The 129,675-nt window shown below is 38.0% G+C and overlaps 14 protein-coding genes and 2 long non-coding RNA genes across 26 annotated transcripts; 7 read left to right on the top strand and 9 right to left on the bottom strand.

Moving 5' to 3' along the window:
• Positions 1-3,865: 3,865 nt before the first annotated feature.
• On the bottom strand, positions 3,866-5,860 carry LOC141908990 (N-glycosylase/DNA lyase-like). Its single transcript, XM_074799311.1, has 5 exons — positions 5,720-5,860; positions 4,907-5,513; positions 4,227-4,374; positions 4,091-4,140; positions 3,866-4,001 (listed from the first exon to the last, which is right to left on the bottom strand). Exons 1-5 carry the CDS (start codon positions 5,821-5,823, stop codon positions 3,891-3,893), a joined length of 1,020 nt encoding a protein of 339 aa, XP_074655412.1. The 5' UTR covers positions 5,824-5,860; the 3' UTR covers positions 3,866-3,890.
• Positions 5,861-5,983: 123 nt separating this feature from the next.
• Positions 5,984-10,360, top strand: LOC141908987 (trimethyllysine dioxygenase, mitochondrial-like). 4 transcript variants are annotated; one of them, XM_074799303.1, is made up of 7 exons: positions 5,984-6,076; positions 6,432-6,529; positions 6,595-6,807; positions 7,362-7,591; positions 7,959-8,134; positions 9,166-9,396; positions 9,834-10,360. In XM_074799303.1, exons 2-7 carry the CDS (start codon positions 6,433-6,435, stop codon positions 10,102-10,104), a joined length of 1,218 nt encoding a protein of 405 aa, XP_074655404.1. In that variant the 5' UTR covers positions 5,984-6,076; position 6,432; the 3' UTR covers positions 10,105-10,360. The 4 variants fall into 4 exon arrangements, with proteins under 4 accessions (XP_074655404.1, XP_074655406.1, XP_074655405.1 ...); XM_074799305.1 differs by having other exon boundaries at positions 6,607-6,807; XM_074799304.1 differs by having other exon boundaries at positions 5,993-6,076; positions 6,419-6,529.
• Positions 10,361-10,713: 353 nt separating this feature from the next.
• LOC141908983 (conserved oligomeric Golgi complex subunit 6-like) lies at positions 10,714-16,748 on the bottom strand. 3 transcript variants are annotated; one of them, XM_074799296.1, is made up of 18 exons: positions 16,635-16,748; positions 16,277-16,420; positions 16,096-16,167; positions 15,919-15,977; positions 15,349-15,460; positions 15,182-15,264; positions 14,839-14,909; positions 14,586-14,756; positions 13,937-14,080; positions 13,796-13,813; positions 13,367-13,431; positions 13,167-13,258; positions 12,941-13,055; positions 12,735-12,866; positions 12,283-12,450; positions 11,658-11,819; positions 11,356-11,435; positions 10,714-11,266 (listed from the first exon to the last, which is right to left on the bottom strand). In XM_074799296.1, the coding sequence occupies exons 1-18, from the start codon at positions 16,746-16,748 to the stop codon at positions 11,119-11,121; spliced, it is 1,950 nt and encodes a 649-aa protein (XP_074655397.1). In that variant the 3' UTR covers positions 10,714-11,118. The 3 variants fall into 3 exon arrangements, with proteins under 3 accessions (XP_074655397.1, XP_074655399.1, XP_074655398.1); XM_074799298.1 differs by lacking the exon at positions 16,096-16,167; XM_074799297.1 differs by lacking the exon at positions 13,796-13,813.
• Positions 16,749-20,176: 3,428 nt separating this feature from the next.
• LOC141908994 (uncharacterized) lies at positions 20,177-27,251 on the bottom strand. 2 transcript variants are annotated; one of them, XR_012619655.1, is made up of 12 exons: positions 27,090-27,251; positions 25,538-25,957; positions 25,311-25,452; positions 25,084-25,225; positions 24,846-25,000; positions 24,279-24,435; positions 23,396-23,662; positions 23,040-23,312; positions 22,683-22,955; positions 22,452-22,577; positions 21,583-21,735; positions 20,177-21,487 (listed from the first exon to the last, which is right to left on the bottom strand). It is a non-coding gene; the product is annotated as an uncharacterized LOC141908994 (long non-coding RNA). The 2 variants fall into 2 exon arrangements; XR_012619654.1 differs by lacking the exon at positions 27,090-27,251 and having other exon boundaries at positions 25,538-26,593.
• A 4,182-nt stretch (positions 27,252-31,433) lies between these two features.
• On the top strand, positions 31,434-42,759 carry LOC141908980 (ER degradation-enhancing alpha-mannosidase-like protein 3). Its single transcript, XM_074799289.1, has 20 exons — positions 31,434-31,602; positions 31,700-31,745; positions 32,253-32,353; positions 32,433-32,472; positions 32,559-32,671; positions 33,009-33,162; positions 33,241-33,375; positions 33,788-33,893; positions 34,197-34,294; positions 34,614-34,823; positions 34,997-35,080; positions 35,197-35,321; positions 35,642-35,801; positions 36,204-36,343; positions 37,701-37,836; positions 37,920-38,004; positions 38,364-38,473; positions 38,836-39,001; positions 39,520-39,699; positions 39,782-42,759. Exons 1-20 carry the CDS (start codon positions 31,511-31,513, stop codon positions 40,831-40,833), a joined length of 3,333 nt encoding a protein of 1,110 aa, XP_074655390.1. The 5' UTR covers positions 31,434-31,510; the 3' UTR covers positions 40,834-42,759.
• A 202-nt stretch (positions 42,760-42,961) lies between these two features.
• LOC141908988 (small RNA 2'-O-methyltransferase-like) lies at positions 42,962-46,765 on the bottom strand. Of its 2 annotated transcripts, none has more exons than XM_074799308.1 (7): positions 46,600-46,765; positions 46,070-46,209; positions 45,173-45,420; positions 44,691-44,873; positions 44,272-44,437; positions 43,911-44,122; positions 42,962-43,380 (listed from the first exon to the last, which is right to left on the bottom strand). In XM_074799308.1, exons 1-7 carry the CDS (start codon positions 46,682-46,684, stop codon positions 43,224-43,226), a joined length of 1,191 nt encoding a protein of 396 aa, XP_074655409.1. In that variant the 5' UTR covers positions 46,685-46,765; the 3' UTR covers positions 42,962-43,223. The 2 variants fall into 2 exon arrangements, with proteins under 2 accessions (XP_074655409.1, XP_074655410.1); XM_074799309.1 differs by having other exon boundaries at positions 46,604-46,743.
• A 264-nt stretch (positions 46,766-47,029) lies between these two features.
• On the top strand, positions 47,030-50,652 carry LOC141908992 (glutamate--cysteine ligase regulatory subunit-like). The gene is made up of 7 exons (XM_074799313.1): positions 47,030-47,184; positions 47,465-47,530; positions 47,605-47,767; positions 48,275-48,331; positions 48,600-48,799; positions 49,121-49,235; positions 49,526-50,652. Exons 1-7 carry the CDS (start codon positions 47,074-47,076, stop codon positions 49,702-49,704), a joined length of 891 nt encoding a protein of 296 aa, XP_074655414.1. The 5' UTR covers positions 47,030-47,073; the 3' UTR covers positions 49,705-50,652.
• A 386-nt stretch (positions 50,653-51,038) lies between these two features.
• On the bottom strand, positions 51,039-62,532 carry LOC141908981 (rab-like protein 6). Of its 3 annotated transcripts, none has more exons than XM_074799290.1 (14): positions 62,057-62,532; positions 61,010-61,116; positions 60,471-60,599; positions 60,191-60,282; positions 59,818-59,958; positions 59,497-59,602; positions 59,309-59,412; positions 58,659-58,697; positions 57,749-57,951; positions 57,187-57,384; positions 55,773-55,938; positions 54,822-55,549; positions 54,207-54,328; positions 51,039-53,869 (listed from the first exon to the last, which is right to left on the bottom strand). In XM_074799290.1, exons 1-14 carry the CDS (start codon positions 62,226-62,228, stop codon positions 53,696-53,698), a joined length of 2,481 nt encoding a protein of 826 aa, XP_074655391.1. In that variant the 5' UTR covers positions 62,229-62,532; the 3' UTR covers positions 51,039-53,695. The 3 variants fall into 3 exon arrangements, with proteins under 3 accessions (XP_074655391.1, XP_074655392.1, XP_074655393.1); XM_074799291.1 differs by having other exon boundaries at positions 51,039-53,865; positions 54,203-54,328; XM_074799292.1 differs by lacking the exon at positions 58,659-58,697.
• Positions 62,533-63,457: 925 nt separating this feature from the next.
• On the top strand, positions 63,458-68,004 carry LOC141908991 (ciliary microtubule inner protein 2B-like). The gene is made up of 6 exons (XM_074799312.1): positions 63,458-63,936; positions 65,154-65,395; positions 65,702-65,847; positions 65,937-66,084; positions 66,535-66,756; positions 67,148-68,004. The coding sequence occupies exons 1-6, from the start codon at positions 63,875-63,877 to the stop codon at positions 67,240-67,242; spliced, it is 915 nt and encodes a 304-aa protein (XP_074655413.1). The 5' UTR covers positions 63,458-63,874; the 3' UTR covers positions 67,243-68,004.
• Positions 68,005-70,493: 2,489 nt separating this feature from the next.
• LOC141908989 (dual specificity protein phosphatase 12-like) lies at positions 70,494-72,995 on the bottom strand. Its single transcript, XM_074799310.1, has 7 exons — positions 72,878-72,995; positions 72,447-72,780; positions 72,076-72,189; positions 71,870-71,991; positions 71,667-71,763; positions 71,357-71,558; positions 70,494-71,270 (listed from the first exon to the last, which is right to left on the bottom strand). Exons 2-7 carry the CDS (start codon positions 72,749-72,751, stop codon positions 71,037-71,039), a joined length of 1,074 nt encoding a protein of 357 aa, XP_074655411.1. The 5' UTR covers positions 72,752-72,780; positions 72,878-72,995; the 3' UTR covers positions 70,494-71,036.
• Positions 72,996-73,834: 839 nt separating this feature from the next.
• On the bottom strand, positions 73,835-87,494 carry LOC141908430 (SCO-spondin-like). The gene is made up of 29 exons (XM_074798478.1): positions 87,037-87,494; positions 86,662-86,794; positions 86,304-86,483; positions 85,960-86,139; positions 85,721-85,879; positions 84,774-84,887; positions 83,841-84,005; positions 83,280-83,444; positions 82,939-83,103; positions 82,329-82,493; positions 81,908-82,072; positions 81,654-81,818; positions 81,237-81,401; positions 80,248-80,412; positions 79,617-79,781; positions 79,372-79,536; positions 78,962-79,126; positions 78,676-78,843; positions 78,327-78,491; positions 77,965-78,129; positions 77,713-77,877; positions 77,382-77,546; positions 76,836-77,000; positions 76,047-76,211; positions 75,675-75,848; positions 75,326-75,460; positions 74,737-75,150; positions 74,621-74,635; positions 73,835-74,199 (listed from the first exon to the last, which is right to left on the bottom strand). Exons 1-29 carry the CDS (start codon positions 87,328-87,330, stop codon positions 74,141-74,143), a joined length of 4,830 nt encoding a protein of 1,609 aa, XP_074654579.1. The 5' UTR covers positions 87,331-87,494; the 3' UTR covers positions 73,835-74,140.
• A 9,474-nt stretch (positions 87,495-96,968) lies between these two features.
• LOC141909330 (uncharacterized) lies at positions 96,969-97,366 on the top strand. Its single transcript, XR_012619689.1, has 3 exons — positions 96,969-96,978; positions 97,066-97,178; positions 97,272-97,366. It is a non-coding gene; the product is annotated as an uncharacterized LOC141909330 (long non-coding RNA).
• Positions 97,367-101,479: 4,113 nt separating this feature from the next.
• Positions 101,480-108,310, bottom strand: LOC141909055 (uncharacterized). Of its 2 annotated transcripts, none has more exons than XM_074799387.1 (11): positions 108,225-108,310; positions 107,503-107,696; positions 106,875-107,091; positions 106,212-106,501; positions 105,887-106,027; positions 105,454-105,555; positions 105,140-105,378; positions 104,547-104,767; positions 103,466-104,471; positions 102,861-103,113; positions 101,480-102,281 (listed from the first exon to the last, which is right to left on the bottom strand). In XM_074799387.1, exons 2-11 carry the CDS (start codon positions 107,686-107,688, stop codon positions 101,859-101,861), a joined length of 3,078 nt encoding a protein of 1,025 aa, XP_074655488.1. In that variant the 5' UTR covers positions 107,689-107,696; positions 108,225-108,310; the 3' UTR covers positions 101,480-101,858. The 2 variants fall into 2 exon arrangements, with proteins under 2 accessions (XP_074655488.1, XP_074655489.1); XM_074799388.1 differs by having other exon boundaries at positions 107,503-107,731; positions 108,225-108,294.
• Positions 108,311-110,957: 2,647 nt separating this feature from the next.
• LOC141908431 (FMRFamide receptor-like) lies at positions 110,958-111,926 on the top strand. Its single transcript, XM_074798479.1, has one exon. The coding sequence runs from the start codon at positions 110,958-110,960 to the stop codon at positions 111,924-111,926; it is 969 nt and encodes a 322-aa protein (XP_074654580.1).
• A 1,085-nt stretch (positions 111,927-113,011) lies between these two features.
• Positions 113,012-119,894, top strand: LOC141908432 (uncharacterized). The gene is made up of 13 exons (XM_074798480.1): positions 113,012-113,067; positions 113,165-113,388; positions 113,735-113,917; positions 114,014-114,117; positions 114,674-114,827; positions 115,233-115,403; positions 115,724-115,915; positions 116,054-116,132; positions 116,311-116,382; positions 116,428-116,652; positions 116,884-116,943; positions 117,046-119,111; positions 119,486-119,894. Exons 1-13 carry the CDS (start codon positions 113,012-113,014, stop codon positions 119,752-119,754), a joined length of 3,855 nt encoding a protein of 1,284 aa, XP_074654581.1. The 3' UTR covers positions 119,755-119,894.
• LOC141909347 (uncharacterized) lies at positions 119,778-124,264 on the bottom strand. Its single transcript, XM_074799767.1, has 3 exons — positions 123,465-124,264; positions 122,254-122,419; positions 119,778-121,751 (listed from the first exon to the last, which is right to left on the bottom strand). The coding sequence occupies exons 1-3, from the start codon at positions 124,050-124,052 to the stop codon at positions 121,339-121,341; spliced, it is 1,167 nt and encodes a 388-aa protein (XP_074655868.1). The 5' UTR covers positions 124,053-124,264; the 3' UTR covers positions 119,778-121,338.
• Positions 124,265-129,675: the final 5,411 nt, after the last annotated feature.

Genomic DNA, 129,675 nt, shown 5'->3' on the forward strand with positions numbered 1-129,675 from the left:
TGTTAGCCATCATCAGGCGTACTGAGAACAAAATAAAATAACAGGATATTTATACAAGAATATGACAAATGATAAAGATTTAAGGATTAAGATTAAAGTAATTAAATAACAAAAACCGGAACACTAAGGAAGAAAACAAAGAAGGCAAACGACAAACTAAAGGGATGTAGTGCGAGATTAAAGTGATCTAAAAACAAAGTCCAGAGGGTTCAAAGGCAGACAAACTAAGGGGTAATCAGATAAAAACAAAAGGCAAGGACATCACAGGGATAATCAAGGAATGAGTGAGGGAGTGAGTGAGTGAGTGAGTGAGTGGGTGAGTGGAAGTGTCAAACGGAGGAAAACAAGCTAACGGGATTAGAATAATGGGGGTACAAGTGAAGCGAGAAATTTAGAGATCAAAATATTGTGAAGAGAAAAACCGTTACTCAAATTAACACATTTATCCATATTTTCAATAATAAGGGCAGATTCCATAATGTGACGTTTGGTTTTATCGGGACTGGGAAAGATTATAGCGGCATTATCAAAATCAAAATTGTGACTGGTTTCATAAACGTGATTCGCTACTCCACTCTCGGGTTTGAAATTTTTGACGTCATTTTTATGTTCTCTGAGGCGCTTGTTCAAATCACGCCCAGTTTCACCAATATATATTTTATTACATACTTTACGAGGTATTTTGTATACACCAATGTTCAAAGCTTCCGTTTTGCAGGAATTGTTAGTTAAGATATGACTTAGTTTATTATTGTAAGTGAAAACGAGCTGTTTGTTAAGGAGATGAAGGGGGTTTTTGATTTTTCCAAAAAAGGAACAAAAGGTACGACGATGGGCTGTTTCTGAGGGCGCAAACTCGAGAATTACAAAAATGGGTGCGATGGGCTCGAAAAAGAGCTTTATTCAAAAGGTCGTTAGGATAAGCTAACTTATTAAGGGAATTCCTGATCTGGGTGAGTTCATCATCGAGAAAAAGGGGGTCGCAAATCCTAAAAGCACGAAGAAATAATCCCTGAGCAATACCGAGTTTTATGCTATAAGTGGTAAAGGAAAAATAATGCAAGTAGGATCCAGAACGAGTGGGTTTCCTATAAACTGAGAATTTCAAACACGACAAATAATTATCAATGCACACATCTAAAAATGGGATTTTTCCATCAACTTCCAATTCAAATGTGAAGTTCAACGAAGGGTAAAAAGAGTTAATGAATGAGAGAAATAAATCAATATCAAAATCGCAAGGAATAAACGCAAGAACGTCATCAACAAATCGTAACCAAAGCTTGGGGGGAGTGCTAGTATAGAGGAGGTAATAATTCAGTTTCAACATGTTCGAGAAATGAATTTGCTAAAATTGGGCTAAGGGGGTTCCCCATGGACATGCCAAAGACCTGTTCATAATATGAATTATTAGAACTGAAGAAGGAGTTCTGAGTGCAAATTTCAATTAATTCAATGATACAATCAATAGGAATATCAAAATTGAAGTCTAACGAAGAAAAGAATCTAGAGTAGAATTTGGAATTCAATTTTCGAAATCGTATAGAAAGTCACGGCTACTAATCTAAAGTATTAGAGCGCATTCACAAACGAAGAAGTTGATTTACTTCGCCTCGTAGAGCACATTACAATATTCATCAGCTCATCAAGTTGTATCTCACATAATAGCATTTGATTTGATATCGCGCCCTGGAAGAGAGAGATGCAACTCGGACATGAATCATTCATCTCTGCCGATTTTCCTTTATTATACCGCAAGTCTTGCCCAATCGGCGCCTCGTTACGGAACGAAACAATTGCGTGATATACAAACTATAACTTTACCGATCATCGCCTTTTTCGGAATAATCGGAAATGTTTGTAGTTTTCTAGTGATGACAAGTAAGAAATTCCGTGTGTTTTCATACGCTCAATATTTAGCAGCGCTTTCTGTCTTTGATACTTTAACTCTGGTAGGTTACACTTTACCTTCCGTGAATTACGTGTCTCATCCAAACATTTTACTTCAATTCAACAACTCTGCAACGTGTAGAATGTATGAATATTTTTTCGCAGTTGTGGATACGATAAGTGCGTGGTTAGTGATCGTTATCAGCGCAGAGCGTTTGTCTATCGTCGTTTGGCCATTTGCGGCGAGGAGAATTGCGACACCATCATTTTCACGTAAAGTTATGTTCGTCCTATTCATATTGATTTCAGCTGTTTTCATTTTTCTACTCGTTCACGCTGGTCACGAAAAAATCAGAAATCTGTGCTATATCCCCAGATATTGGGGAGCCGTATACTACACAGTCGGGCCTATCGTCACTATTTTCATACCGAATTTACTTATCTTCATACTGAATTTAGTTCTAGTGATAACTTTGCGAAAATCTCGATCTTTCGGTGACAGCAACAAAAAAGAAATATCAAATAGAAAAGCTACAATTGTTGTGATTTCAGTGTGTGTCTGTTATATTATTTTAACGTTTCCTAATATGGCAGTTATAACTTTGTACGTTGTTTTTGCATATGAGTCTGGTTTTTTCGTGTCGACTATGATGACTACTATGTATATCGTGAACAAAGCCATCAATTTCTACATTTATCTTTTAACGGGTGATGAAATTAGGCAGTTTTTCATAAATAAGGCAAAAGCAGCATGCAACAAGCGCAAAGTGATCTGACGTCAATTCCATTTACAGATGAGCATGCGAGGCGGCAGGTTATACCACTGAGGCGGAGGCGACCTTCAGATGATCACACTCCAATTCTTTCTTAGGCATGTGAGTTATCACTACGCCACCGCTTTACCGATACTAAAAACAAACGCTGTCACGAAATATTCCCATTGAAAGCGGCCTAAAACTCTTTAACAAGCGAAATTCTCTTTTTTCATGATTCAATTTTGATAGAATGAAACGTTTAAACGCAAGATATCGCCAAATCAAGTATGAAAAATCTGTTTTGAAAAATATTTGTATTACTCGCATGCCACAGTAGGAAACACTCGCATGCCGCAGTAGGAAACACTCGCATGCCACAGTAGGAAACACTCCAACCATTTCCTCGTTGGAGAAACAGTATTTACAATTAATTAGAGAAAAACCAGAAAATAAAAGCATTTGAAACACAACAAACGTTACTTACAACATACTATTTATAATATATACTACCGGGAGGGATTTACATTTAGACCTTTTGATAAAGATTTATCCAGTTTTTTGAAATTGAATTTTTTGTTACATCAAGGACAATAAGAGATTAAGATTTAAGTAATTTTCATGGAATTCAATTAGTAAGTTACAATCAAAATAAAATGCAGTTCGTTGCCTAAATGTTGCAGGTGGGGCATCTCGGTTCTTCGTAGGTTTGACACTAGATCCAATCCTGTGAATTGGATCAAACTGTTCACCGAGTCATCCAAGCTGATTGATATACAGCGGAACATCGTTATTACGAATTCGGATACTGCGATTTATCGGATATAACGAAGATAGAAATTCGTCCAGAGTAACACAATTTTTAACTAATTTCATACTGGATACAAGTATATATTTACTGGTCCCGTGAAATTCGCTGTTATGAGGTTCCACTGTAGTTTCCAAATCTAACATCCTTCATATAATGCCTTAAATTGACGCGCACCCGCGGGAACTTTACTCTCACGTATGACTGCCCCTAATAGTGGAGAATTGTATGAACTAACATAGAAGATAAACTATCTTTCCTTGAACTAGTGTTATCTATAACTTACAGCTGCGATGAGAAGATTCAGATTACTTGAAACAAGTACATGAACTACACAAGTAGATTTTTATTACTAATGCTAAGAACAAAGTGGAAAAAAATTGAACTTAAAACATTGAATATAAATGCATTTAATTTTTAGTATAAAATACAAAGAATGTTCATTTCTTTCTTTTTCGTTTAATCTTCGTTGATTCGTTCGTTTTACGTTTTTCTGTAGTAGAAGATTTTTTCAATTCCTGAAATCGTCTCAATTCGGCGCTGAATAGAACCTGAAATATGAAAAATAGAAATAACTTAATCGATTAGATATTCAATGAATTATTTCGAATTTGAAATCTGTCGGGTAGGATTTACTTACAGATTGTGCCCATCCAGCATATTCACCCCACAATTTACGAAAAAATTCACCTGAATCAATATAGAAATGAAAATATAGATGCTGTGAACATGTTGGTTTCAGGGGCCCAGAAACAGAAACAATTCATCAACTTTACCGATATCTTTATAAATTGTTTGAGTCAAAGATTTGGCAGTTTGAAGTGATTTGATGCGATAGTCTCTACATGCGATCTTCCATACGTGAGTATCAACAGGGATAGCGCCGGGTTTATCTAATGACATTAGACACACGCAATCAGCAACCTGAATAATAGCATCAAAATATGACGAGAATATTTACAGCGAAAGATACAGTTTTTAGAAAATGTTTTAAAACTGATTTAAATACTTATTTCATGAATACCTCAGAAAACTCTGAGGTATTCGAAGCGACAATGGGATGAATTCTGGAGCAGTTGAAGCGATTTATGTGTTGAAATATCATGAATTGGATTAAGGAAACTTTTACCATTTGGTCATCCGAGGCAAATGATTACCAGAGGCAATATTGATGGACACTGCAGGTGCAGATCCAGAGGGGGTTTCAGGGATCGTGACCCTCCTGCTCAGCTACCAAAAAAAAATTTTTTTAATCATTTTCTTGAAGGAATATACTCAAGACAAAGCGTGCGGACAGTATCACATAATCGGTACCATATCATCTTATGTTTGGCCAAACAATATGCCGTATTGAGAAAAGAAAGAATCCTGGATCCGCACCCGGACTGCTACTACAGACTCGTGGTAATCAGTTCAGACTATGTGATGATTTATCCGTTCATTCTACCACACGTACCTTTGCTCCGACGCCACAAAGTTCAGTAAGTCGACTATGAGCGTCTTCATACGACGCGTCGCGCAACGCAAACAGCCATTTCTCCGCGCCGCCGTTTTTCACGATAAATCTAGCGCTTTCGCCGATATACTTCGCGCGATAACCGAAACCTAGACGTCTGAGATCGTCCTCGACTCGGTCGCCGGCGAGTTTATCGACGCGCGGGAAATTGTAATAATCAACTCCGTCGACGACGGCGACGAATTCACCGTAATTCACGCACAGTTTATCGACCATCGAACCGATACGATTTATATGATTATTACTCGAACAGATAAAACTGAACAGGTTCTCGATCGGATCTTGACGTAGAATTCGTACTCCGGGAAAATGTTCGGACTTCGCGCGGAAATTAGGGTCATCGGTGACCCATTGATTGTATATTTTAACGAGGTCGACGTCGAGTTGGAAATAATCTCGTAATATTTGTTGGTTTTCGGATTCGGTCCGTAACGGTTCGCTATCATCGTCGTGAATGATATACTCGATAGAATTCTCCGTTTGTCTCAACGTCCAAACTTTATCTCGTAAAACACTTCTCCATTCACCTTTCTGAACTTCTTTCCATCTGAAATTTAATTAATTGAAAAATCTATCAATCAGCAAACGAGAATGACAACATTCTAAATTAGGTAGGCCGGTGCTTGGTTTTTGGTCAACATTGATGTGTGTGGACATATATTATCTGATTATTGAACATTCATTCAATCATTATTGAAAATGGACTTATTTATAATGAATTGTCAAACTTCAATTTCTAAATTGATCTTTTACCTGAATGACTGACCACAAACTAAAGTAATATCTAATCGTAATTGCTGTAAACTACACGGCAAAGACAGCCAGTTTTTCATATTCGTGTCCTTTACTTTACTCATCTACAGAATCGTTCCAGGGACAACCGGTAATTGTGGAAAGCTCTCTAAGTTTTTAGTTAGTTCAAGTATTCGCCGTCAATGGTTTTTCTAGGGGCAGCACCTGACATCTGACACTGACGAGTATTCCTACCTGCGGCATGCGAGTAAACCTCAAGGTCGTCGAGTAAGCCGCCGTGACAGCTGTCATCTGATACTGCCAACTGGTACAGCATTGTACTACTGTCTATTCCATAGATACAGAAACTATTGACGTGTAAGTAGTTTATTTAAATCTATTGATGATTTCTATAGTTGAAACCATGATTATTACGAGCTGTCAGTGAGAAAACCACAGCACAGGGTCTTGTAAACTGGTTTGGATTTTATTTCCGGGTTGTTCTTGCGAGCTGGCGCTAAATTCGAACTGCAAATAAATTCTAAATATCACAGAAATACCTCGCTTGTATTAATGTTGTAAATTTATCTGCTATAAAGTTCTGATAAACAGTTTGCTGTTGGCAGTTAACAGTTGCAAGCTCCCTGATCCCACAGTAGGCCTACTAGACAGACTGCTAGACAGGCCTAAATAGGATATGAATATAGTAAATGTCTTCAGTTTTTCTGTGCAGGATGTTGAAATTTACCAAAAAGATTCTCACAAACGAAACATTATTATGGATGAGGTCTAGTCATCGTCATTTGAGTTCTGCTGTCGGTGCTGGTACAGGTAAGGTTCAATCTTAATCAACGTATCATTCCAAAAATTTCATTTAAAACAGAATCCATTTAAAGGTTTTATTGCAGTTCATCACCATCCGAGACATTTAGAAGTAGAATACGATGGCGAGCCGTTGAAACTATCGTATCTATGGCTACGTGATCATTGTCGCTGCGAGGCTTGCTACAATCATAAAACATTCCAGCGTAAAATCATGTATTACGACATCGATCCATCCGTGAAACCAACAGTCGCTGATATCAATAATGAGAAACTGACTCTAAAATGTGAGTTTGTTTTTCAATGCTCCAGTAGATTCCGCTTGCAGAATGCGACCATTAAATTCTCAATATCGATTTTGGGGTAAACTAAGTCCAGGCTTAGACGAGAAGATACACAATATCCGTGTATGATGATGACGAGAGAAATCCCACAATAACGAAGCCAAGATTGAAAAATTCGATATCAGAATGATTATATTTGAGGAGCGATGTTTCGGCTAACAACTGGCATCAGTACGCCTGATGACGGCTAACAATTGTTAGTACAGTATGCCTGATGTTGGCTAACAGTTGTCGCTCCTCAAATATAATCATTCTGAGTAGAATTTTTCAATCTTGGCTTCGTTATTGTGGGATTTCTCTCGTAAGTCCAGGGTCCCCATAGTCTGAGGTAATCAACTCAGGGTAAACGCAGTCTACTGTATAAACATTAAAGTGCTAAGAATGACGAGCCATTTATAACATTATCATAGTTAAAGGCCATTCATTAAGTTCATACTCATCCATGGTCGTGGAGAAAGGAACATCTAAAATTGGTCACTTCTCGTTTTTTTTCGCAGGGCCTGACAGCCACGAAACCAACTATTCGTTGTCCTGGTTAAGGGATAATTGCGGTGTAAATCTCGGTCAAGCGAGTGAAGGTCGCGTGGAGAAGTATCTGTGGAACACGGCGAGGATCAATGAACAGCCGGCGGAACGAGTGAAACTGTCCGATTTTCTAAACGATGACGAATCCTTGAAATTGTTCCTGACAAATTTGCTGAAATACGGACACGCTTTCATTGATGAGGTATTTTAATCTTGTTTATTCCTTTTATAGCGAAATGAAATTTATCCTCAGGGATCATTCATTTATTACGTACGCATTAGGGGAGGGGCTCTGTGCAATTGCGTACTGTAATGCTTAATGTATATGAAAAAATGGCTGATTTTGCGTACAGGGGGAGGTAGAGAAAGTCAAATTGCATGCGTACGTAATAAATGAATGATCCCTCACTGGCATAGAGTTACAGAAATGAAATACCATTTTCATTGGCGTAGAGATAAGAAGTGTCCAATTCAAACATTATTCATTCACTTGCTGTCAGTTGAGAAGTATAACACTGATTAACTTAGAACTAATGTACATTCAGTTAAGTTCTGTAATTCATTAATAGGTGAAGCCGGATATTGAATCGACGCAGATTGCCTCCGAGCGTATTTGTTCGGTGATGGAAACGACGTTCGGGAAAATGTGGAGTTTCACGGCAGACGGAAAACGAGCGGATACAGCTTATACGAATCACGCGATCGGAGCTCATACAGACTCCACATACTATCAACATACAACCGGGTAAAATCAATCAGTGATACTAGAGAGAGAGAGAGAGAGGGAGAGAGGGAGAGAGAGGATAGAATGATTGATCCATGTTTTGTAAAATGCAAAACATGGATCAATCACCGGGTACATGTGGAGAGAGAGGGAGAGAGAGAGAGAGAGGGAGAGAGAGAATAGAATGATTGATCCATGTTTTGTAAAATGCAAAACATGGATCAATCACCGGGTACATGTGGAGAGAGAGAGAGAGGGAGAGAGAGAGAGAGAATAGAATGATTGATCCATGTTTTGTAAAATACAAGACTATGAGAATAGTTTTAGTTGTCATAAAAGGAAATGCAGTCAAGGTCAGGTTTTGACGTCTTATGAAAATGGCTCATAGCATTTGAGTTGAAACATCAAAATCCTCTTTACAGTTTTCCTTTGATTGTGGGTTTTATTCTTCAAATCGTCTCTATTTGATGAAATTCAGGGAGTTTGACAAATCCGGAAATTACTGGGTCAGTTCGGTACAGTTGGGTAAATAGTATGAGTATGTTGGGGGCATTACAAATTCTTTCTCGAAGTTATTCTAGACTTTACTGTAGGCCTAAGATAATGAAGACAATATAATGATCGATACAAGTTGGGTTAAGTGGAAAATTTTGTTAATCTTTGACCCCTATGAAAAATTTGCTTATCTATAATCATCTACATTTATCGATCTAGCTAACATTGTTTACGCTAGAATTCCTGTTAATGTTCCAAAACCAGACTGTTTTATCAGTTCGCCTCAATTTTTGTTACGTACTGATAAGATAGAACCCAAGATTACGACATAAAAAACTTTAGATAAGATTAAAATTTGAACTCAATTCTATGAGCCATTTTCAAAACTCGTCAAAATTTTGAAAATGATGGTTCATAGAATTGAATAAAATTTCAATACTCTCTTTAATAGTTTCACTTCTGAATTGTGGGTTTTTTTCTGATCAATATATAATGGAAATCTTTCTTCAATTGAATCGGAGGGTAAATTTACAACTGAAAACGAACTATATTTTCAGAATTCAAGTATTTCATTGTTTATACCACGACGGGGACGGTGGTGAGAGTTTACTCGTCGACGGTCATTACTGCGCCGAGGAACTGCGTAAAACAAACCCTGATGCGTTTAATCTGTTAGCGAACACACCCGTACATCACGAATATATCGATGAAGGCAGTCGTGATCATATCTTCAGTTTAGCACCGATTCTGGATCTTCATCCGTTCACTAAACAACTTATACAAATCAGGTAAAGCCTCGTCGTCGAACTGTTTCACTTTTTATTTCAAATCACCCCGACCTAGTTCTACAGTTATCGGTTGTAATTTGATATGAAACTTACCTAAGGGCTCTTTCAGATCAGGCAATTCAAACCATAATTGCAGGATATTTCTCTGACGCTTGTCAAAAATTCCGTTAAAATTATAAGATATTCTCAGTAGGGGCTGTATCTAAATAACAGGTTCCTTGTGCTACTCGTCACCAGCAAAAACAACCAGACACCAAAATTTCAAATTCCCGGTTTAAATCATAAGATATTCTCAGTAGGGGCTGTATGTAAACAACAGGTTCCTCGTGTCACTCGTCACCAGCAAGAACAAAACACCAAAAACTGAATTCCCTTATTTGTCTGATCTGTTAGATCCCTGCTAAACATGCTGCATATATTTCTATTTGTGTTTTCAGATACAATAACTACGATCGAAGTGCTTTAAAAACAATTCCTCAAGACGTCATCGATGAATATTACGAAGCGTTGAAATCATTGACGTCGATCATCCACAACAAGCAGAACGAATACTGGTTAAAACTAAAACCAGGCACGGTGATGTTCGTCGATAATTTCCGTAATCTTCACGGTAGATCGTCGTTCAATGGTAAACGCGTTGTCTGCGGTAACTATCTGGCGCGAGATGATTGGTTGAGTCGAGCGCGTTATCTAGGTTTAACCGTTTGAATTTAGAATCAACGCTAACGTTTCGGAACCTCGGGAACTTATATCAGTTGCATTTTTATGATTCTGCCCGTTTAGTGCCGGTGATTAGTTGTTGCCTTATGATCGTAATAAATAAGGATTGTATTAAATCGACGAGTATTTTCTGATTCTAGTCCAATTAAATGTAACTTATTTTTGTATCAATATTGATGAGGAATCTTTTAAGTAGTTGTGAATATTTCATCGTCAATTTGATAGTCAGATCTTCACGGGTGCTATAGGTAATAAATCATATTCATATAAAATAATTACTATTCAAGAGTTTCTGTTATTTATTTCGAGTTCACTCTGATTTTTGGTGCCGGTTTAAAAGAATGGTATTAACTTTAACCTGGGGGGGGGGGGGTAACTTAATTCACTTCCAGTAGAGTTAACCCCCTGGTTAAAGTTGATATCAATTTATAAAACGTGACCCAACTCCTATTTAATCACTGACTCTTCTGCAACCAGAATCGATCAATCAAATGAGCCTACATTGAACAAATCTACAGACATCAACTATTTCTCATTATATTCGATATAACATACTCTATTATTATTAGAATAGATCTTTACGATAAATAGCACAGAATTTACAGCACAGTCAAACTCACTTGAGTCGTCATCGGAGAAGTCATCACTGAAGTCTGATTTCCAATTCAATTAAAGTGTAAAGGAACGATGACCACACTCAAACGTGGTGAATGGATAATAAGAACGGATAATAAGATAAAATCCTACTATCCCACACCTGACGATGATCTCTAGGGTGAGATCGAAACGTCGTGTCTTTCATATATTTTAGATTGAATAAATAAATTCTGGTTTTTAAATTCTTTTAATCTGTAAATAGTGGGATTTTATCTTATTAAAGTGTAAAGTTGTTATTTGTAGAAGTCAACAAAATGATCGTCCCAACTCTGATGACTCGTCTAAGTTTCACTGTATTCAGATGAAGCACCTGACTCTCCGTTCAACCAGTGAAGTGCACGGTAGTTATGAAAGTAAAGATTTCACTTGTTCCGGCGTCCGAGGTACGATCGTCGCTGCATCGCGGTAATCATTATCGCGACTCGTAATCGCCGCATGCATCTGACCGTAAGCAGACGACAAGAGTTCAGCCGATTCTCTACGTACTTTATCCCTGAATAAAACAACGGCGGAACGCGTTTAAAAACTATAACAATCGTGGATGATCGAATAACCATGACAACTATCGTTACGACGACCTACCTGATAGAGGAACTGAGTAATAGAGTACACTGAGGCATGACTAGAGTATCGGGTGACGCTAGATAACTATCAAAACGATTCTGTTAAAGAAAGAAAACAAAAACTTCAGGGTCCATTTCCACAGTTCGGGGTTAAGATTTGACCCTGAGTTAACTCATTGAAAATGAACTAATTTCAACTCAGAGTTAACTCTAACTCACAACTGTGGAACTGGGTCCAGATCAAAATACTGAAATTTCAATGAGAATATGGTAGACTACACGCCGACACTGAATGGTCCTGTACTGAGTGCAGATATTTACCATAGCTGATTTAATCGAGATTCCATCCATTCCTGTTTTAACCGATAATGATCCGTGTTTCGGTTGATGCGATTGGATCGTGTTGTAAATCTGCCCGAGTCCGGCTCGATTCAAAACAAACGACGCCTGTTCGCTGATTAGTGTATCGATATGAGCTTCAACCTACAAAACACACATCAAGAGACTGCAATATGGAACAGAGATCAAGAGACTGCAATATGGAACAGAGATCAAGAGACTGCAATATGGAACAGAGATCAAGAGACTGCAATATGGAACAGAGATCAAGAGACTGCAATATGGAACAGAGTTCAGATAGATTGGGACATCCAAAATTCCCCCGATATTCTCGGACCCTTGACCAAAAATTCCCTGATTAAATTCTTAAGATATTCTCTACTCTGAGGCTGTTCCTTAATTAGAGATTCCTTGAGTAAATCATCACATATCAAACAAGACACGAAAAAAGGTCAAATTCCCTGAATTTTCAAGAAAATAAATCGCCCGATTTTCCTATATCTGTAAGTGCCTGAGAGTTGTAATGCAGTGGCTAGTTTTGACTTCTAACTGGTTGATAAAAAGTTTCCCAGTGAGATTTTCTGTGAATTTTGAGTTTATCTTTTACCTGAGCTTGTAACATTTCTAGTCTTTGATCCGTGTATTCGTACAAAGCTAGAGTCGTCTGCATCGAGTAAATACAGTTTATCATATACGTCGCCATGTCGATAGTGTTTAATTTACTCGCGGATACTGAACACATCTGCAACAACGGATCTATTAAACTAGCCAGAATCTGAAAATACATAGAATACAAAATCATACAGTAATTCACCTTGTAGCCTAACTCCAGAGATAGCTGACTAACATAACTCGTGACAAAAAGAGAAATCATTGAGGTTTTCTGCTTTTATTCTTTGAAACCTGAGGTAAAATGTAAGGTCCAGTTCCACAGTTGTGAGAGTTAAAATCAGTTCATTTCCAAATCTTTTAACTCCGACTCAAATCTTGATTCACAACTGCGGAACTTCCTGATCTCAATGATCCTGGTCACTTGAGTTGATAAAATCGATATCAAACCTGTTGGAAATCTTGTTTTCGGGCATCAAGAGGCACAACTGAAGAATCGTGAGACGCCAGCACATCCTGAAGTAACTGAAGTGTTTCTAGTAATGATGGAGGTGAACTGAGATCAGCTGGAGGTAATTCAACCTGAAAAATAGTTATTGATTTCATTCACAGATCTACAGACTGAATATTTAACAACTAGCTCTGATTATACTCACTTTCTCGACTAATTTACTAGCGTGGCAATTCAAACTGTTGAAAAACATTTTCAAGCTTAAAGTTTCCATTTCCATGAGGGTAGTGAGCAACGACGCATCTGATGAAAGAATTTGTCTGAAAAATTTACTTTTCTTTATCACGTTTGATAGAGTGAAAGATTTTGCTGTAGGATGCAAGACAAAGTAACTCCTCCCCCTCTCTCTCACTCCTCCCTCTCTCTCTTACCCTATTGTTTGAAAGTAAAACTTGAGCAGATTTGTCAACTTGTATAAAGTTACAGCCTCCGATTCTGAGATTAAGACTTGTTCAACTCGTACCTGAAAATCATCATACACTGATGTACCAGACAGAAGCTATGTATAAAATACACACCCTATGATCCATGTATTAACTGACAAAGATAAAAATCCCTGCCTCAATCTTACCTTGAATGGTCGACAAATTCCCTCAGTGATGTGTCCCAATACATCCTGAACCATTTCACCAGTGGCTAGAATTAACAGTTTGCAGATTTACAAAAATACTCCAGTGAAATCATTAATATGGATTTAGCATTAGCATTAGGGCTGAAAGTTCCAGTCATCAGCAGAGAATTGAGTCAGTTATAGAGGAAGCATGCTGGCCAAGTTTGAGTCCACTTTCAATTCAATAACTCATTCCATCTACCAGAATAGGATCTTGGGTAACATTTCAACAGAATGAAACTCAATAACCAGAATATGTGAAAATCCAAGCAAGATTCATTCAGTTAAATAACTAATTTATGAAGAGTAAATGAAGCTTATTGAAGTATCTAACTTTGGGTATATTTCGAGGAACCTAAACCATCAAATCTATAATTCAACATAATTTACCTTTCATCAGTAATTCTTCTGCATATGGAAAATCAACAACAAAAAATATAAAACACAGAATTGGACACTAGAGGTATGATGAGAATCCTCACAAAGGGGTTCCTCATATAGACCGGTATTCATGAATTTCAAAGAACTCACCCAATGATGTGCACGATCTCAGCAATGTTTGTAGATGTTCTTTCTCAGAAGCCGCCGCCTGATGAAGCCATGCTAGTATATCACCGGTATAACGCAGTGGATCATGGGAATGTAACTCAATCGGACGAGGTGTTCCTCCAGGACCTGATGTCATTAAATCATTTCAAAACAGAATTTAACTTTATTCAATCGACACAATGATACCGAGTATAAATAATGATGAAATAATGTTAAGTAAGGTCATGAAGGATGACTGCAGTGAACTGATGTAAATCTCAGTGTAGAGTTTACGAATAAAACCGACAGTTACTTCTGTAAATAACAGTTTATTGCGCTACAATTTGAAGTTCAACCTAAACCTCATCATCAATTGTATTTTTTGTAATTTTATTTCTCTGATGATAAGGTTTAGGTTGAACCTCTAAACTGTAAGGCAATAAACTGTTTTTTACAGAAGTAACTGTGGGTTTAAGTCATGAAGGATGTTTGAGCAAAACTTTGCTTATCCCGCACATCTTCCTATGAACTTAATGAACTTCCGATGTTTTCAATCACACAGATGGAGGCTTGAAAATGATTAGAACTTTGCGTATCCCGTATATCACGAGAACTACCGCCCTTTACAAATAGTTTATTTTGTTTAACTTACCGCCTCTCGTCAGAGCATCTATAAAACCTCTAACTACAGCAGTGCGTCTCGCTGTACCGAACTCATCGAGAGTATACCGGAATAACACCGGCCGATCCTGCAACGCTTCCATCGATTGACACAAGAGGGAGCTGATATCGGGTGAATCGCCACTCAACGCACGACATTCATCTGTATTCATAAAATTAAATACATGAACGTAATGATAACTGTTTCATTAATCAAACTGAATATCTAATTACAATGTACTTACTTTGTGCCCAGCGATAAAGTCTCTCGTACGATGATTCCTGATGTAACGCCATTGATTCCATGATTTCCAACCTGAAATAATCAAAGTCGATTACTCAATGTCTCTATTTACCCGGGGTGAAAAATTCTAACTCAATGAAGCTATAAGATACGTTCTTTCTCATTTCTGCTGAGCTTGAAAGTTGATCCGGCCAGCTGCCTACCTACCCTGATCAAGCTAGCAATAACAGACCCGGCAGTTATAGAAATGAACTGATTACAGATTCTATTGCAGTTTACAAAATGATCCACCCGATTAGGAGAAATTAGGATCACATTATTGTAGCCTAATATAAAATATTTACCCAGCAGTTTGATGATTTGTGCGTAACAGTATTTTACAGTCGTTGTGAATACGTTTCACTCGCTCGAGAGCAACAAAAAATTCCTACAGAAAAAACCATGAATAAAACAAACATGAAAGTTTATAAAAGATGGCATGTGGTGAAAATCTAATCTAAATAATTCATACCTTGTGTAAGCTTCCGTTTCTGTTTCCGCGTAGTACATTGATCTCATCAGGCGAAAGTTGGAATTTGGATAAAAATGCATCTGCCACTTGAGACTTCATTGTTAACACCTGACTGTAATAATAATCAGTATTTCAATTTCCCTTGGTGCCTCACTGCACAGGCCTCACTGTGCAGGCCTCACTGTGCAGGCCTCACAGCGCTGACTCATGGTGCAGACCTCACACTGCTGACCTCACAGTGCAGGCCTCACTGTGCTGACTCATGATGCAGACCTCACACTGCTGACCTCACTGCGCAGGCCTCACTGCGCTGACTCATGGTGCAGACCTCACAGTGCAGGCGTCGCTGCACTGACTCATGGTGCAGACCTCACAGTGCAGGCCTCACTGCGCTGACTCATGGTGCAGACCTCACAGCGCAGACCTCACAGCGCTGACCTCACAGCACTGGCTCATGGTGCAGACCTCACAGTGCAGGCCTCACTGCGCTGACTCATGGTGCAGACCTCACAGCACTGACTCATGGTGCTGACCTCACAGCATAGAAAATACGGGTAAACTGAATCTCACCTTTCTGTTTGAAGTTGCGTAGTTTGATTTATCAGGTCATGCGTTTGTTCTTTCGCTTGCTGAAACATACAGGAGAATGCAACAGCTGCATTGCCGTAGTTTCTCGTGATATTTGAATCAAAGAATATTTTGAAGATGGTTTTTGGACGGAATCGAGATGTTAAACTGTGGACCTACTTTCAATCTTGTAGTCATATCTAAACAGCAATCATTCATAGCTTTCACATCGGAATAAATTCCATCAAGTTGCTGCAATAATATGATAGGCCTACATGTGAAATCAATCTTTCAGAAATACTACATAGGCCTAACTTCATATGGGAGCCAGTAATTAAAAATCTAGCGATTAAAAGGTTACCTCGTTAACTTTCTGAAATGATTCGACGAAATCTTCATTGATTACGAGACTTCGACGTTCGATATCGCTGCGTAAATTACGCCTTGTTCTTAAATTATTGTCTGTGAAAAATGTCGACAAAGCTTTCAACGCTTCCAACATTTCCTGGAAAAATGAAGAGTAGAAATTTTTAAGTTTCAAGACAACTTTTTTTGAAGCAACTGATCCGAAACAGAAATAGGCTGGTGGGGTGGGAAGGAAGGAGAACCCGAGTCCGAGAGGGGGTTAACTCAGAATCTCAGTGTATTTTTATTATTTCTCCAAAACCGAGCAACTGAAACCAAAACAGATGAACCCATTGAAAAGATGAGTATCTAACCTTGTCATTGTCGAGTCTCGTATCGAGAATTTTCGCTAGTTTCTTCGATAAAGGGTTATTTTGTGGCTGAACAGCCGGTTCTGAACCACTTCTGTCAGCCATGTTTGTTGACATTTTACGTGCCAATCACCGTCAAGTGCTGCGTCTATACAAATCGTTAACGGTGAATCTGTGAACTAACTTATTACTCGCGTGCCACAGTAAGAATACCGAGATAGTTCACAAATTATTTCGCTCGGCCGGTGGATCAACTGAAAAATTCTGCATTTATGAACTGAAGTACCGCAAAACTGCTGTATTTTATGGAAGCCCTGAGATGACATTGCCAGTTGCTTTAGTAGTTGCCAGTTGCGAGTTGAGCGTCGACAACGTATGGTTTAATTGTGCTGTTGATATCACATCTAAGCTTGTTGGCAGACCAGTTGGTGGTGAGATTATTTTTTTCGGTTGAAAAAAAGAAGTAGGCGAGATTACAAGAATAAAACACAGGAGTTTCATAAAAAAGGTTTAACTCTTAAATCGATTTAATTTCTTCATTAAAACAGTTTTTCTTAAACGATAGGCCTCAATCCAGGATTTGCTATATTGAACATAACTAAACGAATGACAACTTTTAAAATCAATCATATTTATTCTCATACAACAATTATAGAAAATGCCAGGAGTATCCGAGGAATTATAATGTAAGCTCCTCAAACACGTGGACTTTAAAAATCAACTAGTCCAACCACCATAGGCGTATAAACTATAAATGAGTTTATACACACCCATGTAATGATTCAATTGATATGAACATGTCGTTTTAAAAAGTATTTTAAAGCCAATCAAAAAGATTTCTGATTTCACAATACTCTTCGGCAGCTAAACACTTGCTTCTAACCGGTCAACAAGTTGTGTCCGGTTTAAGCTGTATTGCCATTGATATAACCGCATCATCATGTCTTCCGCACATCCTCGTCTCCGGACAATGCTGGTGGAAATATTGGGTTGAAAAAAGAGGTGGATTGCAAAAAAACCACTGACTGGTCAACTAAAAAAGTTCAGAATAGGTAATTAACTAAACAAATAAAAAAAAAGAATTTCAAACAAACATTTATTATCATACAACAATTATACAAAATGCCAGGTTTGTGCTCGAGGAATTATAACGTAAGCTCCTCAAACACGTGGACTGTATTTCAAAAACAGTCCAACCATGGACGTATAAACTATAAACTAGAGTTTATACAACCATGGTCCAACCATAGACTCTTAAACGGAAATGTCTATGGGCCACAACCATGGGCTCTAAACTGTTAGAGTCCATGGCTCCCCGCACTAAAACCAGAGGTAAACCTGGCCGAATACCCTGGAAAGCGTAAGATTTAATGTTGAATCAATCTGATTTACATTTTTACTCTTAAAAGTTGACCCGGCCAGCCGCCTATCTACCTAATAGGTATTACTTTAAAATCATGACCAAGCTAACCATAACAGATTCGGCAGTTATAGAGATTAACTGATTACAAATATCATTGTTATTTACAAAATGACAGCTGGCCGATCAGGAAAAACAAGGTATCATTTTTAGCCTTATAATGAGCTATCCAAAAAATAAGATTACCGTACTAGCCTTTAACATCACAATTGCTACTGCAAGGTTTTTCAAGGTTTTTATTCACCAAAAACATTTCGACTACAACTGATTCAGAAAATTTGAATCAATAGGATAATAATAAAATAACACAAAGAATTGTAAACTTTGACCCATAAAACACCGACAATTGGGACCAGTCTGAATGTCTAAGACTATTAATTTGACAATTCATGAAGTCACCAGGCATAAGTGACATTTGGCTATTTCATGAAATATGAATCATTTTACCATATCAACTCTTCAAATGACAATGTAAGAGATATTTAGGATACTCTGTTTATGTATCATCAATCATCAAAGAACTACATAACATATCTCCAACATATAAACATTAAAACTCCATAAATCCACAAATTCGCTCTCTCAAATAATCAATCTCTAATTTCATTTCATTAAATATTATTCTTAAAAGAAAACCGAAATTTCGCAAACTCTGCTTTGTATTTCAGGAATTGTAAGTTACTCGTTAACACATGAGTGAACTGTATTCGAAAAACAGTTCAACATAAAAGCATTAAAACTAATAATACCTACAGATTCAAACTGGAAAGCTTGAGATTAACTAATCAACCTTAATTTTTTCATGTCCATTAACATTATTTTACAAGATAACTAGAGTTTTAAGTAAGACAGCTAGAGTTTTACCAACCTTGCCTGAGGTTTTCAAACATTATCAATGTTATTTTCTCAACATTGTTACGTTTAATGCTAAGTATTTTGAAGGTGTTTTTAATTAAGATATATTGAGTATCATCGTATAGATATTTCATTTATCCATATATCTAGGTAAATTACAAATAACTGATCGCTGAGATATTTACAATTAAGCTGAATTTGATAACTTTTTCGAGATCGGAAATGCATCATGCGCAGATTTGAATCAGGCCCCATATATTGTAAAACTGACAATATAGCTATCAAAACATAGCTAGGACAATTTACTAATCAACACTGTTCATATTTCCTCATTTATAGAATAGAATGCTCCTCTATATTTGATAGGACCTCAGTTTGATAGTTGCTATAAACCTAACTAAACAGTCGAAAAATTCTAAGATGAATAATGAACACGTATGTGTCGTTTTATTCTCATGACAAAACCTTGCTAAATGACAGGTATTTACTCGAGGAATTATCATGTAAGTTCCTTGTTAACAAATGGACTGTATTTTAATAACGGTGCGTCATAAAAGCATTCAAACTAGAGACAAAACCTACAAAGTCCCGCTTTCGCTGCCCCTCGTCTTAACTTATGATTTTCAAACATTATCAGTTCGCTCATTTAATACATTTAATACAAAGTTATTTGAAAACATGACAATAATTTTACTATCGATAACTAATCATGTTTATAGCTGTTTAACATTCTTTCTAAAAAAAGAGTAAAATGTAAAATCTCCCAGATATTATCCCTAAAACAATTAACAGTTACAGCAGTGATAGGGTGTGATATATAGGTAAAAGGGCGGGCGATCTTTCATCAGTTATTTGAAGCATTCTATCGAATCAGTTATTTTTTAGTGTGTTTGGTTTAGTTAAGGTTTATGGTTATTTGTTTTGTTTATTACTAACTGATCCGATAGAACACTTAAAACAACAACAGAAAAGATCTCAAGAGGTTGGGAAACTCTAGAGAAGGTTGTTCCATGTGAAGAAGAACCTTTAATGATTAGATTAAGTTATTTAAAAAAAATTCCTGATGATGATTATAATTATAGAAGTTAACTATTGTTTTTTCGTTTTTGTTTATTTTTTATTACTTATGATTTTATTTGTTTTTTTTTTTTAATATTTATTTTGTTATGTATTTTTTTTTCATTGTTTTATTTTATTTATTTACTTCTTTAATTATGTATTTTGTACTTTGTATTTTGTACTATTTGTTACTATTTACATCATCAGGAATTTCTTACCGGTGGAAATATGGGCTCACTTTAAAAAAGTGCTACAAATTCACTGCTGCTCCTAAATAATCGTTTATCATTAAAAACCCCGTTTTGGAGTTAAGCGATCATTGAAAGCAACTCAACCTTATGATATGGATGACGATGAAAGAAGTTAAAACAGCTATAAACGGAATTAAAACGATCAAAATTATTGCTGGCCATTATCATTTATTCCTTTATATCACATTATTCCTAGCTATACCTCTCTTATACCTCTGTGGATACAATGTACTAAGATACAAGTTTTCATATACCTAGCTATGATTATCTACATGGGAGCTCAATGCTAAAACTCTATGTGAAAATCGAGATATTCTACTCATTAGTCAAATCGCTTTTATGGGCATTGGAAAAAAATTATGGCATCAACAAATACATCAACACTTTGGTATATAAACTTAGTATTTGTACACAGAACACTGCCAAACATTATAGTCTATGTTTTTCTTAACTACGTGATTATTCAAGGGCGTAGCCAGTCTATACTGAAGGCCCACTTTTTGGCCAAGGAATCATTTTCAAAACATCTTTATTCAAAGCCCAAGTATTTCAACGAACCTACGTCGAACCGTGTTGCTGAATGCGATCAATACCATCAATTAATGGAGCGTAGATTTCACGAGACTCCAAGAAGGAACTTTCTGTCACATTACAAAGGACATGACACATCTGTTTACAAATCGAAAACAGTTTGCCTAATCAATATGAAAGAATTAGGATGCCAAATATGAATAGTTCCTTCTCAGGCCCAGAGCCCTAATTATCTAACTTCAATTTGCATTAATCAACATTAAAACTATTTCTTTATTTCCGCCTCTTCAAAATAGACAGTGCATTTTAAGACGCATTTTGAAACCCATGTTACACATCAGACTGGTTTGTAAAAAGGTAATGCTCAAAATAAATCAATACTTTACATATTCTACTGACGTTGCTGCTCCTGAACAAGTGTTTATAAGGTACGCATTGTCTGTGCTGCTCCTGAATGAATGTTCACAATATATTTACATTGTCTCTACTGCTCCTGACTTATTGTTTATATATAACACACGCATTGTCTGTGCTCCACGTGTAGAAGAAATCGGTCATTGGGCGATAAACCGCTGCTGGCTGAATTTCTCATCTGGACTTCTAGGCCTACGCAGTTGGACTCTTCTGTGGTAGTTGATGATTTCAATTCAAGTTAGAATCTTCTGTTGGCAGTTTTAATCAGTAGATTCTAGATGACGAGTTGATCTCAGGGTGGGCTTCTTCTTATAGATGTGATTTAGCTAAAATGAATAAAAGAAGATATCCTGTAATTATACAATATCTTACAATCTACACAATTTTTCATGTAGCATTAATGATAATAAAATCAATTTACCTTTCCAGATAACTTGGTTTAGTGTCAGCTAGCAGTTCTAAGTTGGTTGATTAGTAAAATTCAAGGTGCATTCTTCTGTGGTCTGTTCTAATCAGTAGATTCTAGATGATTAGTTGATCTTAGTATGGGCTTTTTCTTATAGATGTGATATAGCTGAAATGCACAAAAGGAGATATCCTGTATTCACACAATATTTCATACAGCATTAACCCTTTTTAAGTTCATGCTCGACCGTAGGTCGAGTCTCGGCATGCGCTGTAAAAGTGTAAATAATCGTCGTTTCACCTACAGGTTTTCATCATAGCACATCATTAGTCGGTAGATGGCGATTCTGTCGATTATTCGCCGTAAGAATTTTTGATGGTTGCAATTCATTGTTTTTGAGCAATTTTGAGTCAAAATTTGTCATTTTTTCGAAATAAATAAGGTAAAATCATGAATACAGATCAAGTAATCATAAATCTTTGCTTATGATGAGTTTGGAGACAATGATTAAGAGCTAATAGACGGTGAATCCAGTGACTTTATGAAACAGTTCAGATGATATTTATGATATAGACAACGAAAATCAAACCCTTCTCAAGGCCAAGTCCTGGCCCCGAATCTGATGAATCTGACAAATACTGACCAATGCTATCTAACTAAAATACTCAAACCTGGTATCATATGAAAGGTCATAATATTGTCTAAAACTTTTTTTTCACTGCTAAGCTATTGGACCGATAGTTTTTGAACTTTATGGCTTCAAATATGAGTTTTCGAAAAGCGCAACAATGGCCGAAAAAAATTGAATTTCTAGGGTAGTCACAGAGAAAAAAACTTGAACTTAAAAGGGTTAATGATAATAGATTCCATGTGAATCAACTTACCTTTCAAGATTGCTGAGTTCAGTTGATGATTTCAATTCAAGTTGGAATATTCTGTTGGCTATTCGAATCAGTACATTTTTGACTAGTTAAACTTTGGCTGAGCATTCTCTTATAGATGTAATTTAGCTGAAATGAATAAAAGAAGACATCCTGTAATCATACGATATCTTACAATATACACTATTTTTCATATAGCATTAATCATAATAAATTCCATGTAAATCAATTTACCTTTCAAGATAACTGGGTTTAGTGTCGGCTAGGAGTTCTAGGTTGGTTGAGTTCTAAGTTGGTTCTAAGTTCAAGTTGCATTCTTCTGTCGACTGTTTTAATCAGTAGATTCTAGATGGTTAGTTGATCTTAGTATGGGCTTTTTCTTATAGATGTGATTTGTGATAACTGGGTTTAGTGTCGGCTAGGATTGTCTAAGTCTGTTCTCTAATCGGCAGATTTTAAACGAGTTGTTGACCTCAAGCGCAGCAGTTTCATATAGATATTATTTAGCTGAAACGAGTAAACAAAGATATCCTGTAAATATAAACATTTCATTCAGAATTAATCCTAATAATTTCATGTATATCAACTTACCTTTAACGATTGCTAGGTTCGGTATTGGCTTGGATACTCGGTGTGTTAGGACATTAGTTTCGAACCCCAACTGCCTAATTATTTGTTGTAGTAGTAGCATTAGTTCATCACTGTTTAAGACTAATGACAACCGGATATATATCAGATCAGCAATGTGGACCGGTGCATAGATTTTGGTAATTAAATGCCTCTTCTTTCCGCTGTTCTCTTATCGGCAGATTTCAAACGAGTTGTTGATCTAAAGCGCGACTGGTCCACATAGATAGGATAAAGCTGAAAGAGTTAACAAAGATATCCTGTAAATACAAATATTTCATTCAGAATTAATCGTAATAATTTCATGTATATCAACTTACCTTTAACGATTGCTGGGTTCGGTATTGGCTTGGATCCTCGGTGTGTTCGGATATTAGTTTCGAACCCCAACTGCCTAATTATTTGTTGTAGTAGTAGCATTAGTTCATCACTGACTAATGACGGCCGGATATATATCAGATCAGCAATGTGGACCGGTGCATAGATTTTGGTAATTAAATGCCTCTTCTGTGCGCTGTTCTCTAATCGGCAGATTTCAAACGAGTTGTTGATCTCAAGTGCGGCTGGTTCATGTAGATAGGATAAAGCTGAAAGAGTTAACAAAGATATCCTGTAAATACAAATATTTCATTCAGAATTAATCGTAACTAGTGGAAAGCCCGTGGAAACCACGGGTGATTTCTAAACGAAGAACTTCCGACTTATTATTTCGTTGCATGTCGAGTATTTGGGCATTTCAAAGTGGCCTAATTTATGTGTTGTGATCAGCTGTGCCCATATAGAGACCATACAGGATCTCAGGACTCACTTGACCTTCTTCCCATGGAGGCCCAAGGTTACAGAACTATAGATAGAAACAAATATGTAAAGTACCGCTATGATCATTTCATAATGTATGAATTTCGTGACCCGGCAGCTGGGTCACAAAGGCAACAGTAGCTCGTACTGTATCAACAGTGACAACAGTGGCTGTCTCTAGTCAGTGGCTATGCCAGCTGACCCATGCACCCTCTGTGAACAGTAGGAGAGACTACAAAAATTTGGAAAGTGAATAATTTTGAATGGAAACCATGCCCAAGCGATAAAAGACGTCGAGATCTACCGCCGGGCAAATTTTCAGGGCAATACATCCAGTAACGATGGAGCAGTCGGTACAACAATTCTATATCATTATATAAGATAATTTCATGTATATCAACTTACCTTTTATTATTGCTTTGTTCGCTATCGGCGAGGATCTCCTAAGTTGGTTGGTTGATATCAATTCAAATTGGCCCCTTCTGTGTGCGGTTCTCTAATCGGCAGATTTTAAACGAGTTGTTGATCTCATGAGCGGCAGTTTCATATAGATAGGATTTAGCTGAAAATGAGTAAACAAAGATATCCTGTAAATACAGATATTTCATTCAGAATTCAGGCCTCTTCTGTGCGCTGTTCTCTAATCGGTAGATTTTAGATGAGTTGTTGACCTCAAGCGCTCCTTTGACTTTGTAGCCGGGTCACATCGTACTGTATCAACTGTGACAACAGTGGCTATCTCTAGTCAGTGGCTATGCCAGCAGACCCATGCGCCCTCTGTTTACAGTAGGAGAGACTACAAAAATTTGGCAAATGGCGCTGTTCCAGTTGGTCGATTTTGGAAGAGTAGTTGATCTCAAGCTGGGTTTTTTCTAATAGTTGCAATTTAGCTGCTATGATAAAAAGAAGATGTAATGACAAATTATTTCATTTAGAATTCATCATTATCATTTCCATAAAATATCAACTTACATTTCAAGTTTGCTGGGTTCCGTATCAGTTAAAATGTTCTAAGTTCATTGATGCATTTGATTTAAGCTTGAATTGTTGTGTGGGCCGTTCTTATCGGTAGATTTATGATTTGTTGTTGATCTCAAGCTGGGCAGTTTGATGAAGATAGGATTCAGCTGAAGAGTAAACAAAGATATCATGTAATCACAAAACATTTCATTGAGAATGAATCGAAATAATTCCATCTATATTAAGTTACCTTTTATGATTGCTGGATTCGTTATCGGCGTGGATCATCTAAGTTGGTTGGTTGATTCTAGTTGGTTGTGCGCTGTTCCAGTTGGTCGATTTTGGACGAGTAGTTGATCTCAAACTGGGTTTTTCTCATAGTTGAAATTTAGCTGCAATGATTAAAAGAAGATATCCTGTAATGACAAAGTATTTCATTTAGAATTTATCGCAATAATTCCATCTATATTAAGTTACCTTTTATGATTGGTGGATTCGTTATCGGCGTGGATCATCTAAGTTGGTTGGTTGATTCTAGTTGGTTGTGTGCTGTTCCAGTTGGTTGATTTTGGACGAGTAGTTGATCTCAAACTGGGTTTTTCTCATAGTTGAAATTTAGCTGCAATGATCAAAAGAAGATATCCTGTAATGACAAAGTATTTCATTTAGAATTTATCGCAATAATTTCAACTATATTAAGTTACCTTTTATGATTGCTGGGTTCATTATCGGCGAGGGTCTCCTAAGTTGGTAGTCTAATTTTACATATCTTTTGTTGTTTTTTTCTGTGTAAATAGTCCGAAAGTTTACAATGTTTGAATTTTGTCTAATTTTACATTTCTTTGCTTTTCTTTTCATGTAAATAGTCCGAAAGTTTACAAGGGTAAGATAATTTTGTCTAATTTTTACTTTTGCTTTCTCCGTGTAAAGTTTTTTCAAAATCGGAAATCGAAGTACAGATATAGTTGCGTGATCGGCGGTCCATTTTACATAAATTTTCTTTTCTTGAAATCCAAGCACATAACGGGAAATTCGGTTCCGGTGCCTTCAATCTTCCAACCAGTCTGAACCGGCAAGCGTCTGATTGGGGACTGCCTATTTTGATACATCGCGATTTGGAATATCTATATTACAAGGTTGAAGATCATTTTGTACATATTATGATTAGTCGATTAATAGTATCATATAGTGCAAACCTGCTAGTAATATTGCCCCTATATACATTTCGATTCCCAGCTAAACTATGTTCGTATTATTAAATTAACTTCATCGCCAATTAATAAACTTTTAAGAGATATGTATTCTTCCCACAGACATCTGTACCCAGTGAATGGTATTCTAATCCATTTCAGTAATTTTAAATATTGCTGATAAAATATATACAATGATCTTATGATTATGATAATATAACTAGCTTAACGAACCCAGAATTCCCCAAAACCTAACTGATTCAACAGATCCCACACACATGTGGCCCAGTTAGACGCAGACAACATTGCACGATACAGTCGTCTCATCCACTGGGCTATTTCTAATAAACTTAAATTCGTTATATTGAATTAATTCTAACTAATTTTCTGATATCTAAGCAATCCATTAATTAGTCATCATACTAGCCACAATTAATTGTCAGTCGAACAATATTTATATGGAGCCTGAAAACCTACACAAGTAGAATTTCAGATGTGGTGAATTCATCACTATTTGAATTCATCAGAACTTAAGATAAAATCACATTTTTAGTGGTAAATTAGAAATTCCCTTAACCAAATTGCAATATAATCTTTATTTCCCTTTTACAGTACACTGTGTATAAGGATTGAAAGACCTTGTTATGACCGGACCTCCCTGGTGCGGTGCAAGACATGATGCTGGAATATAGTTTGAAGGAGAGGGGTTAGTAAAAGAGAGCTATTAGCAAGAGGAATAAGACCTAAGTTCAGGATATCCTGTCAGAATAAGGCTCTCAATCTGACATACACAGTGATATTGAAATATTTCCCCTATTATTTGTTTTATCTCCCTTCGATCGGAAGTAAATCTGCATTAAATGATTTTGGCAATATGTATCAAAACTAATACAGCTGTATGAAGACACAATAGGTTCACTTAGATACAGATAAATAAGTAATGTGCTCAGATACACATGTATCAGCTACATTTTTAATGTCAATGTACTTGAATTAAAAATAATTTCACATCATTGAATTTACCTTAATTGTAGATGTCTAAGTAGTACCTTAATGAGTAATTCACCTTAGTTATATCCTTATTCATCCTCTAAGTTTTTTGTCCCGCGTGTTGACTAGGTAATGATGTTGTTGGAACGTCCAATGGTGCCATCAGACTCAGTCCCAGAGTCGGATTATGGATGTTGGTATCACCAGACTTCCCACCATCGGAGTTTGACTTCTGGCTAGCGAAATGACAAGATGAAGAGTGCATATTATATATTAAGTCAAAATGTTTGTCAGACAGAGCCACTGTGGTTTGAGAAAGCTTTTATAATCTCATAACCATCCCTATCATTAATAGTATTAACTATTATCGTGCCACAGATTTATGCCAGCTCCGTTCGTGTCTGGGTTAGGTACATATACAGCCAAACCATGTACCTCTTCCCCACACGATAAGTGTTTTTTGAGAACACCTGAATTTTGGAATTAGTAAAAATCAACCCCTGATATACCACTATTGCCCCAAGTTTGCTTAAAATGAGCTGAAATTAAAGAGTACATAATCATTAATTAACAAAATTTGCAACTATATCTAACTTTGATAGTGGATGATGAAAAAGATGAAAGGCCAGGATGAGGGGTCAGAATCAGAAATCGAAGATACAGAGTTTACGATGTATTTGAAGTACACAAAAGATGCTCGAGATTACAGAGTTCACGAATACAATATAGACGTTATCATCCGCTGCGACAAGAAAAATTGGGAAAGATTTTGATGGAAGGGGAAAGAACCTTGGATGAAAAATAAAATTTACACAGTTTCACGGCTTAAATCGAAGTACAACCATATAGACGCTGGTAATACATAGTTTTAACGGCTTTACATCATATTTGATCTAACCTGAGAAAGAGAAAGAAGTCAGCACAGAACTTCTGGCTGATAACAGCAAAGTCAGAGTTCTCAGGGTTCCAACTGGCAGCGGCAGAGTCGGAGTTCTCTAACGAGGCCTCGTCTCAGCTAGTGGTGGGGTGCTGACGACACGGGTATTACTACGAAGGACCCGCAATCAGAGTAAGATGGGAAGCGACAAACATCTTCGGCTTCAGGGGATATCCGATCTTCAAGCATCAACACCAAAAGACAACCGGCACCCAGAAGAGAGAGAAAAACTGGGTGAACGGGGAGCCCATCAGCAAGATGCCAATGGGTAGCCTTAGGCGAAGAAACCAGCCGATTCAGACTAGAATGGACCAAACTGGGGACCCAATTGAGAATTGAGCACACCACCTAAGACAACCGGCACCCAGAAGAGAGAGAAAAACTGGGTGAACGGGGAGCCCATCAGCAAGATGCCAATGGGTAGCCTTAGGCAATGAACCAGCAGATTCAGACTAGAATGGACCAAACTGGGGACCTAAAGATCCAACAGCCCCCTCAGTCGAAGATTGCTACCACCCCCATCTTATTCTGATCGCAGGTCCCCCGTAGTAACATCCGCATCACCAGCACTCCGCCACTAGCTGGAACGAAATCCACATTAGAGAACTCCGACTCCGCCGCTGCCAGTTGAAACCCTGAGATTGAGAGGGCGGGGGCGAGGGACGAATGAAATGAAAGAAAAAAAAAATGAAAAAACAAAAATAATATAGAAAAATAATGAAAAAAAATAAGATATAAAATATACCACACATTCATACGACACATAAAAACTCCATTCACTCCTCTTGCAAACACCGCGCACACAACTCCATCCACTCCGCTTGCACACAACTCCATCCACTCCGCTTGCACACACCGCACACACAACTCCATCCACCGCCACCGGCGCCACACCACCGCTCCGAAATACTCCGCGCCACAAGATCGCCAGGAAACACAGCAAAAGCTGAAGAGCTCGAGAAAACGCCATCTGATCGTGTCAAAGACTAGTACTCGATTGAACGATTGTGGAGAAATTTCGCCCAGAGCTACGATCAAATGCAAACCCAAATGTAGATATTTTATTGAACGGAATTGATTTTCAGTCCACGTCAGTTGAAAACCTGCTTTGATCGATGTTTTAATGTTTATTTTAAATACAAATTAGATTTACGACCTAGGGTTATTGATTAATATCTAATTGTGAGGGTTAGATAAATGGATCGTGGATGAATTTCCTGCTCGCATGCCACAGTTCTGTAAAATCTCAATCGTCTAGTGCTGCTTCTAGATACCGTGGCGAATACATAAACTAATCGATGTACTCTGCCCGTATTTGTACATAAGGCCTACAGCTTACTTATCTTGCTTAATTTACGTCGTTCGTGTCTTGTGCCGGTATCCTAAGACTATAAATCATATTGGATCCTTTTTCAGCGGTAGAGCTAGATAATTAAATGATAATTATCCGAACAGTAGATCTATTCTATCTTTTAAAAACTTTCTCCATGTCATAGTTAATAGTTCAAATATTCAAAATACAAATTATGTTCAAATCCAGATTTCACATACAACAACTCGTTGGCCCACTGAAAGATAGCAGTGATACAATCATTGAGTAATAAATGTTAGAAAGAATTAGGTTATCCTCTCAGGGCCTGTTAATTGTACGTCACCGGTAATGGAAAAAGTAAGGCAAGCAGGAATTAAGGTATTCCTACCTTAGTCAGTAACCTGACTGTGGTTTAGTTTCACGATCGGATATTTTCACAAACCACATAAGCCCATCCAACTAAAAATAAGCTTACCACCAACGATTAGGTAACTAACTAGGCCTACCCACATTATCCAACTACAAGCCTTGACGAGAAAAGAAGAATTAGCAATATAACCAAAATCGAAAAGGAAAATATCGAAAGTTCAGGATATCAAATTAACTTAATTATGGCTGCTCAAATTCAACAACCACTAAAACCAATGCCTGAAAGAGGCTTGAAGCTCACACCACGAGGATAGATCTAGGCAAATATCCGAATTTCAATTGCGGGGTACGGGTCGAATGAGAGAAACATCTCAGGGAAACATCTCAAATGACACTGCGCGTAGATTGTTCACGTCAGGAGTCATCAAACTCAAACTGTCCCATAAAAATGAGCACCTGAAGTCTACATCAAGGACAGGGTGGCCATTTTATCAGAATCTTGGGAAGAAATCCGTCGAGGAAGCGATGGATAAAGGCAAATACATATGTTGTTTAAAAAAACATGTCTTGAACATTATTTCCATAATATTGAAAGTATGCCTAGTTACAATATTTCTCATTAATAAACCAAAACCGACCCTGAAAGATATATTCATTCTGCAAGGAGGTTGGTTTGCAAGTTAGGTGGTATACTATTGGAGGCTGTGGAATATGAATCACATTATGTTTCATTCAGTAGCCTATGTCGTAATACATTGACGCGATTTGTGTCATTTCACATGGTCACGGTCGAATGATCGTGTGTGGGTTTTATCTGAAGCAATTCACTATGACGCCAGTTCAATTGAGTCTGTTTACGCTCGTAACACAAACTTAAGTCCCGTATTATACGTACGGTCAGCCCTTTGTTTATGGGCCCTGGTTGTTAATTATCAAGAAGATTTTTGATGACTGCGGTCATTCGTCTTAGACTGTTGTTTGGTCATTGTTCGGAAGGTTGACCAAATTTCATCTGGGTTTGCATGCAGACGTTTCGAATTTGTCTACCCAGGCTTTCTTAGCGTTTTGAATGCTTAATTGGTGGTTTCCTCAGCAGGACTTTAAGGCAAGGAGATTGTCGATGGAGTTTCTATGTTTTTGTATCTCTCGCTGCAAAAGTATCTCTTGTATCCTGGTTAGCCCAGCATGGGTGTTTCAGTCTGGGTTATTTTTATACATAGTAGGCCTACCCAGGATACGGGGGTCAAAACCCCCGTCAATAGACAGATTTTAATTCATAAAAATCCTTATTCAATTGAGTGGAGACGGGTTTTTAGATTACTTGCAGCGTGTACCACTCATAATTTGAAAAACCCAAATTTCTATCTTTAATTTTGATACTGGATTAAACGGTGTCATCATGTAAATCTAGGAAAGTCCATATTAAGAATTTCCTTTCTTGTTTTCAGTCTTAAAATGATAGTATCTTTTTTTCCAAAGTATTTTAATGGCGTTAACATGTAAATGTTTGTTTATGGATAAGATTGGTAAGGGAAAAAATTTATTTGAGCCTTTCTTTTCGAAAGACAGAGTACTCAAGCAAGCAACCAAAGCTAGCAAACAAGAAGCATTTGGCAACTGGCAACTAGCAACTGGCAATGTCGTCTCAGGGCTTCCATAGTATGTATTTGCTTAATTATATCACTTACATTTGTTCAATTTAAAAACAGGTTTTGTTTGAATCTTTTTAAATGGGATTCGAACCGAGAATCAGTTGAAGACGGCGCTGCGCCACGTTGAAAAATGGCCGCTCGTTGACAGTGACACTTCTCGCAAAATCCTCTTTCAATTCCCTCATTAGACTAACAGCAGCGTGAGGCCCGCTACTGATCCCCTGATAATGAACAGTAATCAGCTGCTAGTTCTGGTCATACTCGTGTTTTATTTCGATGCCGCAAACGCAATGAGTAAAACTGAAAAACGAGAAATGAAGTAAGAAAATTCATTTCCGGGTTTGGTTGGTAATGGTGGAATAAAAACTATTTTATTTCTACCATTTTTAATTCGTCGTTTAAAATGATTCTTTCAGAGCTAAAGTTTTGGAAAGTTTTTTTCACGCATATAACAGTTATATGGTAAGAGATTGTTTCAGGTTTTCTGTGTCATTTTCACAGATGCTCGTATCTGGAAGAAGAGGGCTGCTTAATATATAATAAACCTTGCATCATTGTTCAGATAATCCAGTATCCCAGGTATGGTTAATGTGCAGATCCGCACATCTCCGCGTAAACGGTTCAATCAATTACATTAAATATGATTGTTTCAGATTCAAAATGTCATCAGCAATTCATACATTGCCATCGGTTAATTTTGAATCTTCACTGGAAAGATTTTAGCGTGGATTCTGTCATTCAGTAGATTGCGTCAATCACGAGAGGTGCGGATCTGCACTTTTACCCCCAGGAACTTTGCCTGGGTTTTCGTTTTTACAGTATCTGGGATATTGGATGATCTAAGTTACTGTTCATCCCCGAACTTCAAATACGAGCCCCTGTGGTCCTCTGTCACTCGCTGAGATGTTCGCCTGTGGGTGATCTGTTGGATCTACCTCCTGTTCTAACCATGTTTTTTTTATTTGCTAGAAAAATGCGTATCCGGCTGATGAACTGATGCCGTTGAGTTGTAAAGGTAGAGTTCGCGGTGTTGAACCGTCTAGAGGCGATGTAGATGACTCTTTAGGGAAGTACGTAAAAAGTTTGTTGTTTTTTAATCAATCCTTAATTCAAGCACTTTTTTCAGATGTGATTATCTATTAATTGTAGTTATTCTCTGACTCTGGTCGACACACTGGATACGTTAGCGGTATATATTATTTCAATCTCATCGACCCTGTATTTAAGGCCTATTTTCCTGTCTATTCAAACAATCGTTTGGTTCCGTTTTTGTAGGTTCTCGGCGAGACTGAAGAGTTTGAGAAGGCTGTGAAACTCGTGATACGTGACGTGAGTTTTGATCGAGATATCGTCATATCGGTTTTCGAAGTGAACATTCGTATAATGGGGTAAGATTTACTATTAAAACAGGGTAAAAACTTATCAGGTTTCATGAATAACGCTGAAATTAGCGATTTTGCAGGCGATCTTACCGATTAGGGCAAATCAGCGAATTCGTGATATATTTTTCCCTGCAGAGAAAATCAGAGAATTCCAACACTTCTCTTGAAAATTAGGGAATATTTGATTTTGATTGTGACGCATGGAACACCCTGAGTTTTGGATTCCCTGATCTGTAAGAATCTTTAGATTTAAGTTATGTCAAAGTTGCTGTCAAAGATGTAATTGTTGGTGATTGAAAGTAAAACCTTGATATTTATGAATGTGTGTGTCACATATTTTCAGGGGTTTGCTAGGAGGACACACAATGGCTAAGTATCTACAGAAAAAAGATCTAGGAATGCAATGGTATAACGACGAACTGTTAACGATGGCTAAAGATTTAGGATACAGGTTGTTACCTGCTTTCAATACGAGTACAGGAATTCCATATCCGCGAGTGAGTACCGGTACATTCTCTCAATAATCACGGTGAAAACCTCGTGTAGAAATCACTTGAAATTTGTGTTCGATTCAGGTTAACTTGAAATACGGTTTAAATCAAGGAACGTCTCGCACCGGTTCAGAAACGGATACCTGTACGGCGTGCGCTGGAACTATTATACTAGAGTTTGCAGCCCTCAGTAGAATGACTGGTGATCCAACATTTGAGGTAAGAGCCTTCAACCCTTTCACTGTGCATACACCGCAGTGCAGTGTATAAATTAGTGTTGGAATATGCTAGTACCCTGCATCGTGTATCCATTTTATTAGTTATAAGTTGTTATCTATATTTAAAGATAAATATTAAAAGATAATAGTGAAATATTAGTTACTCATGATGATACACAGGACCCAGTTCCGCAGTTCTGAGTTAAATTTGACTAGATTTAAAACATTGAAAATGAACTTACTTTAACTCAAGAGTTAACTCTAACTCTCAACTGTGGAACCGGGTCCTGGGCTTCAAAATATTATTGGACACGCATTAGGTTTATTTGGATAGTCAGCACTGAAACGGTTATTAGAATATGTACAATCCTCGTCCATTGTATTAGATTTCAAATGTGTGAATTTAATTTCAGGCTAAGGCAAAGAAGGCGTTGAATTATTTATGGGAGCAGCGACATCGACAGAGTGATTTAGTCGGAACAGTTATCAATATTCACAGTGGTGACTGGGTCCGTAGGGGTAAGGGCAGCAAAACTCTCTTCAATATCAATTTTGCAAAATGTTGTATATTTGGCTAAAAAAAATTGATACCTTGTTTCTCCGCTCTGCTGAGCTTAAATATTGACCTGGCCGGCCGTCTATCTACCCTATACATTACTTTTTTTTAAAATCGTGATCAATTTTACCATAACAGACCCGGCCGCTATAGAAATGAACTGTTTATAAATTTTATCATATTTTACAAAAATGACCCGGCCGCTGCGGAGAAACAAGGTATCATTTTTGTTTAGCCTTTCTACTATTTACGTTGTGTTGATTCAGAAAGTGGTGTCGGAGCCGGCATTGATTCATACTACGAATATCTACTGAAAGCTTATATTTTACTCGGAGATGAAACTTATTTGGATCGTTTCAATAAAGTAAGCACCGGGTTTTCGAGAAACTGTCCAGGGTTCATCTAACTAATCAGGGAAATCATGGAAAATTAGAGACTTTCGACTCTTTTTCTTGAAAATGTGGGAAAAAAAGGGGATTTTAATTTTTGGTGCGTTTTTGCTGGTGATGAGTGACACTTGTAGGAACCTCTTGATAAGCAACAGCCCTCACTGAGGATATCTTATAATTCAATCAGAGAATTTTTGGTCAGGGAAAATGAAGGAAATATCAGAGAATTTAAGATTCCTCGCTTTGTAAGAATAAATCAGGGATTCAATGATGAAATGAATGTTGTAATTTCAGCATTATTCAGCAGTGATGAAATATATCAATCAAGGACCGTTGTTAGTCGACGTTCACATGCATCGACCTACGATGAATTCACGTCATTTTATGGACGCTTTACTCGCGTTCTGGCCCGGGCTACAAGTTCTAAAAGGAGATCTGAAACCGGCGATCGAAATTCACGAAATGCTCTTTCAAATCACGCAACGCCACAATTTTCTACCAGAGGTAAGAAATTCCTTATTCAATTATCCTTCTATATAAATATAGTTCTCAATTAGCTTTCAGTTAAACTAGTTCATTTCCGACGTTTTAAATCTTCCCCGATGAGTCAAATTTTAACCTAAAACTTTAGTTTCTGATCCTGCCTCGCAGCTAAATGAGTTGTATCTATGTTCTAGGCTTTTACAACAGATTTTCGTATTCACTGGGCTCATCATCCACTGCGTCCTGAATTTATTGAATCAACATATTTCTTGTATAAGGTACGTTTGAGTGTATGACCGTGTCTGTATGAGGTGTGGGGTTAATTTTAGATGTAAATGTAAAAGGTTTTATGAATGATCATTGTGAGTGTTTTTTGTTTGTTTTGAATTTGCAGGCGACAGGAGACAACTATTATTTGAACGTAGGTAAAACAGTAATTGAGAATCTGAACGCGTACGCACGTGTCGACTGTGGATTCGCCGCTATCAAAGATGTTTCCACTTTACAGCGTGAAGATCAGTAAGTACATGTACTTGTATTCAACATCAATTTACCATCACACTTATTTTCTAAAGAGAAATGATGATTGATGAATCATTCCGCATGCAATGATGATACCGAATTACAAAGTTTATGTATTTGACAATTTCGAAATTTTCATCTAAATCCCATCTACAGTGTTTACTGTTTCGGTGAAGATAAAAATTGAGAAACTGTCAGATGAATAAACTTTGAAATATCAACATTGTGGGATTGTTCGTTATCTTCATCATTGAGAATGATGCATCTATGAATCTGACATCAATAAAAGATAAATTCTGTGCGTTTATTTTGTATAGAATGGATTCGTACGTGATGGCTGAAACGTTTAAATATCTGTATCTACTGTTCACAGAGAAAGAGGATTTATTTATAAATGTTGATGATTACGTTTTCACGACCGAAGCTCATTTATTACCTCTGACACTCGCCATACACAACTTTACCTCCAATTATACGGTAAGATTTCCATATTCACAATGAGTCAAACCCTCGAAATTTTCTATTCATCTACCGGTACCTGGTAGTTGATTTAACTGCTGCTACATTATTAGGGTGGTTACTTATTTTTCAGGGCCCAATTATATGATGAATTCTTACCAAAGTTTATCATGAACGTGTTCAAAATTAGATCACAGTAATTTCTACCGGTAGTTCATTTTCAATTAGACCACTATTTTTGATAACTGCTCCCAAAAAGAGATTAATGATCTGATTTCAAGTCAATTCTGATTTATGGTAGTTCAGATATGTGCGATTATCCACCTAAAAGGCATTGATCCTAACTGGCAGATCATGATTGACTCGACCCTGTTAAACTCTACGTGTTGAAGTCTATATGATTGTCTGTTTTATTTGAAGGATGGAGAAGATGATCAAAGTATTCACGGTCGTTCGTGTCCCGTGACGACTACTGACTTCCCGAACAATCTGAACTTTGCTCAAACTATTCGATCGCCGTTGAAGAATTTTGTTGAAAATGTCTGCCCAAAAGCGAGATCGTAAGTACTGGCTGTGAAACTCAAATACATGTTCATCAAACACCATTAAACTACAACGCTCAGTTCCACAGTTCAGGATCCAGTTATACAGTTGTGGATCCAGGCCCATAGTTGTGGATCCAGTTCCACAGTTCTGGATCCAGTTCTACAGTTGTGGATCCAGGCCCACAGTTGTGGATCCAGTTCTACAGTTCCAGGATCCAGAACTCCACTGTATGAGTTCACATTCATTATTGTAACCTAAGAGTTGAATATTAAGCCTGAGAACTGTGAAACTGGATCGAGTTAGAAAGAACAGATGTACCCGGTCAGGTTCGAGAGGAGAGTTGATCTGGTCAGGATGAGGGGGACGTGTAAACCTCAACTGCCGCAGTAGCAAGGATTGAATTACAGATTTCGTTGATATATTGATTTACAGAAATGAGCCGTATGAATCTTACATACATCATTCAGAGGACTCACGTTTTACGGTTAAAACATTCAGTGAATATACTCCACAACCACCACCTCAACAACAACAACGACAGCAACAACAACAACCAAACTCTGAAGAATTAAAGTAATTAACAAAACACATATACATACACCTAACCCTTCTAGTAAATAGATACACGTTACATGTAGAGACAAGGGTTACGTTGTACATGAACATGTGAGTAACATGTACATGTCAGGTTTTTAGTCACATTGTGAACCAGATTGTACACCTAGTATTTGTTAATGGTGCAGTAGGGAAGTGATAGGAGGTAGTAGAGATGTGTTTGGTGGAGGGAGGCAGAGAGGTTTTTGGTTGAGGGAGGTAGAGATGTGTTTGGTGGAGGGAGGCAGAGAGGTTTTTGGTTGAGGGAGGTAGAGATGTGTTTGGTGGAGGGAGGTAGAGAGGTTTTTGGTGGAGGGAGGTAGAGATGTATTTGGTGGAGGGAGGCAGAGAGGTATTTGGTTGAAGGAGGTAGAGAGGTGTTTATATTTGGTGAAGGGACCTCTCCTCATGCACAGCGTCTATAGATATGAACACATCATATTTTAAACCATGTACGATTTTTGCACACTATTTTCAGTATACGGAAGGTAACGTTACGATTATTACAGATATTCAACAAATATCACTTGCATACAACGCATTATACAGAGAACATGAATCAAATTCATTTCATAAATATATTCATTTCTCTATTATTCAGTAATAGCCAGGTGCATGTATAAATCATTATACCGTAGACTCATAAACAAGTGTCATGAATTTGAGGATAATTTGAATTTCAAATTATTGATGTTGATTTTATTATGGTTTAATACGAAGGTCATGCGGTGTATTATTGATCGAAGTATGATATATATTTGATATAATTAATTTTAGCCCGCGCCCAAAACGAATGAGAGCCCACGATTTCATCGCTGGAAATAAGGAACAACTGGAGTTGCTTCGTAAAATGGGAATTCGATTGGCGACGATGCCGGACGGAAGAGTTCAACTGATACACACCGCATCAGAGGTAAAAACCTTCAATCTAAAAAAGACTTCTTTATTCGATTTTTTAAACTGTAATGAATGATGAATCGTTGTTGTTTGATTCAGGCTGCGACACCTGAAGATGCCGAAGATGGAATGGCTTTCATGCAAGAAATGATCGAGTTGTCAAAAATGCAGCCAGCAACTCCAGGTCAGCATTTAATTACTGTCTATACCAGCCAGCCGGTTTTATAGGCTAATCTAAGAGTTTATTCAATTGACTTAGAATCCTGTGTGTTAAAGTTAAAACTATTTCATAAAACTAGCCCCTGTAAAATCTTCTACAGTGTTTTCAATAAGAAATTAACAAGCCAGGTCCCTTTGAAAAACAGCAGGGTCCCATAATATATCACAGTCCCTGAAACGAAAGCTGATTTGAAAAAACAGGCGGGTCCTTTACAAACGACAGACGGGTCTGGGACCTGGGACCTGGCTCTTTTTGAAAACACTGTTCTATGAATTGTTTGTCTATTTGAATTTGAACGTTGTTATAAATATTGTATTTATTAGAAGCGAATGAACCGAGGATAGTTCAACTGATTTCACAGCCGTATTTCGGAGCGATAGTTTTACAAGCGGGTCCGGCGCAATTCGGATACGAGCTCAAGAATGGATTGGGTGTAAGTTGAGAAATCGCAAAATATATTTCTTAATAGCTGCCTCTCCCAACAGAGGAAAAATGATATGAGTGATATTTGGTCGAAGAATAATGAGATATGTCTTACAACTTAGATAATAAGATTAAAAGCCACTGTTCAGTCAACCCCGACATACCGCCCTCCCATTTACCCCCACCCCCACCTGGTGGTATATCCGGGGTTGACTGTATATAAATTTGAAAAATTGAAAACGAAATTTATTTATCAAGAATTAACAGCAAAATCTAAATGAGACAATGTTTTGGTTTCTCTAGAGACTATCGTCAGGCGTGTCATTGTGTCAGTAGGCTCTCCCATGACTTGTTTTATTATGTTATTGACAGGTTGAAGCTCAGATAATCGTCGCTGATCCGTACAACGCCTGTGATAAACTCGCTAACGTTAATCAGGTGTTCGGTAAAATAGTCGTAGTCGAACGAGGGTCGTGTTTATTTGTGGATAAAGCGAGGAGGATTCAAGCTGCTGGTGGTGTAGCTGGAGTTGTTATAGGTCAGTTTACTCTTGAGAGCAGTATATATCTAGAACAGGGTGGAAATCGAGGAAAAGTCAGGAGATTTTCTACATATTCAGGATTAAGTAGTCAGAGGGTTTTGTAGAAAAGCTAAAAATTGGGGATAAGTCTGGGAAATTTGTTTAGATTGATAGATCGTGCGTAAATCAAACAGTTTCCATCTATGTCTTACGTATTTGACTGTGTTAATTGATTGGATTCTTAGCAGATTAAGTCATGGAAAACAACTTGTGCATGTCAGGGAATAGTCGGGGAAACGTTAGGGGAAAAGCAAGTCAAATAAAAGTGACTTGGGCCCAGTTTCACAAAAAAGTTAAACTCAAATTTTTGGTGTACCGGTAATTGCCATTGGTTACTTCATGTTTTCAATGAGGACAACAATTCAAACTTAACCATTTTAGGCTTAAATTTTTTCGTGAAACCGGCCCCAGAACTCTGTAGAAGCCTGAGATAATGTTGCACGTATCACGGGTTGCTTTTCATGTTGTTATTACAGATAATAACAAAGGAACCAGTAGTTCTACGTCTCTTTACTTTGCGATGTCTGGCGATGGTAAAATGGACGTTACTATTCCGATGGTTTTCCTGTTTGAGTTGGACGGAGCTCAGCTTCTCGAAGCGATCAGTTCATATCCGAATCTCCAAGTGCGAGTAGCTTTCAAAGCCAAAGAACAAGGTACTGAATGTACGAAAAATAGAGGCCCAAGTTTCCGTTTTGTAATTCATACTCGGATTATAACTATTTCTTGTTATTTCAGAATTAGTCATGACAAATCTTCTACAAAAATCTGATAATCAGAGACGAGTATCCGAAAGTTCTTCCAGTCGAGCCGAACAGGTCGATTCAGTCGATTCAGCCGATGATGCGGGTATTAAGTCGACGACTAGCGTTTCGTCACAAACCGAACAAACCGTCAGTAAAGACGGTTCGCTGATCGAAAGTCGAACGACGATCAGCGTTAATAATATGAAAATTAAACTGCGAGGAATCAATCGATTGAAATGGAAAGAATCGACGTCGTTGAGAGAACCGTCCGTCGAAGTGATTCGTGAAAACGGCAACGGTATTCACAACGCGTTCTTCAATATCGGACACCTTCGCGAGAAACACGGCAATAAACTCGATTTTAACACTTTCGCCGATGAATTGTTGAATTTGTTGCAGACGTCCGTCGATGAATTGAACGATCGACCGGAAACTTTAAAATCGATTCGGGTAATGTTAGAAAACGCGCATAATCTCGGACAGTTAGGTTTAGACGGTCGAGAACCGTCGCTGACCGACGAGGTGGAAGAAGCGCCGCCTAGTGGCGTGGAGCAGCAGCACTACGCGACGGAGAAAGAGTTGCACGAAGATCAGGAAGTTCGACCGTCCGACGGCGGTCCGTGGATACGCGAGAGTCCCGATAAAATGAACTTACAACGCGGGGATTTTATGCTGCAAGATGGAGTCGTATATGTTCCTAAAGACTCGCATTCCGTGGATCAGAATCCGTCTGCTGAATCGACGCAGCAGAATCCATCTGCTGAATCGACGCAGCAGAATCCGTCTGCTGAATCAACGCAGCAGACTCCGTCTGTTGAATCGACGCAGCAGAATCCGTCTGCTGAATCGACGCAGCAGAATCCGTCATCGAAACAGACTAGTCATAGTTCTCATAGCGATAGTATATTAGAAGCTAGCGATAGGACTCATTTACAGCAAACTACTGAACACACTTCCAGCCAAACTAGTGACTCATCCAAGCCCAGTATACCAGCTGCTTCGGACAGTGAACCTGATCATGATAGAAACAAAGATGAACTTTGAGTTGAATGATAAACATATCCGACAAGAATAAAACTATCGTACTTAATCAGAGTCACATTAACCCGGGCCCAGTTGCACAGACAATTCGTTCCCCTCCGTACTTAGGTCTGAAAGTGGTCTCATATCTAATCATGAGTTGTTAGATTAGCTATTGAACTTATGGTCTTAAATGTCAGGCTTCACTGTGCAACTGGTCCCAGGGTTTAAATATCAGGATACTGGTTAACATATTATGAAGTAATTAGTTCAATAATTTCATGGCCTTGATCTCGAAAATATTTACAAATCAAATCTGAAATTAATGATGTTAAGTCTCTAGAATTAAAGCCAGTATCACTCAGTTGCTTATTAAGTAAATACGATATGTTTGTTTATAGACAATGTGCTTTAGATTGCTGTCTTGATTACGAAGGCCGAACGGCAACGTCACAGCTCACTATTTGACTTGTAGCAAATTTTGAAAATTATTTTAGTAATCATTTATTGATATCAATCGTAAAGCCAGTATTAATTACGTATATACATGGCAGGAGGGCTACACGGTAGCAGTGTCAGTCTAGTTTCCCAGATATTACAGCCGTCTTCTCAAGTGAAAAATGAAATTAAGAACTCTGAGTCCAGTTGCATAAGCCAAAAGTGGTCTTAAATCTTAAGTTTTTGATTGGCTTTGGTCTTAGGCTGGTCTTAGATGTAAGCCATGACTTAGCAACTGATCCCTGATCTACTAAGGCTTACCTGTAGCTCAATTTGGTATTTTGTTCTTTTTTTTTGTAAATCACAAATTTGCTCAAGGAATTGATAACTAGTGTTAGTTGTAGCAGATCGCTGTCTCGTACTCTGACAGTTTTCGATTTGCTGTGTTATTTCGTGTTCGTGCAGTCATTACTCGTCAGTGAAATATACTTCGGTTTTAATCTGTGATATTAAGAAAATAATTTATTATCTTAGATTATATTGTGTAAAATCTGCACTTTATCAAAAACTAGATACCTTATCTATAAGGAATAGACCAACAACAATCTCCTGTTTCTATGGTTTTGGTTGTTTCAACGCGGACAAACGACAATCTCCTGTTTGTACGGTTTTTGTTTGTTCTGAATCTAGGAACAGTTCCACAGCTGATAATTAATTCCTTGAAGCTTTTACTGAAAATGTTATAATTTCAATTCAAAATTGGAATTAATCAGAAACTGTGAAACTGTGAAACTCTTAACAAGGGCGGATTGAGGGTTATTTTTAGGGGGTTTATATGCAAGGCACCTTTTTGCGAGGACGGAAGGTGCAAAGCCAAGTATTGGCATCCTTTCACAGGAAATTTTGGTCTCCTCTTAAGTCATTTCTAGGCATTCTAAACAAAAGTGTGATTACTTTCTTTCTAAAATGGGCTTATAAATTGTTGGGGGCATCTCAGAATCCGCCCTTGCTTAACGTTCTAGAAATACTATGCGTAATTGTTTCCTGTGATGATAGTTTGGGGAGGGTTCGATGTTATTTGTAAATATTCTATGTTGAGTGGTTTTACTGTAAATCATGGGAAATAATTTATTTCCATCGTGTTGTAAATAGTTTACATATCGTAATGTATGTCTTAATATTTTTGTGAATATTCAGGGATTTGGGATAAACGGATTTTTTCGGGATCTGAAAAATATAATTTTTTAAATGCCCCAGTCTGAATACCAGACGACAATTACAGGTTGCAGGGATCATCAGATGTGGTCATTAACTTCATCAATGAATTTTCTTGCAGCAGGTTATGACTCATAAATGTATTTGATATGTCTATCATGGTTCTTGCATGTGAATACCTGTAATGTATGTTTTATGGTCAAAACACGACACCAATTTCTTCCAGAGCAGAATGACCAACGCTCGCCACCTGGAGATACATGTATTAAATCCCTATATCACGTCACATTTATTATGCAAATAAAAAAATTCTTTTTTCAATAAATCTATGTTTGAATGAGATAAGTGCTATTTAACTTTGTCAGCAGGTTATGGGAGCTCGTTTGAAAACTGGATTTTAGGAAAAGCGAGAAAACGAGTTCAACTTTTAAGGAACAACGATGAATTTTCGCGAAAAAATTAATAAAATAAATTTATTCTAAAATATTATAAAAGCGTGAACAAAAATGACGACATTACTTCATAGTAAAATGACATAACTCATGATTTTACAGCGTACAATGAGACATACATACAATCAGAGCTGTACCTGGTACCTACTACAATTTCCTCTAAAACCAAACCGTTTCATATGTGTTTTCACATCATAATTTATACATAATTCGTAAATTACCTAATGCAAACTTAAATCCTTGAAAAAATGTAGAAAAAGAGATTCAACTTTTTCAGTAAAAAAAAGAATTAAAAAATGTAAATGTTTTTCAAGCCCAGTTTTCCTCAGTAGTCCGTGAAATATTATTCGAGTTTTCTACGACATCAATTTCATCTTCAACTGAACTCTCTATGGATGGGTATAAAGGATAGATGACGTTCTTTCCATCGGAACTGATCGAAAATCCAGCCTCCTCGAGAACTTCCCTGAAACAAATGAAAATGCACCAGTGACAGTAGAGTCAGTTAGAATAGAAAATAAAGCAGTTAACTACGAAGTCAGATGTTTTGGGACTGGAATATCTATAACGTGGAGCAGTGTGTGGCCGAGTGGTTAGAGCGTTTGGCTCTGGAAAGCCAGGTCGTGGGTTCGAACCCTGTACATTACCATAGTGTCCCCGGGCAAGACACTTATCCTCATTGCCTCTCTCCATCCAGGAGTTAGTGGGTACCTGGTCTGATAGATGACTCCTGAGCGCTTGTTAGCAGCTCGGTGTTACTTCTCCCCAAAGAGAGATGACTGATACATGTTAGAGTATAAAATGGCCCGGATAATAATACCGAAAAATGTAAAGCTTTACATAAAACACATATTATTATTATTATCATTACCAACTTTAAGAAATTTGATTTTCCTCTGACTAAAGCGTTTATCCGACTTATTCATAGTTCAATGAATCTAAAAACTGAGGGATACAAGTCTATTATCAGTGATAACTGGTTGTTGTGAGATCTACCTGAGTTTGTGAGTTGAATTATCAGTTAACTTGTGTAACTGATGTGATTGGCCCAACATTTCCTCGAGTCGAATGTGTACGTGTCCGTTCGTATCCTCTTCCAAAAACGGGGCTCGGGAAAGTGAAGTCAGCGTGTACTGAGCTTCATTCAGAATCTTCTTATCGATGCTTATACTGTTAGTTTCACGATGAGGGAAATAACAATTTATAATCTGCAAATTTCAAAAATTTATAATTCAAATTCAAAATCAACATCGGAATATTAGACACCAGGACCCGGAGTTGTCGGTTTAGTTAAAATGAGTTCTTTTCGAATATTTTAACTGGAATTGGATCCAGTTATAGCAGCAGCTTCACTAACCTGTGTGTATGGATGTACGTCTTCATTCTCCTCAATGACGCAATCATTCTTGCGAGTAAATATTGCCATCTGCGAACAAAAACCGACATCTTTCCTATCGTCGGGCGGGGCACCTATTCCACCATACTCAACAGCATAGTTGTAACTCACAGCTACATTTTGACACCTGCAAATGAAAGGGTTTCATTAAGAAACATTTCTGGTAGTTTTTGAGGTAAAAAGCACTACTAGCATCGCAACACATTACTGGTAATTCAAAGACCATTTATCAGACAGCTTCTAAATTTATCTAATCCCATCTTCACAGAAACAGTAATGGAATATTACTATTTTTCAGAAGAATTCTCTGTATAGGTAAATCTTTAAAATGTCATCATTGTGCGATTATTCAACATCAGTTTTGATCCACCACAACTCACCACTCTTCGAACTGATTCCTAGTCCATTCGAACTTGTGATCCCAGTGTCTCATTCCCGAGAAATTCTCGAATAAAACGTTATATTCGCAATTCGGTGTAGTTATCACGACGGTCTTCGGTTTCAGTTTACCGAATAAACATTCGGGAAGAGCTTCGAGGACATCCGGTTCTAAATGTTCAATGCTGCAATGAAGAGAATATATACAAAAAACCCGTCTGAACAGCACTTAAAATTAAATTGATCTGTTGCATGAGAAATATCATATTGAACATGTATTTTAGTATAGGTAAAACTGTAAATGAAATCCTGATTTAATATATGAAAATCTGGAGGAAACCCATACTGAAGGTCCAATTTTACAAAATGGTTTAAATCCGTTAATCAATTTACGACACATTGAAGTAATTAGATTGATTTAAAATGGCAGATTAAGTTGACTAACATTACTAGGAAAGACTTTGAAAACAGCGATGAATCTTACAGTTCAATAAGAGTTGCAGCGTCGACAGTTTTCAGCGCTGAATCGTAATCAGTAACACTTCCGTGATATAAACTCATCTGTAACGGGTGATTACGAACGTCGATGTAATCAGCGATAATCGGACGACACACGTATTTACGCGATTCTAATAACTCTTTCTGAACGTCGACGCCGATAATCTGTTCGAAGTTACCGCGAAATTTCATCTGTTGGATGAATTTACATTCGGCGCAACCGAAATCAACCACCTGAAAATCATTCAAATAGAAACAACGTTCATTTCATCAACGCTTTTTAAGTTCTAAATTATTGTTACGATAAGCTTAATCAAATACATGTCGAAAAACTGATAACTATTGATGAAACACACTGAGATCCCACAATGTAAAATAGAGTCATAGTGTTATTCTGGAATCTTAAATGGCTGCATTATGATATCGTGGCTGCCTGAAGTAGCAAGGCTTTCAATCCCTCCAAAAAATACAGAATGAGTGCTAATCTGTCCAATTTCTTTTTCCTTCCAATTTTGCTTTGCTATAGATTTATTTAATATGTAACTGATTTTACGTTGTATATTTCCCCTTGTATTATCTATACATATTTCATAGTTTTGTTATAAGTATTCCTGAAGACGACTATTAATCGAAACATTTAGTTAGTAAAATACTAGCTAAAGGAAACATTTAGGATTCTATTTATTCTTAGTGTGGGATTCTTTTTTATAATAAGGAAACTGATTACTACAATAGGTAGGGCCACAGTGACGTGACAAAAAAAATTTTTGACCCCAATACCCTATAGGAACTATATATAAAAAAAAGTATAAATGTATACTGGGGTCAAAAAATTTTTTTGTCAGGTCCCTCTTAGTGTGGGATCAGTAGATACTGATGATACCTTCTTGCAATGTTTTTCTAACAGAATGTCAAGTACAACGTTGTATCTTTGTATGTACAACGGAGGATTAAACAGCTTCGAGTCTTCATCATGTGATGAATCATTTTTGTCATCGACGCAAGACATTTGTTTCTTCTTCTCTGAAAAAGATTAGTGAGTTTGAGGTAAATTCATGCAGTATCCTACATAGAGCACCTCCCAAAATTGGCCGCCTCTATAGCTCGGTTGGTTGAGACATGGAGCTGTGACAAGTGTGACAAGTGGGTTCGAGTCCTGCTAGGTGCTTACCGTGTGCAGGCAGTTTAAATGACCAGTCCAAACAGTCTCGGGAAAACAAGCAAAGAAGATGCAAGACAAAACAAACATTTTTAGCTCTTATTTAGAATTCACAATTTAACCACATCCAAGAAAGTTATGACAATAGCTGGATGAAAGAAGAGGGACCAAGAGATGAACACTATAGTTATGCGATGCAATAAAATGGGGTGGTGGGTCGGATATGGATGCGCGTGGGAAGGAGTTTGTCCAACCTGCTGATGATGTAACATCGTTGACAAAACGTGACGAATCTTCCCACTGCTCGTGACGATCATCCTCATCAACCGGATTATTCATCACTGGTCGCTGTGAGGTGTCATCGCTTTCATACGGAAGATATCAGGCATCGTTTTACGATGCGAAACAAACCCGGAAGTAAAATCCGGAAGTCTACATGGGCGATTGTACTGTTCCTGAGTAGGGGTGGTAGCATTAATATGGAAATCAGAAAATTCAAAATCACACAGAATTTACAAGAAGTTTTGAAAAGCTATTGAAAACCAATTAAATTTTTTGATACATTGATCCGTACCGTGGACATTTCAAACGTAAAAGACAATTATTCAGAAATCTGTTTTACCGCTAAATACCTCCTCTTCCCGCACGTTGGACGAGTCGATTATTGGTGATTGTCAAGGAATAGTGTTTGTTGACATTTCAGAGTTTGCCGCAAATAATAAATAAAAATGGCAGAAATTCCGGTTTTTCCAAAAGCTGAATCAATAATAATTCACACGGGTAACATGGTGAACTGGTCGAGATTGAAACGAAAACCGAATCAACAAGCAACAGAAGAGGTCGGTCAGAAGAAATATTGCAAAAAAGTTATCATTTTGTGATACGTTAGCTTATAATTGATTATTTTGATACCATGTATATATATGCACCCGTACCCCTGAGTGTGATTTATGATAAACTGAATTGGAGCTATTACCTTAGTGTTGGTGCTTGTTAAGTCCATAAAACTAAACAACACTTTTAAGAACTTTTTTATGGTCGCAGAATATAAAATCCAGGATTTATTTGACTAGATTTTTAAGATTGTCTCGTTAATTTCTATTTATGTTGTATTTTCAGTTACTCAGCGGAATTGATGAACAGTTACAATCGTGTAAACGGACTTTAGATTTGAACGATGTTCAAGTAAGCAAATTTTTATGTAACATTTTGAAATGATTTTCCGCCCTTCTCGAGATTCAATGGATTCTATATTCCAGTATCTGACGAGGTTAGAATGTAAAGGGAATACTGTGAGAGAATGTAAGATAAACCTTGCACCGAACGCTGCTACCGTTGATTGTAATTCTATTCCGTGTCCGAACGAAGACACGATCGCTTTGAAATTCAGCAATGAAGATAGAGATAATCTTAAAATAACCGGTAAGGATTCATCATCATCATCAATATCACGGACTTATCGAGGCCTGTTGAGGCCTATTGGTGTCCGGCTCGTTTGGTAATTTACATAAATTTAGGTGATATTTAAAATATTTCTCAATGCTCATAGTTTGATATGCACCTAGCCCATCTTAAAGATGGGCGTTAAATGTTCTTTAGATCAGTTAGAATGGTCGCCAAGTATTGTAACATTGCATGACTAGTTAAAAATATTTACAGCATTACAAGATTACAGCAGTCTTGATAATGACCCAGACAGGTCAGTTGCAGCTTGACTGTTGATTAATCTACCCATTGGAGGATGCAGTACTGGATGCAGTATTGCCAGTAATTGCCATCAATTATCCTCTGGTTAACTGAACCAACTTTTAAACATCTGGCCACAGAAACAGTCCTTTTATTCAGTTAGTCTGATCAGTCAATGTGGTGACTGGTATTATTTGTATGTTTAGCCGAACAAGTTCTGACAATATTTAGTCTATATTTCAGTGAAGGTGTATTTGCACGAGTGTACTCCTGAATCGCTGAGTGAAGCAGTTGAAAAAGGTAAGATTATCGAGGACTGACCATGTTCTGGATATAGATTGAGAGAGTGTTTAAGTTGATATCCTAGAGTTCAATCCTAAGGTCGAATTCCTGATGAAAACTGAATACTGGGAACTAGTCCCACAGTTATGAGTTTTTAACTAATTGAAAATGAACTAACTTTAATTTAGAGTTAACTCAAACTCACAACTGTAGAATTGGGTTCAGCTGGGTCCTGATTGAGAATTTCATTTAATTCTTTGAGTTTAAATTTCATGTTTTATTTCAGTAATGGAATCGTTGGGTACAACGTATTTAGAAACGCTACTCGTAGCACTGCCGGAAAATATCACTCAGGATTTCTCGTTGGAAGCGGTAAAACCGGTGTGGAGTCAGTTGGAGAAACTGGTGCAGGATAAACATCTTATTCACATCGGATTCTCCGATCTAAATAAACAACAACTTGAACAAGTTTACGATTGGGCAACGGTAAGAATAGCCTCCTTCTCACACGACACCCGCATCATTCACAACTTCCTTGGTTTACACCAGCCTGGATTCAGTCGGGTCCAATAAAGATACAGTGAAAATAGAACCCTGCTTTACGCTTACCGGTAACCGTTGATGAAGCACTTAGAGTCAGTGTTTTAACGATAATAGAAAATCCATAAAAAAGAGTAAAAAATGTTTCCTGTAGCTAATATTTCATTCGACGTTAATCATTAATCATCTTCAAGAATACTGAATAGGAATATTTTACTTTTTGATGACAATTTCTGCATTTGTTTGTATTTTTCTGAATATTTCCAGGAAAAGCCGAGTATCGATCAAGTAAATCTTGCTTCGTGTTGCGTGATGCCACAAGATTTAGTAGATTTCGCTAAACTGAATTTGATACAGCTGTTGAGCCACAATGACCCGAAAGGTAAAATCTAAACCCACTTCCTCAGTTTTACACATTGAGTTTCGACTCCAGAATTGGATTTAGTTATATCCAATGTTTTAACGCTCGAGGCAAATAAAAACCTAAAAACTATGGAATTGGATCGAGTTCCAAAAGTTGTGAGTTAAGATTCATCTCGGAATTAATTCATTGAAAATGAACTGATTTCAAATTATGAATCAAATATTATCCCAAGAACCGTGGAACTGGATCCAAGTCAGAAACTGTTACAATTATTTAATGAACTCAACATCATCTAATCTTTTTTCCAGATATTTTGCCGGCTGAATCATTCCGTAAGAAACTTCAGGAGCATTTCACGCAAGCTGACTCAGATAACTGGCAGCCGTACTGGACTGTCAGATACTCGGGTATCGTGAAAGGACGAGGCGTCATTCACAGTAAAGGCTACATAACGAAAGCAATACGTGATATAAAAAATCGCAAATAATGAACAATTGTCAATTATAACTTAATTGTTTGTTTTACCAGTATAAATTCAGTGTTTCCCATATGCTGGGATTTTAAAGGGGCTGCATTCAATGTATAGCGTGTGACATCATGGCTGCTGAAGAAGCAAGGCCCAAAAAATACCTGAAAATTAAGCTTAACTTTTGGTGTAATCTTCTATTTTTCACATTAGCTCGATATATTTCAAAGGAATTTTCAGTATTGATAGAATATTGACATCCACTCTGGTAGGGGCAGCAGATATTTTATGAGGGGTGGCTGATCTTCAGAGGGGTGTATGTAAAAATGAAACGGGTTGCTGTCCCTCTTAAAAACCTGTTGTGGAGAACACTGTATATTTTGCACAGGCATATATAATGTGCTATTTTTATTCTATATGAAAAGCGAGTTAATTATATTTTAAACGCTGTTTGCGATATACCTGGTGTTGTGCAGCACTCGTATGTAGATACATGTACATAAAATGTACATTTCACGATAAGAATTGATTATGTTGCAATACATGGTAAATTTATGATGACAAATATCCAGGACCCAGTTCCACAGTTGTGAGTTAGAGTTGACTCTGAGTTAAAGTTAGTTCATTTTCAATGTTTTAACCCAGGGTCAAATCTTAACTCAGAACTGTGGAACTGGACCCAGGGTTCTTACAGATCAGGGAATTACGGATTCAATTTCTGCAGAATTCTGACTCTTTTTGGAAATCAGGGAAAATTCAGGGAATCTGAATATTTGATGTTCTTGTGATGCCAGTAATCAGGGAATCAGGGAATTATTTAAGGGTCAAGGAAAAAGAAGAGCATTGTGTATTCCCCGATCTGTAGTTAGAAACCTGATTTATGGAAGAAATAATGCATTAAATATTCATATATATTATCAAATATTCATTAAGACTAGTCTTAATGAATTTTTGATAGTAGCGGTATGTATTTTGTTTTTGAGAAATATAGCTAATGTTTATATTGATTCACAATATATTGGAATTCGTGTGAGTGATCCTGAATGTGAATACAAGATGAACAGGGGTGTCGCGGGTTCGAACCCAGTAATTACTGATACTGATTCAAAGTGGTCGATGCTGAATAGAGGTCCCAGTAATTACTTACTCAGATTCTCAGTGGTCGGCCTTGATGAGAATATACTTGTCCCGGGTAATCGGACAAGTGCTTAGATCGCACCCTGTTTAGTAATTAGTTCCTCACTAATCCAACTGACCTCATGATGCATGGAGGAATGATACCTTCAAACTAACGGAGAAGCCACTGAAGAAATGTCATTAGATGAAAATTTACTTTATTTCAGAAATGCGTCAATATTTACACATTGATGAATATAATTTCATATATTGAATTTTAATCAGATGACCGGCCACTGAAGAGTATCAATCAATGTTTTATAATACAGAAATCATCATCATCATCATTTTCATTCACTGACGAATATTTACAACAATCTACAGATAAACATCTCATACAAACAAACAAACAAGCACTTGACTAAACAAAAAACAACCTCAATCATGATAACAACACATAGAATACCGGTAACCGTACCACCCGCCCGCCCGCCCTTAAATCACAGGAATTATGATTTTTGCTGGAACAATAGAGTTGTTAGAAGTATGTACCCTGGTTGAAGACAAAACCTGAAAAAAATGTCGAAACTGACAAGGTTAAAATATCAACAAATTAGTTCAGAGCCCTGAAGCTCTGAATTTTCAGTATCAAGTTAAAAACCATTTTCATTCCTTGGTCTTTATCTATAAATAATTCAGCAAAGGGTTAAAACTTTTCAGTTGTTTTATTGTGGGTTTGACATGCTACGAATATCGACCTCTTCAAAACCTGAAAAGTTAGCATTCCGCCGAATGAAGACAGTAATAATCGATTAAAAGCTATTATTCACTGTCTATTTGTTTAACACCTATAACACCTATCACTGAGATATATGTTCAATAATAATGATATATGATGATAAATATCTCCAATTTCAGTCAGAAAAATTTGCTTTGATAATAGAAAACGTTTTGGTAAGATTTTAGAACCAGTTTGTTCACAACCCGTACTGTACAACCCTAGGAAGTTTCGCAATACAGTGGAACCTTGTTATAACGAACTCGGATATAGCTATTCATCGGTTATTACAAACATAATTTCATTGTGGATATCACTAACCTTTAGTTATAACGAACAGGAGCAAGTTGCTGAAAAGTGGTTAGAGTAAACCAGTGGATAGTTGTCATAGCGACAATTAACAGTTCATTCTTACTATCGTATTCATACGCCGCTTATCTATAACCAACTTTTTCGCATCTGGCCCCAGATTTCCTAGTCTCCTGGCTCCAGTTCCACAGTTGTGAGTTAGAGTTAACTTTGAGTCGAAATTAGTTCATTTTCAATGAGTTAACTCTGGGTCAAACACACAATTGAGGAACTGGGGTCAGAAGTTTGTTGTAACGAGGTTCTACTGTATTTCATAATTAGCACCGATCTTCTTCATTGATTAATGAATATTGTGGTGCTGAAAAAGTGTGTGCTTTAAAATAGGGACAAAACCTTGTGTTACAAGTAAACATCAGTGATAAATTACACATAATAATTCTCTCAGCACCCTCAAGTAATAACAATCAGTACAATGGAAGTTATACATAATACAACTAGTTTATGGCAACTGGGTCCAGATCATCAGGAAAGGTTTACAGCAAATATCATCAAGACCCAGTTCCAGAGTTCTGCATTAGAATCAGACTGCAGAGTTAAACATTTGAAAATAAAATGATTTCCACTCAATAAACTATGGAACCAGTTCTTAGAATATCATCAGGATAAGAAGAAAATTACAAATAGACGTTAATGATTTGGAGTTCATTTTTAGCGGTAGTTGGAGCATTCGAGGTGGGATATGAGATACAGGGAATGAAACTAACTCAATATTATAGAATTGTGAATTATTGCAACCTGAGATTTATCAATGCAAATATGGATGAAATAAAAATGAGAAATTGAAAGAAAAACTTCTACGAAGCAGCAACAGCAGCAGTTAGAGCTGAATTATTTACAACAGGTTTTCACTTCACAATCTGAGCCTAGTTTCAAATCAGGCGTTTGTCTTGTTAACAAAATTTAAATTTCAAAACTTTGTATGTACTTTGTACAGAAAGCTGGACCCAGTTCAACAGTTGCGAATTCAGACTTGACCCTACGGTTTTTAACAATCCGAAATCAACTAATTGAAATCTACAGAGAGGAACTGGGTCCTGAATTAAAAGGTGGGCAGTGGTCTATCAGCCACAGTGTAACTATCATATTGAGACTAACTATATCAGAAACAAACGGAACTCAGTTCCACAGTTGCTGCTTAAATCTGACTTTCAAGTTCAAAATCTCAACTGACGACTGTGGAACTGCATTCATAAACTATCTTTAACTAACAACTTGTCGTTTTATCACAGAAATAAATTCATAAAAGCAGTAAAATATTCAATGGTTAAAATCGATCAACTTTCGCTACATGAAAATTCATCGAGTCTTCGTGAATTTCTGTTGGTCGAAGCAACGATGACGTTACGAGTCTATATTAAACCTACACTGACCCGATAACAAAAGCTTTGTAATAGTCAACATGATCGAAAGATTAGATTCGCATAACTTTCGTAATAAATAGCTTAATCTGGATGAGTCGAGTTACATTATCTTATCATCGGAAAAAATATACAGGCCGTATTTACTTTGAAGTTCGATTTGATATAAAAACAATATCAGAGAAATCTGACCCTAAGATTTTAACTGGTTTCAAATTTCAAGAACACGTATTCAATATAAATCCCTCCATTTCGTGGAATGCTTCACAATTTCCAGGAAGATCTCGGTCTAATGTTCTTCCATTTCCTGGAAATATTTCGGCGTTCTCGTAACAATTCCTGAAAATGCGTCTGCTCAAGAAAGTCACTAATTTCACTATTATCGACCGGCTCAAATCGTTTCATATTCCTCGGTTCCTAGAAATGCTTCTAATTCGTCAATTTCTTGCGGTTCCCTTTTCTTTTTTTTCTTCTTCTTTTTCTCTTCTCCCCCGACGCCGCTATCCTGGTCTTTGTCTTTATCTTTGGTTCTTCGATGTTTCTTTTTCGTTGTTCGTTCTTCTCCCTTCAAACATTCGCAGGAAAAATAAAGAAAATCTTGATACAAATTTCAGGATATAAATCAGGGGGTTCTTAAAGATTAGAAGTTCCCCCAAATTTCCCAAACCCATGACCTACCATAAAATAAACACAACATACAAGTGTAATGTTTATTTTACGATTGCCGGAGATTGATGACAATATAATAAAATAATGATAATATAACTTAGGAGAGATAGCTCTCGGACAGCTTCAGAAAATTACTGAGCTCTGACAAGAAAAGAGTCTGAATTTCCGAGATTCCCTGATTTCCCATATTTGCCAGAAAAACTCTTTCCGTGACACTAATAATCAATACCCACCTCTTCTTTGTCTTTAGTTTTACTCTTCTTTTTCTTCTTAGCTTTTTTCACAGTTTCTCGATCGGTGTCGGTGTCCTGAACACTTGACGCCACAAAATCACTGTTAGTTGATGGCGTCACACCTTAATACAGAAAAATATCTAATTACAAAACAAGTTCCCCGGCGACTTTTCCCTGACATGTACTTTTTTTTCTCTGACTTGACCTGCTAAGAATCATAGATGGAAACTGTTTGATGTTTACGCCCAATCTAGCAATCTCAACAAATTTCCCTGACTTTTCCCTGGTTTTTAGCTGCTTTTCTTTACACAAGATTCCCTGACTATCATGCCCAGACTTTGTTTAAAAAAAGAATATTCCCTGAGTATCATGCCCAGACTTTCTGAATATTCCCTGAATATCATGCCCAGACTTTCTGAATATTCCCTGAATATCATGCCCAGACTTTGTTTAAGAAAAGAATACTCCCTGAATTTTAACTGATTTCCAAGTTAAGCGGCCACCCTGTTAGATATAGTAAGAAGACCATCATCTAAATTTCAGCGCTCTCAAAAATCCTGCTACCAGGTCACTCATGATTTCTGTCAGTAAAGAGCTGTAGTAGTATCTACTTACTGGGACTCACTGAAGACAATCCTTTCTCTAATACGCTGAGATCTTCAAACTGTAACGCGAGTCCGGGATGTTCCATCACATCATTCGTCATTTTACTCGAATCATCATCATCAGACTGAACGCCGGCTACTATCGATCCGTTGACCTTCACATTCTCCAATCCGGCGACCTTCGCCTGTTCAAGGTCGTCGCTATCGATATCCTCGTCTGCGAGTATTTTAATCGGCGCGTCTCCGCTTCCGTCGTCGTCCGAATCCGACAACGAAATACGACGCGATTTTTTACCGTTTATAGAAACCTGCTGCGTCATCGTCGGTTCAGCGGCCGATTTTATCACAGTTTGTGTTTTTGATTTCGATGACGTTTCCTCATCACCGAGCGACTGATGTTTACTATATTTCGTCTCCGCGGCGACGACGTCCATTGTTGTCGTTAAATCGAGAGACATTTTTTGTTTTGATTTAGAAGTTTTTGAAATTTCCTTTTTAGTCGATTTGTTTTGACTGGTTGTCACGACGGCGGTTGTAGGTGTGATCTCATCGTCGATATCCGACACCTCGACCTCCACAGCAGACGACACAGATGATGAATTTCTGCTGCGGCTGATTTTATTTGACTGATGCTGCTGCTGCTGCTGCTGCTGCTGCTGCTGCTGTGTCTCCTCTTCATCCTCGCTATCTAAATCATCTTGAAACCCGGCAACCATCGGATTGACGCCTTCATCATCACTGAATATAGAACAAACTCCATTGTGTCAAAATCTCTCTGAAATCGTATGATTCTAATTCCAGGGTTCTAACAGATCCAAAATTTCCAGATATTTCCCTGACCTATGAGCAAAAATTCCCAGATTAAACCATCAGATACTCTGAGCAGTCCTTTCCCTGGTTTTCAAGAATAGTTAGAATTTTCTGATTTTTTCTGTCCAAAACCCAGTAATTCACTACTCACCTATCATCACTAACGTCCTGACCCCCGGCGGTGCCGCCGTTTGTTCGTGATTTTGAGATCTCTTCTTTCGCCGTGTCGTCGAGGAAACTCGTGTCTAATTGTTCATCGGGTTTAAAGTCGTCAACGCTGGAGACTGTCTGTCGACTGTCACTGTGCGATACAACAGCTGAAATACAAACACAACAGTCATCAAAATCAATATCTCTTAATTGAGGATTCCAAAAATACCAGGGCTCAGTTTCATAGACGTAGGAAAAAAACCTGTCAATCTGAAATCTGTCAGTTATAACCACGGTTTCTCATTGTTATATTGTGGTTGAGGACCTTTGATACCCAGTCTATGAAACTAGGCACTGTAAATCAAATAGCTACAGTCAAACTAGCTTCAGACAATACATTACTGAAGTCGCCTCTATTTTAGAGTCTCAAAATTTCTATTCGCAATTCAATTTATTAAGCGTAACTCGTCATTTCGGTATGTTATTGACATATAGGTTGTCCCAACTAAAACAAGCGAGTTTGATCGTCGATATCAATGTAATATTCGTTGTCCCTCTTAGACAAACCTTGGAGTAATCAATGATTACTCCAACGACAAACACATGCTGAGAGCAGACTTTTCATGATGGGAGAAATAAAGCATCCACCAGCCAGGTAATTAAAGCAGAAACAGATTCAACCACAATCTAAAACAAAATTAACAATTTCGCTTTTGCCACTTTCAAATGGTTGTTAAGTTAATTCTGAGGAGGGATCAGTGTGTGAGACTTCGGATGAAACGCAATCTAGAAACCATGCAAAAAACTGAAACAGTCGCTGCATGCCTCGAGCTGCTATCAAAATCAATCTAACCAAAAACTAATCTATTCTAGAAACACAGAAAAGATACCATGAAATCCTCCGATGACATCACACAGGGATCTGAGCGGAGGTTTAGTTACACAGACTGAGTTCAGGTGGAAATACAAGCATTTGAAATCCTGAGACCAGAACACATATGATACACAGACACACATAGATAGTATCTATCAACCAATCAATACGCGGTAAAAATTCACCTGCGAATATATTAACTGATTCAGCTGATTCAGCTTCAGGAGTGCTGAGTACAGAACCATCTGAAACTATTAAATACAAATAGACAATCGCAGTCTCTGCTTCTTTCAGCTACATCAGTGCATCATGCTTTAGATTTACACATAAATTTGAAGTTTATAACTCTTCATTGTTTTGAAGTTGCAACATTTGGTTTGGTGCATACTAGACACTAGTGCTAACCTGGTTCGTCCTGTTTAGGTCAAACCAGTTTAGGTTTCAAGTGCAGCAGCATTCAATGACAGAGAGTGATTGAATGTTCACGAATTTTGGTAAAAACCAACCATCGGAAATATCTCTTTTGATCGACGGTGCTTACCGTTGCTACTACTCGATTCTGGAACTTTGTTTTTGCTGCCGAACAATCGTGACATGAATCCGCCGCCGGTGGTTTTCGGAGGTTCACTAGGAGTGGCTGGTAGTGATATCGAGGCAGGAGGGATACTAGGTGCATTCACAGCTGCTGGTGTCGTAGGTTGCGATATGTTTAACCCGGGTATCGGCTTCGCAGGTGGTGCTACAAAATACGAAATACTCTATTTCTTCAAATATAACTTATGGAAGATATAGATGTGATTCATGTTGCTCTAAACAAAATCAGCTGAACTGGCTGAATCAGAAGATTCATATCCCTGTTTTCAGGGTTTTTGCAGATCATGAAATGCAAAATTCCCTCTATTTCCCCACATTTTCATCGACCCTCGACCAAAATTTTCTTAAACTCAATGATAAGATATCCTCAGTTTGGGGGGGGGGGCTGTCTCTTATCAAAAGGTTCCTTGCGCAAGACACCAAAAATCAAAATTCCCTGACTTTTTCCTGATTCTCAAGAAGAGTCACAATTCCTCCCAGAGTGAACTGTATGAACTGTGTAATTATACCTGCTCTGATCGGTGTAGGTTCTACAGGAACTGGTTTTGGACTGATATTAATCGCTGATGGTTTGCCGTTCGCGAGGAGGGCAGCAGCAGCAGCCTCTCTAGCGGCCTTCTCCTCGGCCTCTTTCTTCTGAGCGGTGACTATCGCTGCCTCTGATAACTTCTCTTGTTGCTGTCGTCGTTTGACGGTCAAAGCATCGTTAAAACTGAAACACACACACAGATCACAGGTAGAAAGTTCAGTTAACCGAGAATCAATTACAGAAGTGATAAACATATAAATATCATCTTTTATAATGGGTAAAAACGGTTTATACTAAACTCATTCAAATAAATAAAACTAAAGATTTTCACATCAGGTCCAAGTTAAACGGGAGTCACAGTTTTATTCATTTGATTTACATGTTAGAAAATGAGATCTATTTTGCTTTATGGATTTTCTGCAAATCTTATAGATATTCTCACTCATAGCAACTGTCTATAATTTCAATGTATATGAAATCAATGACGTAATTTTACTATTCATTTTTCATCATGTAATTTTCAATGGCAATAGATTTGTTTTTAGTGAATTAGTGAACAGTGATCTAACGAAGCTGATTCGATTTTAACAGTGTTTTGTTAGTAAACAAAAATTCATAGAATTCATCAGATTAAGCACATCCCATTCCGTCAGGGTCCAGTGGCTCGAGAAAGGTTCGTTAATGTTAACCAATGTTTAAAATTCATGGTTATTCAAACATTGGTTTATAATATAATTCTTGATCAGTATTTAATAGCATTATTCTAATCATTTTTGAATTGGAGATCAGATTAACTGAGATTTGCTGTCAGGTCAAGGATGAAGCTATTAACGATTAAATATTCTATTTTTCGAATAATTAGCGCGACGGCAAAAAACTTTTTTACATACAATGATTTGGGGAATAATCCAACTCTAGGGTTCGATTGTCTGTATTGAGATAAAAAAATACATTCAATAATAAACAACTGATCTGATCACGATTGGTAGAACACTATATCCGTGTTGACGCGATGAGGAGAGAATCCCACAATGATAATAAAAAGTCCGAATAATGAAACTTCGAGATAGTAGTTTATTTCAACGTTTCGACTATATCCTAATAGTCAACTTGTATTCACCTTTGTTTTAATTTAAGTGCCCCCTAGTTTGTCTTTCTTTTTACTACTGACTTTAAGTTTCATTTATATTTATACTCACTATTGTTGTTTATAATTACCCCTTAGTTTGCTTCCCTTTAATCTATTTTAGCGTGTAATTGTTTCTACGTTAATTTTCCTTTAGTTTGTATCATCTCTGATTACTTGAATTAGTCTCTTTGTCCCTGGATTGTATATATATCTCATAATTTCTGTAGTATCTCATTATTCCTGAAGATGACTATTAGGATATAGTCGAAACGTTGAAATAAACTACTATCTCGATGTTTCATTTTTCGGACTTTTTATTATCATTGTGGGATTCTCTCCTCAACTGATCTGATACAGACAGATGACAGACAGACAGGTAGGCAGACGGACGGTCAGTTTGATTTTACTTACACATCATAGTTTTGCTCCTCTGATTCTTCATGTATGTTTAACTCTTCTAAAGTGCTGTCGATATCTGATGAATTCAATTCTAACTGTTTGAGCAAGGTCTCGCGCTGAAAACATTACGCAAACAACGTAACATGAAATATTCCGTTTTAAATCTCTAAATGTCTCCGAACTCGCTCGGCAATCTTTACCTGCAGTTGTAAGAACGGTAAATTGAAAAATCTGTGAAGATATTTCAGACCGAAACCATTTCGCATTGAAGATTCGGCATAGCGCACGACCCCTGCATCGGCAGGCCTAAAAAACAATACAAAAACACATTGAGTCCGCGTTGTAAAAATCATATAAAATCCCACATTATGAATAAATAATAGTCAGAAATGAGTATTCCAGAAGATGAAAATTAGGATATCCAAACATTGAATGAATTACCAGCCTAAGGACTCATTTTTTTATTTTCAGTGTGGGGTTTTAGCAATAGTATTTGTATTGTTTATGCCTGCGTAAATTACCTATCAATTTCTTCAATAAAATATCTAACTTTGTCCTCTGATATTGTTCGATGGTGTCCCATGTCCCTGTGATTGGCTAATATTAATATTGGTATATGGTTTGGCACTTTTGGTACTTCGCGTTCTATGTAGTCGTAAGTCCTGTAAAAAAAAGAAATATATATATATATATGTCAAAATTTGTATTTCCAATAACTCAATATTCAGTGATAATTTCACGACGATAGTTCCGTGTATATACAGTATAGAGCTGACTAAACTTGAAATTCATGTGTTATAAATGTATATTTAAACAGCTTGGTTTCAACACTGCAAGCAATGTATCATATACGTAACTAGAATTGAAAAGCACGGAGGACATAGAAAAACTTACCACGATTTAGTGATATCAAATACCATGACGACGCCATGAGTTCCTTTATAAACATCGACGAATTCAGCGTCTAAACACGGGTCTTCATATGACTTAAATAATAACACATATCAAATCTTATGAATAATTTATAACAAATATAAAATGAATTCCTACAAAAGTTCTGTCCACCAGCGTCAGATGTACAGTTTTATACCCATTTTTGTTCTATATATAGATCAAATAACTTAAGATTATGATTTTAAACTTTTCCCAGATTGCAGCCCAGTCAAATACTTACGTTCTGTTCTGCATTATCGAGTTTTAATCCGTCAACTTTCTTCTTTTTTCGTCCCTTATCGACGACATCCCACACTTCAACTTTCACCACATCATCAGTGGCTTTATAATTCCATTGTATACTAGCCACCTATGAATAACACCGATATAACACTTTTACTGGTACCCACCTTAACAAAATAAGTGAAACCATCAACTTTGTCAAAGAGGCTTCACCAGCGACAGTGCTCAATTAAATTGATGAATCTTGCACTTTTTTCATAATCTTTCAATACAATGATTTATGCACTTCGATGCAAAGAAATACACTTCTGATTTTTAAAATCATTTTAGGGGTCGATAGCAACTTGGCTTAGAGGACGGGACTATAGTCACAGGGGCGGCCAATAGAGACCACATTTTGCCACCTATAGTCATGCTGGCCGAATTAAACTGCTGGATATCAACTCATCTTAAACACCGGTAAGAGAAAAGTTGGATTCATAACAGTTCAGCGGTGTTAATATTAAATGCAGATTAATGTAACAGCGATGTGAATACCTGTATCTCCTCTGTAGGGATATACTCTTCTTTATATTTTTGTCCTTGTAGTCTTAGAAATAAACATGTTTTTCCGACATTTCGATCGCCTTTGATTATGATTTTCACTGAAATGCAAAAAAATCAAAATTCAGCGCTTGTAATATTCATAATTAATTATGACTCGTAGCAACTGATATTGATCTCAGCATTTCAGAGTTAATGAACATAACCCACATTTGATGATTTAACAATTTATTCTAAAACAGTTTTGAAGTTTTGACTAAACCTAGCAAAATCAGCGAAATAAAAATAAATTATCTTTATTTGTGATAGACTCAGATCAGGGATGAATTGATAATTTTCCGCAAATTCAGATAATGTCAGATTCAAGACGGACAACCTATGAATGAATGAATATAGAATAAAGTATCTATTAGACAGCTGGTGCCGTTCGTTCGTTACAGCTGTTACTGCTCAGATAACGACGTCATAAAACAGTATTTCAAATTTACGTACAACTTATTGACGTCGATCAATGTTTGTTTCTTCAACTCATCAAACATGCGTCAGATTCGTTAAAATACTAAAATTCAATAATAAAACCTCTCTTCGCTATCGATATAGCGATATGTGTACAGGGAGAGATAGACCTTTTCAGGCCCCTCCCTCAGTTCACATAAATTATCTATGAATTTCTCCCTCCCCCCATTAAGCCCTTTACCTAGTCCTAGGCATATATAAAACTCAACCCAAGTTCTATCTCATCTCGGTGAATTTCGAGGTTATTTTCCTACAAAATTTATCGGACAAAATGTAGAACGTAGCTCGAGAAGGTGTTTATTTATTATCAATACTTGATTCCGAGCAATAAAATGAGTTGGGAATCAACCAAAATACTGAGAAGGGTGACCCGGGAGTTCCAGATATGATTCTAAGAAAAAAAGACTACTAGGGCTGGGCCGGGCGGGAAATTGGTAGGCCTAAAGAACTAATTTTGGAACTGTTGTTAAGTCAAGACACTCGATCTGATTTAGTAGGTGGTGCGCGTGTTTTGATGATACTCACTGTTATACTGAACTCCTCGAGCAAATTTCCGCTGTAACGAAGCCGACATGGCCTGCATGCCGCCCCGGACAGTCGAGCCCACGGAACTCGCGCCGGTTCCATCACGCTCCGCGCCCGTAGGGCTACCACGTTCATTGTTACTACTACCACCCAGTAACTTTCTAAAAAACATATCCACAACTGTAGGAAGCCCACTGATTAGAAATGTGGGTCAAACAGATGGTAGGCACTGAGCCTACTGAATATCTAATAAACAAATAAGACAACCCGGAAGTGATTTGTCGACGTCTTAAATCCTTGTTTTCCTCCGATTTCAGAAAGATTTCACTGTAAAACAGCCCTGAATAAAACGATTGTAGAACGAGCTTTGTCTATTTTACATTTTCCTCGGTGGGATTCGGCGCTGGCGACTTCAGAATTCAAGGAAATCACGGTAAACTTCAAGAAAAATCAGAAATGTCTTATCCAGATCAGACCGAGCAACACCCGTCAAAACAATTATACCTCGCCGCCAGAAAACAGTACGCAGATAAATCTATCCTTTTGCAAGTTGCAATCATTTGATGCCATTAGGTCTTCGTTTCTAAAGCGAAGAATTATTTTTCTGATAAATTTGTAATGGTAAGATAAATATTCTTATCTTTAAAAAAGTTACATTTATATATTATTACGCGGGAACTATTTACCATTTATTCGACTGCCAGAGTAGAGTATGACCTGAAAACGTGGCAGCACTGTACGGCAGTTTGTTTATTTCGTCTAGTCGCGGTCTAGAGGTGCCGCGGCTCCGACGTCATCGATGACAGTTCCGTTTATTCATAAACACCTAACGTCATTAGTACCAAGTTTCCACGTTTTAACGCAATAAATGTCAACCAAACACCATTTCGATAGATTAGCCTAAAAATGACACAAAACACCGTGGGAACGGTGGGAAAATCTCAGTCAAACCGGGCCGAGTCCCGCCTTTCTTTTGGCCCAGAAAACTATTTCGAACCGGTTACGCACAAAAAACCTTCATAAAGTATTGAAATCTATTAACTTTATTTTCAGCCAGAAAATAACAACGATATCAAGATAGGTTCAATCGGATCTTGCCGATCATGTATCATCCGACTAGGAAACCTAGATTTAGTGATAAATTTGAGAAGTATTTGACAATTTGTATCCGATCGAATTACGCTCAATGGTTTCTGAGGAACTGGTGTAATGAAGTTCGCCCCAAGTGCTCCCAGACACGCGAGTTGATATTTGATAATAGAGTATATCGACACAAAACTAAACACAAGTCAAACACATAAATTTCCGTGATATATGTCAATATACGCGTCGCACACAACACACAATTACAGTGACAGATTACTGCAATTGAATTCAGTACTGGGAGCGCGCTATAGACCATATACACACGTCTGCGCAATCATAATGCCTTGAACCAGTCAGGCGGACAGTTAATTTCAGCACAACTTGGAGCACTGGTGCATACACATAACTAACAACCGTTATTTGTTTAAAATATACTGTTACACTGAATTGTTTTTGACGCTTTGACCAGTACTGACAGAGTCGAGGGTGTCCCGTGTGACGTCACAGCAACTAAACTCCCGGCAGTACTGTGTACGTGCTGCGCTGCGTGGTCGCTCCTAGTAACGACTGTCTTTCATGGCGATAGATCTGTGATCTGAAGAGTCCGGTTCATTGTGCGTTCACACAGTTATTGATACTTCGATTTAAACGCGATAAGTGGCAAGTAGTAGAGGAAATCGTAGATCGTCATTAGAACCACCCGTTGGGAATTGCTACAGTCACAACATCACAATGCCGATGCCACCGCAAGGAAAGAGTATTCTAATGACTCCAGACCCATACCATATTCCTGGGTAAGCATTTTTCTTTTTTCTTTTAATGAAAATATTTTCAACCCAACATATATCCCTGAAAAACAATGATTTTTAGATTCGTGTTACATATATATATAATTCTGGGTGTGATCAGATAATGAATGCTACTCGGGTTGGGTTCGTAATTGGAAGCCGTTATTGCCACCAGACAACAAACACTGCAGGCACCGTGTAATAATGAACGCCAAACATAGACTTTATTTCAGCGCAGATACTTAATTGATAAAATAAAAAATTCATAAATGTAGTTCGTGACATATGATATAAACCTATATAAATTCCAGCTCGACTGAGCGCATTAACGAGCCTTATAAATCAGGAGTTATAGATCTTTATAGAACAATATATCAAATAAAGCTGTACATATTAATAATAACTGTTCGTGTGACATTATTCCCGAATATACCAGTTCTATAGTACTGCGCTAAATGACATAATGCGTTCACGCTTCGCGAACCTTCAATTGCAAATGATTGTTAATTGATATGGTTTAGGAGCAATCGATAGTGTTTTGCTGCAGGTTGAGAACCGTATCTAGAGATCAATGTCACCAATGCAACGGACAAAATCGAGCATCGACTGCAACTTGTAATCACCGATAAACAGCCTCTGAAAGATTTATGATTTCTGTCTTGCGTATTGTCGGCGTACGTTATGGAATTCTTGTTTAATGCGTGGAGAAATGATAAACCTATATTCACGAATTCCAACTGATTATATATAATACTCTCTCTACGACTCGGAAGAAGCTATACTTGTGCCGATAAAAAATACTCACCTTGTTCAGCTATGCCTCACGTGTTTTCACGTCTTCACGTCTGAAGGTTTATGGTACATCAAGTGTTGACTTGATATACACAAAACGGTGTCAACTTGCATTTACAAAATTCAAGATATTGTTTGCTTGAATATTTAAATATTATTAGAATGTACATAACATTTCAGTTCGTGTTTAAGTTAAATATCTTAACTAATGTCTCATCATTAAAACAAGCCGAAACGTTTTCTAAAGTCTGTTTTCCGTGAGCGGTTTCCAGCTTTTCCGGCTGGAAACCGCTCATGAAAACTGACCGAAAACAGGAAAGTGCTCCTGCAAAGTTTCTCAGCGGGAAATAGCTGGAAACCGTTAAAACCAGCCCCTTAAAACTCAGTGAATGGATGTCGTATATACATTTGAGATTATATAAACTTTTCAGTTATGGAGGATTCTGTCCGCAGTTCAAGTATCAAATCGGAGATACATTCGGTCGGACCACTTCTCGTCTGTTGACCGATCCGAATTGCGCCAGTTCCAAAAATCTGGTTCTAGCCGAGATGTACGCGGCAAGAAAGCCGAATATAACCACATCTTTGGGAGATAAGGAAGCGATCGTTAAAGCTCGTACTCGGAGCTGGGGAGATCAGAAACTAGCTGAAAGTATGGTCCCAGGATATACCGGTAAGACTTTTGGGAAATTGACAGAGAAAAGTGCAATTTGTATGTGTGAATCTTGGAATTCACATGTGAAAAGACCAACTAAATTCTTGAAAATCTGTTACACTGAAGTCTGGGGTAGAATGCATAGAGATTTATTTTAAATGAAATATATGAATTTGAAATTCATTTTAAATAAATAAATCTCTTTGAAATAAATCTCTGAAGAAAGAAGAATTTTACCTGAAGCGTCATTGACCCTTAATGGGTATTTTACGCACAAACCACAGAGAATAACTCTAGATTTCGATATTTCGATATTACTTTCAGGATTTATTCCCAAAAGTCAACATTTCTTCGGTAAACGATATGCGGAGAATTGTGTGAATGCTATTTCTGATTTTGAAACCGATCAGTTGACCCATCGTGAGAAGATGGCTACATTGGCGCGAGCGAAAACTCTCGGCTCAGAAGCTGTAAGTATTGTGTCTAAGTAAATCGAATCGAATCGAATCTGAGATGACGGGGATTTATAAAAGAAAACATTTATTTTTCTATATTTCAGTTGCTTCCGTCGCGTAGACTGGGGGCTAGCGCTCCTCTGAAACCGATCGCGCGTTCTCCTAAACCGTACATCTCACCGAATACCCATCATCACTCCATGTCGCCTTACTACATGACTAACGACAATACACAGAAAAACTTCATGTCAGGTCAGTACAGTACCGAGGTGCGACCAGTTGTTCTAAAACCGACGCTAAGCGGTTTTGCTGACAATTCAAAGTCATTTAACCGCTTTTTGAGCAACTGGTCCCAGGTCCCGTAAAAAGGTCGTATTTCTATCATAAGGGCTGTCTCGTGTGCGAGTTTCTGCTCATAGAAATACTTTCAAAGCATATATCTAAAGCATTTTAAAAAAATCCAATAAACATGGAACTCCACTTGTATATTCGAATAACTATGAAAACCATTTTCAATAAAAGGAAACATAATGTGGAGTTGGCAGTCATTTCCAATTAAGTGAAAAAATATGTAAAATGCAATTTCCAAATTCATTATTCATGGTTTACATTATGTAGGTAAATCTATCAAGAATGAAATCTATTGTCCTCATCGTGTAGAAGCGACACTTGTTTCATTGAATTATTGTTTGTTTGTTTCAGGATACACGGGATTCGTGCCTAGATCTCGAGGATTGATCGGTCGCGGTTACCCGATTATAACTCACTTCGCTCTCAACGAATTCACTGATGACATCGGTAAACACAAACACGTCGCATCGGCTCCGGTTCAGGTTCACCGAGCTGAGGTTTTTAAACTAGACTCGACTAAGATTTATCCGACAGAAAATGGATTAGTTCCACATTACACCGGACATATACCGGGTAAGTATCTGATTTTCCTTATTAAAAGAGAAGATACACAATATCCGTGTATGATGATGACGACAGAAATCCCACAATAACAAAACCAAAATTGAAAAATCCTATATCAGAATGATTGTATTTGAGGAGCGACGTTTCGGCTAACAACTGTTAGCCATCATCAGGCGTACTGAATCATCTTCAACAATCATTCTGATATAAAATTTTTCAATTTTGGCCTTGTTATTGTGGGATTTCTCTCGTTTCTTTTTCTAGTTTCAATCTGCACAGATGTCGCCAGTATGTGGACATTGCAGGCGGCCTAGATGCTTTTTGGTTATCATTTTCAGAATACACTCAATGAAAAATTGTTTCTGATGATGAATTCTTCAAATATTCATTTTCGTTTCAGGTCAAAAATTCCGCTACGGTCAAACTTTCGGACACAGCACACAAGACTCATTGGTCCGGTCGAACACAACCTCACAAATACCTATATCTGTTTAATTAATTAGTGAATAGTTTAACAGTTTTTTCTTCAACCATCAAATGCTTTGCAAAGAATCCCGTCCAAAATTCAAATAATTGTTATAGAACATATCAGCAGGATAATTTGATAGCTTTTCGATACAAATTTTGTAGGATAGCAATTAGAAGTTGGAACCTACTTCTATTTTCGAATCCTTTCGCGCGTACCTCTTTCTTTAAACAAAGAAAGAAAATCATTAATTAATCTATAGCTAACTATTTGTGACGCACGTGTACAAACATACACATGTATATAGAAACCAACGTGTACTATTGATATATATATATATATATTAAGTTATATTCTCCGATTTCAAATTTTTGAAATTGTGAAAATGCTCATCAAAGCGCTGTGTGATATTTTTAAATCTACGTATATTTTAAGCCTTGTAAATTATAAAGATTTTCATTTTGTCCTTGTCTATGTATCATTTACTCGTTGCTGTAATGTAATAAAGTATATCTATAAGCATTCATCGTAACAGTATGTAATGATATACGTGGTCTAATTATAGACATTAGGAGGTGATCTGACCAATCCTTTATTTCAACGAAATTAATCCATCTCCAACTTAGATAATTATTATGTTAACGGTTATGTTTTGGTCAGCTGTTAATGTTTGTTTGTTTTTTCTATTCCGCCTCCTGTACGCTGGTAGTTAACTCAATATTACGTGCGAATGTCTATTGTCGTCGATGTATTGTATGTGTTTAACTTGCACAGTTATTGTACCGGGTGAACTGCTGATAATAAAACAAATTTAGTTTTTCATTTTGAAATATGGCTTTCCGTTTTAATGGTATGTATTTACTTTAATGATAAACAATAAATAATCAACAGCACAATCTTTCAATTAGCGCCTGTTTCATAGTGTTCACGAGCGCGTGGGCTGAGGTATTACAGGTATTACTAACTAATTTGAACAGGAAAGTCTTAATTGATTGAAGTCTTAATAGTTTGATTATTGCTGAAAGTACATGTTTTTATAGCACCTATAAAGGAGACCATACTTCTATATAATATCATATATACAACGCCTATGAAATATCCGGATATAAACCATGTCTTACTGAGAGATTCAGATATAATTTTTCTGATATTTCATCCTTCTATCTCCTGATGCGGCCAGCCGTACTGTAGACAGAATATCATTTCAGCTCATTCTCACTATTCGCATGAAAAAACGGTTCGCTTCCTATGCGCCACTAGTGAAAATGTCGTAACTTCAGATTAAAAACCACCGAACACTCGGTGTTTGAAAAAATTGGTATTTTTTCATAGGACTCAATACGTAACGATGAATGCCGCCGCAGGTGATAACATGTAACCGATACTAGTAATAACGAACACCTTAGGTAATGCCAATTGTCATCCGTATGTTATGACATGTCAGTGACCACACCCGACTGGTCACAACCCACTGATCCTACATATTTACAAATGCACATAGTCGCTACAGTTTAGTGGCCTAGTGGTTAGCATTCACAGCTATCACGATGGAGAACGCGAGTTCGAAACCCGCTGCGACTAATGATGTGCCCGCGACGTGCTGATGGTTGCTAGGACAGTTTTTTGATCAGTTGATTCTGCGTCATTTTTTTTTTAAACACAGATCGTTTATTTATCTAGTACAGGCCGCTTTATTCGGTAGAAACTTTTTTTTAGATAGAGTATAGTAAAAATTCGTTGAACATACCGAGTAGTATCCATATTTCTAAAAAGAAATACATTGTCAGGGCCTCATTCAGGGACTGGGTGTCAGTTACATAGGGTAATGACAATGTTAGGGAATGCCGTGTTATGACATGTTATCCTCGTTTTTTGATCAGTTGATTATGCTTAATTTCTTTTCTAAACACAAATCGCTTATTTATCTAGTATAGGCCGCTTTATTCGATAGCGTTGAACAATACCGAGTAGTATTAATATTTCTAAAAACAATATGATGTCATAAAAAAGCTTTCAGTCTAACAGCAGTTCGAGTAACAATATCACAATTTTGTGCTAAAAAACCACCGATAGAATCAGTTTATCAAGGCCGCGCTTGAACCTCCTTAAACATATCAGAATTAAAGGAATATTAAAGAATTTGCAGTTTCTAAACACATTATTACGCCAGGAATTTGTTTTCATGTATATTGAAAGATGAGGTGTGTAGGGTAAGTCTTGTCTCACTGTCTAGATCTACAGTTTCCAAAGAGTTGGTCGTAATATTTGGCTGAGGGAAAATGCTTTTCTAAGTATTCCAGAGTTAATAGATCGTAAATGTTAATGTGCTCTCTCCAGTCCGTGTCCTAGTGATAATCCGTCTGTAAAATATGGATCCTCTGCAGCTATGTGTAAAATATAGCTCTGCAGCCAAGTGTTTAAAATATAACTCCTCAGCTAAGTGTTAGATATAGCTCCTCTGCTGTGTAAGATATAGCTCCTCTGCTATGTAAGATATAGCTCCTCTGCAGCTATGTGTAAGATATAGCTCCTCTGCTGTGTAAGATATAGCTCCTCTGCTGTGTAAGATATAGCTCCTCTGCTGTGTAAGATATAGCTCCTCTGCTGTGTAAGATATAGCTCCTCTGCTATGTAAGATATAGCTCCTCTGCTATGTAAGATATAGCTCCTCTGCTGTGTAAGATATAACCCCTCTGCTGTGTAAGATATAGCTCCTCTGCTGTGTAAGATATAGCTCCTCTGCTGTGTAAGATATAGCTCCTCTGCTGTGTAAGATATAGCTCCTCTGCTGTGTAAGATATAGCTCCTCTGCTGTGTAAGATATAGCTCCTCTGCTGTGTAAGATATAGCTCCTCTGCTGTGTAAGATATAGCTCCTCTGCTAAGTAAGATATAGCTCCTCTGCTATGTAAGATATAGCTCCTCTGCTGTGTAAGATATAGCTCCTCTGCTGTGTAAGATATAGCTCCTCTGCTATGTAAGATATAGCTCCTCTGCTGTGTAAGATATAGCTCCTCTGCTATGTAAGATATAGCTCCTCTGCTATGTAAGATATAGCTCCTCTGCTGTGTAAGATATAGCTCCTCTGCTGTGTAAGATATAGCTCCTCTGCAGCTTTGAGTTTCACAAAGCTTTTCTGCTAACAAAACGCAAATCCAAGAAATCCTTCCTGATTTTCGAATTAACGAACGATGAACAACAAACAAATTCACAAATTCACAAAATACAATCAATTCATCATTTATTAATCTATTTAAATATATCTTTAAATAAATTGCAACAATTATATTCATCAATTCAACATTTGACAGTGAGGTAATTCTGAGCACCAATCATCACTTATTATTCAGTCAGTTACAGTTCAAACTATTTTTGATGACTAAATACTCGAAAATAAATGCAAGGCAAAATATGTAGTGTCACTGCACCACAATGAATAGACAAACTCAAGTCATCATTAGTTGTGATGATCATTTTGTCGACGACTTATCGAAATTATGACTTGTATTCTAGTGAACTGAATTAAAAATACAAATTAGGACTGAAAATAGTGGTGATTTAAACGATGACGACTTCTTTGAGTTTGACTGTAGTGGTCTTAATACTGTTTAAAAGTCTCTTGTTTCAGGGAATATTCAGCATTTTAAACAGCAGGAATTAACTTATCATTTAACCCTTTACAAGTAAACGCGTACGACCCTGAGTTCAATCAATGAGGATACTGGAATACCTACTGCGGCAATCGAGGATTCCACCTGTGGCAGTTGAGGGATAGCACAGGATCCTCATTATCAATCAAATAGTTATAATATACGAGTGAGTTGTCATAAAAAGATCTGTTTACCGACTGGTAAACCGGTGCTAGTATTCATTACTGGTAGATTATGACGATTAGTTCGTATTCTCTGCGGATTGACCGCTGCACTGACCACTGGTCGACACAGGTCGACTTTACTCGACTGAATGTGAAACGCCGGAGTGATCCACGTACCGCAGCTGCATCGGTCGCCGCACCAGTTAAACGAACCTAGTTTACAGTGACATTTCGGGCAGGCCAACTGAAAATACACGAAAACATAAACTTTCCTTGACACAAATTGATCTAATCGCAGGTTACAATAAGAGTACAGACAACAATGCTTACTTTTCCTTCTAAAACCATGATAGCTTCTGACATCCATTGAACTGGTTCTATAAACAGCGATTGGTTACACGCATCTGATGTACCTGCTGCTGCTGCTGCTTGATTGGGTTTCTGTTTTAAGTAATGAGCTCTCCAATCGAATGCAGCATCTCCCTGACCGACTTCATGACTCTGAATGCCTGTCGCTCTAAACAAAGGCCGCCTACAAACAGTTTACATCAATGTACAGTGAATTGTAGCCAGAGTTTATATAGAGTTCAGAGTTTCCACTTCATTCATGATGCATAGATTAATAGTAGTTACTACTGACCTGCATTTGCGACATTTATATATCGTTTCAGAGCCGTTTTGATTCAAATTCGGATCTGATGCCATCATATCTTCACTCAATTCTGTCTCCTGCCTCGCTGTAAGTGAAAATAACCCGACAAATAGTCTTCATCATGTATAATAGTACTCAGAGACTCCAGAGTCAGACTCTTAACTCCAACAACTCCAGAATCTGATTCTTACCTTCTTTCATTGATTGAGCCCATAGTTTTAAGCGATACAGTTTGTAACCTTCATGCGTCAGATCTATTCTATTACCCATAGCTTCAAACAGTTCCAACTGATTCATGAAACCCGCATTAGGTCTGACAAAAAATTAAAGTTTTTTTAAATAAAAGTTTTTTTTAAATCAAGTTTCATCAATTAAGTAAAATGTTCGGTATTTTTACCTGATTGTCGGTCGTTTATTCTGTAACTTCTTGTAAATTTCATTCAATGACTCTTTGTCTCTGTACATCAGATACGCTATCATTATAGTACAGCTACGAGACTGACCTGCATAGCTAGAATGACACATACATTAGTGACACAGAGTTAATATTGTAGGCCCAGCTGCGGTCATAGCTTAAGCTGTCCAAAAGTGGTCTCAAATCACTAAGCTAAGGTTTATTAGATTGGCTATAGAACTAAGATGATCTTAGGACGATTGAGTGTAGAACAAAAAAGAGCTTAAACTGATAGTTTAATAAAATAAACTTCAAATGTAAACCCTGACAGGCTGACTGCAGCACAGGCTGTGATATAGAGCCTGATGACTTACCAATGAACTAAAACAGATCCGTTTTTCTTAGACGCATCATCCATAAATTCGAAACACTCATTAAAATGTCGCAGTAAATCGGTATCCTCACTGTCTAACAGATTGATGTATTTATACGCCATGTTTTTGATGTATATTTTACTCAGCGGTCGGCAGTCTAGTGTGAGTATATGAGTGACTCCGAGACTCCGGAGTTGATCGGTTTGAGTCGCAGCGTTCAGGTTCCCCAGATATAATCCATCGCCTACCGCTGATAGATCATCTATCGATTTATCCGCGGGCTTAGGATCCTTTTTATTAGCCATAATTTAAATCGAAGGCGAAGAGTTGAATCCTGAAAAAAGAGCGAACGAAGTCGAAGAAGAGAAGATGGTTAGTTTAAAAGGAAGGCTTCCCGGGAGGGCTTATTCAGGTATCCGACAGATACTCACACATCTATCGAATTATTCTGTCAAATAACTGTGTCGTTGTATTTCTTAATTAGTAACGATCACTATTAATATTATATTGATTGATTTTAGGAACCCGGAAGTAAAAATTAGGGGCACGTATTCGTTCGCGTACGGCAGAGGCAGGAGCTGATCAATGCAAATTCTAATATGATAACTTTATTCTGCCATTTCGAGGAATTTCGCTTATGGCCGTCTATATGATATACTGGCGTAGGGAAACCGCTTTACGATGAAGATTTTCAGAAAGTATGTCGCAACGTTTGTTATGTTTTGAAATTAGGAACAGTTTAACACTCATACACTGAATAAACTTTGATACTCACAAGAGCATGTTTTGAAATGCCTTTTCCGGTTTGTTATCAATTAAGTGTACGGACACTTTTCCCGCAGAGCCGTGGCGATCAGAGAGGACGCGAGCGGGTTCTGTCGGTCCAGACCGTAGTTGGACGGGCAGTTAGAGTTCCACTGGTAGCAACTCCAACCAAATTATAACTTCTTGATGTCTCCGCATGATTTTGATTCCCCCGAGAGAATTATTCTGGATGTCCTGCGTCCTATCACTGCAGTGGCCCTGATGCTCGGCGTGTCCCAGACAACCTTTCGCCGTATGCCACCGGCCCAAGGGGTGACCTATTTGGTCAATCTGAAGATTGCGTATGAGTGGCCTAGATAGAACGATATTTGAAGGATCGCGTTGGACATTATCTACAAGAGTCTATGTTCACATAAGATGATGATGGACGCAAGCGTGCCACGACCACCAACAAACTACTACATGTTTGTACATGTTTATGTAACATCTTATAACATTCATATTCATTCAATCTCGATAAATATTTTTTTCACCGCGAAGAAAAAATCTTAATAAAGACAAAGATATCAAACTTCAATATATCGTTTATTTCTGTTTAACAATCATTGAGTGTAAATAACAATACTACTAACTACAATTCACCATTCTGTTCTCCGTCGCTGCAGCCAGCAACAGATCAATGGACGAAGTGACCAATATCAGTAACAGATCAATGGACCAAGTGACCGATATCAGCAACAGATCAATGGACCAAGTGACCAATATCAGCGACAGATCAATGGACCAAGTGACCAATATCAGTAACAGATCAATGGACCAAGTGACCAATATCAGTAACAGATCAATGGACCAAGTGACCGATATCAGCAACAGATCAATGGACCAAGTGACCAATATCAGCAACAGATCAATGGACCAAGTGACCAATATCAGTAACAGATTAATGGACCAAGTGACCAATAGCCTTGTTCAAATCCTTCTTGAGAACCTGTGAAATATTCAGAATAAAGAAATACACTTCAATAACGTCATGATACGCGCAGTAATACGTTAGTAGAGAGCGTCGGCTTTCAAAACGTGCAGAACTATTGTTTTTGAACTAAAGAGTATAAATATTTTTATATCCTAAGACTAGTCTTAAGTTATTAGATTGGCTATAGAACGAAGGTGGTCTTAAAATGGGCCCTGAAAATTTGGGCCCTATTTGCCGGACAATAATTAGCAAAATGGCATTCAAAAATAGTTGTCGACATTTAACAGTTTAAATCATTATTGTCATTCGTGCTTGACATTAGAACGATTGAAAAAATGGAATCGAGAAAAAATGAATTTTTCAAATCTAGAAATTAGAAAATATATGATAAAAATGTAGCGTTTAATGGATGTATACATCGAAAGCGTTGTGGTACCTTTTCTTTTTGCACCTAAATGAAATAAATGTTAAATCAATAGGAATTTAGAAAAGAGTTTATATGATTTTCGCAATGTTTTTCTTGTTACATTTCACGAAAAGAAATACGCGTACCGGTATCTCCCGCACGGATTTTAGTCACTGGTAAATCATTCTTGTCGGTAATCCAACCTGTATCCGATCTCCAAACCTGATCGTTAGCATCACAGTTACACGCTAAACCCGGTCTAAAACAGCTGTCAGTCATCCCGCAAGCGCATTTCCCGCTGAACGAAGCCCCGCCCCAGTTATATCTCTTCTGGCCGTCGATATTCTCCCAGTATGTGATGTGGCGAGTTTCTGAACCGGCAGAAATTGTAATAGTGGCGCTGTAACATCTCCAGGTCAGCTTCTGTTTACAGCGACTCGATTCAGCTTTCAAATCCATCAGGTCGTAAAGTTCGATGTGTTGATATCTGATTTTTTGTTGGTATTCTCCGGCCCCCTCGTAGCCGGATACCGCAACTTCCTTGTCTTTGAAGTCGTGATCTACAAAACGAAAATCATGATTCGAAAAGGGAAAATAATTCAGGACCCAGTTCCAAGATATGAGTTCTCAGAACTACGCTTTGCTGAATTGAGGAAAGCCCTTAGTTCACCTCAAACCAGAATTGTATTTTTCGCAGATGTAAATATATGATTGAAATATAATCATTATCCTTACTGATTATAGTGACCCCGATTCCGCCCTCCATTTGCATATCACACGTAACCAACATGGCCAAACCTCCGATTAGAATTTCAGCCAAACAATTATCAACCATTCCCAGAGATTTCCACGATTTACAGGAAGTTTGCACTGAAAAAGAAAACACAAGCACAAGCGATAACATCAACAACTGAGACACAGAAGATTCATTTAAATTTCACAACAAAACATCGTCGGCATAGGACGGAAATCTACATCAGAACTTCAATCTTAGATATTTAAGTGTCTCAAGTTTCACGTGTAATTTCCTACATAAATTACTTGCACATTTATTTGTGCGAATCCATGGATATGATTTACTCACAGGGTGTACAGCTGTACCGGTGACATTTCTCAGTTTGCCTGGTATCACCAGAACAGGGTAAGGTTTGATAAAGAGTTGAATTCAGTTGACAGGATCGCTGTCGATTACGGATTCCACCGCCACAGGTTACAGAACACGTTTCCCACGTGGCCCACGCACTCCACGTTCCTTCAACTATCAAAACACAAATAAATCAGATTTTCTTTTTCTAATTTCGAAAATGAGTAATTATTCATCGTACTTTCTTAGATTAATGAGTATTATATACGGTGACTAGTATGGATCTGGTCTAACTTTTTCTGAGGAAAACACTTGATAAGTTTATGTAGATACGTGTTAAATTCCTCTAAATGATAGATAGAAGCTACTTACGCGGACAGGGGTTAATGTTACATTGTACGGTTTCGTGTCGCGGACCGACGCATTCTGTACCACCGTGAAACGGCCCCGTGCACGTGCGATTTCTACGAGTTCGACCCGTCCCGCAACTCTTGTCACAGGGCGTCCAAATCGACCACTCTTCAAATCGACCATCCACTGCGGCAATAGAAAATATATTAGTATCAAATACATAAAGTATAACAATCACGTTGTTTGTTGCTAAAAGTAGCTGAACGTCGGTTACACATTTTCGTTCCTTTAAGTTCTATAACCGTTATGTCAAAAAGTTTTATTTCTAAATCTAACAGATGCTGTAATTCATGAAAAAAAATCCGATATCATTCTGTTTCACATTCTCATTCACAACATATACAGGTGATTTAGGTGAAATATTTCATATTGATGAACATTGAGCGCAGTGATCTGAGAGGGGTCGGGAAGGAGGGGGTTAAACAACGCTAGCGTCAGGGATGCGTGCGACAGGGGGCGCGCGTGAATAAATCAACAATAAGCGACATCTATTGATGAACCTTTGCAGTCTGGGTTCGCGCATATAGCCGTCTGGTCGGCTGGTCCAGCGCATGGCTGTTCATTATTAACGAGACATACGCGTGTTCTGGAGCGCGTCTGAAACCCACAGGCGCCTGCGCAATCAGACCAGTCAGACCATGGTTTATAGTAACTTGCAACTGTATTGAAAATCATTAAAACGATCACAGTTCGAGCACCAATCCATACAGAAAGATAGATTTGTTAAAGAATATATTTCGGAACTCGTACCTGGACAGAGATGTGTATTGCAGGTAGATATCTGCGTCGATTCTCCGATGCAGTCTTTACCGCCGAACCGCGGTGCAATACAGACCCGGAATCTCTGTTTGTATCCGGTCTCACAGGTTTTATTGCATTGACCCCAATCGCTCCACATTTCCCAAAATCCATCCACTACAACAGCAAGTAATACACATAGCCAAACTCCCTGGTTAGCCATTAACCATTACATATTACATTAAGAAACCATGCACAGAGCAGAGCCGTCGGAAGGAATTATTCAGTGGCGAGGCTTATTTCTGAAGGATGGTCTGGGGACGGAGATGCGTTTTGGGGCCATTTTACGGTCTCATTCACAGAAGCATGAGAAGTCGTGAACCAACCACCTAGTACAGAGAACGACCAGCGGTACAGCGGTACAGCGGTACAGCGTGCTTTTGAAACAATTTTTTGTTATGCAAAACAGTGGGGCGGCTTTGCAGAGTATCGGGGTAGAAAATGAAAGAATTATAAGATGAGACAAATCGATGATATACGAATTTCAGCACGTGATACCTGGACATTCCTGTGAGTTACATTGGTCAGACTGTTCACGTGACCCTAAACAGTCGATACCTCCGTGAAACGGCCCGATACAATGACGATACCGTTTGGAGATTCCTCCCCCGCAGGAGACAGTGCAACTACTCCATTGCGACCATTCGTGAAATATACCATCAACTGAAAATAACATCCCAGAAAATATTTACAACCAGCATAAAATTGTTCTTTTTGAAAAAAGTATGATGGTTTCTTTCTAAAAAAATATCCATCGACGAAAATAAATGAAGTATTTCAAAATGATGGTTGCACTGAAGTAATCGTTGGCGGTGTCTGTCAAACGAACCCGGACAGTTGTGGGTGTTGCATTGTTTTTCATCTACGAACAATCCTTGACAGGCGATACCGCCGAAATATGGTCCATCACAAGATCTATTCCTGAACCTGAAACCACCTCCGCAAGTCTCGTTACAACTTCCCCACGACGACCACTGCGAGAATTCACCGTTCACTGAAATATCAACAAATTCTTAGCGTGAATAAATCGCGTTAATCATGTGAAAGACTAAATAAAAAGCGCATAGTTGAGATAATCGACCTGGACATGGTTTTATCGTGCAGTTTAGCGAATCTTTCATTTTCTGCTTGCACGGTTTTCCACCGTAAAACGGCCCGACGCACGAGCGTAGTCGATGTACTTGACCCTGGCCACATGATGCGCTACAGTACGTCCAAGCTGACCATTCAGACGGTACCCCATCCACTAGAGAAATAATAATTATACATTCATGATTATAATCTGAGGATTTTGATTGTTTTATTTCTCTAAACAGAAGAATCTTTTTCGAATTATACTTAGCGATGATGACAATACACTGAATAGCGAAATATATGTAGGTAGCCTGTGTAAACGTTTCTACAAAATTAAGCAGCATTTATTCATTTTTATCAAAAACATGCCTGGACATTCGAGTACGATGCATTGCCGTGTTTCGTATAGACTACCCGGACACTGGAGACCTCCGTGGTACGGTCCTATACATGTACGATTCCGTGACTGTTGTCCAAATCCACACGTTTGACTACAAAGCGACCACTGACTCCAATTGGTGAGAATTCCATCGACTAGAAAAGCATACATTTGCGACATATTTTCGTGCGGCTGGCGAATAAGCTCAAGATGGTTTGAGGCCGTGCAAACATCGAAAGCCAAAAACAAGGAGAAATTTAGATATTCTTTCATAAGCAACTGAATTAAAGCATCATGGAGTATATAAACATAGCGTTCAAGCTAGGTAGGAAATCTTACTGGCACACGGATCCAAGTTGCATTCTTCTATATCGGTGGACTCGCCCTCGCAGGACCGACCACCGTGATATGGACCTTCACAGTGTCGATCGCGGTGTCTCGTGGCGTTTTTACCACATGACTCGCTGCAACTGCTCCATAAACTCCACTCTAACCATTTACCATCAACTTTAAACAACATATGAACATGTATCATTAGCAAAATCAACGTCAATTCAATACAACATGGATTAAAGATGGAATAACTGATAAGAATTATTTCAATTCAATTTCATGAATATTTCACCTGGACATGAGAAGTTATTGCACGGTTCGAATTCTTCTTCGGGGCCCTCGCAAGATTTGCCACCGTGTTTCGCGGGCGTACAAATTCTGTATCGTCGCGAGGTTCCTCCTCCGCAACTACTGTTACAATCCATCCAACGAGACCATTCACTCCAAGCACCGTTTACTGTGTGAAAAGATAAATCTGATTTAGATATTGTACTGGGAGACACGTGCAAAAGATGTTCGCCAGGGCATGAGACTTTTTTGTTCAAGTATACAATGGATCCATTTTTTCCTTTTTTTCATTACTTTTTATAACGTAAAATTCATGTAACTGTTGTCATTTACATAACTATCTATGATGTGACTGCGTTTTTTAGTAAAGAAATAAACTAATGAGGATAGTATTTTTCTATCTAGAGATTTTACCTGGACAAGGGTTGTCATTACAGTTCTCACTGTGGACTGTATCCCCCGAACAAGGATTACCACCGAACAGTGGCTGGTTACATGTACGCCGTCTCAGTCTGTGGCCTCCTCCGCAAGTTTTATCACAAGTTTCCCAATTAGACCACGCGTTCCACGTGCCGTTCACTGAAACCATCATGAGATCATTTTTACAAAATTAGACGATATGATATGAATGTTAAATCTAAGATTCGGATGATGATTACCGGGGCAACCGTCAGTATTGCACAGTTGTTCATCAATTGTGGATCCTGTACAGTTATTCCCGTTATAAAACGGTCCGATGCATGTTCTGTTTCTAGTCCGGGTCCCGCCTCCGCAGGTTACCGTGCACGACTGCCACAAAGACCAACTTTCGAATATACCGTCAACTATTAGATAATCATCAGCAATTAATTAAGATTAATATTTACTGTATTGAGAGCTGTCGGGGAGCTGGGTGAAATAAATAAAGATAAAGACAAATAGTACTTTGAAGGCGAACTAAAATCATCGTAAGCTTTCACTTCAAGTGTATCATACCCTTTTATAAGATGCATTTAAACTCCTACTCACTTGGGCATTCGATTAAATGGCAATATATCTGTTCGAACAAATTTCCTATACACGGTTTACCATTGTGTTTGGGGGGTGTACAAACTCGGGTTCGAGCCCGAGTTCCGTTACCGCAACTGACGCTACATGCCTCCCAGACACTCCACACACCGAGAACACCGTCAACTGCGAAATTTATTACTAAGTAACTTTATCATTTTGTAAAAAAAAGTCGAAGAAATTCATGGGCTGATTCTGTGGTTAGTCTGGTGAGTTAGAAAGTATCGTCGTTATTGTGTTTACCTGGACAGGGGTGTAGGTTACAGACTCGATGTTCGGTCGCGTTTCCCACGCAATCATCGCCGCCATTCGCTTTGCCGTGACAGACTCGCAGACGAGTCTGCGAACCACCGGCGCATTGCTCGCTACATTGCGACCACGATTTCCATTGCTCCCATTCTCCATCAACTAAACACAGCAAAAACAGCATTAAATCACATTCTAATTGATTATCGAATACAGAAAGTCGGATAGATTTTGAATTGACACAAGAAAGATCTGAGCCTGAAGCCCGCACACAGGTATCATCCTAAGCCTGAACCGTGCACGCAGTATCATAACCTCGTAAGTTAGCTAACGACATTATAGCTGCCATTTTTTAAACTTCGAACTATCTTTATACCGATATCGTACTAACTTTTAAGTGCAGTAAAATATTGTGCGTTTATATGTATTAGAATTTTGGACTCCTCAGAAACCGCCGAACACTCGGGGGTGATTCACAATTCAAGAGAATGATGATAAGGGAGGGTGTTATTAGTGAATAGCGACCACACTTGACTTATTCAAAATGAGAAGTGACTATATCTATTCCTACAAAGCAAATAACATGATATTTGAAATATCCACTACATTTGTGGCTAAACATACATTCTACCAGACAACACCAGTCTACAAGCTACCATACTTACCATTCTCAGTTACAGCATACTTTTATCTGAGCTTATGTTATTTCATCAATGCAAGTGTTAAGGTTTTTTTTAAATAATTTATGATGTAAATCACAGTTTAAAAAATATATCGAAATTAAAATGCGCGCTACAAAATCCTTGCCTTGTTTAAAAATGTGACACCAATCATTGTAATTTTCATGCATTCAAATCCTGATTTACACGATCATATGATTAGTAACAACAATAACAACATTTTAGATTATTGATAATATATTTGTTATAAGAAAATATATAAAATTCTGAAATAGTCAAATTGTGACTTAAATGAAGTGCAAATACCTGGGCAGGGATGTGTGTTACAGGATTGTTGATCGGTCTCGTCCCCGGGACACTGAGCACCGCCGTAAAACGGACCGTTACACTGGCGACTACGAGCCTGAGTTCCATTACCACACGACACCGAGCACTGATCCCAGCTTCCCCATTCATTCCAAACACCATCGACTAGAAATTGATAACGATCATTCAGCGTGCAAACACTTTTTCAGGTGGTTCTTTGGGTCCGGTTCCTCAAAAGTCGGTTAAACTCTAAACAAACAGTTGAATATTTTACCGACTTTTGAGCTACCGGCCTCAGGGCCATCACCAAAGAATATCTAATCTCCAAACTCCACAAATGTGTATTTTGTTAGTCTTAGGTTAAATGAACAAAACTTAAGGTGAGTTTCTTTTTCTCGAGATGGAAGGACAGCTTACTTGGACAGTTGACTAGTTCACATTCCTCGGTGTCTGTATCGTTACCAGGACAGGCATTTCCGCCGAAATACGGGCCATCACATTGACGAGTACGATAGCGAGTTCGGTTTCCACAGGTGGCGCTACATTGAGACCAATCACCCCAGTTCAACCATACACCATCAACTGATTAGTACAGATAGAAATATCAATGTAACACGGGGAAATATAGGAAAACATAAATGCTATGAATTTAGTAGGAAGACGAGACTTACTGGCGCATGATCTGATGTAACAGAATGCAGTGTCTGTGTTCGATCCGGGACAAGCTTCACCGCCGTGAGCCTGGCCGTAACACTTACGGGTTCGTGTTTTAGTTCCGTTACCGCAGGTATGACTACATGGATCCCATGAACTCCACGGTTCCCATTCTCCATTCACTATTTCAGATGATAAATACCTCACATATCTTATTATGAATATGATTATTGAAATTCTGGCAGAAACAATGGCTTTGACATTTCTTCACGATCCTTGACCTGAGTGATTTGACTTACACCTGCCACATAAAAACCGTAAATATAAAGATTCAAAGACTAAAATCTGTTTAACAGATTTTAAACTTTGAATATCGTTGAATCTTCATATTTTGAGTTTTTTGCATATAAAATTCAAAGACCTGACACTTCGACAAACCTGGACATTCTCTCAGTTTACACGGCTGTTGTTCCTGTTTAACGCCCGAACATTCAGTGCCGTTGTATCGCGGAGGTTCACAAGTTCTGTTCCTCGTTTGAGTCCCGTTTGCGCAAGATACGCTGCAAGCCGACCACGTCTGCCATTCGTGGAAATAACCATCAACTGCGAATAGATTTGGAGATTAATTAGAATTGAAAACCCTCAGAACACTTAAAGCCGCTTCAATTCAATGAGACGCCTACAGCTGGTCTCCACAAACAAGGAAGGTACTGTTTAATTCACTTGAAGAAAAATCACAATATGAAGACGAACTAAGAGAGTAGTGACGTTTCGAATCGATTCTATCAGGCCATATTCTAAACTGAATCGATTCGATACGTCAAAAGATGTTCTCCTAATATCTCTTTATAATGTGAGTTTTTCTTCAAAAGACGTGTACAATCATGGACTCTAAAACGAAGAGTCCATGGTACAATCTAACACTGGTAGTTTCATAGAAACAGCTCATACATTTCATCATAGTTTGACAAGTATTTGAGGAGCTACTATGACTATTGTTTGAGAGTCCATGTTGTGACTTCTACATTAAGAGACGACAGATTTATACCTGGACAGTGATGAGTATTACAATCACGTTCATCACGACTGTTACCAGTACAATTCTCTCCTCCGAATTGGCCATAATTGCATTCACGGACTCGAGATTGGCGTCCAGTACCGCATGTTTTATTACAAGGTGTCCACGGCGTCCACTGCCTCCAATTTCCTTTCACTAGAAAATATCGAATATTTTACATCAAAAGATTTTATAACAAAACTTGTAAGAATATCATAATATTTGGAGATAGTTGCATAGTCATGGCTTAGATTAAAGGCCAGTCTCAGACCTTCTTTTGGACCTAAGTCGCGACTGTGCAACTGGACCCTATTGGTTTTATGATTATTTACCAGGACAGTTATGCGTATTACAATCTTGTACCATAGTCTCGTCTCCTGTGCAGTTATTGCCTCCGTAAAAGGGTCCGTTACACGATCGTGATCGCTGCTGTTTACCGCCATCGCAATCACGATCACACGCTCCCCACGCCGTCCACGCGTTCCAAATACCATCGACTACAAGTCAAACAATCGATGATATTACACAAATAACTGATTAAAAAAACTGAAAAATTTAACTATTCATGTATGATGTTAGATTTAATATTAATTTAAAGACCCATTGTATACAAATTTAAAAGATTAAAAACGGAATTTATTTTTTCAAGAATTAAAATCTAAATTTAAGGGACCCGATGTCACAACTGACGACAACTTTTTCTATACTGAGTTCGAAACATTGTGTCTTTTTATCTCCTTTTTTAATTCTTGATAAATGAATTTCAATTTTGATCTTTTGAACTTGTATATCATAGTGGCTCCTAATCGTATCAAACAAATACTTCGGTCTGATCGTCGCTCTAGAAAAATAGAATATTTCCTTTTATGTATTTCATAGATATGTCTACTTACTCGGACAATAGTGAGTGTTACAAAGTTGAGTTTCATTTGACGAACCGTCGCACCATTTACCATCATGTTGAGGAGTTTGACATTGACGAGTTCGAGTCTGTGAACCGTTACCACACGACAGACTACACTGACCCCACGTACTCCAGACCAACCAGACACCGTCAACTTTATATACATACATATCAATTTTCATAAAACAATCATAACTGAAGCCACCTTTCGAAGCGAATATGTGTAAAGCAAAGCGTAGTAGATTTACAAATAGCATGACATCAAAAAATCGTATAAATTCATTTTCTTAAAATCATGTGCGATATGGAAAAATAATGCGTGGAAATTCGAAATACGTTAGTAACATCAGAAAATTGGAGTTTTCAATTCTCCATTTGTATGTAAAAGACCCACAGTATTGATGTTTAACGACGAATATTCTGATAATGTGATGTTTCGGGAGCGAGTTTATGGGTAACAGTGGACTACACTTTCGGGTAGAATGTTTTTACAGGAAACATCAGATTATTCAGAGATTTATTTGAAAAATGAACGTCAAAACTTAATAATACATATTTGTCATCAATCTTTAATATCGTGGATATTTTATATACACTTCATAGGTTGCGACATGTCTCAATTGATTTCGTTTCTTTTTACTGTTAAGATGAAGTAACGACATATATTAAAATCAAATACAGTTCATTTAGAATTATGTTTCATCGAAATGTAAATTTTTTAACCAGTTTGTAGAAATTATTTTTAATTATACGAATTTTATACTTTATTAAAAGTTGTCAACATCAAATCTTGTTCTTAAATCTGATCGAATGTGAATGATGTGGAAATGTTACTGTTTGAAGAGGTACCCGCTGAGGAGGTACCCGCTGAAGAGGTACCCGCGAGATGTACACGGCACTAAATCGAGATTGTTGAACTTACCAGGACACGGTTTAATGAAACACGGTTTTGATTCGGTGTCGATCCCGGGACACGGTGTTCCTCCGTTTGTAGCGGAAGGATAGTCGCACTTGCGCGTGCGCAGTGACGTACCGTTACCGCATTGTTGATCGCAAACTCCCCAACCGGACCACGTGCCCCAGATACCATTTACTGGAAATTATTCAAACTAAGCATCAATGATTTCTAGAATAAGATGATTGATCGAAGTTCGTTCTATATCGAATGGAATAACATCGATATGAACATTTCATCTTATTACGAGATTTGCTTTTATTTGTTTCACACGGAAATTGTAGCTTCCGCGAAAACCTACATTACGAAAGAAGAGAAAGAAATATTTCCTTGAGTTAATAGGTTATTAAACTTTTGACCAAATAGTCATCTTCACGAATACTGAGGTCATGCATTTCACTCGTTTTTCTGTTTTATTGTGGGTTTTTAGATTAGAAAATGGAATGAGAAAAAGCATCAAAATGAATAAAAGTTTGCAGAAATGAAATACTCACCGATGCATTGAACTGCGGCACCACCGGTACCATCGGTACAAGTCTGCTTTGAACGCCAACCGTCGTGTTCACAATTCTGAATCGCTATTTCATTTCCTTTACACTTTATACCAGACATTATATAGGGTTCAGTTCTAGGACCGAATAGGGCATCAGCTTTGTCAATTACTTTAAAAGAGAGAACATAGATAGTGTACACGTGATAGCCGTATACGTGAGGCTAAGTCTAGGTTCCGAAAAGGGGAACCTTTACTTCTTTTGGTTTTCAGATCAACTTTAAAATTTTTCTCTCTTAACAACAAGTCTCAAATTCGTTTATAAATATAGTTTCGTTATCTCTTTATCTGTTTTTGTATTGCGTCTTTGACGTCACGATGTAAACACATTGAATGAATCTAAAAGATGGACGATGGACGTTACCTTTGAACGAATCATTCAATCCCAGTTGACGACAGACGACACTAGCGTCATTCATATCCCAGTTCTTATTACAAACTTGACCCCATCTCTTATCCACATCGTTATAAATCAGAACTCTTCCCTCTCCGTAAACTTTACCTCCAACGAGCTGTATCGGGACTGAAATTAAACCCGCAGTTTTATTAGATTACCTCATTCTCAATGGAATCTTCCGAAACATTGGGATTCATCATTGTTACCGTTGCTACAAGTGGTGACCTGACACGGTCCGGATTCTTTCGAACCGGCCAGACAACCTTGGTCTGATGGTTGAGCGCCGTTTGGTCCGACATGTAGACATTGACGAGTCCTGGTCCGTGTTCCCGGACCACACGTTGTATTTGAACTGCAATCTCCCCATGTGCTCCATTCATCCCAGACTAAAAGAAAAATAACAGAAGCAGTTGAACGACGTTTGAAAGCAATAAGTTTGAAAACCAGTAGTAAATTTAATTTTTAACGTTTCGACTGTATCCCAACACCCGAAGTCGTCTTCAAAAAAAGATGAGAAACAGGTAAGTTTTAGATTCGATGTTACATTTACCTGGACAAGGGCCTTCTTGACACAGGGCGATTTCAATCGGATACCCGTAGCATTGTAACTGAGTGAGTGTAGCATCGGTGAGTTTATCCTTACAAACTCGCGAACGAGACTTCCAACCAACTCCGCAACTTACAGAACAAACCGACCAATCAGACCATTTATCCCACTCTGGATTCAATGCTGTAATTATTGAATTCAATTATCGACTTCAAGATTTCAACTTATGAAAATGAAACCAAATTTCTGGCATTAAAAAAGACTATTTGTAACATATTTCAAAATCACATATCTTTACTTAAGCTTAATGCCAAGATGATGACCATTACATGAAATATGATATAATATGTGCTATGATTACCTTGCGTGTCACAGTTCTTCCCAGTCCAATGACTACTCGGGCAAACACACTTGTAATCCAGTCCATTGCTTACATCATCGATACAAACTCCACCATTCTTACACGGATACCGAGCACATGGTCCCCATAATTCCTAATTGTTTTAATGTGTAAAAGAATAAAATGTTCTTTGGTATTTTTTACCCAAGCGAATTCTTTGTTTTAACTTAGAAACCTATCATCGTCAAACTATTTTCCAGGGGTCAGTTGCTCAAAAGTTGGTTAGAATCGTGGCCAAACACCATCGTAGAAATGCAATTCAGTATTTCTCCACCAGTTAACTAACTATAACCAACATTTGAGCAACTGACCCGAGTTATATATCTATATGCTTACGTCAGGAGCGATGAACGCATCTTTCGGATACAGATCAAAATGAGGCGCCGTCTTGATGCTGGTTTTCTCTGCTTGGGTTAGAGCTGTTTTGTACATGTGACACGCGTGTTCATCTTCACTGAACGCAAAACTTTCACAATCCATGTCCTTCTTACAATAAGCGGCACATTGCGTCGCTATATAGGTATTGTCAAATATCTTATATTCCAAGTCGGTCATTTTCGACGCCTTAACGATTTCGGCTTGTTCATTGACGGTTATTTCATTCCAAATAAATCCAGATTCATCGAACATCGGAAGCTTTTCGATGGTCGTACTTCTGACCGATCTAGTCGTGTGTCGTCGGGTGGTTTTAGTGGTCGGGGATTTACTAGTGAAATGTGTACTTTGAGCGCTCGAATCATTCGTCGATGATTCATTCGTGAATCTCTTACCGATTGGTGATTCAAGATTTTGCCCGTCTGGTGTTGTTTTGCCGGTCGGAGTTTTGCTGGTCGATGTCGATGTTGTTTGGTTTTTTTCTACCTCTGTAGTTGTGAATGTTGATGTTTCCTCTGCCGCTAAACTGTTCAACTGCACCAATATCATCACCAAAATCTTCAGAGCCAAGAACAAACTACCCATCTTCAGTTCCTTGTTCTTTCAGCGGATTCTTTTCATTTACCAGATTCAACAAATAGTCCGTTTTATATTACTTACTACTTACTACTGTGTCTAGCTAAGTTCTAAAATAACGAATGATACCTCGAGATCTCGTACGCAATCAACAGTCGCCCGATCAGGTATTTAATTATTAACGAGAAATGTTGGCGATTCGTAGCGAAAATTGATGAAATTCTGGCGTGTTTCGTGGTCGTAAAACGATTCACTGAAGAAAGATGTTAATTAAATGAAGATGAAGTATATTATATATAGTGGAACTGGTCTCAGCCCGCACATATATTCTCTATATTGTTTGTATACACGTATATTGTCTATAACTCAATTTATGAATTATTTATTCCTAATGAAATTAAACGGACGTTCGCCTTATTACATCATCTCATAAACAATCGCCGGAATTATTCCATGAAAATATTAATAATTCATAATTATATGCATTTTCTTCGTGTTTCGTGGCGACATTTTAGCATACAAGATGTCCAGTTAAAAAGCTGGAAACTCTGCTACGTACAGTAAGCCATGGGCGCGTTTGAAACATCATTTATGTGTCACATACGTGTAATCCATGAATGTTGAACCGGATTTTGCAAAAACTGAGGAGAAATTGATTTCAAATTCTATTACTCATGAACCTATAGCAGGAGAACACATACCGCTATATAGCGTTTTAGTCATGATTTAACCATGTATGAATGGAGATTCATTCATAGGGCCAACCCTAGGATTTTCACGATTCACAACCAGGCCAACACTAGGATTTCCACGATTCACAATCAGGCCAACCCTAGGATTTCCACGATTCACAACAAGGCCAACCCTAGGATTTCCACGATTCACAACCAGGCCAACCCTAGGATTTCCACGATTCACAACCAGGCCAACCCTAGGATTTCCACGATTCACAATCAGGCCAACCCTAGGATTTCCACGATTCACAACCAGGCCAACACTAGGATTTTTTCCACGATTCACAACCAGGCCAACCCTAGGATTTCCACGATTCACAATCAGGCCAACCCTAGGATTTCCACGATTCACAACAAGGCCAACCCTAGGATTCCCTCGATTAACAACCAGGCCAACCCTAGGATTTAAAGCCCGTAGCCAGGATTTTGAAAGTGGCGTTCTTAAAAGGGCACTTTTGTATGTTCTGTATCCCAGGACAGCGAGCATCGTATGCTCAAAGCCGGAATTCTTTAGCTATTCCGCAAAAACACAAAAAAATTTTTCAGTAGTTTTGGTCAGGTTTATCTCTGGTGCGGGGCCGTTGAAGCGTTTAACTATAACGGAAAACCGACTGTTAAATCTGGAATAACGAATGTTGGTTTGGCATTACAGTTAACTCCGCTGAGCTCGTGGGGACCGGTGATCGATTTCTGAGACCTGCACGAGAATCTCCCCTGCTAGGATTCGACCTCGATTGAAACTCGATACCGACATTGTACATTTTGACATGCGCGGTTATCTGAGACACTATGAAAATATCAATATCAATATCAATATCAAAATGGCGTGCAGCTTAACTGACGCGAAAAGTAAAAACCTCGCCTAATTTCAATCAAAGGCAGCCTCCTTTAAGACCCCAGAAATCAGTATTTCAATATTCGGTAAGTATTCGTAGCATTAGTTAAAATGGCGAAACATATTCCATCTTAGATATTGTGGGTAATCATATTTCAGAGGTGAATCTATAGGCGCACATGGTGAAAATCAGTCAAGCAAGACAAGTTGAAAAACTATTAGGGGCCGATGATGAATTTATTGACCAGGGCGGATCCAGGAATTTAGAATATGGAGCACAAAACAAGCTGACAGTCGTGGGCTTGGGTCTTGCTGTGTTGTGTGGGCCTAAAATATGTTCTTAAATGATTCTTCAGTGAATTAGTTTTGCCTTGCTGGTTTACCAATGCCGTCACTTTTGAGCGAGTGCGTCCACTTTTTGGTGTCACTTTTTTATGCCAATAGTGGTGCGGATTTGTATGAGTGCAAACGGTTCATGACATGAGCGCCTAGCCGCATGCAAAGAACCGGGTTCGTGGCTATCGATTCCTCAGAGATTTCTGCCGATAACGATAGTTTTGAAGGCCGATTTTTCCGATCCTCAATTTTAAGGCATAAACGTACGATGACCTACATTTATGACGTTTTGACGGAGATTCCTCATTAACGGGGTTCCCTATGCATCGCAACAACCAATCAGAGCTATGCACACCTGCTACGGGGTCCTGTCATCAATAGAATGTTTAGTAACACATTTTCCTTGCCTAACTTTTCTAAATCTATATTGTATGAATAGAAATATTAATTTGAAAATATTTTGCATTCTAAAATAGATTTTTGGTGCACCAGTGGTTATTTTGGTGAATAAAATCACAGATGCCGATAAATTTTACGCAATACTTATTGGCACATAGAAAACACTAAACAGGTGAACTAGTATTGTTTAGGATATAACTAATCGTCATTGGTTTTAATGGTACGGCTTGTCCGCGGCGATCCTGTCTTTGCTTCATGACGCTCAGAATTCCTTCACCTACCGTCAAGGCCGCGCTATAGTAAACCTCTTGACCCATGGGCAATTATTTTTATGAATTTATTTTTGTTTTCATCCAGTATCAATTTCAATACTTTCTGTTTTCATTTGTAGACGTGTTGAACCATTTTATAAAGAATTGACATCAGAAACAGTGAACACAATGTAAGTTTATTTCATCTTTTAAATGTTTTCATCGGTTTCAGAAACGGATAATATTCATCTATTCATGTATCTTCATTACTTTCTTTCATGTTTGATGTTGAACTCGGGAGGCAAAACCTAAACCGTAGATAGAAAGCCCTTGATAAATGAACTACAGATTGGAGCGAACAATTTAATTTGTAAGTTTGAATTTTGAATTTCATAATTCTGCAGTTATCTAAGGAAAGAAAACAATCTTTGATTTGTCTATCATAGGTATCACTACAATCGGGAACTAGGATTCAGTACAGGACAACAAGGAATCAGTGCGTTACAAATACGGCTTTCTTGGAATCGGAGCAGGACAACCAGGAATCAGTGCTTTACAGTAATACTTCATTGGATTCTATACAGGACAAGGAATCAGTGCTTTACAATCAGACTTTCTTAGATTCTGCGCAGGAACATCAGGAATCACTGTTTTACAATAAGACTCTTGGATTCTGCACAGGACATCCGGAATCACTGTTTTACGATAAGACGCTTGGATTCTGCACAGGACATCAGGAATCACTGTTTTACAATAAGACGCTTGGATTCTGCACTGGACATCAGGATTCACCGAATGGAAATTCAAGATAAGTTTTATTTATCTCTTATTTGATCAGTTGTTGATTTGATTTTAAGGGACCAGTTTTATAGTGTTTGTTATAAACCATGTTTTGAAATTAAATCTTGGCTTTTACATTTGTTTATTGAATCCAATCAATTGTTTTTATATCGGTGGTGTATATATTTGGTAAGGATTAGTTCGTGGTTCGGATTGTTATTTCAGCGATACATAAAAGAATAAAGCGGGTTTACAGGTTTTCTAAATTGATCAACACAAATGTTATTTTCAATATGAAACTGGTCCCGGATGTCAATAACACAACGTTAACTGTTATCAATCATGTTCCTTTGCCACAATCGAATGTGTTCACTGTAGATTGCTGTAGATTTCAGACTGATTGAACCGTTACAGATACATGTAACATTGTGTACAGATACTGAGTGCAGATTACTGCATTAATTCATCCTGTGATTGAACAGTGATTTGTTCTCTCATCTTCACTATTCCCATCCGTCTAACTAAAACATCAGAAACACTTCAACTCATCTAACCGCGGGGTTCGGGGAGGGTGGGTAGGGTTGGGGGGAGGGAAGGGGTCTGGGAGGGTGGGAGGGATGGGGTCTGGGAGGGCGGGAGGGATGGGGTAAGGGAGGGTGGGAGGGATGGGGTCTGGGAGGGATGGGGTCTGGGAGGGCGGTAGGGAAGGGGTCTGGGAGGGCGGGAGGGAAGGGGTCTGGGAGGGGGAGGGATGGTGACTGGGAGGGTGGGGAGGGTTGGGGTCTGGGAGGGCGGGAGGGATGGGGTCTGGGAGGGCGGGAGGGATGGGGTCTGGGAGGGCGGGGAAATGGAGAGGGAGGGTGGGATGTAGGGGTGGGCTGGGGAGGATGGGTGGTGGTAGGACTTAGGAGGGAGGGGTGAAGGGTCTAGGTGGGTGGGGATTTAGGGTCAGGTACAGTCGTGGTAGTTATTTTCAGTCTTGAACTTCAGGATATTTCAGAAAATGTGTCCCATTTTTCATTGTATAACCAATAGGATTAGTATAAAACACTTTACTGTTAGGCTTCATCACACGAGACTTGAACATGTAATTTTACAGTCGTTATGCATACGACAAGCTGGTTAAATGGAGTAGTTCTATTAATTTTACTGGTTTATAGCGCGATTGCCTTCTATGAGACCCGGGTTTGATCCCCGGTTTGTGCGCGTAATTTCACTGTCACTTCTCTTAAAATCGTTAAGAGATAATGAGATAATTGCCCCTGATTTTTGAATGGGTATTTTTCAATTTTTTAGGGCCGTTATTCAAGTTGGCCACGAATGATGAGTAATTTACTCGAATAATTTTAGAAACTGCTCCCTGGTTACGATCGAAATATAGCTTTATGAGTAATTCAATTAATCGACAATTATTTACGTAATAATTACTGACCTGACAGAGGATCGAATTCGTCAAATGAAGAATGTTTTGCTCTACTTGGAATCTGGAAGCAAGACTTCATCCAGGCTAAATTAATTATTTAGCAGATGGCGACACATTGTGGGCCCGGTGTGATAAGCGATTTTATTAACGCGTGTTAAAACGCTGTGTGAGCGCTCACCAAAATTTGGTCCGGTCTAGACCATTTAGACCGGACCAGGTACATTAGACCGGACCATTTAGACCGGTCTGACTAGTTGTCTGGTGATCGTGGCTAAAAACTCGACATAAAATCAGGAAAACTTTTTATCAATCGTTAATGATTTTATGCTAAGATGTCATAAAATCAGCGAAACAACGGCAAAACCTTTTATTAATCGTAAATAAAGTTACGTCGAGATAATAACTCGACGTAATATGTTGAGATATATCTTAAACTGAAAATAGAATTTTTATTTCTCGTAAATGATGTGCCCAGGACGCTTCCGGTAGGAATCACTTTAATCAATTTTCAGATCGGCAGTACGTGGCACAGATATCACTTTTTGAAGATAGATAAATATCCATAGTAGTTAGTTATTCTAGTGTTTTCACAAATAGGGGACACATTTTCTGAAATAAACTGTATGATTTATAGGTGGAACAATGACGATACGCATTGACAGACAGAGTGACTATTGTTCGGTTAGTTTCATTTCTCTTTGTGACAGTTCGATTATCTTGCCATTTTTCACGATCATATCAGTTTATTTGAAAGTTATTTCATGCTCCGCAATGATTTCAAGTGTTTGAAATTTTATCAGTGCTTCAATTTGTCAGTTTACACGACGTAGCTCTTTGATTTTTGATCGATGCATTATTCCAGACTCTAATTAGTTCCGTATTTTTGACATGATTAATTAGTACACAGATTGTGAATCTTATAGCGGGCCGCACACCAGCCTCAAAGCCGCCACAACAACTACACTGTGACAATTTTTCAGCGACATTGACACCGCAAACTTTTCCCGCGCACTTATAGCAACAAGCTTTATAAATTTGGTCATGTGGGTGACCTGTCTGATCAATCCAACTATGGCCAGTTTTCAAAACATGCAACGCTCAATTTCATGCATTTGTTCAGCAGTGACCATTTAATGGCTAAAAACTGCTTAATAGTATTCTTAGAGTTATCCTTAGTTTAATGCCAACTTAGTATAGTTACTGAACCAGGGCCATGAACCAAATGTAGACTTTGGTCACCAAACCACGGCTTTGAACCAAATGTTGACTCTTTGGTCACCAAACCAGGGCTGTGAACCAAACCTTGACTCTTTGGTCACCAAACCAGGGCTGTGAACCAAACCTTGACTCTTTGGTCACCAAACCAGGGCTGTGAACCAAACCTTGACTCTTTGGTCACCAAACCAGGGCTGTGAACCAAACTTTGACTCATTGATCACCAAACCAGGGCTGTGAACCAAACTTTGACTCTTTGATCACCAAACCGGGGCTTTGAACCAAACCTTGACTCTTTGGTCACCAAACCAGGGCTGTGAACCAAACTTTGACTCATTGATCACCAAACCAGGGCTGTGAACCAAACCCTGACTCTTTGGTCACCAAACCAGGGCTGTGAACCAAACTTTGACTCATTGATCACCAAACCAGGGCTGTGAACCAAACTTTGACTCATTGATCACCAAACCAGGGCTGTGAACCAAACTTTGACTCTTTGGTCACCAAACCAGGGCCATGAATGAAATATCTTAAGCTGTAAAAGTCTATAAAAACACAATTTATTTCTGTTGTCTTCACGAATCTATTTGAGGATGAAATGATTTACGTGGAACTAATGACGTTGTTAATGTAAGAATCATCTGTTTGAGATATTGTATATCAGTGCTTCTGCTACTACTGGTTTTATTGGCAGCTGTGAGGGATTCTCTAAATCAACAAACATGTTACTGTCATTGATTTATTGCTGCCTATCTCTATAAGACATATAAATTTGACGTATAAATTTGATCCAAGTTGGAACTGATGAGTGCCAGTGAGAAGACAAATGAGAAAATGAGAAAAGCCATAAGAAAAAGCCATATGAAAAGAAAAATATGAAGCGAAAAAAATGTAAAACAGCTTAAAATGCTGATATAAAGAGTGGGGTCCGAGAGCAATTCGAAGGTTTAGTGTCCTGCACGCTTAGAGGGCGGGCAGGGGTCTATTCCTACCTCGACTCAAAACAAATTGTGTGTGCTGAAACAAAAAAGACTGAAAAAGAAAAAAAGAAAAAATGGCAAATGATGAAATATGGCTGTAGTTTAATATGTTCCGCTGGGTTCATGTGTAAAAACACAATGAAACACATTGTTTATTATCTATTTTGTTACATATAGACATAGGCAGTTTATAAACATTGATTAATGGATCTTATGAAAAGGATTCCATAAAACAACTTGCTCGTATAAAGCCTCTAGCAGTAGCAGTAGTAGAGAGATAGAAATGTCTAATCTGACTATCAACAACAATGTCATTGGTCCACAACGGTGTTTCATAATGAGAATGATGACATGTTGAATTCGTGAAGCAACACGAATAGCCTCGCTAGTTTTTGATCTATCCGAATCGGCGATCATTCTTGTTCTTGGTTTGTGTTTGCCCTCCACACAACATTGTGAGTGTAGAGGTTTGGTCTGGTTCTCGTGAACCCTCCATACCTCCCTCATTTACCACAACGTTAGTTTAGTTTCTTAGGTTTGGTTTGATAATTTAGAGATAGACACCTCTACAACTAACTGAAACTCACTCCAATTGTTAAAGGAAATCTATTGCGGTCCTGGTTTGGTGACCTATTGATAAAGGAATCATCTATGGTAATAGTAATTGTAATTTATTTCATCATCAATTAAATCGAAACATATCAATATGAAATGCCTGTAGAAATGAGGCCTTGTGATTTTCGACACATTTGAATTCCTTCATCTCTGAGCCTGTGAATGATGCAATCGATTAAGTATTTATATTTGTTAGTTCAATTGATATGATCGTGAAAAATGGCAATTCCTTTTTGAGGTATTGTACAGATAAGTGATGTCATAGGAAGAGACCAAAGAGTTGAGGAGACCTGATGGGTGGGCATTGAGGGAGGGCTTGGTGGGTGGGCATTGAGGGAGGGCTTGGTGGGCGGGCATTGAGGGAGGGCTTGGTAGGTGGGCATTGTGGGAGGGCTTGGTGGGTGGGCATTGTGGGAGGGCATGGTGGGTGGGCATTGAGGGAGGGCTGGGTGGGTGGGCATTGAGGGAGGGCTTGGTGGGTGGGCACTGAGGGAGGGTGGGAGGTATGGGTCTGGGAGGGATGGGGTCTGGGAGGGCGGGAGGGAAGGAGTCTGGGAGGGCGGGAGGGGAGGGGTCTGGGAGGGCGGGAGGGAAGGGTTCTGGGAGGGCGGGCTTGAAGGGTTCTGGGAGGGCGGGAGGGAAGGGGTCTGGGAGGGGGTAGGGAAGGGGTCTGGGAGGGGGGAGGGAAGGGGTCTGGGAGGGCGGAGGGAAGGGGTCTGGGAGGGGGAGGGAAGGGGTCCGGGAGGGCGGGAGGGAAGGGGTCCGGGAGGGGGGAGGGGAAGGGGTCTGGGAGGGTCGGGTTGGGAGGTTAGATGAGTTGAAGTGTTCTGATGTTTTAGTTAGACGAATGGGAATAGTGAAGATGAGAGAACAAATCACTGTTCAATCACAGGATGAAGTAATGCAGTAATCTGTACTCTGTATCTGTACACAATGTTACATGTATCTGTAACGGTTCAGTCAGTCCGAAATCTACAGCAAAATTGTGAACACATTTAATTGTGGTGAAGGAACATCATAGATCACAGTTGTTGACAGTTGTTGTTAACTGTTATTGACACCAGTTTCTGATTGATTGAAAACTTTGAGATGTTACTTGTTGCTCTGTTGTTACTGAGTATTGTTTCTTTTTCTTTTCAGAATGAAATAAACGCAATAGAATCAACTATGTAAAAGGTTAAGTTCAAAGCTAATGATGAATTTCTCTACAGAATTCTCAGGAGTTTTTGTCGAGGATTTGATTTATTTTCAAACTAAAAACTGCTGTTTTACTCTCATTTCAGAAAACACACAGCACCAGCAGCAGCAGCAGCAGCAGCAGCAGCAGCAGCGGGTAAAACCTGTTTGGAAATATATCATCAGTATTCATTATCTATCTGTTTATTTTTCATATCACAGCAGTTTGAGGTGAGTTTTCAATCATTTTAAATCCTGATCGAAGTGGAAATTATCAACGACATATGTTTTTCATACATATTTTCAGCGGACAGAGCGTTGGAGGTTTTAGCACCCAACAGCCGACCTCAAATACGGTTAGCTTAAAAACATTGAGGAAAATGGTGAGAGATGGTTTGAAACTGCTCTTATTTCATTACAACTTCATGTAATTTATGCTTCTCTACATTTGTATTTTAGGGGCCAAAATGATGGTTAACCATTGCAAATCTGCAAACAGTAAACCTTGCATTCTACAAATTAAACAGAAGTCAGAAGTGGTTAGTTTTCTATCGATTTATTGCTGTAATTTGTGGTGTTGTATGTAAGTAATTTTCTCTACATAATTCAACCTGGTTCTTGCTTGTTATACAACTGTATGCTTCAATAATCTATGTTTTAATTTTTTCAGGGAATCATCAGTGCTCTTAACTTTATGACATTATGGCTCTTGGAAGTGAAGTCCAGCTAGAAATGGAAATAGTCTGCATGGTCAAAATGGTACGAAACTAATCCGATAGTCCGGTGAGTTTTTCATCACTCCATGTGCTCTAATTTGATAATAACCTAGCAATATATTATTCTATTCGGTATTTTTATATTTCATTCTCTCAAAAGCATTGAAAGAAGTGCTGCTGCTGCATCCCGTATCAAAATCTCTTCCTCGGGAAATATCGTGGACAATTTGCTACAATTCCCGGTAATCGAAACAGGTAAGAAGAATAGTTAATTCCAGAAAAGCAGACGTGTATGTCATGTTTCTTAATAACACTTATCTATTTCTCGTTACAGAATGAAATCCACATAGAACCAGAATTTACAGCTCATAAGACCCGAGTTCAGAGTAAACCTCAAACGTATTGCTAGATCCTCCTCACATGCATGCTAGTAATTCTGCAAACAAGTGAGACGAAAGCTGTGAGCTTCAATCTGAAACAGATCTCATTTCATAACAACTGAGCTGACAATTCATAGCATTTCTGCATTTGTATTTTAGGAGCCAAAATAAGCGGAACCTTAGACAGAATCTGTTACAAGTCTGGAAATGGTGAGTTTTGCTCTAATTTGATAATAACCTAGCAATATATTATTCTATACAGTATTTTTATGTGTCATTCTCTCAAAAGCTTTGTAAGAAGTGCTGCATGCTGCTGCATCACCTATCAAAATCTCTTCCTCGGGAAATATCGTGGACAATTTGCTACAATGATCAAAACAGGTAAGAAAAATAGTAATTTTCAGAATACCGGTAGCAGATATACATGTGATATATCTTTATTTAACTAATCAATTCTTTCTCTTGACAGAATAAAGTTCACTTTAATTTACAGCTCCAGAAATCTACAGTAAGACCTGGTTCAAAGTTCACCTCGAACATATCGCTAGATTTAACTCACACGTAGCCTAACAATTCTGCAAACAAGTGAGATGAAAAGCTGTGAGCTTCAATCTGAAACAGCTCTTATTTCATAACAACTTAACTGACAATTTCTAACGTCAATTCATTTGTATTTTAGGAGCCGAAATAAGCGGACCCCTGACAGATTCACTGAAGATTTGTTAATGATGGACATTGCTTTAGATCCTCGAAACAAGCACCGGTAAATATCTCTGCAGATTCCAGTCTCTATAAGACTTGCTCTGTTTCACTGTGAATGTATGAAGTCATTTCCTGTTAAAAAGCTTTGTCTTTTATAACCATCCAGTTCAACACTATGATGATGAATAAGTTCTGAGCTGGAAACAGTCAACTATTTGAAATCATTCCACTAGAATTAAACACCATGGAATTACAGATAAGGTGAATTTTCAATCACTTTTTTTCTGCTCAAAGTTAGAATTATCACATCATAATTATACAACTTTTGTATTTTAGGGACCAAAATGAAGCTGGACCTTTCCAATCTGCAAACAGTGAACATTGCGTTCTACAAATCTTTCAAAGATTGAATAATGGTGTTTAATTATTTGGAGTTCTATACGGTAACTATAAAACTCTTATGAAATTCCCACTTGACTGCTAATTCAATCCAACATTTTCGATGTAATATTTGCAGACGCAAGTTTTCACTATTCTAGGACAAAGTGGGGACCAATCGCCATTTGACAGGGACACGGACCAAGACGCCATCTACCTTGAGATTAAAATTGCAGAAGTCTGAAGTAATTGGCAGTATATTGAAGTTTTAAGACAAATGAAAATTTTTATATTGTGCCTGCAGTTTTAAAGTTTAAAGCCAAATGAAAATTTGTATATTGTGCTGGCCAGTGCGGACCTACTGTTGTTCTGTTTGTAATGGTTTCATTGATAGCGAATCATGTATCCATAAAAACAATGGATTCATCCCCTGATCCGTCTCGCAATGCTGTGACGTCATTTTGCTGTAGAAATAAGCTGTTCACTAACTCAGGCGTAGAAATAGATGATTAAAACCCGCTATATACAAATTTAAAAGATTAGACACGTAATTTATTTATCAAGAATCGGAATCAAATAAAACTCAAGTAAATGAAGAAATAACTAGAACAACCTATGCACAAAATAACAAAACCTCTCAACCTGAAGCACTTAACATCCCCGCTCTACTTTTTCAATTCACCTTTTCTTCCTATTCCCCCCCCCCCTGTTTTAGTTATTTCTTCACATCTGACAATGGTCTCTAGAGAGACTCCAAAACATTGTGTCTTTTAATTCTTTTAAATTTGTACAGTGGATTTTCTTGTTATTTTGATTTTTATTGAAAATTTAAATTGAAGATTAACGATGAGCTTTCTGAGATGGATCAAGGGCATGAGATATTTTACACACTCCAAATAATTGCATTAATTTGTAATAGCTTCTACCTCAGAATCCGGTTCCACTGTTCTGGACGTGTTTGTATAAATTTGTGTTAATAACCAGCTTAATTCGTTTTTTTTCTACGAATTAGACATTATACGGATTATAATTAATTCGTATTGTCTATGAATTATGTATAATTCGTAGAATTATCGATTTATCTGTTAATTTGTATCAACTATGAATAAAAACCAGCTAAAAATTGTTTCCATTGGCATTAGCATTGGAACAAACTCGCTGCCACGGCCATTCATTGTTCAGACTTGACTGACAAGTAATTGATAAGCTTGCCAATCAGTGCCAGCAGGTGGAACAATGGGATGGAATTACGCGTCGTATTTTCTTTAGTTTTTAAGAAAATGGACCGTGGATACGGCTACGATTTACGAATTACGAAGTACGAATTAACCGATGGAAATTGAAGTGAATAACGAATTAAGAAATCGGGCATTTCATTTTTGTACGAATTAGGTAGTTATACGAATTAACCGTCGACGAATTAAGCGAGGTTGCCCTATTGTAAATTGACTGTGGGACTAGGTATAAGCCCATGAAAGTTGACAAATATTGACAGGTTTACTTTTATCATGGGACTTTATTTTGTATGAACTGTTGTAATCGTGTTATTTGAAATAAAAACATATTTTCTCTGTTGTTCCATTTATGATTACAGACGCCAGCAGTTTCATAGACTCTGCGTCACGTACATGATAACCTACATCCCATAGGTTCAGTTTCATAATTAAAAAATATTCATTGATCAGGCAAATTGAAATTGAATCGACTTATTAAGTGTTTAAGAAACAAAAAACCAAACATTGATTCCTCTATGTAAGTGAAACCGGGTCCACTCGATCCGTTTAACAAATATAGTTTAACTGAATCCTGAATAAATATAGGAGTTTGTGAAACTGGACCTTGCAGGGAATGAAATACTCTGTACTCGCGGTGTGTGTGTATGAAACTGCTGGCTGATTGAAACTCCCGCATCAGTGACCAAATCCTGCCCGGGGTACGGCAAGCTTCATAAGTATGCTATTAACTCCTTTATCAATTTAAGACTACTTCATTAAGAGTTAGTACTACTTGTGAAACTCGACCCTGGTATGCGAGAGTTTTGAAAAGTCTTCCTTTGCCGATGCGAACGTTTTAATTCAGCCCGGCGTGCTCGGGGCGACCTAATCTAATCGGCTCACAAAAACGTTTTGCAGCCTGTCCCAGAGTTCCGATATCGCTCCCGATCTCGCTTCAGTCTGAAAAATCGGCTTTCCCTTCATCCGTGCGTGAGTTTTTCAAAAGCAAAATGGGTGATTTGATGTTATGCAGTACCGGATAGAGTTCGATCATATGCTAAATAAAGAAATTTTCATATCATTGCTTTTTTGTCTTTCAACCTTCGGAAAATAGACTTGAATCGTGCCCTGGCACGTTGTGATTGTGATACGATATATGTGACTGGTTGCCTGTCCCGAAGATATACCGGTAACCAGTCTACGATTCCAAAGGCCAACCCTAGAATTTGCACGATTCACAACCAGGCCAACCCTAGGATTTCCTCGATTCACAAACAGGCCAACCCTAGAGCTTCCATGATTCACAACCAGGCCAACCCTAGGATTTCCACGATTCACAATCAGGCCAACCCTAGGATTTTCACGATTCACAACCAGGCCAACCCTAGGATTTCCTCGATTCACAACCAGGCCAACCATAGAGCTTCCATGATTCACAACTAGGCCAAACAAGCGCAAACAAGGGTGGGTATGGTTCAACCTTGTCCTCTTACACCGGCAAAATTGGTCCTAAAGAAGTCAAGAGTTAAGGATAGGAAAGTAAGTCAGAAAAAACAATTTCGTTTCATTTTCACCTTATCTGAGTAAGGCCGGACCGGAACTAAATTACTTGTAATCTGATTGATGCAGTTTGCTTTGTTTTTGTCGACAGCAACAACCCCCAGTCCAAAAATCAATAAACACCATTTCAAGCGTCAACGAATCTTATATTCTTCATGAATAAAAATACATTATGATATAAAATAGGATGGGACTTCATTAAAATCTCGAATATCAAATAGAATATATTATCTATTAAATGAGTACATTGTATATAATAACATATTGTAGCACAGCACCATTTAGAAAGATCACAAACTCTACACGATAAACATTGGGGTGGTTTTACAATTGCTGACTAATTATCAAAAATTTTATTTCAATATAACTAGAAATATTAAACAAATAGGAAGTTAAAACTTATCTTAAACATTACAAAATAAAATTGTTCACAAATAATCACAGTTTTTATGGTATAGCCTAATTGAGACATTCTCCCGGTGTCAAAAATTAATTTCATGTACGTACAGTAGCTTATTTTGGAGAAAAGTTCAAATAATCTTCGAGCCATTTGTTTGCAGTGACTCGTTTTTCGGGTTGCGATTTCCACGAGTCTAACATCAATCGTTTCCACTCGCGCACAACCGATTCATTGCTCCTGTCAGCAGCTATCGATTGTAAATCGGGTCGATTGGTTTCGACGTATTTCAGAAAGTCGTTTACGGTTTTTGGCGATTTAGGAGACGTCAATTCAGCGTCGTAAGCTCGATCACCGGTCCACATTTCCCACATCATCAGCCCGATCGCGTACATATCAGCCGCTGCGTGATATTCCCCAATTCGGAGCACTTCGGGGGCAATATATCGATATGGTGTTGGGTCGTCTTTTGAAATATCCGGCAACTTTCGATGATTCGAAGAGAAATTGACCAATTTGATCATGTTGTCTTCAACAACCTGAAAATAACAAAGAATCTAATATTTCATCGAACAGACACCGAGACCCAGTCGTTCCGTATTTGTGAATAAAAACCCAAGATCACAACATGGAAAATTAACGTATCTTATAATCTTAACTCAAAGTTTACTCTACAGCTTTGGAATCTGATTCAGAATTCAGGGTAAAACTTTAACTGACAACTGTTGAACTGGATCCTCATTTAGGTCACCACATTTTTATAAAATAAGTTTAAACCTTATGACTCTTTAAATACTGATTTGTCTTGAATGAGTAAACTCAGGCAAAAGGCATTCTATATTTCAAGGGCATCTTTGAGTACCAGTAAAATTGTGGATTGACAAAATATCCTTTCTGGAGCAGAGCATTCAAGTAGTCTAGTACGTAGTCATAGTTCACGAAACAAGGTAGGGGAAACGTATATTGTCTGGTATTCAGACAAGGTGTATTTAACATACAGAGGAACCTCATAACAATGAACTTCTGGCGACCTGAAAAATGTTTGTTTAGTTTTAGGACGAAATTCTGTGTTTGTATCCAAGGCCATTAACTATTGAGTAAGTCATAGCGCGTCTTACCGCAACTGTGTCGAGAGACAGGTCAAAATGTGTCATTTTCTTGTCATGCAGATATCGAAGGCCTTCGACGATTTGTCTGATGATTGAATTGATCTCACAGATTTTTGATGTCACGTCGTCGATGGTTGGTATCAATGAGATCATGTTGTATTCGCGCAGCGCGTACAGAATCGGGTCCAAAATAAAATGCATCGAATCATTGTCGACCTGCACTATACCGTAGAACTTCACTAATCGACTGTTACACTGGTATCTACAAAACAGAATTGAATACCTTTAAATCAATTGAAAATTTTAAACGATATAGACTCTTATTGCAACTTGGTTTCCATAGACAAACGAATGTCAAAGGCAATTGATGAAAAAAAACACACAAAAAGAAGTACAACTATAAGATAATTTTGATGCGGAGCTATTTTCAAAAGCAGATTTATTTTGGAAGAGTTATGCTACTTTTAATGCGGTATGGTCAATTTTAGGATGAATGGCTTTAGTTCTCTAGAACTAGTTCATCTGCAGTGCAATGTTTCAACCTTAGAGTCAGAATTTGAAAACAGCGGAACTGGATTCCGATCTGCATTACCTGAATATGAAAAGATACAAACCCATGAGCGTATGTCATTTCTTCATCTAAATAACAATTCATATCTTCAGGCGAAATTGGTTTTTTGTAGCTACGAATGGAAACTCGATCTGCGCCTCGTATGGAACCATCGCAAATATCAGCGAGCAAATTCTTCATTACTTTTCTTTCACTCATAACAACATCGCTGTTGAAATACTTATGTATGCTGTTAGTTCGCTGGCTGCTGCAGGTTGACATTAAACTGAACAATTCAAAATGATAAAGTCGATTTCGAATTGTCACAATGCTATTTTTTAGACCAGGATACAAGGCAAGATCTCCTTCTTTACCCGTGCCTTTTAGTAGAATATCAATCTGTCTTTTGTCTGCTTCTATCAGTTCTGGAATTACGTCTTCCAGGTCAGTCACCATTTCAACTGCCGGTTTGAGAATATCTTGCACGTGGTCTTTCAGAGCATTCTTGCAAAAATCTTTCAACGACATTTTCATAACCTTTGAGATGAATTCTTTCGGATTTTCCTGATAGCGAACTAACATTATTTCAAAGTTCATCGCTTGTACTTGTTCTTGGATGTACAAAATGCCGTAATACATCAAACCCGGTAAACCTAAAATAAGGGCAGCCGGTGCCCATATTGGCACTGTAAGTCCAACAGCGACTTTCCTCGCTGTAGTCTTAACGCTCGAATCAACCATGTCGATGATCGCTCGCGAGACTCTTTGAGTTTGTGGACGCACAGATTTTGAAGGGTCAGCAGACGTCGTATCAACAGCATGAGTTTCCAAAACGGTTGAAATCCTATCGAGTTTCAGTAGAATATCACCGTACATTTTATTATATCTTTCAACGACTTCAGGACAAACTCGAGCAAATCTTTTCTCCTTTGATTCCCAATCGTTTATGTGACGTTTCAACTCTTTAGCGAATATTTGTTTCAGAGTTTTTTGAAAAGTGTCCACTCCTTGAATTTGTGAATTCATCCCGTCGTTGCAGCAAGAAGTACAAATATCTTCAACAACTTCATCTGTAAATCAAAGATTTCATAAATCACCCTTGATTACCGTAAACTAAAAACATTTCTGTATGATATGCGATTTACCTTTCAGCAAAAACGCTTTTAAATCTTTGGAAATCATTTTTACTTCATCTTCGACATATTTTCTGAGTGATTTCATTTGTTTCTCTGAATATTCACTGAGTTTTTTAATGCTCGCGCGCGAATCTTCCAGCAGCCGTTTGTTATCCTCGGCCGATTTGTGGCATTTATTCATATTTCCGCTGATTTGACGAAATAACCGTTTCACAAAACTTTGAATCCAGCTAGATAAAAAAGAATTCATATCTTTCAATCGCTGATCTATGAATCATGGAATTTATTTGTTCATAGAAAATCATCATCTCTGCTCTATGCTGTAAATTAATCAAAATGAAATAAAGTAGATTCCAGTCACATGGGATCTTTTTGAACCATATAAATTATCCCAACTTGAGAGCGAAAGCAGAGTTGGATGTTATATAATTCAGGGTCAGAAAAATAATATCTGACCCTAGTTGAACAGTTATCTCAAAGATAATTATTTTACTCGAACGATCATCTCTGAGTCAAACAGTTATCTTCACGAGTTAAAAAGTCTCGAAGTTCATCGGATCCAACTTGAGAGTTATCTGTTTAAATTAAGATTTGATACTTACCAATAGGAATATGTTAGTTTATTCTCAAGTCCGTTAGGAATTAAACGCTTTATTCCATCAAGCAGTGCTATGAATTCTGGAGTCATACAGCCACCAAGCTCTTTAGGATATGCATTTTCAGCTAATTCAGCTTCTAAAGCGCTGAAGGGAATCACTTGTTCATCTTGTAAACCGGTCCAAACTTTTGCCAGCTTTTTCCTGACTTTTGACAAAACCATTTCGCGATCGGCCAACTTAACCTGAAAAAAAACCCTGATCTTACGAATTCACGTTAAACGACTTTTGTAGATGAACATTTGAATTTTCTGACTCACCAGATCCCATTGATTACACACAAATATCGCGCTTTGAGGTAAAAACATTCTGCGATCATCTAATGACTTGAGTTCAGTAACTTTATGAAGTAAACTGACGAGCTGTAAACAATTCAATTTCATATGATCACAAGTTTGATTAAAAAGTTTGACGGAATCGTTTGAAATGCTATGTTCAGCATATCTTACAATTTCATCATTCTCAGGTTGATGCTAGAGAACATTTTATCAACAACATGGACAGTAGATCTTCAACCCTAACAAGGTGAGTACCGACAGTAGCAGAGGCGCAAGTCATACTCCCTTAAATGCATTATGGGTTTAAGGCTTCACTGATCAGAGTTAAATAAGCTTACGCAATTCATGGCTCTTTATATTTTGAAGGACACTAGAAAATTTGTTTAACTAATTTGTTTTAGATTTCATCACTTACTCGATCTTCTTGAACTCCCAGTCTATTAGTAACATTCACTACGTAAAGGAAAGCAGACGCATTCACGAGTTCATCGATGACCATATTAGTAAGACCAGGAACATCACCAATACCAGGACTATCTACTATCGTAATACCATCCTATGAAATACACAAGATATAAGGAGGAACCTTAAGAATGGGAAGATGACTATTAGGGTACAGTCAAAATATTGAATGAATTCTGCTCAATTCTTTAGATTTTACATTATCATTACAACACCGACTCATAGAGTGTTTCATCAAAATTGGTCTAGGGTTGGTGTCTCTAGTATCTTAACCTTACCTCCAAAAAATCATTATTCAAATATATGACCACTCTAGCGTAACGACCTCTATCGCTGTTTTCACCCTTGCGTTGTATATATTCAGCGAGATCCTCGGTGAAATCCGGACCGTCGCTCAGTAATACCTTGTCTCCTTCTCCAGGCCACGGAAAAACCTCAGCGTAGCGTTCATCAGTTTGAGATTTTGTGATTTCACAGATTGTGAATGTGTTGCTCTCGAAGTTTGATGGAAGCATGACTTCTCCGAGTAAACTATTCAGCAGCATAGTTTTACCGGCGACTAGTTCTCCTACAACATCAATTATATTCATATCAACATTAGGCTAAACAAAGATGATACCTTGTTTCTCCGCAGCAGCTGGGTCTGGCGGGTGTGTTATGGTAAAATTGATCACAATCTTTTAAGTAATGTACAGGGTAGATAGGCGGCCGGACAGGGTCAAGTTTTAAGCTCAGCAGAGCGTGAGAAACAAGGTATCAATTTTTTTCAGTCTTATTTGGCTATTTGTTCCAATGTTATTGTCCAAACCAAAACTATTAACATCTTTGTCTAAAGCAGAACATCAAGTTAAGAAATCAATCTTTTGCCCAAACACCCTTCGGTATCAGTAAATAGGCCTAGTACCAAACAAATAGTGGTTGCAGCAATAAGATCAGCATACCGGCGATTAGAATTCTGAAATTGGTTTTTTCTAATTTAGCGATGTGTTCATCGATCAATGACATGAAGTTAGGAACGATTTCTTCCATCTCTACGTAAAGTCGATCGTCCTGACTCTGAACATCAATCATCAAATCCTTCAAATTTTCCAATGATGACTTCAATTCATTGCAACTTCGCTCATAATTCCTCGCTAAATCTGTGAACACCTCGGCTGGCTGAAAAAAAATCAATACTTGGACCTGACTGCAGTGAACTGATATAAATCTCAGTGTAGAGTTAACGAATAAAACCCACAGTTACTTCTGTAAATAACAGTTTATTGCCTTACAGTTTCGAGGTTAAAACTAAACCTCATCTTCAGAGGAAAAAAAAAATCAAATTTTTTGTTTAAAACTAAACCTCATCTTCGGAGAAAAAGAAAATTACATTTTTTCTTCGACCTCTGAAGATGAGGTTTAGTTTAAACATCGAAACTGTAAGGAAATAAACTGTTTGTACGAATCTACTGTGGGTTTTTATTCGTTATACTTGGACCTGTTTCTGTATCGATAGCTGCAAGTATTGTCCTAATTAAGGCACTTATCTTTAAAACTGTCTTGAAAAAATGTAGACGTAAAATTACAAACCTCTCTCCTTTCATGTAGTTGTGTGTAATTATTTTTGTAGTAGTAAATACGTAGACAACGTTTCAATCCTTCCAGGTCCGTAGCTTGTTTATAGTTCGGTACAGATTTAGCGCGGCACAAATTACGCGCTTCGAAAGCGTTCAACTTTTCGATTCGCTCCAATGAAAGCTCCGTCTGCATTTCCATAACAACAGCTTAAAATCATCATAATACCATAGTTAGTAGCCGGCTAGAAAATACAACCCCAGACCGACCAGACACATGTACGAGATTGTCACACGATGTAAATTGACGATGTTAACAGATACTGGTAAGATTCAAGAATAGGGGACTAGAGGTTAGGATTAGGGTTAGGGTTAGGTTTAGTTCCCTAATCATCATTAATTACTATATACATTACTATCATTATATCTCATCATTATCAATTACTAATATTATAACTTAATTGATTACTATCACTACATATATATCGCTATAGTCCCCTGAAAGGACAGGTACTGGTATAATCTTGTAACAAGGCCCTGTGAATGGTGACGATACCATTGTGTGAACAGCCCCTGTTGGTGGGTGGGTGGATTTGCTTGGGTTTAGAGCCTTCTTGAGCAGTAGGCATGATGGTAGGTGACAGATTCAAATTTGTTCATTTCATTAAAGCAATTAGAATTTATAATTTACAGTTCAAAACTCCGATATAACATTAAGGATCTTTCCATCATATTTACTTTATCACTTTTATCACGTTTAAGGCGTTATGGGCACCATCGAATTCATATTGTAAAGATTTCCGGGTTGGGTTTTCCCGCACCAGGAAGTAAGCTATGGACTGCGAATCGGACGTTATGCTCATAATTGCACCGGCAGGTGAGGAAGCAGGCGAGATTTCCCCGCTTGCCAGAGTATACTTCACTCACTCGCCATGGGCTCCTTCTCTAACCATTGCTTACTTTTTCGAGCGGCTGGGCATCCACATCAGCAACGATATTAAAAAATAGAAATACAGAATTAGTTGATTGATTTAGATATCAGTGGGCGGCGCCGGGGACCATATCACTCGGAAGCGTCTGACTCATTTTTTAAATCTCGGAATGGGCACCTGCTTGAGTAAACGTTAGTTTACTGATGTGATATTTATTACATTCTATTCAGCGTTGAAAACAAGTGTACAAATTCTCACGTTTCATTTCAGTTTTATATCAAATAGAAAATCATGGATTATTATCGGCATGGATATATTCCGTAGGTTTCACAATTAATTCGGCAGTTTTTTGAACCTCGGTCGTCACAAAACAAGATTAGTAAATAAATGGTTGACACGTATCACACGCATTGTAGTTTTCTCCAGTGTTTTAAGTAATTGATCTTGTTCTGTAATTGATCTAAACACAATTATTTGATTTGATGTATTGTATATAATTTTAGTGGTTTGATGTTGGCAGTTACTTTGTTACTGTTCATACCATCGTTATATGCGACAGGTACGTCAAAATTATTTCACTTCCTGTTTTGACTTGGTCTCAATAGAAATAGGCTTTATATATAGGAATGGATAGATGTGCAAATACAAACGATTTTACTTGAAAACCTATTGAGAATTACATTATGCCATTATTATAATGGGTAAGATATTAGTATATTTTCTTCAGACCCGAACACTAATAGCCCGTGCCCGTCTGGTTGGATTAGTCGGGGACGATCGTGTTATTTCATCTCGGATGAGAAGTTAACCTGGGCCGCCGCTCGGGCGAAATGTTTACTGTTAAACTCTACATTAGCCGTAAACAGCAACCCGAATGAGAATCAGTTCTGGAAACGGCAGATTGTCGACAAAACGCGATCATGGTTCATGTTGTTTACGGAGCCTCGGTGGTGGTTGGGTGCTGCTCGCTATGGTCGCAAGGCTGAGGATGATGATATATCAACAGATACCGGTAAGAGAGAACACTTCCAAATTCACGATGAGAAATGTTGGAAATGAACCTGTATGGTGTCAAGTTGATAAACACGATGACTTGAAATGAGGAGTTTTCGCTACTAGTGCATACATACATCTTCACGTTGATCGAATCCATCCAAACAGTTACATTGATAATCTTACCTCCATTCAATAGGATCCATATTTTCGGGATTTTTCAAGAAGGTAGCTGGATTTTTTGGACTCGGTGCCGATCAAGAGGACACCCTTGATTCCAGTGCGTAGTGGATCGAAAATCATCATTACAAAAAGTCTTATCAGTTATGCAAATTATCCTTTTTTATTTTTCATATCTATACGAAAGAATGGATTTGGGAAGATTGGTCGACAGCGCCTTTGACAAGATACTATTGGATTCATAAACCGGATGATTCTGATAATCTGAAATGTTTGATGTTGCGGCTCAGTGGTTTGTGGCAATCTGAAAACTGTGCCGAAAAGAACTATTACATTTGCGAAAGAACAAGCGGAGGTTAACTAAATTCATCATTACTGTGAATTCATTGCGACATATAATGAATGCAAGATTTTTTCGAACTTATTTCATTGAAAATTTCTGTTCCAAACGGATATTTTCAGAGCGATATATTCAACAGTTTTCGGAACGCCCGTCATCGCTGATTTGCCCGGGAAAGAAGCGAATTAAACTGACCACGTGGCGAATCGGTCCGGACTGGAGCGATGCGAAAGCAGACCCGATGAAATGTCCATTGTCGAATACGGCAAGTATACTTATTTACACAAAGATTAGAACTGTGAAGATTTTGTGAATAACGGCCTCGATATTCGAAAGGTAAAAAAGAGTTAAATTTAGTTTTTGTGTCAGGTTATGGACGACTGGTCGAAAGCTGTCTCAGTTTGCGACGGAAAAACGAGATGTGATTATGATTTCAAAGCTGTTTATGCTTATGACGTTTGTAACGAGGTCAAAAAGGTTTCCTACTTGCAGTATTCGTGTATTCGCCCTACAGGTAATCAGACGATCTCACTGAACTCCTGACATTCATGGTCCCGGCTTCTTGTATCAGGAATAAATTACAACATCTGCTAAACGACTCATACGTTTTAAACATTTCCGGGATTGTTCTTTCTATAATGAAGTTCGTTTTCAGTTTGTCCCAATACGACAAAAACAGTTAAAACATGGATCACACGGAACAGAATGTGCTACGGGAGTCACACACGAGTGACCAATTCATACGAGTCAGAATACCAGTGTCAAACATACAGCCGTTTAGGTCATCTATTAAGCATTTTAGACCCGGAAGAAAATGAATGGATAAAACCATCGTAAGTTGAATATTTCTAATCTATATTTTTAAAGATCGATTCGTCGATTAGAAAAGTATCATATTTCTTTTCGAAGTATGTATATAATCGTTAATTAGTCGTAGTACTATGATATTGATGGAAGCTCGCACTGTCCAATCAGAATCAGCCCGTCTTGACTGGCTTTCTGCGATTAATCGTCAGTTCTGTCCCTATGTCGTCGACGAACAATAACGCGACACTTCATTTCTTCTTGTTCACATTTTATAAAGATTACTTCTACGCCATAAAATACGGCGCCATTCCGATCGTAGTTATCGGTAATATCGGGAACCTGTTATCATTCGTGGTTTTATTTTCTTCGAAATTCTATCGTAATTCATCGTCCGGTATTCTGATGATGTTTCTAGCTTTTTTCGATACTCTAGATATAGATCTTGAATTGTTGATGAGTAAGTTCACGCGAGTGGCTTACTGGCCCGACTCGCTGTACGATATTCGCGCAGTGTCGCAGGTGTCGTGCGTGTCGCTGACGTTTCTGACCAAATTCGCCGAACACATGTCATCGTGGATCATCGTTTTACTGACGGTCGAACGTTGTATCTGCGTCGTATCGCCTACGAAAGCCAGAACTATTTGGACCGCGAGAAAAGCTATGATTTTCTTCGCGATCGTTTTCGTATTCGTCGGCGCCGTGAACTCGAGCGTACTCGCCGGTAGCGTCAGGAGAATCATCGACCGAGGTGAATACGTCTGCCTAGCACCGACAGCCGCCTGGCGAACTTACCGCACTAAATACCGAGTCTGGGTGGACGCAGCTATGTATTCGATACTACCATTTCTATTCATCGCTACTTGTAATACGATCATCATTGTCCAATTGAATCGATCTCGCATCGTAGCGAAACATCTCAACAAAACGGCCAACAAAAATACAGATTCGCGTTATGATAATTTGACTCGTTTGCTTTTAACCGTTAACATGGTATTCATTACTACAACGCTACCCTATCAAGCCTCCTTGATACATTCCACCATTACGTCACCGAGGTTGTTCGCTATTTTTGTCTTGATGAAACACTCGAATCATGCTATTAATTTTTTCATCTACTGTCTCGCCGGTTCGTTCTTCAGAGAACAGTTCGCGACACTTATTAGGAGAACGGTTTGTGGTTTAAATTGACTTGAAGAATTTCCATTGATAGCACCCCCCCCCCCCCCACTCAAACCGCCCCCCTCCCCTCTCCGTGTCCAATATCTGAATTAAACGCTGTATTCAGACTGAGCTTGCAGTTATGAAATATTTATGCTAATAAGCTTGTAATCAATGAAGCCTTATCAGTTTTTCCGATTTTTATCGAATCAACTAGTTCTGAATATCAAATTCTAGAATTGCTGCTCAATAAAAAGTGGATATCTCAACGAGTCAATAGATATAAGTCAATAGGTCAATAAATAGTGAATGAAATTTGTATAAATATGAAGATGGGAAATATCTACACAACTCATTGAAGCTACGCAGAGATTTTTACCGCGTTCAGCATCGTTTCAATATTTAATGCATAGTTCCACAAGTTACGTTGGGCTTTTTTGAGTCGGGTTTGGTTTTGAGCTGAACCGAACTCACATGTGTGTGGAACTGGGAATATTGAAATACTAAATATTTTGTCTAATTTTCTTAAAATGAGAAACAACTATCAGAGTTTTGTAACTAGAATCTATTTCAGTGTTATGTCTGCCTCGTAAATGGAACATAAAAAAGCACGTAACATTAACAAAATATTACTCATTGATTGTTCTAGAAATATCCATTAGATCCATGTTAGTTTTTTGTTCCATCGAATTTATCTGCAAACGACAAAACAGATTAATCAATCATTTAAAACAATTCTATTTTGCCTCATAATCAATTCCATGGTTTGCGACGATTCATTTCCATACAAATAATCGTTTGCTTTTACCTCATGAAAATTCATTTCGTTGTCCATCAGGGGTTTATACCGCACGAATGCCTTCCGGCGATGCGGTTTGTGCTAAAAATCATATTGCCACGGATGTCATACAAGTTTTGTCTATATCTGTCTCTTTTTTTATTTCCAAACAATGTAAGAGAAAAAAGTAAAAAACAAACATCTATTTGCGTAAATTTGCCTGACGAGACCGAGGACATTAACAAGAGGATCATTATTTTGAGGACCAACTATTATCGTTATTTTGAAAGAATATTGTAGATTACAACCTTCCAAGGGATTAAGGGATTGTAGAAAAATGGAACATGAGATAATACAGAATGTAAGGGAATATAAAAAGAGACGTATATTCTTGTAAATTCGATAATGAACGATTAGAAAGCGCGGACTCATTGAAAACAATACACTATAAATATCGGATTTCAAATCAACCATTTTCATCAATTTATAGATTATCGAAATTCGAACGAATCGGTTTCAAGCGAATTTCAACCGGTACTGGTCTGAAATCGATGGACGGCCACGAGATCGATTGGTCCTGGGCCAGTATTCCTAAAACAATACGTCAGACCAGTTGCGTATTTACTGTCAGACTCGAAGGGACATCATCGGTCACGTGGAAAGCGGACGATTGTTTTAAATTGTCCAGATTCACGTGTAAAATCCCAGATCTGAGTGAGTAACCCAGAATATTCCATCCTATTATAGAGACATTGATGAAACATTCCGAGTACGTGTTGTTGCGATGATATATTAAGACAAAATCTGACAATATGAAAGAAAATGTTTCCTCGAGCTAACATTCTTTTCGACGTTTAATTGACTCAATTCTGATAGTACCTGTATTCCTGAAGATGACTATTAGGATATAGTCTCGAAACTTCGAACACACGACTAGCTCAAGGAGACATTTTTGATTCGCTTTTCAGCCTAAACTCAGATCATTTCATTTTCGTTTTATCGGGTCGGATGTGAACTCAACACACCTCGTACCGCACGGTTTACAGTATGCTCATTCTAGGTTGTACGCATCCTATTGGACTTGAAGATGGATCATTTTCGGACTTCCAAATCGGAGCATCTTCGACTCCATCGTGGAGTCATTTACCATCGAGCGCCAGACTTCATAATCAGAATTCCGCTTGGTGCGCCGGAACCGGAAGCTATATACAGTTTACATTTTTACATCCGTTACATTTTTTCGGTATGATAATAATCTGATGGTTTGTCTCGCAGTAGCGACTAATCAGAAAGTTGTATTGAGAGCATTTCCTTCGAAATTAAAATTTTTGCTTTGTAGGAATTCAGACTCAAGGTTGGCAAAGTTCTTTCGTTACCTCATATAACGTGTCTGTACTGCAGAACAACGCGTGGTCGTCAGTATTCAACCAAAACGGCGGAAAGGTATGTAAAACATTGCGAATAGAATGTCTTACGTTCGTCTCATCAGTGTTCGATACACTTTGTATCGCATGCGAAAATTTGTTGTTAGTCGAATAAAATACTCTAATCCGTGTCAACTGTAGATATATGAAAAAGTTCCACAATAGAATTTTATGCGGTGGTGATTTATTAAAACGAAACCACAACAGTGTCTGATAAGTTGGTTTGAGTGGTTTCCACCTGGGGCCGGTTGCATAGTCATGGCTTAGACTTAAGACCAGTCTAAGACCAACTTAGTTCTATAGCCAGTCTAACAACTTAAGACCAATACGAAAAATAAATATCTATCTATATATCTAAGACCAGTCTTAAGATTTAAGACCCCTTTTGGACTTAAGTCATGACTATGCAACTGGCCCCAGATGCTTACTGTTAATGTCAAGAGCCGAAATTTGTGGTTTCGTTTAGATAAATCTTCGAAATTTCACTGCATAAAATTATATTGTGGGACTTTTTTATTTCGCATGTTGCTCTAGTTAACCAAACCCTCATCGTATAAAATATGTCAATGTCGTAGGTGTTTCCTGGTAATGAAGATGGTGAAGGCGTGTTGACTAATTTCATTCACGAGCCAATAGAAGTTGAAGCGTTAAGGCTTCATATCACAGGTGGTAATGGTGCTGGCGATTCTACAGAGGGATGCCTTCGAGTTGAGATACTCGGCTGTACGGGTATGTGTGCGAACACTTTCCCGATGAAACGTTGAATCAGGGGCGTATCTAGGAAATTTGGGAGGCAGGGGTCAAGAAAATGAGGCATTTTTCAGATAAAGCAGCCATGGCATAAGCTACAAGCGGGGTCCCACCCTCGGTGTGAGATATTTTTTAAGAAATAGATCGGATAATCCAAAAGGATGAACATAAAATTTCCATCGTAACGAAGAGGGCAACCTCAGTGGGAAGCCCCCCCCCCGAAATCCATCCCTGCCAGTGGGAAGGCAGGAGTCCGGACCTCCGAGACCAAACCCGAAATCTGCCCCTGTGAATAAGCCCTGCTGGGCGATGTCAACGTTTGTTCGAACATTCTATAAATTTGATTAAGCCACAAATGAATTTAAAAGGAACGTTTCGATTCAGATGATGGTTCATGGAGTGATTGGAGTTCATGGTCGACTTGTTCCGCTTCGTGTGGATCTGGAATTACTAAAAGAACTCGGTTTTGTAATAAACCACGTCCTCGACTCGGTGGAAAGGATTGCGCTGGTGACGATACTCAAACAGACACTTGTATCATTCACGACTGCCCTGGTCAGTATTACACATTACGTCACGTATTCATATTATGTAAAGTGATCTACGATTGGCCCATACACAGGATACCTCTATTCAATCGACCAATGAGAACTAAGAACACTTAAATCGACGTCATGTCTTACTTCTGGTTCAGAATTATTTAGATTCTGACAACCATCCGCTCTTCCGAAAGTGGAATCATCTACATTCTTTTTCGATTGCAATGTTACGAGGTTTCCATTTTTGCGACGTCACTGACCATCAAATTCTTGCGTCTCAGTGAAGGCAGAAATCTTCTTCGTCAATTTGATTGGTTTTATATTTTGTTTGCTAAGTTGATGGAGGTTGGAGTTGTTGGGGAGGCTGGAGCCCGTGTATTGTACGAGACGATACAGTGTTGCTGAGTAAGAGTCGCTATCGCGTATGCGACAACCCGGCTGTAGCTAATGGTGGACGCGAGTGCTCCGGTGAACCAAACGAATTTGCCCCCTGTCGCCAGACAGTGAAAGCAAGCGATGCAAAGAAAGGTATTAAATCAAAACTCCTTGATTTAATCCGTAAATTCGAAATGATTTTGTATGACATCAAAAAAACATGATAATGTTTTATGTATTTTTCATATATTCATAATTTCCGAAAATGAGGTATATACACTTTTATTCTAGTCTTTCAAACGGAGATTTCTGACTGTGATTTTGCATCCAGTGGCTACAGACTTGATAACGCTGCATTCCTTCGCGTTGTGTAAGTGAATCAATGAAAACCCGCCCTGATATCGAGTCATCCATATCATACACAATGTTTACTATAGTCATTTCAGATAAGGATATTCAAATATTTGTATCACGATAAATCAGAAGAATATTAGGCAATGACAGATTGTAAAATCTAAGCTGATATTGTCATTTATTATCAATTTCAGTAATATGAGTAATTGTGGTTTAACCAACCTACCTTCAGATTTACTCCATCGCGCCAATAATTTGGAGGTTTTGTGAGTACGCCCAAGTTCAAGTTCAAGTTCAAATTTATTTCACAGAAAGCATGACAGGCTATGTACACAGGTTGAGAGAAAACCAACAATAAAATTTACAATTTCTACACAATGTTCACACGGACCTATCTCAAATAAAAAGAAAACAAATTACAAACCTCTTTATCAAAATGTTTCTCTTTTCTACAGGGATTTACGTCAAAACAATCTGAACGATTTTCAAATACATCAACACAAGAGCTCAGCAATTCATCTGCGACATCTGTTACTGTAAGATTTTCTAAATGAAAGAGAAATCGGAATGACGGTTTAAATGTATTGTAAACTTTCCGTAGACAAAATATTAACCTAATTGGCCATACATTGACAACAACCACAGTGACCTGGTTCTAAATTCGATATAATTCTAAAGTCCAATTCACTTTACGAAATATCAGAGAACCGAAACTTCAATCTCTTCTAATTCTCAATCATGTTGCTTATGTTTTTTTTTTGTTGCAGGGATCGTAATGTCGAAGTTGATTACGTAATTGTAGCTGATCACCCACAGTTGAGGACTGAGTACGAGTCATAAGTCATAAAGTCCTATAGACTCCTCTATGGATCTTTTGCGTGCCGTTATTCTAAGTCATTGATGTTTTTCATGGATTCAAATATTTTCAGCTCAGATTTTCGCGGTGTCCAGATCAATTTGGGCGGAAGTGACGTCAACGACGGACAGACTGAAAACATACCGTGCAACGAACCGACGGACCTGACCATCGTCCGGGACGCTGATGACGTCATTACCATTCGATGTTTCAATTTCGACCTATCGCATTTGAACGATTATTTCTGGGACACCAACCCGAAGAAGATTCGAATCCACGCCATTTCGGTGACGATGACACGCGACGTATCCGTACACTACAACCTTGAGATCGTGACGTCATCGTTTACGATGGCGGAAAATGTCGGATTTCTGTTGGATTATGAACCGACGCGTTCCCGGATGTCGGGCTGTACGGTGCAATTCATGCGTGCAAGGAATTGCAAGCGACCGACGCCTCAACTGTTACTGCTGCATTATCAAACCAGTGAATCTTCCATAGACATTTTAACACGGTTTATCCGTAGTCCGTTTAAATGTAGCGTCCCGAATGAACCGCTGAAAGTACCAGAGTTTGACGATTTTCAACTGAAAATGTCCATATTCTGTGCCAGAGAATTACACGAACGAGCGAATTCATCCGCATTGACGACCACAGTTTTGGAGCACGTGATAAGTTTATCCACTCGAAATATCGGGCCAGATTTCTCGGCTTTAAAAATTGAGTCGGAGAAATTTCGTATCGATTGGAAACCGGCGCGAGGCGTCACTGAGCACGAAATACCAACGTTGTCGTCCAATGCGCAGGCGCAACAGATGCTGCGAATAGCCGCCATTTTGAATGAGTTCGATAGAGAAATAAGTGAACTTGAAAATAGAAACGAAAACGAAGAAATTCGTCTGGAATCCGCACGAAACATGATGAGAAATCAGAGAAATCGCATCGATTTAGCGAGAGCAAACCTTGGCAAGAAAACACAGGCTTTAAGAAATTCTTTACTAACACTGGATAAGATATCTTCGGAGTTCAATCGAGCCATACTGGCAACTGAAGCGCCTCGGGCCAACTGCGAAATACATCTAAAAACTTCCGTAACCGTTAATATTTTGAAATCAATCGGGACGTTATTCAGCGGTAAAGTAGTGACGTCAGTGCAGGAAATATCGGCACAGATCGGACTTTTAGATTTACTAGATGCGATCGAGTTCATATTAGACTCAGTTCGAAAAATAGTCGCTGCAGGGAACGAAGCATTAGACGCTAAAACGAAATACGGCGTCGATTTTGAAGACGTCGAAAAAGGATCGGAACTGAACGTGAAGATGGTAGTTTGGGACGCGTTGTCCAGTACGGTAGATACGCATTTCGATAAGGAAAAAGTGATGGCCTTACCTGGATGTGCGGCGTTCAGAAAACTGCTAAAAGACGTTACGCTTTGGGGTAAATCGATGACGCAGGAGACGATAACTTTAGCCGCTGTAACGAATGACTTTTTTCTCGCCGAGGAAAATGCGGATGCTGAAATCAGAAACTATGAGCGATTCGAGATAGAATTCGAGGCAGCTTTTACTCAAGGTTCTGTGACTAGTGAATTGGTGGTAAATGCCAGAATGCAGGCGTACTATTACAAGGAAATTGCTTATGACGCTCTTCATAAATTCTGTCGGAGTTTTTTCTATCATTATTTCATCGATTGCCCGCGGCGAGTTCGCCCTTCGATCGGCGACTCGTTAAAAACGATGTCCATCAAAATGAATTCGGCGATCAGTCTGGATTTCAGTCGCTTGTATTTCGATTGTTTTACGAAACCGGTAAAATTCGAAATCCAACTGAAAGACGACGAACGAATGAACTATTCTTCCGTCTGCGCGAGTAACGAATGCCCGATAAAACATCTCCGAGAAAACGGAGAGGTCTATTTTGAATTGAATCCCGATGACGTGACATTTATCGGTTATGAAAGGATTCGGGTGACGGAAATGAGAGTGTTTTTGACGGGAATTCGACCGGTGAAGGATGATACAGTTATTCGTGTTTCGTTAAGTACAGCGAGCGTGTTTAAAGATAGATATCGGTATCATGATTACCAGTTCAGAACCACTGCTAGAAAGATAAACTTTGCCTACGTGGTAAAGACGGGTAAGAGATTAATTTTTCTATTTTTCAGATTACCTCCATTTCACTCTCATAACTTACCTTATTGTGGTAAGTAGAGAGAAGTACTTTTCATAATGTTGATGAATGCCATTAACACCGTATAAGCGGTCATTTTTGAAGGAAGGTAAAATCTTCAAATTAAAAATGAGATAGCAAATCGTAATGATGATATATATTTTCCGCTAATACAACTCCTATTGTGGCCTCCTTAAAGCTGATATACGAATCAAGGTTTTCCGTATATACCCGGGGACTATACGGGCAACGCTCGGGACTGCAGCGCCATGGAGTTCTTTTCGTCCCTAACGTTTTTCGTTTGTAAAGATCTTAGATTCTCAAGCTGTTATTTTTTCCAGGTGTGATCAAAGAGCACGCTTGTATGTCGGGTACGTATGCGAATTTATTTACAGAGTTACCGCCGTTTACGAGGTGGAAATTGGAAATTTCCGAACGCTTAAACCCAAGTCTAGACATCAGACAGTTGAAATCAGTCAGTTTGTTTTTATTAACCCACGCAACTAACACAGCGGAATGTGATTTCAATAACAATCTATCCGGGTATAGTTCGACTAGATTTGATATTGGTGATAAAGGGAACGCCCCTCTATCACTGGAATGTACCTAACTGTATCCAGTGGACACATTTCAATCATGGACTCTAAAACAAGTATCTAATGAAATATGAATGTTATGTGAAGTCGTTCTGTGTAGCTGGCGCTGTATTTAATAGTTATTAACTGACACAAATCAAGTAAATATAAATAGATGGTGGAATAAACTTTCTAGCATTTGATTTCTTCATTTTTGTCTTAGTTTACTTTGTATGCACATTTTCAGATGTAAAAGTGGACCATTTTTTTGGATCATGTTGTTGCAAGAAACAAATGTTTAAAACACGCCCTACCAGAACTTCCATAGAATCAAATTTGAAGACATTTTTTATTTCAGGTTTCAATTAGTATATATTTCATGCTGTACAATGTGATAGATTTTATATTACATAATCTATATACATATAAACATTTAAAATATATACACTGGTTGAACAGTTTTCACTCTCAAACTGTTTTTTTCAAAATACAGTTCTTGTGGGAATTTTTCCGTTAATCATATACCTATATAAATATATTCATAACTGGTTTGGAACAAATTATTTACAATTTTTCGCAATGCCCAAAATATAGTTTGAAATGCGTGGAAACGTAGCCTTCATTATGTAAGCCTATTGAACAAATTGTTCGATTGAACAACCAAGAAATGGAGAATATAGTGAGGTTTTTGTTTAGATCAGTATTGGCCAATGTATTCAATAATCTCTATATGTTTTTCTTCGAAGTTCTTTTTGATACACTACTATATCTTTGTGTAAATGTTCTCTGAATTTTTCTACTATTCTGTATTAATTAACACGATAAATAATAGATTAACGAAAAACATATTATAAACCAAAGGCAAAAATATCAAAAACATTTGGAACTTGAATTTCTAGTTCGGCTTAAAACTTGTCAACAGTAAGACCACGTTTACTATAATAAAGAACCATATTTCAATTTAGTTTTTTTTAAATAGATTTTTTATTATTTTTTTAAATTAAAAATAAATGTTTCGACTAGAATTCATACGTTTTCACCAAATCCTTTTATCACAGCGAGTTGATGTGCCCAAGAAAAACAACCTTATTCTGGTGGCTTCAAATGTCAAACTGCCGGTGACATTTGATATGACCGATGCGTTCTTGTTGTTGATGTTGTTTTGAAGAATAATTCACTTTTTTACATAAGTTTTCACGTAGTCGTCATAGACATAAGATATACAACGATATGCAAATCCTACAGATATGTTTTGCATGATTGATACATGAATTAAGCTTACTAAACTGTGTACATATTCTACACGAAGTGTTGAAGCTTAATATCAGCAGTTTATATTAAAATAGCACCAGAAGATAACATTCATTCATTTCAAATACGTATATACAATGTATCCTGTTCAAGAATTTATATTGAAGTCTACACGTGTACACGGTATTTTGTTTTTGTTTTGTTATTTGTTGGGACTGCAAAACTCGGGGTATGTAAAACGATACCCCGGACCAGACGCGCGACAGATTTCGAAACTTTCGAAATTAGAGTGGATTATAAACGTGGACATGACTGTCCATCGTGAGACGAAGATACGAACATCAGACGATGTCTATAATGTAGCTTTTCTACACATAGAACAGACCGAAAAAATTCGCGTTGGGATCTTGAGAAACCATGGCTAAATTGGAAACATTTACGTATAACTCCTCACCGCTATTTAACTGAACGATGCCTCCTATGTAACTACTGTACTCTGATATTGTATTGGTACTGCTATATTGACAGTTAGACTGTCGTCTGTCCAACAGAAGCTCGGGATGATTACTCATCGGGTTAAATCGCCAGATTCCGTGGTTGATATAAGACGCAAACTGTCTATTCGGTCTGTGTTCGATGAATCTGATTTGACTGTACACGTAGTATTTTCCGTCTTTCGGTATTTGCAGCTTACCGGTGCCTTCCTTATAACTGATACTCCTACGGAATCCCAGACGTTCGTGTTGTGCCCAGTTCACCACGACTCCTGGCTCGTCCTTTGCTGAAAGTACAATCGTTAGAGCAAACTATAAACACCGATACCAACGAAGAGTTTTATCGTGTTTAATAATAATGTTTCGACAGGGATTTCGAATCTGATGGCTCTGCTGGACTTAGCCACGGCGAGGCAGTCTCGATGCTATCAGGTTCGAATCTCTCTCGAGGAACGGCGACTATGTTAACAGAGGCAATGGTACTCATGGATGGTGAGTGAATGTGATGAAAGTGGTCTGATGTTAACTCTGAGTTAACTCTAACTCGCAACTGTGGAACCTGATGTAAGAAACCATTTTACAGTTACTAGCCGCCATTTTGATAGGGTAATTTTGTCCTGTTATGTTGTGAGTCAACACGAATCACAAATAGTTTTTGAAAAAGAGAAACAAATTTTGGGTCATTTTTTTCTCTTTTTTTAAAACTATTTGGGATGCGTGTTGACCCAGTAATACAGGACAAAAGCACCCTGGCAAAATGGTGGCTAGTAAATAAAAAATGAAACTAACGTTCACTTCCAGCCGGGTATTTGTGGCCGACCATGTGAGCAGCGGGAACGTTTTCACGGACGCATTGAGTACCGGGCGGGGACGCTGAGAATCCACCAGTCGCGGACGAGGTCCCTTGGCATAAACTTCCTTTAGTGCGTTCAATCGCTAGTTGACGATCCAGAGCCTGAAACGTGTAACAAATAAATAGAAAAACATGAATTAAATACATGAATAAATTGATATAATAGAAATGTACTTAAAAAGGCATGAAAATCAGTTCACTCAGATGTGAATTGAAAATATCAAAAATGAAATTCATCTCTCAATAATAAAAATAAAAAATTAAAAGCCACATGATCCCGAAACGTTGTATCGTTTATTTCCTATTTCATTTTTTGACGTAGATTAATTTTCGTTTTCTTTTATAGTTGTATAGATTTAAAAGTGTCGATATTTTTTCGCAAATTTCATACGCAACATTCGTGAGAATACTATTTCAAAGCGCTGCGCAATCGATCATTACAAAATATTCGCAATCACGATGTCTTAAATTAAACCATGACGTTAAGTGAAATCGGTTTTTATTATTTCAAATGATATAGATTTATCTACTGTCCTCAAAAACCTATTGACATTGATTAGATATGCGGCAATTGACATTCTGCTACCCTGGATTTACAGCTCATATTGTTTCAGTATCATATATCTTGAACTGAATTGTCTGAATGTATATAGGTCGTTTGTTGTCGCATGACGAAAATAACTTTTTATGGACCTATTTATAATCAAATCCTTTTCACCATAATTCATTCTTTGAAAAACAAGATTTTTAAAGTCTGGAACAGTTCCTTTATATTTGATAACCGAAGTGTGGTCGTACTGGGCTGTGCTATTGATCAACTATGTCGTTAGTGCAAATCCCAGTTCTTTCATCACTCACAATATGTATATATGGGCGTCTTTTTGATGGCGATCATTTGTAATGGCGACTGATTCGGGCCGTTTTGGCCTATAATATTTTTTGAGAACGGAATATGTGATATCAAGGTAAACCAGAAAGAAAAATAATATTAGAAAAAACAACAGATTAGAAAAATAAGATTCTGAATAGAAATAAAGTCTAGGACCTTCTAGACCCATATTCAGTGTTTCTTTTATCGTTCAATCAATTTTCGCCAATTTGAAAAGCCTCACATACAACAAGATATCAACAAAATCTCAATTCTCACCCTTCGTAGAATAATCATCAGGTGCTCGGCCGAGTCGGCGCAGCAAAGTTGTTTTCCGTTGAGATATTTCTTAGGTAACTTGTCGAGTTCTTTGTTTTCGATCGATGGTTGACTGGAAATGTTGACACAGGGAACGCAGAACTCCAGCGATCGGGAATCTTGTTTCAGCGCGGTGCTGGCTTGCGGCGCTGAAGGACCCGGTGGTTGTGGGTTAGTCGGTGGAGCGATGGTCTGCTGTCGGCGATTATTCTGAATTAACAGAATGGTGACGCCGAACGTGTTGTACAATATCAGAAATATCACCAACACGTAAACCAACGTTTTGATGACGGTACGCTGTATTTTCGATTCGACCTTGCTCCTAGGGACTGCGTCTTGTTCCATTAGAACGACAGTTGAAGGGCGTCGCGGAATTCGGTCCATCATTTGCGATGTAGATGACATCGAACCGTTGGATACGACGCTGTCCTTTCGGGTGTAATGTACGCTCGGTTCCTTTTCGAAAACTGGCGGCAATTCCGAACCAACGCTGTCTTTCCGCGCACATCTCAAACCTGGCTCTTTCTCATAAACCATATCCATAATCATAATCTTTGGTTTTATAGATCAATGAACTATACTGAAAATGTTGTAGTAAAATCTGTCTTATTTGATCCATTAACAGAACACAGAACAGTGTTAAACAAAACACATTAATTAAATGGAAAACGAGAAACATCGAAAGTTGGACTTTGCCAATTATCATTTAGCAAACTTCCCGCTTGGGTTTAATTTCGAATTTAGTGTGTTCAGATTTACATGTTCAGATCGAATGTTGAGTGTCGTCAAGATCATGTCAATTTATGGCGACACAAATACAAACCGGGTTTTTAGAGCGCTGATAAAAGAAGACTTTCTTTGTCTATGCCAAAATCCCAGGCCACACATTAACGGGTTGTACTAGGTTAATTCTTAAACAAAGTATGTAGACTTTCCACTTTCGAGGAAATACCAACTAGGAAAAACCTACTTATAAAAACTGCATTCATTATTTTAAACTGCATTACTGCTCTATTGATACTGTATCGTCAGCCTGCGTGTCAGCGAAATATTCCGAATTTTGCATGTGTATGAAATAAGAGATCTTCAAATTGTTGAAGAAAAAAAAGTAAAGAAATCAAACTGACGAAGGTCTTAAGAAAGACGTCGAATCCTCTGATTTAATTTCTGATGAATAAATTTTGCTTTTAACGTTCTTAAATCTTTATGCCATGGGTTTTAATCTTATCAAGTTTCAACTATTTCGATTCGAAATATTTTGTAGATTTTGGTAGTCATTGAGTTGGAAAATGAATATCATAGTAAACTGTGTATAAGTTTGATGAAGATGGATGACTCGTAGGTGGTGGTAGGTTAGGATGAGTAGGCCTACTCATCTTTATACCGTTCACTCGGCGCTAACCGAATAAAACTGACTGCTAATGGGGTTGTTATTGTTTTTTTTTTCTGCACACGCGAGCATTCATGTGCGCAGCGATGACACGAGAAAAATCCTAAACGTGATAAACATGACGAAATCGTTGATATAAAATACCACGCTTAGAATGAAAAAGAGCTTTGCTTCATTCAAAGTCATCTTCAAGAATAGTATTTCTGGAAGATTACTATTAGGATCAAGTGGAAACATCAAATAAACTACAGTTCAAGGAAACATTTCGGACTCTATTTTTCCATTCTTATTGTGGGATATTCTATAATCGTCACAACGCGGACTCAGAATGTTTCAATGACTGTGGGATGGAATTGTATTATCATTTTCTGAAATCTCCAGTGAATAAGATGAAAATGGATTTGTTAGATTTTTGTCTCTCGCGGTCGCAGCCGTCATCGAATTGATATCTATCAACCTTCAACTTTAATTGGGTTGAATGTTGAATTCAGTCAGTTTGGTTACATGTACGTAATATGTTTATCTATGAATCGCTACATCAAGAGGTTACAATTATTTAACATATACTGAACAATCTATTTGAACAGTAAATCCGTTAAATTATTTTTTAGAGGATTCCATCATAGCTAATTTCATTGCAACTGAATGTGTTAATCTTATCCGGTTCAAATTGTAGCAAAAAGCTTTGGGATAAATATATAATAAATATATTTGAATTCATTTAAAGAAATAGACTATAATTGATAACTTTGAGCTTGCAAAGCGTTCCTCTAAATGATCTTCTGCATCAGAATGGATATTTGCGAAGTTTCTGTTCAATGCCGTTCATTTTAAGAATCTGTTAGAAAAGGATATTTCGAACCGGCCGCGTTTCCTCGAGGGAAGCTTCTATTTCTGCGACATAAAAGAAACGTATCAATTCAAACAGAAACATTCGATCTTTTTAGATTTCTATTGAAACTCATCGACGTTCGCGAAAAACCAATTGGATTTCGCCAACGCCAAACTGTGTCGACTTCCCCCGAGGATGTGTGTGCGTTTAACGTTGTTCTTTATCCACCGTGAGTCTAAACTATCATCGCACCATCTGAATTTATGTCTGATAACCACAATTCAAAGAAGGGAATAACCTCGGAATAATCATTCTTCGCGGGGACCGGTTGCATAGTCGTGGCTTAGAAGTCTTATACCAAGTTAGTTCTAGAGCCTATCTAACAACTTAAGACCAGTCTTAAGATTTATGAACACTATTGGACTTAAGTCACGACCGTGCAACAGGCCCCGGAGTTTTTCATCGACGCATTTCCGGATCCATCGTTTATTGCATCGTTTCGGAAGAACTGATCTGCTGCATGCAACCTATAGTATATATCAGTTACGAGAGCTCATTAACGACATTAAAGACTCAATTTCTGTTTAATCTTTATAATGAACAAATTATCGAAAAAATGTTTCTTTCAGAACAGAAAAAGATTCGATCAATACGAAAACATGCTTTTCACACTTTCTTTTCATTTTCTGTCGCGGATATATACTAAGGATTTTTTCTTGTTTTGACGAAGTCTTTTATTGCGAACTTCTCGGTAATTCGTGACGCTCCAGGAAGAAAAGTGAATAAACGAAGACAACTTTTTGGAACCCTGGCGTAAGACTATTTTATTCAATCCGATCTTGGTCTCCGTCCAACTAAAACTGCGACATACCCGGTGCTAGACCAGTTTTGTTTTTACAGATCATACATAATACGCTTTTCAAATGCGACATGAAGTATTAGTGAAATATGAGGTATAGTGAAGTATCTTATACATTTTTAATCTATATGATTAGTTTTCGTTTTGAACTTGTTCATTTGATAAGATTATGAGTCCAAAGTTCTAAGAGAAGCCCTGGAAGTTATCGGTCTATTTAGATTAAAGTCTGATGGTTAAATATAGACGATGTTTGGTGAACTTCGTCCATTTCTCTATTGTTTCATCTATTTCAAAATGGCCTCCGAATCGCACTTTCATTTGTGCAACTCGTCACTGTTGGTACATATTCGTCAAGCTTCCTCGTTTTTGAACAACTATACCACGAATACAGACGTAAAAAGAAATGTCTGATTGAACAACAGCGAATCGAATGACAGTTTTCACTTTCACTTCCAATGTATAAGGAATTACAAGGAAAAGTTTTTTTTCGAATGACATTGACTAAACTGATCTGTTTCTGGTTGAATATACTATCGCGAGGGTTTTTCATAGTTTTTACAAAAACGTTACTATGTATCCAAAATGGCTGGCAAATGAAGGTCGAACGTTCGGCGCACACGCGGGAAATGGTGTGCCGTTTCGCGCGCGCTAAACGTGTCCCCCTATCGACTTCATGTCGATCGTTTTTTGCGTCCGTAGCAGGCGGCGAGGTTCATCAGGCAGGGCACGTGATGTGATTGTTGCCGTTTGATCACCATTTCGTCCGCGTCGAGTCGTGAGTCCATCTGTCGTCTGTACGCCTCTTCGTACATTCGACGCAATAAAGCCGGAAGTCGACTCGCTGCATCGGCCTGAAGAGAAATAGAAAAATTAAATCTCAAATTAAATCTAGCGATTTAGTGAAGAGTTAGTTTTCTTGATTTCTTCCATTTGAATCAAATTCATAACAATGTTCATTCCTTTTTTATTTTGTCTACAGTCCTTCCAAGATTTCACCACTCTTGAAAGGTGTAGCGAGCTAGTAAGGACCCACCGCAATGAGCTAGTAACAAATCCGTCAACATGAGGGGCAATAACCCTTTTCCAAGGACAAAAATCTAACTGGCCCCTGGAGATAGATTGAACTTAAAAAAATAGTAATGATTTAACACTAGAACTAAAAAGTTTGTTGATAACCCCCATTGTCACATCTTATCTCCTCTTTATTGTCCTTAAGTACGTTCATATTTCGAAAGGTAAAAAGTCATCAGTGCAGTAAATGTCGTATATTCTAATATGAATGTTAGCGCGGGATGTTGAAATGATGTGCGGGTTGTTTTTGCCGGTCGATGTTTGTCAAAGGGATGAAGAAGTCTGACCAGTCTTTTGATCGCTAATGAATTAACAACCGCTCGTGATGGGAAGCTCGGCAAGGATGCGAGATCTCGTGTTTTATCGGCAAGGATGCGAGATTTCGTGTGTTTTTATACTCACACGCGCGTGAACAGAGAACAAGCAAATATCGAGTCACGTCACATCGCATCATATTGGCCGCATAGTGCAGAGCGGTTAACGAAGTAAGAACATTGCCGCGGCCCGTGTGAACAGTGACGTCGGTGCATGAATGAAGTCTTGCATGTGATGTCATACTTTTTCTCCGAACCTGTGCTAGAGATTTGCCGTTTATAACAAAAAGTACCTGGTTCCAAATAGTTTTGAGTAAGATTTATCTCTGAACTCAGGATCCAGTTCCACAGTTATGAGTTAGAGCTTTTCAAACAAAAGTCGCTCAGCTCCATAGTATTACAACATCATTATCTGAATTCACGAGAACAAAAAGGATGCAAACAACAACGATGAAAATAGAAACAAAAATGTGCGCTGATTGTGTGTGCCCGTCGGACCCGTACAGGCGACTACGTGGCCCGGATAAACAGCTAGACACTTAGCGCTCAAAAATCCGTAATGCTAAAGCGTGGCGCGAGTAGCTTCAGCCTAATAATGACCATCTACTGACCGGAACGTGAAAAAAACCTCTAACTACGCGATAAAAGCGAACTGCAAATTGGCACCGGGTACAGCGTCCATTATTGTATACATCGACGTGATCTATTGAAAGTCATTCATTATTTTTTCAGAACGAGGTCGTCATTGAAAATATCATCATTTTAGGTTAATATAAGATAGAATCTCACAAAACAAAAGAAAAACAATTCAAAATGTTTCTTTGAGTTTTTTATTCATGTGGAATTGTGTTTCATATCGAGATTATCGTCTGGAGTTGTTGAGACAAAAATTTCCAAGGAGAACCACTATATCTCTCCCGGACCATCGCGCATAAGAAGCAAAAATGCTAACATTACTTGTCAGCGTGTCGTACAAATACGGAACCATTCCGTAACGCGTTTTTTCTAGAACTGAGTGACCTATGTTGGACTGCACACAGGACAAAATTGAAACGAGTAGTACCATTACCTCAAAGCTCGCGAATTAAAACAACAAGTCTACCCCTTGCGTCACCAATTCGCATCAGCATGGTCATAGACGCAGTAAAACCATGGACTCTAAAATGAAGAGTTTCTCGTTTGAGAACCCATGGTAAAACATATCAGCATCAAGATCAAAAAGCAAACTACAGCTGTTGATAACAATATCCTTTGTATTTCGGAAGCGAAGCAAACATGGGAACGAGTTCACATGTTATATTTAGATTTCAACTTCTTCACAGTTTGAAGATTACACCGAATAATAAAACCCCGTTAGGGTTGGCTTTTTGTCTCCATCATCTTCAGACATTTTTCATGATATAATAATTAGGCTCACGACTCGGAGATTTCTTTTTTCAAAGCTGGCTTGATTTATTATCGAAGTAACACTTTATTCCTCATTGGACTCATATGAAATACAACCCCTGAAAACAAATTTATCACCATTATGTCTTCACCCCTGATGGCTCATAACCTTGGCAAATATATTTGGCTTAGCAAAACAAACCAGCTGTAAATAAAGAAACAATACTTAACTATGCCAGATATGTGTATAATTTCCTATCATGTACAAAATGTAAATACTGTTAAGGAATTTCTCATATTTTATACTGTTTTTCTTCTTT

The sequence above is a fragment of the Tubulanus polymorphus genome, chromosome 7 (assembly GCF_964204645.1).
Source record: "Tubulanus polymorphus chromosome 7, tnTubPoly1.2, whole genome shotgun sequence".
Lineage (NCBI taxonomy): Eukaryota > Metazoa > Nemertea > Palaeonemertea > Tubulaniformes > Tubulanidae > Tubulanus > Tubulanus polymorphus.

Excerpts from the sequence above, each read along its gene's own strand:
- LOC141908990 (XM_074799311.1), bottom strand. The coding sequence starts at position 5,823 with ATGAGTAAAGTAAAGGACACGAATATGAAAAACTGGCTGTCTTTGCCG. Across the intron at positions 4,375-4,906 it reads TTTGTGGCGTCGGAGCAAAG|GTTGCTGATTGCGTGTGTCT; the intron begins GTACGTGTGGTA and ends GCTATTATTCAG. Across the intron at positions 4,002-4,090 it reads ATGCTGGATGGGCACAATCT|GTTCTATTCAGCGCCGAATT; the intron begins GTAAGTAAATCC and ends TTCATATTTCAG.
- LOC141908987 (XM_074799303.1), top strand. The coding sequence starts at position 6,433 with ATGTTGAAATTTACCAAAAAGATTCTCACAAACGAAACATTATTATGG. Across the intron at positions 6,808-7,361 it reads TGAGAAACTGACTCTAAAAT|GGCCTGACAGCCACGAAACC; the intron begins GTGAGTTTGTTT and ends TTTTTTTCGCAG. Across the intron at positions 7,592-7,958 it reads GACACGCTTTCATTGATGAG|GTGAAGCCGGATATTGAATC; the intron begins GTATTTTAATCT and ends ATTCATTAATAG.
- LOC141908983 (XM_074799296.1), bottom strand. The coding sequence starts at position 16,748 with ATGTCAACAAACATGGCTGACAGAAGTGGTTCAGAACCGGCTGTTCAG. Across the intron at positions 16,168-16,276 it reads CATTTCAGAAAGTTAACGAG|CAACTTGATGGAATTTATTC; the intron begins GTAACCTTTTAA and ends ATATTATTGCAG. Across the intron at positions 15,461-15,918 it reads ACGCAACTTCAAACAGAAAG|TCAGGTGTTAACAATGAAGT; the intron begins GTGAGATTCAGT and ends TTATTATTACAG.
- LOC141908980 (XM_074799289.1), top strand. The coding sequence starts at position 31,511 with ATGAACAGTAATCAGCTGCTAGTTCTGGTCATACTCGTGTTTTATTTC. Across the intron at positions 32,354-32,432 it reads GTAGATGACTCTTTAGGGAA|TTATTCTCTGACTCTGGTCG; the intron begins GTACGTAAAAAG and ends TATTAATTGTAG. Across the intron at positions 34,295-34,613 it reads ATTTGGATCGTTTCAATAAA|CATTATTCAGCAGTGATGAA; the intron begins GTAAGCACCGGG and ends TTGTAATTTCAG.
- LOC141908988 (XM_074799308.1), bottom strand. The coding sequence starts at position 46,684 with ATGAATAATCCGGTTGATGAGGATGATCGTCACGAGCAGTGGGAAGAT. Across the intron at positions 44,874-45,172 it reads GCTGCAACTCTTATTGAACT|CATTGAACATTTAGAACCGG; the intron begins GTAAGATTCATC and ends TCTTCATTGCAG. Across the intron at positions 44,438-44,690 it reads AGGAATCAGTTCGAAGAGTG|GTGTCAAAATGTAGCTGTGA; the intron begins GTGAGTTGTGGT and ends TTTCATTTGCAG.
- LOC141908992 (XM_074799313.1), top strand. The coding sequence starts at position 47,074 with ATGGCAGAAATTCCGGTTTTTCCAAAAGCTGAATCAATAATAATTCAC. Across the intron at positions 47,185-47,464 it reads ATCAACAAGCAACAGAAGAG|TTACTCAGCGGAATTGATGA; the intron begins GTCGGTCAGAAG and ends TTGTATTTTCAG. Across the intron at positions 47,768-48,274 it reads AGATAATCTTAAAATAACCG|TGAAGGTGTATTTGCACGAG; the intron begins GTAAGGATTCAT and ends TCTATATTTCAG.
- LOC141908981 (XM_074799290.1), bottom strand. The coding sequence starts at position 62,228 with ATGTTTTTTAGAAAGTTACTGGGTGGTAGTAGTAACAATGAACGTGGT. Across the intron at positions 61,117-62,056 it reads TCGAGGAGTTCAGTATAACA|TGAAAATCATAATCAAAGGC; the intron begins GTGAGTATCATC and ends TTTGCATTTCAG. Across the intron at positions 59,603-59,817 it reads TTTATTGAAGAAATTGATAG|GCCTGCCGATGCAGGGGTCG; the intron begins GTAATTTACGCA and ends ATTGTTTTTTAG.
- LOC141908991 (XM_074799312.1), top strand. The coding sequence starts at position 63,875 with ATGCCGATGCCACCGCAAGGAAAGAGTATTCTAATGACTCCAGACCCA. Across the intron at positions 63,937-65,153 it reads GACCCATACCATATTCCTGG|TTATGGAGGATTCTGTCCGC; the intron begins GTAAGCATTTTT and ends TAAACTTTTCAG. Across the intron at positions 65,848-65,936 it reads AAACTCTCGGCTCAGAAGCT|TTGCTTCCGTCGCGTAGACT; the intron begins GTAAGTATTGTG and ends TCTATATTTCAG.
- LOC141908989 (XM_074799310.1), bottom strand. The coding sequence starts at position 72,751 with ATGGCTAATAAAAAGGATCCTAAGCCCGCGGATAAATCGATAGATGAT. Across the intron at positions 71,992-72,075 it reads AATAAACGACCGACAATCAG|ACCTAATGCGGGTTTCATGA; the intron begins GTAAAAATACCG and ends ATTTTTTGTCAG. Across the intron at positions 71,271-71,356 it reads TCATGGTTTTAGAAGGAAAA|TTGGCCTGCCCGAAATGTCA; the intron begins GTAAGCATTGTT and ends GTGTATTTTCAG.
- LOC141908430 (XM_074798478.1), bottom strand. The coding sequence starts at position 87,330 with ATGTTCGATGAATCTGGATTTATTTGGAATGAAATAACCGTCAATGAA. Across the intron at positions 82,494-82,938 it reads TAATACTCATCACTGTCCAG|TTGATGGTTATTTCCACGAA; the intron begins GTATAAATCTGT and ends ATCTATTCGCAG. Across the intron at positions 78,130-78,326 it reads CATCGTACTCGAATGTCCAG|TGGATGGGGTACCGTCTGAA; the intron begins GCATGTTTTTGA and ends TTATTTCTCTAG.
- LOC141909055 (XM_074799387.1), bottom strand. The coding sequence starts at position 107,688 with ATGGAAATGCAGACGGAGCTTTCATTGGAGCGAATCGAAAAGTTGAAC. Across the intron at positions 106,028-106,211 it reads TGAATAATGATTTTTTGGAG|GATGGTATTACGATAGTAGA; the intron begins GTAAGGTTAAGA and ends TGTATTTCATAG. Across the intron at positions 104,768-105,139 it reads AAACTAACATATTCCTATTG|CTGGATTCAAAGTTTTGTGA; the intron begins GTAAGTATCAAA and ends TTTTTTATCTAG.
- LOC141908431 (XM_074798479.1), top strand. The coding sequence starts at position 110,958 with ATGTCGTCGACGAACAATAACGCGACACTTCATTTCTTCTTGTTCACA.
- LOC141908432 (XM_074798480.1), top strand. The coding sequence starts at position 113,012 with ATGGAACATGAGATAATACAGAATGTAAGGGAATATAAAAAGAGACGT. Across the intron at positions 116,944-117,045 it reads CACCCACAGTTGAGGACTGA|CTCAGATTTTCGCGGTGTCC; the intron begins GTACGAGTCATA and ends AAATATTTTCAG. Across the intron at positions 119,112-119,485 it reads TGCCTACGTGGTAAAGACGG|GTGTGATCAAAGAGCACGCT; the intron begins GTAAGAGATTAA and ends TATTTTTTCCAG.
- LOC141909347 (XM_074799767.1), bottom strand. The coding sequence starts at position 124,052 with ATGATTATGGATATGGTTTATGAGAAAGAGCCAGGTTTGAGATGTGCG. Across the intron at positions 122,420-123,464 it reads TGATGATTATTCTACGAAGG|GCTCTGGATCGTCAACTAGC; the intron begins GTGAGAATTGAG and ends TACACGTTTCAG. Across the intron at positions 121,752-122,253 it reads ATACCCGGCTGGAAGTGAAC|CAAAGGACGAGCCAGGAGTC; the intron begins GTTAGTTTCATT and ends TTGTACTTTCAG.